Below are 144,179 nucleotides of genomic sequence, written 5' to 3'. Positions count from 1 at the left end.
CCATCCATCCCGGAGGTACCAAGATGTACAAGGATTTGCAGATCCTGTATTAGTGGCCAGGTATGAAGCAGGACATCCTCCGATTTGTGTCTGAATGCCTCACTTGTCAGCAGGTGAAAGCAGAGCAACAGAGGCCAGTAGGGATGTTTAAGCCACTCCCTATCCTCGAGTGGAAATGGGAGAATATCACCATGGTCTTCGTTGTCGGGTTACCGAGGTCAGTCAGAGGATCCAATGATATTTGGGTTATAGTGGATCGACTCACTAAGTTGGCACACTTCTTTCCAGTGAAGACGACTTTCTCCATGGCGCAGTATGCGGAGCCCTTTATCAGGGAGATAGTTCTATTGCATGGGATCCCAGTTTCTATTGTGTCAGGGACCCGAGATTTACATCGTCCTTCTGGAAGAGTTTACACGCAGCCATGGGGACGAAGTTGCTATTCAAGTACAGCTTTCTACCCTCAGACATATGGCTAGTCTGAGCGAGTGATTCAGATTCTGGAAAATTTATTGCGAGCCTGTATAATTGATTTCCATGGGACTTGGGAATCTAAGTTACCTCTAGTGGAGTTTACCTACAACAACAGTTTCCAATCATCTATTGGTATGGCTCCCTACGAGGCATTGTATGGGAGGAAGTGCAGATCGCCGATTCATTGAGATGAAGTCGGTGAGAGATCAGAACTTGGTCCAGAGATTGTTCAGCAGACTGCAGAGGTGGTGGTCAAGATCCGAGATAAGATGAAGACCGCCTAGAGTCGTCAAAAAAGCTATGCTGACAAGAGGAGAAGGGATCTAGAGTTTGCCGTAGGTGATCACGTTTTCGTGAAGATAGCACCCATGAAGGGTGTTATGAGATTTGGGAAGAGAGGCAAGCTTAGTCCGAGGTTTATTGGACTGTTTGAGATTCTTGACAGAGTTGTGACACTAGCTTATCGTGTAGCCTTATCGCTGAATCTGGCCAGGGTACACAATGTGTTCCACGTCTCGATGTTAAGGAAGTACCTAGCTTACCCTTCGCATGTTTTGAGCTATGAGCCGTTACAGCTTGCTCCAGATCTGACGTACGAGGAAAGATCTATTCAAATCCTAGACAGACAAGAACAGAGACTTCGGAACAAGGTGACCAAGTTGGTCAAAGTCCGGTGGCTGAATCAAGTAGTGGAGTAGGTGTAGAACCCGTAAATCAGTAGACGTATAAGCCATGCATAATTCTAGATTTTTAAATTTAATTGACTTCATTGCATAATTATTTTAAATGCATTTATTTGAAGTTAATTATTTATTATTTCAGTTCAGCAGTTTGATTTTTAGCATTTCAGTATTTTCAGTGAGGCCGGACCGGAGCTGGAGTTTTGAGATAGAATTTAAGATTCGAGAAATATTTCCAGAAGTTAATTTAGCTAGTAACTAAGTTCATTTAAGTTAGAAAGGAAGGTTTGAAGATTTAATTTAATTATTTGAGGTGATTAAGAAATGAACTCATTTAAGTTATTAAATTAAGGGGTTAGCTCACTAAATTATTTAAAGGATTAGTAAGGCTTTCAAGGATTATTAGTTGACTAGATAATCAACATTTCCCTTTATTTTATCATGCATTTTTCGGCCACCCTTAGTGCTAGAAGATTCATTTTCCAACTCACCAACTTTGACCAATTCTTTGCATGTAATTAGTAGGATAATTCTAGGATTTTTGGGAGCACAATTTAATTAAATAAATGGACATATCCTAGTCTAGAATCAAGCTAAATTTCGGCCACCACCTCCTAGAAGCATCCACCAACTCATTTGATATCAATTCAAAATTCAAATTCAAAAGGGGAGTGGACTTGGTCTTGATATGATCCTTATATTGTGCACCCTTCTCCTCACCTTCATAACCACTCAATCCCTCTCCCTCTCCACCGAAATACCTCACCATTCAGATCCATTTTCAGTGTAGAAAAATCTTGAGTCTTAGCTAGAGGGAAGGCAAGAAAAATCGAGAACTAGAAAGAGCAAGAGAAGCGCTCCACCTCCTCCGTGCCGCGTCGTCGTTGTTTCGTTCGTTTTCTTTCAAAACGAAACCAGGCATGTCTAGATTTCTTTCAAACCTCAATCAAGTCATATTATCATTTATTTTTCAGTACATGATCATGTTTTAGCAAGCAAAAACCGAGATACATGTCAAAATATTTTGGAACACACATGCAGAATTTCGACTCTTCATGGCAAGCTTCACGATTTCTTTTGGTTTGTGAGTTTCAGGTATTGGATCGACTCCAGGCTCCCAAGGCGGCTTGTATACATGTAGTAGGATGCATTAGGACCATGTTGGTCCATTCAAACCAGCCCCATGCTTGCTGGAAATTCAGAATGACAGCAAGTTCCCCATAAGTGCAGAAATGTGATTCGAAAATTCAGTTTGGATGTCAAGGAGGAAGGATCTGATCTTGGCTGCCCCAAGGGCCTATAGCCATGGTTGGATCACTTCCCTAGCATGTCTAAGACGTGACTAAGTCGCCCTTTTGGTGGCTTGGTCCATGGCTCATCGGTTTTTAAATAATCAACAAGAACAGCCCCTTTCCCCATTCGGCCCTTCCATTTTTCAGCATTTGGTTTCGTTTCTTTTGTGGCTTGGTGTGGATCTTGGTTGGCCTATGGCCCTTAGCCACGGTTCATATCATGCTCCTAGATGTCTAGATCGTGCCATGGTCAATCAAATGGCCACTGGAACGACGCAAGACATCGATCAAAGCATAAACACTACACACGCACGCATGAGGGCCCTCGGTGAGAACTTTCGGGTGGTTGCTGGAATGAGGCGAATTGTGGCTGGCCTAGGGCCCTTAGCCATGGTTCAAATCACTCCTTGGGACGTTGTGGAGAGGCTTTGGTCGGTGGTTCAAGCCCCAATGGCCAAAAGTCTCGCAAACGACGCGATGCAAGCAAGGTCGCAGCTGCTGGAAATTACAGCAAGTTTCTGTGTCGTTTAGAAGGCTTGTTTGAGTTCTTGGTTGGCTTTTAGCCCATGGCCTTGGACTGGACAGTGCCTCATTGAGTTGGGAAGGTCATGTTTTTGACCGTTTGTCATTCGGATCATTTTTGAGGTCGTACGAGAATTTACGGTGCAATGTGCCAAATTGACTCTCGAAAGAGCGTTTCGTGTTTTGGCCTCCATTCCACCTAGATTTCGACCCTATCATTTTAGGAACATTATTTTATGATTTTTCAGCGTATTTTAATCATGACTATACGTCAGTTCAGTGTCGGTTCAGGTTGGCTCTGAGTCATGATTAAATGCGAAGTCATTAGGCGTCATAGTCGCATCTTTTGAACGTAAATTGCATAGTTGGTCATGTTTAAGCTATTGCATATTTTTCATGGCACAGTTAGGTTGCAGCGAGCCTGGGAACGATCCAATCCAATCCAGTTGGTAAAATTACAGGAATTTTCATTACGCCAGTTAATTATTTTACGTGCATTAAATAGAAAATGATTATTTTTGAGATTTATGCGATATGGCTTGTGGTTCATTCACTATGTGGGAGTGTTATTTTATACGGTCGCCAGTGACCGATCAGTTCAGTATGGTACCACCCGGTCGCCAGTGACCGGCCAGCTTAGTTCAGTTTCAGCCTCCCCGGTAGCCAGTTACCGATCAGTTCAGCTTAGTGCAGTGGCCACAGGCGTAAAACATAATCTCAACAGAAAATTTTATCAGATATTTCAGTACAGGCTCCAAGGAGCAAATATTTTTACAGTGACTTCCAGTTCAGTTATGCACGTATTATAATTGCTCAGTACAGATTATTTTCAGTATGCCTCAGGACAGGATATTTTATCTCATGCATATTTTAAATTCAGATTTTTACTCGTTACCTGCGATTTATGCATACTGAGTCTTTAGGCTCACTAGACTTGATTGTTGTAGGTACTGATGAGGCCAGGGCCGAGGGCGGGGACCAGTGAGCCAGCTTGGGTCGGCAGTAGTGGCACCCGAGGACCTCAGAGCAGCAGTTGTTATTTTCTTCGCAAACAATTTTTATCAGTTGTTGGATATTTTTAAATCGTTGTTGTTGGCAAAACTTTGATTTTCTTCCGCTGCAATTATTTTGAAATATTGAACTTGATTCACCAGTGATTTTATGAATGAGGCCATTTAAGTTCTTTTAAAAAGAAAATTTTTAATTTTCCGCAAATTTTCAAGCAAGTAGTTCGAGGGCCTTCACAGTAGGCCACTTGGGAGACAGAGGCAAATATGAGAAGCCGCTACCTTGAGTTGTTTGGTAAGATTTAATTTTGAGGACGAAATTTATATAAGTGGGGGAGGAACTGTAGAGCCCAAAATTAGTACACCTATAACCCATGCATTTATTTAATAATTAAATTATTTATTTAAGTTTAAAATGATTTTTAGCGATGCATGATTTATTAAATTGCATTATTTTAATTATTTATGTTTATGTGATGCACGTTAAATGTTTTCTCGAGTTTTATGTTTCAGGTGATTATTCGATGCGGGATCGAGGAAAAGAGACCGGCGATGATTAGGACGATTTTAAAAGGTGGTATTTTATTTTAGGATAGGATTGAGGTATTTTAAAAGATTTATTTAGTTTTTAGCATTTTTAAAGCCTAATTGATTTAATTAGTGATTTTAGGATTTTAAAACTTTTAAAGTTTAGCAAGTGTGCATTTCATTTTAAATTAAGAGATTGTTATTTAAAGTTAGAGGAATGTTAGTATTTTAATTAATTGTTTATTTTTAATTAAGCACAATATTTTACCTAATTCACAACTAAACTCACGCACACACCCACTAAAACACAAACACATTCACGCTTAAACACACAACACACACATACACATTTCAAATTCAAATTTTATTGGAGAAATTAGGGTTCTTAGAGCAAGAGTGCAGCCGCACCCATCCTCTGAATATCTTGCAGCTAGTTTTGTTACTTTTCTTCAAAGAAAATCGTTCCACGTTCGTCCCGGATCAACCCTCGCTCCGTTCTCGCTTGGGTATCGTCGGTTCGGTAATTTTAATATCAAAAGGCATGTATATTCTTTCGTTTCTGCATCGATCTTGTCATAGTAATAGTTTTGACATTTATTGTATGAAAACCATGTGTATGTTATGTAGAAGTTTGAGCAAATATGGTTGGATCACTTTTGAAAGGGTTTTTGAATCTCAAAATTCGAATTTGCTGTCTTTTAATTTACTGCGACTTTTCGGTCGATGTTCTGGAATAACTTTAAACATATGAAACGTAGAAATTTTTGATACCTTCGATTTGATATAACATTCAAGATATTTGGATAAGAAATGAGTGAGTTATGATCGTTTTCGTGGGACTGCTCAAACTGCGTTTTTCTGAAAATACGTTCTTAATGTGTTCTTGAAGTTTTATTGTTACAGGCTTCGTTGGGGATCGACGGGTGATCGCTGCTGCGTTTAGGTATATCGAGAATGATGTTGGGATGATTGTTGGTGTTTCGTTTCGTGTCATTAGGCACTTGGTCGAATTAGAAATCGTAAGAATGGTTTTAGCGCCAAGTGTCGTTGCTTATGATGCGTCGTTTTGGAGACGTTGGGACGTTTTGTGGAGTCGAGTCAGTGCCATAGTGTCCTAGGATGAGTCTTGAGGCGTTGTTCACTGTCTGTGTAATCGAATTTGGAGATAATAAGTTTCTAAGTCGCGGAGTCCTGTGCGCTCGGCGCCCAAGCGGTAACATTTTACCGCCCGAGCGTCACCTTCACTGTCGAGGAAACATTTTCGTGGGCTCGGCGCCGAGCGGTAATGTTTTACCGCCCTAGCGCAGCCCCAGCTGGGAAAATGTTTGGTTTCCACTTATTTTTTTCAAATTCAAATAGTGAGTTCATGTCTTTTATTGTTGAGAAATGTTCACACATCATTTTAGAGATTGTTCAGGGTTTGATGTCATGGGTTAGTACGATGATTTAACGAGGTCAAGTCCCGAGTGATCTGGAATGTCATAAGCTATTTATGTATTTCGCTGGTGAGCACGATTACCTACCTCTAAGTTCTGAAAGTTAAGTGCTTGCAATGTGTTAGTATGTGCTGCATTGACCCAAGCGAGATCCAACGAATCCCTCAACACCAAGTAAGTATGGTCGATGCGCAAAAGAAAATATTTTAAAGTTTTCGAGGTATGCTAAATGTCTTGTGACCAAATTATGTATGGGATTGGAAAGCGGTAAATCATGATCAGGGACCAATCCACCCCGGTAAAGCATTACCGGGTTTAGATTAGGATTGGGAAGCGGTAAAGCATGACCATGGACAAATCCACCCGTTAAAGCATGAACGTGGATCTCATGTATGTGGCAGTGGATCTTCCCTGTCAGCCCAGTACTGTGGTTTAGTATGATCAGGCGTTTTGTGTATGGGTCACTTGCATTGAAACATATCTCTACGCAAAATGATGAAGTTCATGAATGTTCAAGTATGTATATTGTAAGCATGTTTCAGAAAAGTTTAACGTACGGCACGTCTACGTTATGTATGTAAGTTCAAGCTTTTACACCCAAGTTCAGGTTTCAAATATGTACGCCCTATTTTTAAAGGTGCATTCGGTTTTATTACATATTACCCGTTATTTCCAGTTTATGCATGTTGAGTTTTTAGACTCACTAGACTTGATTGATGCAGGTGAGGATGACTTTGAGGAGACGAGGGTTGCGGACCAGCGAGCTGGCTTGGACTGAGTGGGAGGCTAAACCCGAGGACCGCCCATGTTTTTAAGATTTCACGCACGACAAATTTTATTACTCTGATTTCATGATTTGGGTTACGATGTTTAAACAAGTGTTTTTAGCAAACTTTATTCACGATCTTTTTATTGCAATTATTTTTGGATGAACAGTTTATTTTAAAACGAAATTTGAGAGTTTATTTCTTATGTCGGAAAATTTTTATTTTTCCGAAAATTTCAAGTAGTTTAAAAGTACGGTACGTCATAGTTCATATCACCATATCAATGGATGTCACAGCTTTCCGGTGTCCAGGCCCCCCCAATAATATGAGCTGAGCCCCGAACAAGGGTAGCGTTCATCATGCACCCATTGTCGATGGAAGACATGGAAATTATAAACACCTTTACAATTCCCCTTTTCGGGTTTGATATTAATTTTGAATCTTATTCAAAATGAGGGTTTTTAATTTTGAAAGGTCTCATCATTAATTTTGTTTAAAAGCTCGCCATGTTTGATCGTATGTTTGCCGGATTCATGCAACTTTGTTATTATCATATTAATAATGCACATACTCATTATTTATAACATATCATGCATATATTATAACCAATAAACAAAACAAGTATGATCAATTGCCCCAAAACTAATGGTCCGTGTGAGCTAAGTACGGACCTAACTCCAATCCTAGGGAAATGCATGGGATGCAAATGTAACTTTTACATAAGCCTCCAATATTTACATGTCTTCGATCTTCATAATCATCAAGGCCACCATCTTCCAATCTTGATCTTCCACTATACAAATATTTACAAATAAATATCCATGACAAATAGAGATAATCTCATGGGGTTGGAACGGGCCATAAACGAAGCCCACTTTATAAATTGATAATTATTACAATCATTCAACACAAAATATCCTAACAAACACCTAGCAAATTGGGCTTGGGCTTTTGATCATCCTTCATGCATAATATCACATATCATACACCATCAATTAATTATCACAATAATCAATTGATCCAATATTATATATCTTGATCCAATCACTAACCGCCACGATTATAAACTAAATCAACAAAGTATACAAACTCCTTTGCCTACTTTCTAATTAATTTAAATTTCTTGTAAATCACCATTTACTATAAATAATTAAAGTCCAACTTCAATAATTTATTTTATGAGAAAATATGTACAAATTTTGTAAATTTAAACTTAAGGGCCCAAAAAATCATTTTTCACCAAAACATTTTGGCCCATTTAAATTTCACAAAATATGTCAATCATCCACTGGCCCAACAACTCAAGGCCCATGACACTTTGATATTCCAAAACACTTTTGGAAACCCTAGTCGTCATCGCCGTCGCCGGAGCTCCGTCGCCGGATTCCGGCCAACATGCACATAAAAAAATTTTTTTTGTTAAAAGCAAGGGGTTGTTCGAGCAGCCCCTTGGGGCCCTTGCTGTCCATTTCGGCAGGTTGGGAGGCAACTTGCTGCCCAAAAATCGCCCAAAACCGGCCTTGATTTTAGTTGTTTTGATTGTCTCATGCGGTTAGAAATTGACCTCAATATAATATCATATATATGCTACACAAAATAGTAACCATAGCTCATGATACCAATTGAAAGGGGATCGTTTAAGGTGTTTGCTTGCGCAAAGTAAGTTTCAAAAATATTTTTATACAAGAACCGAGCACCCTAAACACTACAGTGTGTAGCAAATACAATAAAACACAAAATGTCATACATATGGTGTTTTAAAGATATACCTATCAATCTTAAAAGATTGATGATGGCTCCAACTTAGTTGTCAAACAACTAAGCTCTTCAATGGCAAGACTAATCTTCAAGCTTCCAAGAGCACACCTTGCTAAAAAATTAAGCCCACCACCAACAAGGAAGATCCCCTCTAATTTTGCAATAGAAAAATTAGAGGATTTTCCTTTGAGAAGAGAGTGCAATCTTCAACAATTGATGAAGCAAACATGGAGCAGAATGACATTAAACTTTCGGCCAAAGGGGGAAGAGAAAAGGGGTTGGAAGACTTTTCTTGGTGCTTGAAAAAGTTAAAGTGAACATGTGCATGCCATGCCTTGGATATTGAAAAAGTAGCCTCCAACCCTTCACCTACCTTGAATGCTTTCTACTTGGGCTTGTAACAATTACAAGGCCCATGGACTTTTTATTTAAATGTCTCAAACACATTTGAGACCATTTAAACTTTACTTGACTTTACTCAAGCCCACTAGTTTAATAATTATCTTTAATTGGGTTCTACAAGGCCCAATGTTATTTAATTAATTCAACACTTGAATTAATTTAATTATTTGGACTCTACTAGGTCCACTAGTGTTTAATTAATTCGACACTTGAATTAATTTAATTTATTCCATAATAATGTTTATGAAAATCACAATTCTCTAATACATGATTTATTTTACCAACTTTTAATTTAGGAACACTTCCTCAAATTAAAAGTTACATTCTCCTTATAAAAGTCATACTTCTATTTTTATTTACGCTTATAAACTCCTTTATAAGCCGTTCAACACATTGAACTAATTTTACTTCTCAACGGGATCTAGAAAGTTAGCACTTGTGTGGCCCTCAATGATTCATTGATACAACTAGCCGTGGGTTCACATCTCCATGTGATTCAGGACTAAACATGTCCTTATATGAGCATACCTCAATTGCTCCATTTTTACTTATCAACTCCTTGATAATAAGAACATCAGAACTCAAGTCTGATAGTACCCAACCAATCATGTTAAACGCCTAGCAGCATTGCTTACATGATTTCCTAGGTATCAAATGATAGTGCCTGCAAGAACCATTCAATTATGGTTAGCATACAGTACGGTCCCTTTAACTCATATATCTCGACCGATTCGAAAAATATTGGTATATCGAGAGATGTCGAAGAATCAATAGTATGTGTCATGTCGTAGTTGCATCGATGGTGTAATATATGAAACCCTTTTCATAATTACCACCATACTCTGATCAGAGATTTAATACTACATATACATGTGATCACATAGGATATCCATACCCGAAGGTAAGCGGTGAATCCCTGACTACAATGCATCGACTCCTATATGTTTCGACAAAACACCCAACCTTGCCACCTGATGACCCCTTGAGAGTCAGGTAAACAAGTCAAAGTACAATGCTAGAACATAGAGTCTCAATGTTGTCCTAGGTCATAAGGACTAATGGTGTACAACCATAAACTAGGACGTTTCCACTCGATAAGTGAGAACCACTTGGAAAGTCTTATATGGAGGGTTGTTCAGTGCACTCTACCAGGAACACCTATCTGCATGCTCGGACATCACAATGTCCCCTACCAATGAAACATGGTACTCACATCGCAGATACTAGTCTCAAACTCGAGCGGCCTATATCCTTCTTTGTGGCGGCTGAATCGACTAGGAACTGTTTAGAATATACAGTATTGCAAATATGAGTTTCATGATACTCATGCATATGAGCATCTCATATTCTTTATACTATTTGTATATTCAAGTACTTTATCTATGCAACTTGCATAGGTATACAGATAAAGATGTGACAAAACAATAATTTCAAATATTATTAAAATAAAGATTGTTTATACACAGAGGTTTATTGTGAACACTCGGCCAACACTTGGCTCGTCGGGCACTTACTCTAACACTACTGTCATCTCGAGTACTGTGAATTTTCGGTCGACTTCTGGAAAAACTTTCAACAAATAAAACGTATTACTTTTTGATATCTTTGAATTGACAATAAATTCGTAATTTTTGGACAAGAAATGAGTGAGTAATGATCAATTTTGTGTGATTGCTGAAACTGTGATGTTTAGACGATTTTTAGATCTCAAAAATCGAATCTGCTGTCATTTCAAATCCTGCGAATTTTCGGTCGGTTTTCTGGAAGAAATTCAACACATAAAACGTAGTAATTTTTGATATCTTCGATTTGACAGTAAATTCATAATTTTTGGATAAGAGATGAGTGAGTTATGATCATTCTCGTGTGAATGCTCAACTGTGTTGGTTTTGAAAAATTTTCGCGCAGGGCGGCGCTCAGGCGCAAGATCTTACCGCTCGAGCACTAGACCTTTTGGACGGGGCGCGCTCGAGCGATAAGATTTTACCGCCCGAGCGCCAAGCATTCTGGAAAAAAAAATTTAAATTTTAGTCTTGGGCAGGCATGCATAATGTATTAGTATGTTCGATGTGCAGAGAAAATATTTTATGTTTTTGAGAATTGCTAAATGTCTTGTGACCAAATATGAACGGGTTTGGAAGCCGGTGAATGTGGCCGGGGACCTCTCCACCCCGATAAAGCATGACCGGGTTTAGATCATGATTTGAAAGCGGTAAAGCATGACCAGGGACCAATCCACCTGGTAAACCAAGACCGGGGATCTCATCTATGTGGTAGTGGACATCCTTGCCAGCCCACACTGTGGTTTAGTCTGATCAGTCGCATTTATGTATGGGTCACTTACTTTGAAACATATCTCTACACAAAATGATGATGATTATGTATGTTCATGTATGAATGATGCAAGTACGTTATGAAAATGTTTATGAAAAGTTTTAAGATGTGATGTCATTTCTATGTTCATGTAAGTACGTTCAAGTTTAAGTATGTACGCTCTAATTTAAAATGCATGTGGTTTTATTACGCATGATTTGTTATTCTCAATTTATACATGTTGAGTCTTTAGACTCATTAGACTTGATCGATGCAGGTGAGGACGAGTTTGAGGAGGCAAGAGGTGGGACCAGTGAGTCGTCTCGAATTGCGCGGAGGCTAAACCCGAGGACCGTCTATGTTTTTAAGAATTTTCAATCATGTTAATTTAGTTACTTTGATTTTATGAAACTATTTCACGATATTTAAACGAGTACTTTTTTGGCAAACTTTGTTTGTAGTTGTTTTTATTTCAAATATTTTAGACAAGCAGTTTTTTTTATCGCAATTTGAACATTTATTTAAGAAAAAAATTTATTTTCCGCAAATTTTAAGTATTTCAAAAATTACTGTACGTTACACTACCGATGCCTGAGTTTGACATCACTCTGGGTACGGACTAGCTTTTGATGAATGGAGCTTTGATAAATTTTTAGCAGAGGTCAGTTTCTGTGTGACCACACAGCGGGAAGTCCTTTGTTTTTTAGGCGGAAAGGAACCACCAGATGCCGCACATCATTTCTTTTATCTGCACCAGAAAACTTATGAAGAGAGGTTGCGAAGCATTTTTGGCGAGCATTGTGCCAGTATCTAAGCCAGTCGGTCAGAGGCTAGAGGATGTCAAGGTGGTCAAAGATTTTTCTATTGTCTTTCCGGAAGATGTTTCTGGCATTCCACCAGACCGAGAGGTGGACTTTTCTATTGAGCTGATGCCGGGTACAATGCCGATTTTTATGCACCCTATCGTCTAGCACCTACAGAGATGAAAGAATTGAAGGATCGGATTCAGGATTTGTTGCACAAGGGTTATATTCGCTCGAGTTTTTCTCCATGGGACGTTCCAGTAACGTTTGTGAAAAAGAAAAACAGTAGCATGCGACTCTGTATCGATTATCGAGAGCTGAATAGGGTCACAGTAGAAAACAAGTATCCTCTACCTAGGATCGAAGACTTATTTGATCAGCTTCAAGGAGTATCAGTGTTTTCGAAGATAGATCTTTGATAAGGATACCACCATCTAAAGGTGAGAGAGTCTGATATGCACAAGATGGCTTTCAGGACGCGTTACGAGCACTATAAGTTTATGGTGATGCACTTCGGGCTGACTAACGCGCCAGCGATCTCCAGGGATCTCATGAATCGCGTTTTTCTTCCGTATTTGGATCAATTCGTGATATTCTTCATAGATGATATTCTGATATATTCGAAGAGCAGAAAAAAGCAAATTCAGCACTTGAGTACCACACTACAAACTTTGAAGAACAGACATTTATATGCCAAGTTCAGTAAATGTGAGTTATGGCTAGATAGAATGGCGTTCTTGGGCCACATTATTTCGAGGGATGGAGTTGAGGTTGATCTCGGCAAGGTTGAGGCAGTCAGAGATTTGCCAGTGCCTAAAAGTGTGACTGAGATCCGCAGTTTCTTGGGATTAGCTGGGTACTTCAGGAAGTTTATTCAGGAATTTTCTTTTATTGTGGTACCCATGACCGCCTTGACGAAGAAGAATGCCAAATTCATTAGCGGATCAAAGTGCCAGGAATTTTTTGAAAATCTTAAGCAAGCATTGACTTGAGCACCAGTTCTAGCTATGCCATCAGAGCAAGGGGACAATGCGCTATACACGGACGCTTCAAAGCCTGGTTTGGGCGTAGTTCTGATGCAGAATGACAAAGTTATAGCCTATCAATCCAGATAGTTGAAGGTTCATGAGAATTATTATCCGACTCATGACCTCAAGCTAGCAGCAGTAGTATTCGCCCTAAAGATTTGGAGATACTATGTGTATAGCCCAAATTCAATATACGTAAAACCCATGCATTTATTTAATTGTTAAATTATTTAATTAAGTTTAAAATGATTTCTAGTGATGCATGATTTATTTAAATGTATTATTTTAAATTATTTATGTTTATATGATGCAGGTTAAATGTTGTCTTGGGTTTCATGTTCAAGGCGATTATTCGATGTGGGACCGAGGAAAAGAGAACGGTGACGATTTTGGCAATTTTTAAAATGTGATTTTTTATTTTAAGTTGGGTTTGGGACATTTTAAAAGGTTTATTTAATTTTGAGCATTTTAAAAGCCTAATTTAATTATTAGGTGATTTTATGACTTTAAAGTTTTTAAAGATTTGTCACTTGTACATTTTATTTTAAATTCATAGATGTTATTTAAAGTTAGTGGAAGGCTAGTATTTTAATTAGTATATTAATTATTTAATTAAGCACTTTATCCCCCCTAATTAACCCAAACACACGCGCACACACACTCACACACACAATTATTTTGGTGCTTCGTCTTGTGTCGATAGGCACTTGGTTGCATTAGAAGTCTTAGGAAACATTTTGGTGTCGAATTGTCGTGTTCACAGTTTGAGTTGCGTTGTATGACTTGCATCGTTGTTTTCGGGCATTTGTGTGAGTTGGAATCACTACCATAACATCCTAGGATGGGTCTCGAGGTGTTGGTTCAAGTCGATAAGGCGTGGGTTAGAGTTTGCAACGAATATGTGCATTTGGGGTCGAGTTTGCCCAGGGTTAGCGTCGCAGCGCTCAATGGGGAGCGCCGCAGCGCCCGAACTGCCAGTGCCGCGGCGATAGCATCTGGCGTCTGGGCGCTAGGCAGCGCTCAGCGCCTAGGCGCTTGAATATGACTTTTTAAATCATTATTTAGATTCATGTCTCCTATGTTTTGGGAAATGTTTACATATCATATTCGGATTTGTTTCGGGGGTCGATGTCATAGTTTAGTACATTGATTAAACGAGGACAAGTCCTGAGTGATTTTAGATTGTCATAAAAAATCGTCATTCTGGTGGTGAGCAAAACGATTACGTCTAGGCTATGAAATATTTAGTGCATGTAATCATGTTAGTATGTGCAGCAGTGGCCCCAAGCGAGATCCAACGAATCCCTCAACGCCAAGTAAGTATTTTCGATGTGCAAGAGAAATTATTTTTAAGTTTTTGAGGTATGCTAAATGTCTTGTGACCAACTTATGAATGGGATTGGAAGTCGGTGAACGTGGCCGAGGACCTCTCCATCGCGGTAAAGCATGACCGGGTTTAGATCAGGATTGGAAAGCGATAAAGCATGACCAAGGACCAATCCACCCGTTAAGACATGAACGGGGATCTCATGTATGTGGTAGTGGACTTTCCCTGCCAACCCAGTACTGTGGTTTAGTCTGATCAGGCGTATTTATGTATGGGTCACTTGCTTTAAAACATATCTCTACGAAAAATGATGAAGTTTATGTATGTTCATGTATGTACGATGCAAGCATGTTTAAGAAACATTTTACGTTGATTGAAAGTCTATGTTATGTATGTATGTTCAAACTTTTATATGCATGTTCAAGTTTCAAGTATGTACGCCCTTTTTTAAAGATGCATGTGGTTTTACTACGTAGTACTTGTTATGTCCAGTTTATACATGTTGAGTATTTAGACTCACTAGACTTGATCGATGCAGGTGATGATGACTTTGAGGAGACGAGAGGTGGGGACCAATGAGCCGACTTGGACTGAGCAGGAGGCAAAACATGAGGACCGCCCATGTTTTAAGATTTTAAGCACGAAAATTTCCATACTCTGATTTCATGTTTTGGTTTACGATGTTTAAACAAGTATTTTCTTTAGCAAACCTTATTTGTGATCTTTTTATCACATGTATTTTTGGATGGACAATTTATTTATGATCACAATTCGAAAGTTTATTTGTATTTAAGAAAATTTTTAATTTTTCCGCAAATTTTAAAATAGTTAAAAGTATGGTACGTTACAGTTGGCATCAGAGCCAGGTTCTTGTAAAGGGTTACGCCTACTGCTAGTTGCAAGAAGCTCACGAAGTCACACCTCAAGTCTGTAAGTTTTAAAATTTTAAATAATTTCATGTATTGAGCATCCAATCATGATTTCAGCATGTGCATATTTAAATTCAAAATTTCGTGCATCTTATGACATTGGTAGTATATTTGGGAATGTTGGATTTACGTGTTGTGTTAATTTTGGAACATTATGCCTCGTAGACGTATGGTTAACCGTGAAGCAAGGGAGGAGGACAAAGAGGCTCGAGATGAAGAGAGGGTCACTCCCCCTCTCCCACCTCCTGATATGCAGGCACAGAAGCTTGCAGGTATGACTCAGTTTTTCGCACAGTTTGCGGGGAACCAAGCTGCAGTGGACACAGGGGCGAGGCCCTGACCAGAGGCTGTGTATGAGAGGTTCAGGAGGATGGACCCAAAGGAGTTTTCGGGGACCACTGACCCGATTATAGCAGAGGAATGGATTAAATCAATCGAGGTAATTTTTGAATTTATGGAGCTGCAAGATGAAGATAGGGTCAGGTGTGCCACATTCTTTCTGGCAGGGGGCGCCAGACTGTGGTGGGAGAATGTTGGATTTACGTGTTGGGTTAATTTTGGAACATTATGCCTCGTAGACGTATTGTTAACCGTGAAGCAAGGGAGGAGGACAAAGAGGCTCGAGATGAAGAGAAGGTCACTCCCCCTCTCCCACCTCCTGATATGCAGGCACAGATGCTTGCAGGTATGACTCAGTTTTTCGCACAGTTTGCGGGGAACCAAGCTGCAGTGGACACAGGGGCGAGGCCTAGACCAGAGGCTGTGTATGAGAGGTTCAGGAGGATGGACCCAAAGGAGTTTTCGGGGACCACTGACCCGATGATAGCAGAGGAATGGATTAAATCAATCGAGGTAATTTTTCAATTTATGGAGCTGCAAGATGAAGATAGGGTCAGGTGTGCCACATTCTTTCTGGCAGGTGGCGCCAGACTGTGGTGGGAAAATGCATCAGTGTCAGTGAACTTGCAAAAACTGACGTGGGGATGGGTTTAAGGAGGTATTCTACTCCAAGTATTTCATTGAGGAAGTACGATCCATACTGACCAGGGAATTCATGACGCTGCGACAGGGAGACAGTAGTGTTGCAGAGTTTGTCAGGATGTTTGAAAGGGGGTGTCACTTTGTGCCCCTGATAGCTAATGATGCCCGAAGGAAGCTGAGGCATTTTATTGATGGGTTGCGGCCGATCTTTAGCTGCGATATGAGGGTTGCTGGTCCGACTACTTATGCCGTTGTAGTATCTAGAGCCTTGGCGGCAGAGCAGGACCAAAAGGACATTGAGAACGACAGGCAGGACAAGAGGCCCTATCAAGCACCGCAGCAATAGCATCAGCATCAGCAGCGACCTCAGTTTAAGAGGCCATTCAAGCGGCAACAGGGGAAGAGTCCATTTCAGGGACCACCGAAAGGCAAGGGTCTTGTTCCACAGCAGAAGGCTCCTCAAAGGCCAGGTGAGTACCCTGTGTGCCCGAAGTGCAACCGACAGCATCCGGGACGATGTTTATTTGGATCGGGCAAATGCTTCAAGTGCGGGGCCAGTGATCATATATTGAAAGAGTGCCCACAGTGGAGGCACCCAACCCAGGGAAGAGTATTCGCTATGCACGCTCAGGAGACGAACCCAGACACAACTTTATTGACCGGTAAACTTATTTAATTAAGCACCGTATTATTTTGCCACACATGTTTTGAATTTGATTTGGGATTATTAGTGCGTTAGTTAGTATTTTGGTGACTTGTGTAGAGATTCTCTGTTATGCATGAGGTTAAGGTTAGAATTTTGGGATATAAGTTTTGTCTGTTGTGCTAACGTCTCTCAGGAAATATTTTCATAAAGAGAGTAACCACGAAGGCCCTGTTAGACTCAGGGGCCACTCACTCCTTTATCTCGGAGATGTTCGCTATTCATTTGGAGATCAAGTCCATTGGGCTCGACTTGAGTTATTGAGTGACAGTCTCATCAGGGGAAGAGCTATCAGCTACTAGCGTGGTCAGGGACATCGATCTTGAACTGCAGGGCCACCTAGTGTACGCCGATCTAATTGTGTTGCCGATGCCAGAATTCGATATTATCTTGGGAATGGACTGGCTGACGAAGAATAGAGTCCTTATTGATTTTCTAAAAAGGTCAGTATTGGTTAGACCGTGGGACATGGAGCAGTTTCTCTTTGAACCGGATAGATGGAGAAGTTTCCCTCGCATGATCTCTTGCATACACGCACGGAGACTTCTTCACAAGGGATGTTAGGCTTTCTTGGCCAGTATTATTTCCGCACCTTATGTGCCCACTCCATCTATATCTGATGTACCAGTGGTCAGAGATTTCCCTGACGTTTTTCCCGATTACGTCACAGACCTTCCACCAGAGCGAGAGGTGGAGTTCTCTATTGATCTCATGCCAGGCACGGTGCGAATATCTAAGGCACCGTACCGACTAGCTCCAGCTAAGATGTTAGAGCTCAAGCAACAGATTCAGGAGCTTTTAGACCAAGAATTCATTCGCCCTAGTTTCTCACCATAGGGCGCGCACCAGTGCTTTTTGTAAAGAAGAAAGATGGGAGCATGAGGCTGTGTATCGATTACTGAGAACTGAACAAGGTAACGATCAAGAATAAATACCCACTTCCAAGGATCGAGGACTTGTTTGATTAGTTGCAGGGAGCTACAGTGTTCTCTAAGATAGATATTCGATCAGTGTATCATCAACTGAATGTAAAAGATGCAGATATTCATAAGACGGCCTTCAGAACCAGATATGGGCATTACGAGTTCTTAGTGATGCCGTTTGGACTGACGAATGCTCCAACGATATTTATGGACTTGATGAATCGAGTTTTTCAACCCTACCTAGACCAGTTCGTCATAGTATTCATTGACGACATTCTTATTTACTCGAAGAGCCTTGAGGAGCACAATCAGCATTTGAGCACGGTGTTGCAGGTTTTGCAGAGACGCAAGTTGTTTGCAAAATTCAGTAAGTGTAAATTTTGGTTGGAGAAGGTAGCGTTTTTGGGTCATGTAATTTCTAGCAGTGGCATTGAGGTGGATCCAGCTAAGGTAGCAGCAGTTAAGGAATGGGTTTAGCCGAAGAATGCGTCAGAGGTCCGCAGTTTCCTAGGCTTAGCAGGCTACTACAGAAAATTCATTCAGGGATTTTCTTCGATAGCAGTGCCACTCACTTCATTGACTAAAAAGAATGCTAAATTTGTATGGAGTGATGAGTGCCAGAAGAGCTTTAATACTTTGAAGCAAGCTCTTATTACAGCACCAGTTTTAGCCATGCCGTCAGGACAAGCCGAGTTTGTGTTGTACACCGATGCATCTAAACTCGGTTTAGGCGCAGTTTTGATGCAGCATGGTCGGGTTATAGCTTATGCATCAAGACAGTTGAAGGCGCATGAGAAGAACTACCCGACTCATGATCTTGAGTTAGCTGCCGTTGTCCTTGCGTTGAAGATATGGAAACATTATTTGTACGGTGAGAAATGCCAGATATTCACTGATCACAAGAGTCTCAAGTATTTCTTCACGCAGAAAGAGTTGAATATGAGACAAAGACGGTGGTTGGAGTTGGTAAAAGACTACGATTGTGAAATTAGCTACCATCTAGGGAAAGGTAATGTATTGGCAGATGCTTTGAGTAGAAAAGTGGCAGTCGTAGCATAGCTGTCAGTACAGGGATCCCTTCAGTTAGAGATTCAGAGATTTGGGTTAGAGGTTTATCTTAAGGGTAGAGCTCCTAAGCTGTCTAATCTGACAGTCCAGTCTTCTTTGCTAGACCATATCCGTGCAGGTCAGTCTTCATATGAGCAGTTGCAGAAATGGAGACTGAAGGATGAGGCCAAGGGCAGTGTACTCTACACAGTGTCTGATGGTATTGTAAAATACAGAGGAAGGATGCGGGTTCCTAGGGTTGATTCGATCAGAGAGGATATTCTGACAGAGGCACATGCATCTCCGTATTCCATTCATCCAAGAGGTACCACGATGTACAAGGATTTGTAGATTCTGTATTGGTAGCCAGGTATGAAGAGAGACATCCGTCGATTTGTGTCTGAATGTCTCACTTGTCAGCAGGTGAAGGCATAAAATCTAAGGCCAGCAGGGATGCTTAAACCACTCCCTATCCCCAAGTGAAAGTGGGAGAATATCAGCATGGACTTCGTTGTTGGGTTGCCAAGGTCAGTCAGAGGATCAAATTCTATTTGGATTATAGTGGATCGACTCACTAAGTCAGCGCACTTCTTTCCAGTGAAGACGACCATCTCAATGACGCATTATGCGGAGCTCTATATCAGGGAGATAGTCCGATTGCATGGAAGCCCAGTTTCTATTATGTCCGACAGGGACCTGAGGTTTACATCATCATTTTGGAAGAGTTTGCATGCAGCCATGGGGACGAAGTTGCTATTCAGTACAGCTTTCCACCCTCAAACAGATGGCCAGTCTGAGCGAGTGATTTAGATTTTGAAGGATTTGTTGCGAGCCTGTGTGATCGATTTCCATGGGAATTGGAAATCTAAGCTACCTCTAGTGGAGTTTACCTACAACAACAGTTTTCAATCATCTATAGGTATGGCTCCCTACGAGGCATTGTATAGGAGGAAGTGCAGATCGCCGGTTCATTGGGATGAAGTCGGTGAGAGATCAGAACATGGTCCAGAGATTGTTCAGCAGACTGCAGACGTGGTGGTCAAGATCCGAGACAGGATGAAGACCGCCTAGAGTCGTCAAAAGAGTTATGTTGACAAGAGGAGAAGGGATCTTGAGTTTGCCGTAGGTGATCACGTTTTCGTAAAGATAGCACCTATGAAGGGTGTTATGAGATTTGGGAAGAGAGGCAAGCTTAGTCCGAGATTTATTGGACCGTTCGAGATTCTTGACAGAGTTGGGACACTAGCTTATCGTGTAGCCCTACCGCCAAATCTGGCCGGTTTACACAATTTGTTCCACGTCTCGATGTTGAGGAAGTACCTAGCAAATCCATCGCACATTTTGAGTTATGAGCTGTTGCAGCTTGCTCCAGATCTGTCATATGAGGAAAAACCCATCCAAATCCTAGACAGACAAGAGCGGAGGCTTCGGAACAAAGTAACCAAGTGGGTCAAAGTCCAGTGGCTAAATCAATCAGTGGAGGAAGCCACTTGGGAGATCAAGACAGAGATGAGGAACCGCTACACAGAACTGTTTGGTAAGATTTAATTTGAGGAGGAAATTTATCTAAGTGGGTGAGGAACTGTAGAGCCCAAATTCAGTACACGTAAAACTCATGCATTTATTTAATTGTTAAATTATTTAATTAAGTTTAAAATGATTTCTAGTGATGCATGATTTATTTAAATATATTATTTTAAATTATTTAGGTTTATGTGATGCACGCTAAATGTTGTCTTGAGTTTCATGTTCCAGGCGATTATTCGATGCGGGACCGAGGAAAAGAGACCGATGAAGATTTTGGCAATTTTTAAAATGTGGTATTTTATTTTAAGTTGGGTTTGGGGCATTTTAAAAGGTTTATTTAATTTTTATAATTTTAAAAGCCTAATTTAATTATTAGATGATTTTATGACTTTAAAGTTTTTAAAGATTTGTCACTTGTACATTTTATTTTAAATTAAGATTTGTTATTTAAAGTTAGAGGAAGGCTATTTTAATTAGTATGTTAATTATTTAATTAAGCAATTTATCCCCCCTAATTAACCCAAACACATGCACACACACACTCACACACACACAATTACACGGCACACACACACACATTTTTCATTTCAATTCAGAATTTTTTTAAAGAAAAAACCTAGGGTTCCTAGTGCAAGAGCAGCCGCCCCTCCTCTAAATATTTTCCAGCAAGTTTTCGTGATTTTGTTGCAAGAAATCGTGCAACGCTCGTCGTGGATCAACCCTCGCATTTTTCCCGCTTCGGTGTCGTCGTTTCGGTAACGTTAATTATCAAAAGGCGTGTATATTCTTCCGTTTATGCATCGATCTCGTGTCTGAAATCTCCGAACATCCACAAATCTTGTTTCCCATAATTTCAGTTTTTATTCTATCTGTCATTCAGTTTAATTCCGCACTTTCATTTGTTAACTGATTGACATTGACAAACAAGATTCTTGAATTCAGTTTATTACTAAACTGATTGATTATTCGAAGAAGTTGTGAAAACTGTTGAGTGTTTATTCAATCTCCCCTTCTAAACACTTCTTCAATCCCAATCGATCCTATCAAGTGGTATCAGAGCAGTTTAATCTAGTTCCTGAATATTCCTACCTACAAAATTGATTACCATGTCTTCCTTCAACAAAATTCCAATGTTCTCCAGAGAAGAATTTGACGATTGGAAGATTAGAATGCAGGCTCATCTAGCTGCACAAGATGATGATATGTGGTACGTTATCACTGACGGACCCATGAAAATACTGAAAGCAAACACTGTTGTTGCCATAACTGATGGTGCACTACATCGCATTGGAAAACCCAGAGAAGAATGGACTTCAGAAGACAAGAGAAACGCCAATTTGGACAATGTGACTAAAGATATCTTGTACAAAACGCTGGATAAAATTACTTTCAGCAAGATAAAGATGTGCAAGACTGCAAAATAAATCTGGGAGAAGTTAATTCAGCTCTACAAAGGCAATGATCAAACCAAAGAAAATAAACTCTCAGTTGCTATTCAGAAGTTTGATAATATTAAAATGAAGACCAGAGAATCTATGAACGAATATGATAAGAGAGTCAACAACATCATAAATGAACTGAATGCACTTGAAAAAGTGTATCCAAACAAAGAAATCACGCTGAAAGTGGTCCGAGGTCTTCCCAAGGAGTGGGATGTTAAGACCATGGCCACGAGAGAATCAAATGACCTGAATATTATTGAACGAAGCGATTTATTTGATGATCTAAAAGCTTATGAGTTCGAGTTGCAAACAAGAGGAGGAGAAACTTCTACACCAGCAGCTACAACTGCTCTTAGTCCTGTTGTGACGCTCCACAGATTCGACGATCGTCCTCACTGTATCAAGACGGGTCTTTCCAGTGTGCTTATGTCCTCACTCACACGCACCCTAGGAAACTTCACAGGAGGTCACCAAACCCAAAATTGCCCTAAGTCAAGCACGCTTAACTTTAGAGTTCTTTTGTGATTAGCTACCGAAAAGAAGATGCACCTTCGTGATATGAGTAGTACCAATCAAATCATTTAAGCCCTCTTCAACTGTACAGTCCATTACATTGAACAGTCTCGGAATCCCTCTCATTCCGGTGTGGGATCGGTTCATTCATGTTTCCTCCACCTAGAAGCCTGCCAGGAGCCGCTCATTGTCCGTGCAACCTCATGGCACCGGTGATCACCCCCCGCCCTCTTCTGCACTGGGCCTCACATGTCCACCAGCTTCTGCTTGGTTCGTACCTGAACCACACCATACTAAGAGAGGTCGGCTCTAATACCAACTGTAACACGCCCCACAGATTCGAGGACTATCCTCACTATATCAAGACGAGTCTTTCTAGCGTGCTTATGTCCTCACTCACACGCGCCCTAGAAAATTTCCCAGGAGGTCACCCATCCCAAAATTGCCCCAAGTCAAGCACGCTTAACTTTAGAGTTCTTATGTGATGAGCTACCGAAAAGAAGATGCACCTTCGTGATATGAGTAGTACCAATCAAATCTCTTAAGCTCTCTTCAACTATATAGTCTATTACATTGAACAGTCTCGGACTCCCTCTCATTCCGGTGTGGGATCGGTTCATTCATGTTCCCTCCACCTAGAAGCCTGCCGGGAGCCGCTCATTGTCCGTGCAACCTCATGGCACCGGCGATCACCCCCCTCCCGCTTCGGCCCCGGGCCTCACAGCTGTCAAACTGGAACCAACTGGTTCAATTGTGAAAACTGCTGATCAGTTAAGTGATGACACAATGTCATTATTTATCAAAAAATTTGGAATATTCATGTGAAGAAATCAAGGTTCATTCCAAAGACAATATCAGAATAATAACACCAAGGAAGAACCAAATGCTTGCTAAAACTGTGGCAAAACTGGACACTTTATTGCTGACTGCCCTATGCCAAAGAAGGATAGTCGATGCTCAGCTGAAAGGGGAAAGAAATCATTTGAGCATAGGAAAAGAGCCAAGGATGATAAGAAATCATTCAGAAAGAAACACGAAGTTCTTCTAGCCGAGGAAGGTAAATCCAAATAGGCAGAAACTGACAGTGATGAATAAGAATATGAGAGCTTGAGCATCCCTAGCAATGAAGAAGAAGTGAAATGTCTGATGGCTAATGACACAGAACTGGAATCAACCAGTGAACATGTATTTGATTTCAAGTCAATTGACTTTACATGAGACGAACGTATTTCTACATTACATGACATGGTCTTTGAATATCACAAGCTTGCTCACTCATTTGAGAAAGCCAAAGCAAAGCAAATTGATCCCCAAGACAATAAAAATGAAACCGATAAATTAGTTGAACTGTTGAGTCTTAAATGGGAGATTGCTGAGCTAAATGCTGAGAGAAGCAAGAATCAATCTATGATTCAGCAGTCAACGCTTGAGAATTCAAAGCAAACTAAGCTTATTCAGGCATGGAATAAATTATCAGTTGCACTAGTTGAAATGCAGAATATGCAAAAATCAGTTACTGATAAAACTGGTTTAGGTTTTAGCAACCAAGATGAAATTTCTATACAAAGCAAGAACTGAAAGTGTTCAAAGGGAATTTGTCAAATCAGTTGTGGTACAAGAACAACCTGAGACAAGTAGACTAGTTGTGCAGCTGTTGCGTGTTTTCTTGATTGCTCGCAAGTGCACGACGTCAAGTTATAGTAAAATGTATTTTTGAGTACAAGTGTCGATCCCACGAGGAATGTGTATATAAATGTATATTAGTACTTTTGATTAAAATAGTCTCGACTTTATTTAGAATAATCAATTAAAAGATTTGTTTGCAAGAATAAATAAATTGAAAATGGATTTAAATGTAACACCAATTTATAGCAATTAACAATGGAATAAAAGATCTAGAGGTCCGATTTCACGCAACTGTCCACCATGTGTAATTTCTTGTAGCTATGTTATAAAAATCCTTCTTATTCATTAGCCAAGAATCCTATAATTATCTACTCCCTCTACCGAGTGATAAGTAGATATTAGTTATCTAAAAATGGATTGCAACGTCCCCATCAACAATCTACAAATAGAAAACATATCAAGCACTAGATCCTATATGGGCTTCGATAGCATTATAGGCCCTCCCAAACTCTATAAATACCATTGATGTATATTTCCCCTTTCTTGTTTATAATTTCTTCTTCCGAGTGATAAATTGTAAACATATAAATCATTCAAGTTATGGCTAATAAATTGAAAGCATTAAGATTAGAACAATACAAATGAACAATATGAAGAATTTAAATAGCTTAGTTCATAGATTCTAACACATGGTTTCTATTTTTGTTCCATTTTTCCTCTAGAAATAAAAATTAGTTCATATTAACACAAGCAAAACAACAAAACATGGTTCTAAAACAAGACATTTCAAATGAAAAATAAAAGAAAGAAAAACTTAGAACAAGAGTTTGAAGTGCTGATTCCATCCCCGGAGTTGTGCAAAAGATTTCCCAAAAACATGATGAACTTGAGTCTTCAATCTTCTAGCAGTAGCCTCCACTCTTCCCTTGGCTCCCCAATACACTAGATGGTAAGTAAATGATGTATTTTATAGTCCCAGACAAGCCTCAATCCGCATCACACCAAAATCTTGGACTTCCATGCGCAGCACACCAAAATACAGATTTTTCGGATTCTATCGTGCAAGGACCGCGGGTGCGCTTAAGATGTCATCGCGGGTGCGGTGCTTCTACTGGTGTGTAAGCGCAGGTGCGGGGTATTTTTTAGTGCGGGTGCAGTGCTACAGCGCGGGTGCGGTGCAAATATAAGCGCGGGTGCGCTGTAGCCTCTGTATTTTTTATCTTTTGCACTTTCCAATTCAACACTTTAATACTCCAAACTCTCATTCTAAGATTTCAAACTACAACAACAAAAAAAAAACAAATCACATAAAACCTGCTCAAGAATCACAAAATTCCAAGTTAAATACAAGTAATAAAAGTGCAATAAATTGCACTTAGCAAAATCTCCCAAACTTAGGATTTTGCTAGTCCCGAGCAAAATAAAACAACACAAACAAACAAGTCATGAAATATTTTTAAAAGAACTTGGCCTCAAGATAATTTAACTAACTCTTCATGCATTCACAAGTCACATCAATCCAACCAATTTTTCATCCGGATATAATCATGCAATCGGTTAATTTTCTTAACCTCTAATCTCTTCAACTCATGTTTCAAATATTCTCAATCGATTTCAATTTTTACAAACACAATCAAGAGGTCTTTTTAGGTAAAAATTGGGTTCAAAGCAATATTCATTCAAGAAATGAGTACCCAAAAAATATTTTATGCAATGAGGTGTGTGTAAAGTTGATCAAGATTCGTACATAATGGAAGTGTTTATCGATTGTCCATAAGCTTGATCTTCCCAATCCCTCTCCACTATTATATTGGACAACTATGACTTGGTCAATAGGATTTGCAATGCTTATAATGTTAGGCTTTGGCTCATGGCTACAAATGAAGATTAGGAATTCAAATAAGGGAGTAAGTTGAATTTTTATCTCTTTTGCAAACTCCAATTTTTCCTTTTATCTCCATTTTTTATTCATTTCGTCTCTTTTTTTTTTTACCTTTTTCTCTAACTTCTTCAATGAAACATCATTCATTTTCCTTTTTTTTTGTAGGAGAATTTCAATTTTTTTTTAATCCTTTGAATTCTTACTCCTTTGAGAAGGTATGAAATTAATGTTTAAGATATTCAAAGGGGTGGTAAATGTGAGATACTTGAAAGGATATCGAATGGGGGTCTTTTACACATATCCACGTGTGCCATCCGAATTCATATAGGCTACAAAGAGGTGACAAATGATAAATTATTTTTATTTGGTAGCTTGAAAGTCTCAATCGATCAAAAAAAATCACCTAAATCATTCCTAAATCATAGTTTGTCGATATTTCGCCTCGAGTATTGTTTGGATAGTTCTAGACAAAATCTCAATTCACCAACACAGAGTAGAATCTAATCATTGTGAAAAATGGTGTCTCAATGCATCAACCAAATATATATATTCAAAAGAAAATTGCTTGGCTTCCAAGAAATTTCAAGAACACAATTTTTTTGTCAAATAGGCTCAAGAGGGCTTCAAATGAATATTTATTAACAATATAAATAGGCCCAAATAAAATCAAAGATTGCCTTAATCATATATGTGTTTGCAAAAATTTATTTCAATGTCAAATGAAAATCGCAGAGTTGTTAGAAATTATAAGTCTCAAATTTATTTCAAATTGATTGATGAACATGAATGAAATACATGACCTTTCTTCTCAATACACAAATTTTGTTCATCATTGGCCATTTCAAAAATTTTCATGAGTATGACACTACAAACACACAAGCAAATAACTCAAAAGTAAATAAAACACTAAAATAAAACTAAATGACACTACAAACACACAAGCTAAAATAAATAACATCTCCCCCAAACTTAAATATGTGCATCGCCCTCGATGTAAATGATCATGAAAGTTAGGGGAATACACATACCTCGGGCAATGATCGTCAGTGGTCATTGCCATCCTCATCATCTGCTCCTTCTTTTGGTGGGTGGTACTCCGACGGATCGTATGCGGGCGGCCATTGCGGAGGTTGTGGAAATGGATTACCAGATGTAGAAGCTGATGGAAATTGTTGAGCCAACACGGACGTGAAGTCCATCATATAACCCATGAATGTATCGGTCCTAAACCGAAACTCGTCCATGCCTTGGCGATGTTGATGCATCTCTTTATCCAAATGAGTTAATCGATCTCGCACATTTCTTGGTTGCGGTTGTGTTTGCTGTTGTGGGGCCTGAGCATGGGCACGTCTTTCAACAGCTTTTCTGTTGAATTCTCTCTGAGCTTGACGTGTATCACGTTGATCAGATATCAGTGACCTATGTGGTTGAATTACCACAATGGCATTTTTTGGTTTCAATAATTCTTCATTTGCTGCCCAAGTCACTCCCGCATAATGGCATAGGTCTGTGATAAAAGAAGGGTGGAGGAGTCCACTAGGAGAGTTACCTTTTGCATAATCTAACATTGAGTTCTGAAGCAATTGACCTAAATCAATCATCTTTCCCGTTAAGATGCAAAAAGTCAGGATTGCCCTCTCCTTGATGACGGTAGTAGTATGGTCAGTAGGCTTAATCCTAGCCGAAATGAAGGAATACCAATCTTTGGCAACATTTTTCAGATCAGATTTGGCTAGGTTTAAATGCACATCGTCTCTCATTCGCCACTCAAATAGTCTGAAGAATATTATAATAATCAACTTCCTCGGTCCGATATTCTTCATATTCATCATGCATGACTGGAGGGATACCATACATCGTGTTGATGGTATGAGCATCAAAAGCTACCATCTTTCCTCGCACCAAAACTTTCAAGTGATTATGCTTAACCTTAAGGTTAGCATAAAATTCTCGTACCAACGAAATGACCGCATCCTGTGGTGTTTTGCCAAACTCCTACCAATGCCTAGTGGTAAGCATTAATCCGATCTCGGTTCATGGGAAGCTCAGGTCAAATCCCCTCTCTTTCACAACGCTTTTGTTCAGAATTTTAGCATAATTTTCCTCCGCCTTCTCGTCCCAGAACTTGTGTGCATCATAATTCGAAGACGAGGATCCACCATTTGATTTTTTTTTCTTAGAGGAATTTTTTCAAACACTTTCAAAGCACCAACTTCCCCTTCAATCCAATTCACTAAACTTGATGATTCTTTCACTCCCCCAAACTTATTAATCACAATAACTACAGCTCAACAATATACACACCAATCCAATCAACTCCAATCAACAATGTCAAGAATGCACTCCACTAAAATTTAACTTTTCTTTCATAGCCAATAGCACCAATAAATTTTGAATTTCAAAGCAAATGTAGTATGGATTTGCTTACCTTGAGTGTTGAATTTTGTCTTGGAAGAACAAAATCAAAGCTCCAATCAATCCTTGGTGTAAAATTTTCGAGTCCCCTTTTCACACCCTAGGTTTGGTGTTGAATTTGTGGAATGAAGATGGATATTGGATGAAATGATTGAAGGTATGTATGTGTGGAGTGGGAAATGTGTACTTGGAAGAAAAAAATCGAGTGTGGAATGTGTTCTTGAGAGAGTATTTCGAAGTGAAGGAGAAATGTTCTTAGGTTATGTCCAATGTTTGCCTGTTTCAGAATTTAAAACCATCTACCGTGGGTACGATCTTGAACATACCGCGGGTGCGGTGTAGCTACTAGAATTTTTGAATTTTCGACCTTCAGCGACCGCGGGTGCGGTGCATATCTTACCGCGGGTGCGGTGTTGGTTCTGGAAACCTATCGCCGGTGCACTACAAACTAGGCCGCGGGTGCGCTTCGCCTACTGGAAATTTTCATTCTTCATTCACCAAACACCGCAGGTGCGCTCCATAATGGACCGTGGGTGCGGTATGGCTGCTGTAAATCTGTAATTTTTTGTCTTAAACCATCGCAGGGGCGATAATTTTTTCAGCGCGTGTGCAATCTTTGAAGTTTTTTTCTCCTCTAATTGTTAGTCCTGAAAAACACAATAGGTATTCATAAGATTTAGGGTAATACAAGAACACACTAAACGAAAAAAAATACACAATCAAAGAATAAAAATACAAGAATAAAAGTAAAACCGAAAACGAAATGCAATAAAGAAACAAAAATTTGGTTTCCCTCCTAAAAAACGATTGGTTTAACGTCGTCAGCCCGACTGCCACCATTCTACATCAAGTTGATCCGCCCAAATAAATGTTGTCCGTACTTCAGTCCCATAATAATGCTTGATCCGTTGTCCATTTGCTTTAAACGTTCTTCCGTCATTGCACTTTAGCTCAATGGCTCCATATGGTTGGACTGATTCTATTATAAATGGCCCCGACCATCTGAATTCCTCCATCTCATTCAATTGCAATAGCCGCTGCTCACCAGATGCTTCCATGTCAAAGTAGAGCTTTTTCACGGCCCAAAAAGCTCTATTTTTCAATTCCAGTGGTAAGTGACAGGCCTTACCAAAGACCAACCTATAGGGTGACATCCCAATAGGTGTCTTGTATGCCGTTCTGTACGCCCATAAGGCATCATCCAGCTTTATTGCCCAATCCTTCCAGTTTGTCTTCACCGTTTTCTCCAATATCTGCTTAATCTCTCGGTTGGATACTTCGGCTTGTCCATTTGCTTGTGGGTGGTATGCCAGGGTCACCTTATGCTTCACATCATATTTAGCCAAAAGTGAGTTAAAGGTTTTGTTACAAAAATGTGTACCTTCATCACTAATTATGGCTCTTGGTGTCCCAAATCTTGTGAAGATGTTCCTGTGAACAAACTTAGCAACCACTCGAGAATCATTAGTATTGGTGGCAATTGCTTCCACCCATTTTGAGACATAATCCACAGCAAGCAAAAAATATAAGATTGAACAAAAGAAGATGGGAATGGTCCCATGAAGTCAATACCCTAAACATCAAACAGTTTAACTTCCAAAATATTGGTCAATGGGAACTCATGGCGTCTAGAAATATTGCAAACCCTTTGGCATCTGTCACATGACTTGGCTAAGGTATAACTATCTTTGAACAAAGTAGGCCAATAAAAACCAGACTGTAATACCTTTGCTGCTGTTCTTGATGCTCCAAAGTGGCCGCCATATGGTGAAGAGTGGCATTGTTCAAGAATAAATTTCGCTTCTTCCTCCGCTACGCATCTTCTAATCATCTGATCAGCACATCTCTTGAAGACGTATGGATCATCCCATAGGTAAAATTTTGCATCCTGAAAGAATTTCTTCTTTTGGTGATAACTCAAATCTGGAGGGAGAGTACCGCAAGACAAGAAATTAGCTATATCAGTAAACCAAGGGAGTATAGAATTTACCTCAAACAGCTGTTCATCTGGGAATGCTTCTTTTATGGTTCTTTCATCTATTTTATCTTCAAGTTCGAGCCGTGAAAAGTGGTCAGCCACTTGATTTTCACACCCCATCCTATCCTCCACTTCAAAATCAAACTCTTGGAGCAATAAAATCCACCTTATCAAGCGTGGTTTTGCATCCTTCTTGGCAAATAGGTATCGAATAGCTGCATGGTCAGTGAAAACAATTACCTTTTTGCCGACCAAGTAGGGTCTAGACTTGTCAAATGCAAACACTACTGCAAGCATCTCATTTTCAGTAGTTGTGTAATTTTGCTGTGCAGCATCCATGGTTCGACTTGCATAGTAGATTGATCTAAAAACTTTATCACGCCTTTGGCCCAACACCACACCTACTGCATAATCACTAGCATCGCACATCAACTCGAAGGGCTCCTTCCAATCTGGTACTATCATGATTGGTGCTGTCACCAATGCCTTCTTGATCTTCTCAAATGCCTGCAGACAATCATCATCAAAAATAAAAGTGGATTCTTTTTCAAGCAAATTACACAAAGGTTTAGTAATCTTAGAAAAATCTTTGATAAATCTACGATAAAACCCGGCGTGTCCTAAGAAACTCCTTATCCCTTTGATGTTCTTCGGTGGTGGAAGCTTTTCAATTGCAACTACTTTGGCTCTGTCTACCTCTAATCCCTTTGAAGACGCTTTATGTCCAAGAACAATACCCTCTTGGACCATAAAACGACACATCTCCCAATTAAGAACTAAGTTATTTTCTTGACATCTCTGCAAAACGAAGGAAAGGTTATGTAAACAGTGATCAAATGAAGAGCAAAATACCGAGAAATCATCCATGAAGACTTCCATGATGTCTTCCACCATGTCTGCAAATATGGCCATCATACATCTCTGAAAAGTAGCAGGTGCATTGCATAGCCCAAAAGGCATCTTCCTAAAAGCAAACATTCCATAGAGGCACGTAAATGTTGTCTTCTCTTGATCCTCTGGTGTTATAGCAATCTGGTTATAACCTGAATAACCATCTAAAAAATAGTAGTGACAATAACCAGCAAGTATATCAAGCATTTGATCATTTTAAAGGTAATGGAAAATGATCTTTACATGTGGCATTGTTCAACTTCCTATAATCAATACATACCCGCCATCCAATCACAGTACGAGTAGATATTAGTTCATCATTTTCATTCTTTACCACAGTCATTCCACCCTTTTTAGGCACTACTTGCACAGGAGACACCCAACTGCTGTCAGAAATAGCATATATAACTCCAGCATTTAACAATTTCAACACTTCATTTTTCACTACCTCTTTCATGGCTGAATTTAACCTTCTCTGATGATCCACATAAGGAGCGTATGACTCTTCCATTAAAATCCTATGCATGCATATGGTGGGACTAATCCCATTGATATCAGAAATCGACCACCCAAATGCAGTTTTAAATTTCCTCAACACTCTCAAAAATTTTTCTTTTTCATCTAAAGTAAGAGAGGAAGAGATAATTACAGGATATGTCCAAGAAAGCATAGCAAAGATGGCTTGGCAATTCCTTCAAAACAGGGGATGAAGGTATTATCTCTGAACATTTTTTTTCCAACTTCTCATGTGCGGCTTCCTTCACCTTTGCCAAATCTTCAAGAGCTAAAAGTTGCTCTCTCAATTCCCAATCATCATCATCAACTCTACTGACATTACTAGAAAGGCATCTTTCTAATGGATCTTCTACTGTATGACCTATACCAATCTCAGCAACACAAGAGTCAATTATATCAATACTTTTACAAGTACTCACCTCGTCGTTACCTTTAATAGCCTTATATATGTTGAATATCACAGCTTCCCCACCAACTCTCAAGGTGAGTTCTCCTTTGTGTACATCTATCAATGCTTTTCTAGTGGCTAAGAAGGGTTGCCCAAAAATCAATGGAGCATCTTGATCTTCCTCCATATCAAGTATTACAAAATCAGCAGGGAATATAAACTTGTCAACTTTTACCAAACCATCTTCAACAATTCCACGAGGATAGGTGAGTGACCTATCTGCAAGTTGCAAAGTTATAGTGGTTCGTTTTACCTCCCCAAGCTCCAAGTCCCTATAAATATAAAATGGCATAAGATTAATACTCGTTCCAAGATCACATAAAGATTTATTAACATGAGTACTACCAATAATACAAGGAATAGTAAAACTCCTTGGATCTTTTAGTTTTTGTGGTAACTTCTTTTGGAGAATGGCGCTGCACTCTTCGGTCAACTTCATTGTCTCGAACTCTTGTAACTTCCTCTTATTTGACATCACATCTTTGATGAACTTTGCATAGTTTGGCATTTGCTCTAAAGCATCAGCAAATGAAATGTTGATGTGAATCTTCTTGAAAATCTCCAAAAATTTTGCAAATTGATCATCAATAATCTTCTTCCTAAATCTCTGTGGGTATGGAAGAGTCGGTTTCAGTATAGGAATCCTTTAAATTCAGTTTCAATCCGAGACTCCTCAACCTTGTTCTCCTTTCCATTTTCACATTCATCTTCTTCAACTCTCTTCTCATTTTCCTCACTCTCTTTGGATTTTTTAACATCAAGTTCTTTTCCACTTCTCAAAGTTACAGCTTTGCATTGCTCCTTTGGATACACTTCAGTATTACTTGGGAATTGACCTCTATTTTGATCTCTCAATGCATTAGCCAACTGTCCAATCTGTGTCTCCAATATTTTCATTGTGGCACCCATATTTCCCATGTGAGTTTCTGTGAGGCCCGGGGCCGAAGAGGGCGGGGGGTGATCGCCGGTGCCATAAGTTGCACGGACAATGAGCGGCTCCTGGCAGGCTTTTAGGTGGAGGGAACATGAATGAACCGACCCACACGGGAATGAGAGGTATTCCGAGACTATTCAATGTAATGGACTGTACAGTTGAAGAAGGTTTAAAAGATTTGATTTGTACTACTCATATCACGAAGGTGCATCTTCTTTTCGGTAGCTCATCACATAAGAACTCCAAAGTTAAGCGTGCTTGACTTGGGGCAATTTTGGGATGGGTGACCTCCTAGGAAGTTTCCCAGGGTGCGTGTGAGTGAGGACATAAGCACGCTGGAAAGACTCGTCTTGATACAGTGGGGACAGTCGTCGAATCTGGGACGTTACAGTTTCCATGCCATCAAGACGAGATTCAGTCCTAGCCATCCTTTTACTAGATTCAGCAACAAATATCCCAACTAGATCCTCAAGTGAAGGCTTTCCTTCCCCCTTCGATGTATTGAACCCCGGTGGAGGATTCAACACATTCTTATTATTAGCATATGAAAAATTCTCATGATTTCTCAAACCAGGATGATAAATGTTAGGGGGAGAGTTACCTCGATATCCTCCGTATCCACCAAAATTCCTATTGTTGATATAATGAGCCTCATCAGGAATATATGGTTCTTCAATAACAACCGATTCATTTTCAACCTCTGCTGTACTAGCTTTATTCATAGCTGCAATTTGAGTTGTTAAAGCTGAAACTTGTGCGGTCAGTGATGTAATAGGATCTACGGCATAAATTCCAGCTGGTTTCTTTACTCCTGACCTCTCAGACGGCCACTGATAACTGTTAATGGTCATCTGTTCAAGCAAATCATATTCTTGATCAGGTGATTTGGCAAATATCGTGCCACCAGCTGCTGCATCCACAGTGACTCTTGTTTGTCCATTCAAACCATTATAAAACAATTCAATCTGTACCCAATCTTCAAAACCATGGTTTGGACACCTCCTCAACAACTCCTTATACCGTTCCCATGCCTCATATAATTGCTCAAAGTCAGTCTGCCTAAAAGTACTTATCTCAATCTTCAATTGTGCAGACTTCGCAGGTGGAAAATATTTAGCAAGGAACTTGGTTGCTAACTCCTGTCATGTAGTGATACTCCCCAAAGGAAGCGATTGGAGCCATCCTATTACTTGTTCCCTAAGAGAAAAAGGAAACAAGAGCAATCGAATTATATCATCAGGAACACCATTTATCTTTACCGTGTCAGTGATTTCAAGGAATGTTCCGAGATGTAGATAAGGATCTGCGGTAGCGACTCCCCCAAATTGGTTCTGTTGAACCATGTTTATCAAGGCGGGCTTGAGCTCAAAGTTGTTTGCATTAATAGTCCCTCGTGCTATGCCCGAATAATGAGCATTTAGTACCGGCCTAAAATGATCTCTTATGGGTATTGCAGGGGGTGGATTTTCGTTATCTCTGTTGTCAGCCATTGTTTGAATCGCTTCTCTTCTTGCCTTTCTTAATCTTCCTGTGGTTCTTTTGATCTCGGGATCAAAGATAAGCAAGTCAAGATTTTGCGATCTTCGCATGCACTGTCAAACAAAGATAAGAAACAAATCAATTTCTAATGTAATACAATAAAAGCAGCTCTAAATTAAAATCTAGACTAATTAATAACAATACAAATATAAATTTAAAATAAACATTCCCCGGAAACGGCGCCAAAAACTTGTTGCGTGTTTTCCTGATTGCTCGTAAGCGCACGACGTCAAGTTATAGTAAAATGTATTTTTGAGTACAAGTGTCGATCCCACGAGGAATGTGTATATAAATGTTTATTAGTACTTTTGATTAAAATAGTCTCGAATTTATTTAGAATAATCAACTAAAAGATTTGTTTGCAAGAATAACTAAATTGAAAATGGATTTAAATGTAACACAAATTTATAGCAATTAACAATGGAATAAAAGATCTAGAGGTCCGATTTCACGCAACTGTCCACCATGTGTAATTTCTTGTAGCTATGTTATAAAAATCCTTCTTATTCATTAGCCAAGAATCCTATAATTATCTACTCCCTCTCCTGAGTGATAAGTAGATATTAGTTATCTAAAAATGGATTGCAACGTCCCCATCATTAATCTACAAATAGATAACACATTAAGCACTAGATCCTCTATGGGTTTCGATAGCATTATAGGCCCTCCCGAACTCTATAAATACCATTGATATATTTTTCCCCTTTCTTGTTTATAATTTCCTCTTCCGAGTGATAAATTGTAAACATATAAATCATTCAAATTATGGCCAATAAATTGAAAGTATTAAGATTAGAACAATACAAATGAACAATATGAAGAACTTAAATAGCTTAGTTCATAGATTCTAACACATGGTTTCTAGTTTTGTTCCATCTTTCCTCTAGAAATAAAAATTAGTTCATAATAACACAAGCAAAACAACAAAACAGCGTTCTAAAACAAGACATATCAAATGAAAAATTAAAGAAAGTAGAACTTAGAACAAGAGTTTGAAGTGCTGATTCCGTCCCCGGAGTTGTGCAAAATATTTCCCAAAAACTTGATGAACTTGAGTCTTCAATCTTCTAGCAGCAGCCTCCACTCTTCCCTTGGCTCCCCAATACCCTAGATGGTAAGTAAATGATGTATTTTATAGTTCCATACAAGCCTCAATCCACAGCACACCGAAATCTTGGACTTCCATGCGCAGCACACCAAAATATAGATTTTTCGGATTCTGTCGTGCAAGGATCGCGTGTGCGCTTAAGAAGTCATCGCGGGTGCGGTGCTTCTACTTGTGTGTAAGCGCAGGTGCGGTGCATTTTTTAGTGCGGGTGCAGTGCTATAGCGCGGGTGTGGTGCAAATATAAGCGCGGGTGCGCTGTAGCCTCTGTAATTTTTATCTTTTGCATTTTCCAATTCAACACTTTAATACTCGAAACTCTCATTCTAAGCTTCCAAACTACAATAACAAATCACATAAAATCTGCTCAATAATGACAAAATTTCAAGTTAAATACAAGTAATAAAAGTGCAATAAATTGTACTTATCAGCAGCATATTGAAAATGAGAACAAGGTTAAAAGGTATGGAATTTGTTGTAGCCCTAAGAGTTCTGCTGATTCGCGAAGCTGGACTCCTAAAAAGTTCAGTTATAACTATCGGAACTCTCTTATCTGCTATTCCAATTACAATAACTGTAAACCAGTTCAGAAAAGATATAGGCTGAACAACCAGTTGAACAAGGCTAAAGCACATATTGTTTCATCCGCACACAACACCAAGCACACACAAGCCGGGAAAAACTCTTTGGAACACAAGTAGTGGAAAGTCAGTCAGACTTTTCCAAGTCTAGGTTCCTAAAGGACCAATCAGTTTAGGACCCAAATAAAAATGGGTACAAAAAATTATTCATTGTGTGTGATTGCAGGTGACAAGTACATCAGCCAAAGAATCAATTTGGTATATGGACAGTGGTTGCTCGCGACATATGACAGGGAATACAAATTTGCTATCCCAAGTGATCAAATAAACTGGTCCAAACATCAGCTTTGGAGACAACTCGAAAGTTAGAACTGTGGGTAAGGGTAAGCTTATCCATGGTAACTTTATGATTAAAGATGTTTTACTAGTTGAGAAATTTGAAGTATAACTTGATTAGCATTAGTCAGTTATGCGACAACAATTTCTCTGTTCAGTTCATACTTGGGTTATCTTCTTAAAATCAAAAGATCAAACTGATGCACAACTGATTAAAATTTTCAAAAGATTGTTAAATGAAAAATCAGTTGGTATTTATAGAATAAGGTCTGATCGAGGGGCTGAATTCATCAATCAAAATCTTTCATAATTTTTAGAAAATACTGGGATCAGGTATGAGCTCTCAGCAGTAAGAACTCCTCAGCAAAATGGTGTAGCTGAGAGAAGAAATCGAACCCTTAAAGAAGCTGCTAGAACAATGCTTGCTGATTCTGGTATTTTTCAGAAGTTTTGGGCAGAAGCAGTAAACACTGTATGTTACACTCAGAACAGATCAATAATTAAAAAAAATCATTTAAAAACGCCATATGAGATCTAGCATGGACATAAAAGTGTGGTATCTTACTTCAGAATATTCGGCTGTAGATGTTTTATTCACGATAATGGCAAAAATCATTTAAAAAAATTTGATGCAAAGTCCGAAGAAAGAATATTTCTAGGTTATTCATCAGTTAGTAAAGCTTATAGAGTATTTACAAATGCACTTTAAATATAGAATAGTCAATTCATGTTGTATTTGATGAATCTGCACTAACTAACAAGCCAACTGATCCAGTTGAGCTAGTTGATCGCTTTACAGACATCAGTTTGGAGGATGATAGTGAAGAAGAAATTCATATCAATCAAAATCTCCTTCAAACACCTTAACCAGAAATATTGGATCAATAAGTTTAACAAGAAATTGTTCCTGATCATCAGTTGGTTGAGTAAAATGATCAGATTCAAATACCAACTGAAGCAGCAGCAACTGAAACTGAAGAAAACGTTCAGTCACAAACTGAACCAGTTGATCCAACCAATGTTGAATACAGATGGAAAAAATCACACCCACCAAAATTGGTAATAGAAAATCCATCTGATCCGGTAAGAACTCAGAATCAAATGATTAATTTATTTATTCACTCAGCTTTTGTTTCCCAACTGGAACCAAAGAAAACTGATGAAGCTCTTGCTGATCCTAACTGGATAAATGCTATACAAGAAGAGCTAAATCAGTTTACCCATAACAATGTCTGGAACTTAGTTTCAAGACAAATGTCTAAAATCATTATAGGCATAAAGTGGGTATACAGAAATAAACTGAACGAACAAGGTTCAGTTGTGCGTAACAAAGCGAGGCTTGTAGCACAAGGATATAGGCAAGAATAAGGAATAGATTATGACGAGACATATGCACTTGTTGCACGATTGGAAGCAATCAGAATATTCTTTGCTTATGCCTCATTCAAAAACTTTAAAGTCTACCAAATGGATGTCAAGAGTGCCTTCCTAAATGGTCAGTTGGAGGAAGAAGTATATGTTGAACAACCACCAGGTTTTGTTAATCACTATCTTCCTGATCATGTTTATCATTGGAATAAAGGTCTTTACAGTCTTAAACAAGCTCCAAGAGCTTGGTATGAAACGCTTTCAAAATTTCTAACTGATCATGACTTTACTGTTGGATCAGTTGACAAGACTATGTTCAAATTTTCAAAGAATGATCATATTTTACTTGTGCAAATATACGTTGATGATATTATTTTTGAGTCAACTAACCCCAAATTATGGGAGATATTTCCAAGTTAATGCAGGAAAAATTTGGGATGAGTATGATGGGTGAACTGACGTTCTTTCTCGATCTGCAAGTGAAGCAACTGGAAACTAGTATTTTTATCAGTCAGACCAAATTTACGAAGGAACTGCTTAAAAAATTTGGCATGGAGACATGTTCAGCTGCAAGTACTCCTATGAGTTCATCGAATAAATTAGATAAAGATGAAGGAGGAATATCAGTTGAGACGACAATCTACAAAGGTTTAATAGGTTCTTTGTTATACCTAACTGCTACTCGTCTTAATATTGCATTTATTGTTTGTATGTGTGCTAGATTTCAGGAAAATTCTAAGCAATCGCACTTTTCAGCTGCCAAACGCATATTGAAATATCTTAAAGGCACACAAAATGTGGGCTTATGGTATGCTAAGGACTCATCTTTAGATTTAGTTGGATATTCAGATGCAGATTATGCAGGGTGTAAGCTAGATTGTAAAAGCACCAGTGGATCATTTATGTTTCTAGGAGACAGACTGATTTCATGGTTCAGTAAGAAGCCAACATCCATAGCAACTTCCACAACTAAAGCAGAATATCTAGCTGCTGGAAGCTGTTGCACTCAACTCCCACAAAGCCATTACCCGTGACTAAGTTTTCTTACTTTCAAAATATCCTTGGTTTAACTGATTTGATTTAATTTTAGTTGCTTTTTTTTATCAGTTTGATATGATAGTTGATTGCTAATTATTATCAGTCAGTTAACTGTTCTTTAGTCAAACTGATCATCATTTAGTATGAAGAACGTAAACATCAATGAATCGAAATAGCAATTTTATTTATAATACCTTTCTACTATTACACGGGTTAATTCTCTGTCTAATGCTTATAGCCTATCAGATAACCACAAGGACATTTCCTCAGAAATTTTACTAAAATCTTCTGTGAAAACGATTTTCTCTAGATTCCTATACTCCTTGTCAAGCATAAGAAAATAGAGACCCTCATCAGTTACAAGGTCTGAAGTATGAATGAAATCGAGATGCTTCTTATACTTGATCTCAGTTGTGTTCTGTTCATTAGTGGCAACTAATCTATCTCTTTTGATAATCTGCAAGTCATGTATCTTTGTCCAGGTGGACATAACTTTATCGAAGAGGAAGTCTTCTATATCTTGCTTCCAAGTCTCCACGAATGAGAGCCCTTCTACAAGATTAGGCCTGCTGGAACTGCTTGATCTATCCATCTGTGCTTAACTGTTATTATTTACTAAATTTGATCTTATTTATAGACATATTCTAGCTGAAGAAACAAAAGAAAACGAAGAGACACCAGTCAACAGAATGCATTTAATTTATTCAGAGTGAGTTTCTCTTACTCTTATTTACTTATATGCACTTATTTATGGGTAATATCGATTCTAAACAATTAACTGATAAGACAATAGTCAGTTGGTCTTCAACTGAACTGATTCTTTTTCAACTGATCACTCAGTTATTGACTTAACTGATCTTATCATATTAGTTAACTGATTAATCGATAAGCATTCCATATTAAGTGATGTGAGTATTAAAATTACACTTTTAATTTATGTAATTCATTGAATAGTATTATGAAACGTGGCCCCACGTAGTCCATTAGACTTCTATTCACGTTTTCACCGCACGTACACACGTTTTTATCCAAATTTATCTTGGACTGACACGTGTCCAAAATTTGAACAGTCACAAACATAAGTAATTGACCCCGCCTCATTTCAGTTTCTTTACGATCATTTAAGTTTCCAGAATTCATCAAACATACAAAAATATTTCTTTCTCGCAGATATTCAATCAAGAATGGCAAGCCAAGTTCCATCCTACATGCTCAATGCTATGGCAATTGATTTCGACTTCGTCCTCTATGTTAAGGACGAAGCCATTCAAGGTATCTTTCAGAAACTGGAAGAAGCTGGGTTGAGGAAATTTCTTGGGTCATCCACTCAAGAAATTTATTCTAAAGAAGTTAAAGATTTCTACGACAACGGCTTCTTCTCAGCTGAAGGGAAGATTACAACTACTGTCAGCGGCAAGTTGCTGACTATTGACGAAGAAATGTTAGCTCCTTCTTCCAACTGCCGTCTGATGGCCTTTCTCACTATTCTGAAATGAAAATCGGTGATGTGGAGGAGATGCTAACACTTTTGTCTAATGATGGGAGCAAGATAAAGGTCTCTGATCCCAAGAAAGAGCTCAAATATGAGTATTAGTTGTTGGCAGAAATAGTAGCAAAAGGTGTTCTTGCCAAGGCAGGTTCCTTTGCTGCCCTCAAACTCGAGAAAATTCAAATAATGGCTGCTTTGGTGAATGGACGCAAGCTAAACTGGTCAGCCATTATGTTCAATATTTTAAAGAACATGGTTCAATAATCTAAACAGTCCAAAGGCTTTTCGGTGCCAATCAGTTCTATTCTGAAGTAAAACGGTTTGGTGGATGACTCTTCTGAGAAGTCATCCAAGTACAAAGTCTTCTCTACCAAAAATGTTCACCCTTCGAAAACCAAGCTTGACATATCTCCTGAGAAATTTTTCAAAATCAAGAAGGATTTTGGGATGCAGGCAGCTCTGACATCAGTCAAGAAAACCAAGAACTTGGCTAAGAAGAAGACAATCAAGAGGAAATTGATTGTCAGTGAGACTGACTCGGAGAAAACCACTTCTCCAAAAATTTTTAAGAAGCCAAGGACTCAAAGAACCAAACCCGCAACTATTTTGGAAACCATCCCTGCTGACAGATTGAGGGAAATTGGAGCTAAACAGCCAATCAGCACAGTACTGAAGTGTTTGCCAAGCGACTGCAGAAAAAATCAACCTATAAGTCGCAAAAATCTGAATCGAAGTTGAAAACTTACAATGAATGGGTCAGATACAAGACTGAAGTGTTTGCCAAGCGACTGCAGAAAAAATCAATTTTGAATAAATTCATCGCTTTGGAAACCATAGTCATGAGAATAGTCAAAGCTGCAAAAATTGTTCTGGCACTGGAGAGAAGGAATTACTTCTTTGATCTGATGCGTGCTAAGAAGCTGGCTCAAGTCATTGCCGAGTTACGCAAGAACTATGATCCCACCAATCCAACTGCCTTCAATGACAAAGCAGTTTATGATCAGTTGGACACAGATCTTTTATCACTGTAGATGAAGATCAAGGATGGGAAATGGATCAAGAGCTAACTATTCCACTGAATTCCCAAAATTCTTCCTCAGAAGAGCAGGCTGAACAATCAACTCATCAGCCAGAGCCATCCCAAGAAGCAGTTACTGAATCGACTGAACAAGAAACTTGTACTTCTTCAAAGGATCCTCAACCATCAACTTATGCTCTTCAAACTTCTCCTCAAGGTCCTCAACTATATACTGAAGCTGAGTTATCACTGGCCAATATCGACAAGTTATACAATCAGTCGCTGTCGATATACAGTTGAATGTTCTAACTAGAGAAGCAGTTGAAGGACGTAGCCCAATTGAACAACCATCCTCAGAGGCGATTTTGCAAGAAATTGAAGAACCAGTTCAGTCGCCTGCCACGACTGAACAGGTAGTCCTAGCTGAAGCTGAAGTGGATCAAATGCACTCGCATCCAATTGAAGAAGTGCCAACTTAAGAGCCAACTGAAGCATCAGTTGTTAGACCAACTGAAGAGCCTTCCAGCTCAACTGATGTTATGACTTACACTCATTCTCCAAAACTTCAAAGGGAAGTAGTTACAGACATGGTTACCGTTGTGACTGAATCAACTGATCAGGCCTTGGTGATTTTTCATGAAGAAAAAATAGAGCAAGAACCAGAATTCTCTGAAGCTATGTCTCCTGAGATACCAATGGCTACTGATTCAATTATAGAAGACATTCAGTCCAACCTTCTCCAATTGTTTTCTTCTATTTCCAATATCAAGTCAACCCAACTGCTGCACACCTTGAAAATTGATTCTATGAAGGAGAAGACAATGAAGAATCTGCACCAGGTCACAACGGACATCACTTCTTTATTTCTCCAGCTAGATCAATTAAAGAAAAGTCGAGTGACAATTCAAACACATTTCCAGACTCAATACATGTTCAATAATCGCATTGAATTCTTGGAAACTTGTAACGCTCCGATAATTCGAAGGTCCACGCGAACCACATGCATACAAGTTATTAAATTCCTTGTGTATTTCAATTAATTATTTAATTGCATAAATTAATTTTGTTGTGCATGATGAAATATTTAAAATATGCTTTTCTGCATGGTTGCATTAAAATGTATTTTTAAAGTTATTCGAGTTGCGATCGAGGAACGGAGACCGATGACTGAAAAATAGAAAATGTTTTTATTGGTTAATTGTTTTTAATTATTTAAAATATGATTGTTACTTTTTCTTATTTTTGAAAATAAAGAGTTTTGAGTTGATTTTTTTTCCCGCACGTAAATTTTATTGGTGTTAAATTTTCAACAAAATAAGAACGTTTTGACAACCCAGCTAGTAATTTCACAAACTATATTAAAAAAATATATTTTAATTATGAACTAATGGGTTTAATGGGCATAATTAACCTTGTTAATGGGCCTAGTCTTTTAATTAAATATTTAAAGTGCAAAATCTTACCCTACACATTCAAAACTCTCGGCCCCCTTCCCCAACAAATCAACAAGACTCCTTTCTACCTTACAACACACGGCACACACATCATATTCAAGGGAAGCATCAAAATATTCATAGCTTTTCAAGCCAAGGCTCTCCTCATCGTTGTTCTTCAATCGTCAACGTATATTCGTGCGTAAAATACACAAAGGCACGTCGTATTCTTTTCTTTAATCATCTATCACACCATAGTATTTATTTTATTGTTTTTTGCATGAAAAACAAGTTACATCATGTTATATTTTCGTACAATCATCTCATGTGATTTTTAAATACTGTATTTTCATCCAAAATCATGTTTAATATGATCTTAAGGGGCTTCCATGATTAGGGTATGGATCAAGGGTTGTTTTACACAATTTTAAGGAGTCTAAGTCACCACAAACATTGCACAACATGAATAGAACACAAGCTGGAACAACTTTTCTGTCATGGTGATTTGAGGGGCTCGGTTTTTGGTTTGGTGGCTGGGCTTGGGTTCGGCTGGGACCAGGGCTGGCTAGGGTCCGTGAGGGGTCAAGGAAGGAGTCCTAGCCATGCTAGGACTCGAGTACAAGGGCTAGGATGGAGTTTTAGCATGCTAAGACTCCAACCCGAGAAAGGGACATGCTGCGCGCTTGTGTGCAGCAGCTTGTGCAGGGTTTTTTGGCTCGGCCAGGGGCTTTTGTCTGGGCTAGGTTAGGTACTTAGGGTCCTAAGAAGGTGCATAAGAATCTGTTTCAAGGGCTGGCTTGTTGGTTAAGTGGCTAAGAAAGAAAACATGGAGTCCTAGTCTAGGTGGGTTCTCGGCCAAGCAGGTATCTGATGTATGGATTCGGTTTTCCACTTGGGTCAAGTCCTATGGGTTATAAGGGTCCAAGAGGGTGTGCCTAGAGGGACTGGCCAGGGATCGGCTCGAGGTGGCTCGGGCGTGGCTTGGTAAAAATCGAAGTTGGCTCGAGGGTTAAGGGAAGGGTTCAAATTAAGGGTTTAATGGTTTGTAAAGTTGAAACATGGCTCTCGGGGGTCGAGTCATGGTTCACGAGGGTCAAATAATTATAAAAGTCTAAGTTTAAAATATGGGAATTTTATATTAAAGTTTGGTTTAATTCGTTATATTTAAGATTAATTTTAAAGTCCTCGATTTAAGCTAAATAAAAAATATGAGAAAATTCATGTAAGATTAAATAATTATTTAGGACACGTTAGAGTCAAATAAATTAAGAAAATATCAAAAACGTGAAATTTTACGTATAGGGGTAAAACTATAATTTTATACCCGAAAATTAGTAAGCGTCAAGGCAGTATCCTGAATGCTGTTTTATATGCTAATATGATTATTTTAAATGTTTATGGATGTTTTTATAATTTAATATGTCAAAATGTTTATTTTAAAATGTTTATGAATTTTTATATGTTAAAATGTTAATTTTAAATGTTTATGGAATTGTTATGGTTTAATATGTCAAAATGTTATTTTAAATGTACATGATTTAATATGTCAAAATGTTATTTTAATTGTTATGATTTAATATGTTAAAATATTGGTTTTAAATGTTTATGGATTTTATGATTTAATATGTTATGATTTATTATTTTAAATGTTTATGGGTTATATGATTAAACGATAACGTTAAAAGATAGGTTGCATGTTTGGTTTAAAAGAAAAACGTTATATGCATGTTTAATTTTTATGAAGTGATGAAAATACAAAGCGTTGAAGGAAGTAAAGTAATTGTGACTAATACAATGATACGTTGGAGATATCGTGAGGGCGAATTTCTCAATGGGAGCCCGACGATCGTATTTCCCTTGATACGAATACAATGATATGTTAATACGTACGGCCAAGGCTCATTTGACGGGTGAGAGTGTCGCTAATGTCCTCGCCGCCCAGTACTGTTGTTACATGTAGATGGATCCATCGCCCAATACGAATACGAAAGTCACAATTAACGATCTGAATTCAACAAAAACAAATACGAATATGAATATGAATATATTGATACGAATATGGATACGACTACGAATATGAATATGGATATGGATATGAATATGAATATGTTTTTGATGTATATGAATATGTTTTTGTTGATATGAAAATGTTTACGAAAATGTTTATGAACATTTTTATGAAAATGTTTATGTTTAAAGATGATGCATCATTAAGAAAATGTTTTTATTTAAAGTTTATGCATCTTCATGAAAACGATATTTTAAGTACAAGTATTTTATGGTTCATGTGATCCGTATATGTAGTACTTGTCATCAAGATTATGGTGTATTGAGTCTTTAGACTCACTAATTGTGATTGATGCATGTGATTATGATAATAATGCTAATTGATGTCTTGGTGGTTGATCTGACTGGACTTGAGGTGCACATAACCTGAGGACCAACGCTTTTAGTTTTTCGCACTAGTTATGATTTATGATTTAAAGATTATGTTAAAGATATTTTATGACTTTTATTTATGTTTATGAGTGGTTTTTGAGATGTTATATTAGGAGCTATACTTTTCAAATCATGTTTTTAGGTTGGGTAAAATGTTTAACGATTATATGGTTCAAACTATTTTCGTTTGGATTTTAAATGTTAGTTGGTTGTTTTAATTTAAAAAAGTTTTCAAGGTATTTTAAAGTATATATATGTATATTTCGAGTTATGGAGATTAAGGAGAAAAAAATAATTTTTAGCACGTTTTAAAAAAAACGAGTAGTGGACGTTTCAAAACTGTAGTGACAAAGAGGATTGATTTGAAGGAAGAACAAATAATGAATGTCATATCGAATGTCACCTCGAAAGTTTGCGCTTTATCTAGCAGAGTTGATGAGTTTGACAAAAAGGGGGTAGAAAAACAGCAGAAGCTATCCAAGAAAGGACCTACTCAACTGACTGATCAAGGACCAGCTGATAAACGAGCTAAGCATTAAAGAAGTCCATATCAGTTAGAAGACAGTCTTCAGATTCAGTTGAGAAAATTGGCAGATTTTGAGGATTTTTAGTCAGTAGACCGGGACGTAAATTTTATCATTGTTGGTTTTTCAACAAAAATACGAGCTTTTTGGCAACCCAGCTAATAATTTCACAAATTTATTTTAACAAAAACTTTGTCAAAATTTTATTTAAATCCTAATTAGACTAATGGGCTTAATTTAATGGCTTAATAGGCCTAAAGCCTAGTTAGTAAATTAATTAGTATATTTTATGTATATAAAACAATTAAAACCCTCACTTGACAATCAACAATCGGCCACTCTCTTTTAAATTCTGAAAACTCTCTACCTTACACGATACATCACACACGGCACACATACATATCATCCAAGGGGTTTTTCGAAGGTTGAAGGCAAAACAAAGCCAAGGTTGCGTCCTGTTCTTCGTCGTCATTGGTTTTTCGTGAGTATATAACGCAAAGGCACGCCATACATCTCCTTTTCTCATCCATCATGTCATAATATAGTTTTAAAATTGCTTGTAAGAAAACATGAAGTCCCGAATTACTGTTTTTGCCTTTCTCATGTGCATGATCCTTATACCATCTGTTTGATGCCATAATTCACGTTTTTTATATACTAAGGGGCTGCCATGATGTTAGGACTTGATAGAGTGATGATCTTACACGTTGAAAAGGGTTCTAGACACACATCGAAACCACAAAACAAGGAACAGAAAGTTGGGTTCGTTTTGCTGTCATGAGGGTTAAGGGTTGCGGGTTTGGTACCCCACGGCTGGGCGAGGGTTGGATTCTGTCTAGGGGCTAGCCAGGGTCGTGGGGGAGTCTAGAGGAGAGTCCTAGCCATGCTAGGACTCGAGTTAGGGGCTGGGGAAAGAGTCCTAGCCATGCTAGGACTCCACCCGAGAACCTGCACAGATTGGTACAGGGTTTGCGCAAGTGTACAGGGGTTGAGGGGCTCAGTTCGGGGTCAAGGGCTGGATTAGAAGGAGTCTCTAGGGTCCTAAACAAGTGTACATGGGTTTGGTTCAAGGGTCGGGGCGTTGGCTAGAGCCACATGCACCAAAACTTAGAGTCCTAGCAAAGTTAATCTCTCGGCTAGCTTATGGGTGAGGGAGGGGTGCACGTTTTTGGGTTTTGGGTTGGTTTCTTAGTGAACTTAGGGTCCAGTAGGGTACTTTAGGATTTTGGTCAAGTTTTGGATCAATATGGTTCTGGGGTAACTCGTGAAAACCGAAAGTTGGCTCGGGGTCGAAGTTAGGTTGTCAATTTAGGGTTTTTAACTAAGAAAAAATTGAAAAAACGGCTCACGGGGGTCGAGTCGTGGTTCATAAGGGCTAAAATAATATAAAAAGACAAAATTTAGAATTTAGGAATTTTATATTAAAGTTTGGGATTTTTCGGGATTAAAACACCGTCAAAACAATTAATCAAAGATAAATGAATAAGTCTAATATTTAAGCTAAATAAAATTATGAATAAATTAATTTAAGCTTAAATAAATATTTGGGACTTGTTAGAGTCAAGAAATCAAGAAAAATGTCAAAAACTTAAATTGTCAAGTCCAGGGGTAAAACGGTCTTTTTACACCAAAAATTAGTAAATGTCATGGCAGTGCCCTCAATGTTATTTTATGATATTATGACTAGTTTTGAATGTTTATGATATGTTCATGATTAAATTATGATTTATTTAAATGTCCATGAATTTTTATGATTTAAGGTTGACATTTAAAAGACGTGTTGCATGCTTGGTTTCAAAAAAATAATGTTATGCTATGCATGATTTTTTTAAAGTAACGAGAATGTAAAACGTTGAAGGAAGTGAACTGATTGTAACTAATTCGCTAATATTGGAGATATCGTGAGGGCGACGGTCCCAGTGGGAGCCCGACGATCGTGTTTCTATTATTACGAATATGAGATATGAGGATATGAGATTTGAGGTAAGAATGGGAATATCGTGAGGGGAGAAGGCCCTAGAGGGAGCCCTTTTACGGCAGAAGGCCCCAGAGGGAGCCCCGACGATCATATTTCTATTCGATGATGATAGGCTCGGGCCCAGTTGACCGACGAGAGTGTTGTTGGTGTCTCCCGCCGCCCAGTACTGCGGTTTCATGTAGATGGATCTATCGACTTTTGAGGTTTATGTCATGATGAGGAAAGTCACAATTAACGATCTGGATTCAACAAAGGAAAAGGAAAAGAAAAAATGTTTATGATCAGGAAAAATGTTTTATGTCATGTCATGTTGAGGAAAAAGAAAAATGTTAAGGTTTATGTTATGCATGTCATGAAAATGTTTATACTTAAAGTTGATGCATCATTATGAAAATGTTCCTATTTAAAGTTCATGCATCATAAAAGGTTTACGAAAATGTTCATGTTTGAAGTTTATGCATCTTCATGAAAACGATATTTTAAGTACAAGTATTTTTCACTATTATATGTTGACTGTATTACGTATTACTTGTTACCAAGATTATGGTGTGTTGAGTCTTTAGACTCACTAGGTGTGATGGATGCAGGTGAGGTTGAGGGAGGTCTTGACGGGTGATTTCACTGGACTGAATGCGCACACAACCCGAGGACCAACGCTTCTACTTTTTCCGCATTATGATGTATGACTCATGATTTATGTTAAAGATTTTAAGATCATATATTCATGCTTTTTGGAGAGATTTTTGAGAGTTTTAGTATGGGTTATACTTTTCGAACTTATTGCTTTTTTTAGGTTTGGTAAAACAGTTGACGATTTCATTTTATGACTATTGCACTTGATTTTAAAATGCTAGTTGGATGATGTTTTATTTTAAAGGGTAAAATATTTTATAAAAATATTTTAATGACATTTATGTGTACGGCCGAAAATTGAGTGTTTATAGAGAAAAAAAATTTCTAGTACTTTTAAAGCAATAAAAAGGGCAGACGTTTCAGTTTGTATCAGAGCAAAAGTCCCGTAAAGGGTTGTGCCACCTTCAGCGCCGGAAAGATCAGTCGTCAAGCCTCAAACTTGTAAGTTTACATACTTTATATGATTTTATGGTATTACCTGCATAATTACATAAATTATATGTTCACGTTACATGTTTAATAGCATTATGATGTTATATGTTTTATATGCTTTAGAATTTCTATGTGTGATACGATATGAAATAAGAAACTTTTTGATTTCAACGTATGTTGGCTTTGTGGTAGAATTGGACTATGTGATTTTTGGGTTTTAGTATTGACATTCTACTTTTTGGGTCATAAGTCAATCGTGAATATGATGAATTTTTTTTTTTGGGACACATAGATTTTCTAAGGAAATATTTATGATTTATGGTTACTAGTTGATTTAATTTTTGGGAATACATAAGGAATAATTATTCGAGGATTGCAACGACTTTGGGGTTAAGAAAATGTATAAATTGGGATTTTAAGTTTTAATGAAAGGTAATATTGGTTATAGGAATAGATTTTTGGATGATTAAGTTTAAATTATCGAAATTTATGTTATGGGAAACTCGTATAGGAAAATTAAGAATGCCAAGAACTTATGGGTTGATCGTAGAATTTTCGAAATTAAGAACCAATTAGGATGATTTTTGAGGAAATTTAGAATTTATTTTGCAAATATTAAGGAATTTGGGGACTAGTTTATCAATAAGTGAGAATTGAATGGGTTAATTGATAAGAGTTTTTGATGATTTATACTTTTAAGAATATTTGAAACCTTGAAATATCTTGGTTATAGTGCTATAAGGTGTTGATCATGGGTTTTTAAGGATGAATCAATACTAAGCTTGAGAAATCTAAGCGTTAGCGGATGCGTTTGGGATTTTAAGGTTGAAATATGATAAGTTGATGAATATTTTGGGTATAAAATAAGGAAAGTAATATACGATAACTATGGTCATCCATATTTTAATATTGGGAATTGTAAGAAAAATTGAAATTCGAGGTTATAATTGCAGTATCATTAAGTCATTTGGGTCTTTTTAAGTTGCGATTTGAAAAAAAGGATTTAGAAGGTAAAATTAATTGGGATCAAGGAGACGTAAGAACATTCTAGAACTTAAGCTTGATCAGAGTAGCGCAGCGGAAGCGTGGATTTTTGGGATACTAGAACTAAGTCTAAACTTTGGTTTATTAAGGATGAGCGAATTTGGAGGATGAAATTAAATTTAAGGTGGGAAAATTGTAACGCCCCGAAAATTTAAGGACCACGCGAACCACATGCGCAAATTATCCCTTGTGCGTTTCAATTAATTATTTTAATTGCATAAATTAATTATGTTGTGCATATTTGCATGTTTAAAATATATTTTTCTACATGATTGCATTAAAATATATTTTTAAAGGTTATTCGAGTTGTGATCGAGGAACGGAGACCGAGGGCTGAAAAATAGAAAATGTTTTTATTAAATAATTATTTTTAATTATTTAAAATATGGTTGATGTTTTTCAGTATTTTTGAAAATATGGGGTTTGAGGTGATTTTATACACCGGGACGTAAATTTTATCATTGTTGGTTTTTCAACAAAAATACGAGCTTTTTGACAATCCGGCTAATAAATTCACAAATTTATTTTAACAAAAACTTTGTCCATATTTTATTTAAATCCTAATTAGACTAATGGGCTTAATTTAATGGCTTAATAGGCCTAAGGCCTAGTTAGTAAATTAATTAGTATATTTTATGTATATAAAACACCTAAAACCCTCACTTAACAATCAACAATCGGCCACTTTTTTTAAATTCTGAAAACTCTCTACCTTACACGATACATCACACACGGCACACATACATATCATCCAAGGGGTTTTTCGAAGGTTGAAGGGAAAACAAAGCCAAGGTTGCGTCCCGTTCTTCGTCGTCAACGATTTTTCGTGCGTATTTAATGCAAAGGCACGCCATACATCTCCTTTTCTCATCCATCATGTCATAATATAGTTTTAAAAGTTGCTTGTATGAAAACATGAAGTCCCGAATTACTGTTTTTGCTTTTCTCATGTGCATGATCCTTATACTATCTGTTTGATGCCATGATTCTCATTTTTTTATATACTAAGGGGCTGCCATGATGTTAGGACTTGATAGAGTGATGATCTTACACGTTGAAAAGGGTTCTAGACACACATCGAAACCACAAAACAAGGAACAGAAAGTTGGGTTCGTTTTGCTGTCATGAGGATTAAGGGTTGCGGGTTTGGTACCCCATGGCTGGGCGAGGGTTGGCTTCTGTCTAGGGGCTAGCCAGGGTCGTGGAGGAGTCTAGAGGAGAGTCCTAGCCATGTTAGGACTCGAGTTAGGGGCTGGGGAAAGAGTCTTAGCCATGCTAGGACTCCACCCGAGAACCTGCACAGATTGGTGCAGGGTTTGCGCAAGTGTCCAGGGGTTGAGGTGCTCAATTCGGGGTCAAGGGCTGGATTAGAAGGAGTCTCTAGGGTCCGAAACAAGTTTACATGGGTTTGGTTCAAGGGTCGGGGCGTTGGCTAGAGCAACTTGCACCAAAACTTAAAGTCCTAGCAAAGTTAATCTCTCGGCCAGCTTATGGGTGAGGGAGGGGTTCACGTTTTTGGGTTTTGGGTTGGTTTCTTAGTGAACTTAGGGTCCAGTAGGGTACTTAGGATGTTGGTCAAGTTTTGGATCAATATGGTTCGGGGTAACTCGTGAAAACCAAAAGTTGGCTCGGGGTCGAAGTTAGGTTGTCAATTTAGGGTTTTTAACTAAGAAAAAATTGAAAAAACGGCTCACGGGGGTCGAGTCGTGGTTCATAAGGGCTAAAATAATATAAAAAGACTAAATTTAGAATTAGAAATTTTATATTAAAGTTTGGGATTTTTCGGGATTAAAACACCGTCAAAACAATTAATCAAAGATAAATGAATAAGTCTAATATTTAAGCTAAATAAAATTATGAAAAAATTAATTTAAGCTTAAATAAATATTTGGGACATGTTAGAGTCATGAAATCATGAAAAAAGTCAAAAACGTAAATTGTCAAGTCCAGGGGTAAAACGGTCTTTTTACACTAAAAATTAGTAAATGTCACGGCAGTATCCTAAATGTTATTTTATGATATTATGACTACTTTTGAATGTTTATGAGATGTTCATGATTAAATTATGATTTATTTAAATGTCCACGAATTTTTATGATTTAAGGTTGACATTTAAAAGACGTGTTGCATGCTTGGTTTCAAAAAAAAAAATGTTATGCTATGCATGATTTTTTTTAAGTAATGAGAATGTAAAACGTTGAAAGAAGTGAAGTGATTGTGACTAATTCGCTAATATTGGAGATATCGTGGGGGCGACGGTCTCAGTGGGAGCCCGACGATCGTATTTCCATTATTACGAATATGAGGATATGAGGATATGAGGTTTGAGGTAAGAATGAGAATATCGTGAGGGTAGAAGGTCCCAGAGGGAGCCCATTTATGGGAGAAGGCCCAGAGGGAGCCCCAACGATCGATTTCTATTCGATGATGATAGGCCAGGGCCCAGTTGACCGGTGAGAGTGTTGCTGGTGTCCCCCGCCGCCCAGTACTGCGGTTTCATGTAGATGGATCCATCGACTTTTGAGGTTTATGTCATGATGAGGAAAGTCACAATTAACGATCTGAATTCAACAAAGGAAAAGGAAAAGAAAAAATGTTTATGATCATGAAAAATGATTTATGTCATGTCATGTTGAGGAAAAAGGAAAATGTTAAAGTTTATGTTATGCATGTCATGAAAATGTTTATACTTAAAGTTGATGCATCATTATGAAAATGTTCCTATTTAAAGTTCGTGCATCATAAAAGGTTTACGAAAATGTTCATGTTTGAAGTTTATGCATCTTCATGAAAACGATATTTTAAGTACAAGTATTTTTCACTGTTATATGTTGACTGTATTACGTATTACTTGTTACCAAGAATATGGTGTGTTGAGTCTTTAGACTCACTAGGTGTGATGGATGCAGGTGAGGTTGAGGGAGGTCTTGACGAGTGATTTCATTGGACTGAAAGCGCACACAACCCGAGGACCAGCGCTTCTACTTTTTTCAGATTATGATTTATGACTCATGATTTATGTTAAAGATTTTAAGACCATTTATTTATGCTTTTTGGAGAGATTTTTGAGAGGTTTGGTATGGGCTATACTTTTCAAACTTATTGCTTTTTTTAGGTTTGGTAAAACAGTTGACGATTTCATTTTATGACTATTGCACTTGATTTTAAAATGCAAGTTGGATGATGTTTTATTTTAAATGGGAAAATAAAAATATTTTCATGAGGTTTATGTGTATGGCCGAAAATTGAGTGTTTATATAAAAAAAAGTTTCTAGTACTTTAAATCAATAAAAAGGGCAGACGTTTCACATGAAACTCAAGAAAACATTTTAACATGCATCATATAAACATAAATAATTAAAATAATGCAATTTAATGAATCATGCATCGCTAAAATCATTTTAAAATTAAATAAATGATTTAGAAATTTAAACGAATGCATGGGTTTCATCTGTCCTGATTTTGTGCTCTACAATTCCTCCGCCACTTAAATAAATTTCGTCCTCGAAATTAGCTCTTACCAAATAACTCCGCGTAATGATTCCTCATATCTGCTTCGGCCTCCCAAGTGGCCTTCTCCACTGATTGATTTAGCCACCGGACTTTGACCAACTTGATCACTTTGTTCTGAAGCCTCCGCTCCTGTCTGTTTAGGATTTGGACAGGTCTTTCCTCATACGACAGATCTGGAGCCAACTACAACGGCTCAAAACTCAAAACATGTGAAGCGTTTTCTATGTACTTCCTCAGCATTGAGACGTGGAACACATTGTGTACTCCGGCCAGATTCGGCGGTAGGGCTGCACAATAAGCTAGCGTCCTAACTCTGTCAAGAATTTCGAACGGTCCAATAAATCTCGGACTCAGCTTGCCTCTCTTCCCAAATCTCATAACACCCTTCATGGGTGCTATATTCACAAATACGTGATCTCCTACGGCAAACTCAAGATCCCTTCTTCTCTTGTCAGCATAACTCTTTGACGGCTCTGGGCGGTCTTCATCCTGTCCCGGATCTTGACCACCACATTTGCAGTCTGCTGGACAATCTCTGGACCACGTTCTGATCTCTTACCGACTTCATCCCAATGAATCGGCGATCTTCACTTCCTTCCATATATTGCCTCTTAGGGAGCCGTACCTATAGGTTATTGGAAACGGTTGTCGTAGGTAAACTCAACTAGAGGTAGTTTCGATTCCCAATTCCCATGAAAATCTATCACACAGGCTCGCAACAAATCTTCAAATATCTGAATCACTCGCTCAGACTGGCCATCTGTCTGAGGGTGGAATGCAGTACTGAATAGAACCTTTTTCCTCATGGCTGCATGTAAACTCCTCCAAAAGAACGATGTGAACCTCGGGTCCCTGTCGGACATGATAGAAACTGGGATCCCCCGCAATCAAAATATCTCTCTAATATAGAGCTCTGCATACTAAGTCATGGAAAAAGTCGTCTTCACGGGTAAGAAATGTGCCAATTTAGTAAGTCAATCAACTTTAACCCAAATGGCATTGGATCCTCTGACTGACTGTAATGCCCGAGATTTTATCCTTTTAATCCGAGATTATTGATTTATGAATTGATGTGATTATAGAAGGAAAAGCCAAGGAAGACGTGGGGAAAACATATGATTCATGTGTGAGGACAGAAGGCCTAGCGCATATGCGCGGAGATGAGGCGCGCATATGCGCGAGCAACCAATGCCGAGGCAGAAGACCTCGTGCATATGCGCGAGACGGGGCACACATATGCGCGAGCTGGTTAATTGCAATATTGCCGAGACAGTAGGTCTCGCGCATATGCGCGAGAAGAGGCACACATATGCGTGAGCAGATGTATTTGCCAAGATTTGAGGCCGTAGGTCTCGCGCATATGCGTGAGCATTGGACGCGCACATGCGCGAGAAGATAAATTGCTAAGTGCCGAGACAGAGAGTCTCGCGCATATGCGCCAGTGTTGGACGCGCATATGCGCGAGACGTGCTATATGGAAAATGAGCCACGTGTCTTGCCATGCATGTAAGAGGTAAACAATCCTTCATTTTCATTCAGAACTCTCAGCCAAGAACCGAGACTCCAGGAAGAAATTCCTTAAGCTTCTTCAAATTTTAGAATTGTGATTGTACAAGATCCGGCCGTCAGATTTTCAATCCGTGTTTAGTTCCGTACTTCTCTCGTCAAGAGATTCAAAAGGATGTAAGTTTTATTACTTTCTTGTATGGTTCAAAAATTTGGCATCGGAGAAATCCTATTTTGATTGATATTAGGTGTTCTTGAGATTATGGTAAGCCTATAATAAGAACCAGATCAAAGAACGGACAGTTTATGTAATTGTTATAAATTTTCAGCCTATATTGAATGAGATTGTACAGATTTGGTAATTGTGGGCTGTAATTATATTGATTATGAGTTGTGATTTGTATCTGTTGATGTCTGAGTTGCAGGATATATCGAGATGCGATGTTATGCCGCCTCAACAGAATTAGATTAAGATTGATCAAATCATGTCTTTCTTTGAGATGTATGTTGATATTTTACTTCTCGATATGTCATTCTAGATTTGGTATTGAAGACTTCGAAGAACGAACAGAGCTAGATTGAGATTTGATTCAACCAAGAACTCCGAAAAGAAAGGTATAAATCAATGTTAAACCAGGAGAGATAACTCTAGTAAGAGATAGCTTGAGTTTCCCAAAACCACATACTATATTGTTATTTCTTTGATGTGTTTGCAATTCTTGAGATTAATATGCTTAGTCTATTGACTTATAGCAAAGCATGTATTATGAGTCTTTGGCAAAGGTTCCAAGTCACTGGACATTTGGTTTATATCGATGTGCTTAGGAGAAGATAGACTCCTATTGTAGAGATTCGATATAGTGGGCCAAAGTCTGAGAATAAGGACGGTACCACCACCTAGCTGGGAAGAGTAGGTGGGAGACTTTTTACGTTCTTATTCAAACTAGGATCCCTAGATAAGAGTCGAGTCAAAGAGTAAGAGTTAAAGAGTTTGATTTACAGCTTTGTATTGATTTATGTTTTCGTAGATTACGTTACATATTGTGTTACAAATGTTATATGCTTTTGTATATGTTTATATGAACTGCATGTATACATTTTTTATACTGGAAAATATGTTTCTCACCTGAGTTATCCGACTGTTGTTGTGTTTGTATGTGTGCATGACAATAGGTGGGACATGATCAGGGTCGAGAAGAGCATGAAAGATCGAGATTAGAGGGGTGATCCGGGCTTAGGAGTAGAACTGTTGGTCAATACTTGATATGTAGTTGATAACACTAGTTTGTTGTGACTTTATTTTGTACAAGACTTGTACTTTGGATCATGTTGTAGTTATTGCATTTGGTCTTGTAATTAAATAAGAAGGAGCATCACTTGTTGTAGTATTTTACTTGTTTATGAGGTACTTGACTTTTAAAAAAAAAATTCGACCCAGTTTATTTAAATGATCATTTATCCCCAAGAATGATTGAAGAAGATGAAGTTAGCGTCCGGGACCCCACAACAGGTGGTATCAGAGCCGTATGTTTCTTAGACTGGGATAGAAGCGAGTGAGTGAAGTATACTGAATTTTATTTCGTGTTTTGTGGTGCTAGCATGTTTTACTGCTTTGAAAATACATGTTTAACTGATTATCTGATTTGATTGGAAACGTGTATTATTGAAAGAATGAATCAAAACCGATTCTTGATCAGAGGTATGATGATCAGAGGAGGACTGAGACAAATTTATGAGATTTGATTACTAACCATTTTGATAATCAGATATGCCTCCTCGAAGAGTCCCAGAACAGGGTAGTACTTCTACTAATCCGATGGATGTTACAGCGACACCCATAGAAACATTGCTGAAGAGATTTCAGTCATTCAAACCGTCGACTTTGAAGGGCACTGAGAACTCTATCGATTGCAAAAAATGGCTTGATGATATTGAGATGTTTGATTCACTTGACTACACAGATGAGCGTAGATTTATACTGATTGGGCACTAGTTACACGAGGCTGCAAAAAGCTGGTGGCTCACAACCAAGAGAGCTTTGGAGCATCGAGGTACGGTTATTACTTGAAAGATCTTTCAAGCTGAGTTCTATCAACGATTCTTCCCAGTATCATACTTAAAGGAGAAGGGTGCAGAGTTTGCCAACCTAAAACAGGGTCATCTGAACATTGAAGAATATGTGGCCAAATTCTCTACCTTGTTATGTTTTGCTCCTCATATTGCTGAGAATGATGAAGCCGTGGCTGATCAGTTCATCATTGGATTGAATCCAGATATTTTTACACTAGTAAATACAGGGCGACCGAATAATTTTGTTGATGCCTTGAACAGAGCAAAAGGAGCTGAAGCGGGCTTGATCAGACAGCGAGGAACTTCGTATGTTACCTAGACACAGAAACAACAACAACCCTTGGCTCAGTTCCACCAACCACCTCCCAGATTTGATAGTGGTTGTAGTAGCAATGGGAAGAAAGATATTCTGAGAGCTCGAGAGAAACAGTTTAAGAAGTCTGGAAGTAGTTCAGCTAGCTCCAGTGGCTTACGACAGACAGGCCAGAACCAGAGTTATATAGGGGTCTACTGCAGAACATGTGGCGGAAGACATCCAACAGAGCAATGCCAAGGAGTATTTGGTAGTTGCAATATATGTCGACAGCATGGACATTTTGCCAGAGTCTGTCCACAGTGAAGTTCTCAACAATCCCAGGGAGCATAATCATCTGGATCAGTGGTTCAGGCTGATAGACGATCATTTGTTGTTCACTCCTTCCAGCGACCCACTACTTAGTCACAGCCAAGGCCAGGAGGAAGCCAGACTATTAGCCAGCCTCCGAGACAGAAGGCCAGAGTGTTTGCATTGACTGAGGAACAGGCCTAGGAAGCACCTGATGATGTGGTTGCAGGTAATTGTTCTCTTTGTGGTTATCCTGCTTATGTATTGATAGATACCGGTGCATCCCATACTTTTATCTCTGAACGATTTGCATTGATACATGATTTGCCTGTTGAGTCTCTATCTACTGTAGTATTTGTCTCTTCACCGTTGGGGAGAGGTCTTATATCAGTGAAGTCTGGCATAATGAAAATATCCTGTATATTTTACCAACTGGATTGGATCGCTCCCAGGCTCGCTGCAACCTACATATGCCATGAAAAATATGCAATAGCTTATACTTGTCCAACTATGCAATTTAAGTTAAAAAAAAATGCGACTATGACGCCTAATGACTTCGTATTTAATCATGACTCCGAACCAACCTGAATCAACACTGAACCGACGTATAGTCATGATTAAAATACGCTTAAAATAATGAAATGATGCTCCTAAAATGATGAGGGTCGAAATATAGGTGAAATGGAGGCCAAAACATGAAATGCTATTTCGAGAGTCAATTTGTCACATCGCACCGTAAATTCTCGTACGACCTCAAAAATGATCCAAATCACAAACGGTCGAAAACATGACCTTCCCAACTAAAAGGGTCACTGTCCAGTCCAAGGCCATAGGCTAAAAGCTAACGGAGAACTCGAACGAGCCTCCGAACCGACACAGCAACTTGCTGTAAATTTCCAGCAGCTAAAACCTTGCTTGCATCGCGTCGTTTGCGAGACTTTTGGCCATTGGAGCTTGAACCACCGACCAAAGCCTCTCCAAAACGTCCCAAGGAATGATTCGAACCATGGCTAAAGGCCCTAGTCCAGCCACAATCCTCACTTTACCAGCAACCAACCGAAAACTCTTACCGAGGGCCCTCATGCGTGCGTGTGTAGTGTTTTGTTTTGATTGCTGTCTCGTGCCGTTCCAGTGGCCATTTGATTGACCATGGCACAATCTAGACATCGAGGGGCATGGTATGAACCGTGGCTAAGGGCCATAGGCCAACCAAGATCCCCACCAAACCAACCAACTCGAAGTACATGTGCTGTCAAAACCGAAGGGGCCGAGAGGGGAGGGGGCTGTTCTTGATGTTTTATGTAAAAACCGATGAGCCATGGACCAAGCCACCAAAAGGTCGACTTAGTCACGTCTTAGACATGCTAGGGGAGTGATCTAACCATGGTTATAGGCCCCTAGGGCAGCCATGATCAGATCCTTTCCCTTGGACAACCAAACTGAATTTTCGAACGGTACAAATGGACACATGTGGATTTGATGTCCTTTCCTTGTTTTCCAGCTAGTATGGGGTTAAACCAATGGACAAGTAGGGTCCTAATGCATCCTATTACATGCATAGACGTCGCCTTGGGAGTCTGGAGTCGATCCATAACCTGAAACCACAAAACAAGAAGGAGCCGTGAACTGTACAAGAAAAATCGAAATCTGAATGGATGTTTTTCTGAAAATTCTTTGATGTATTTCGGTTTTGCATGATAAAACCTGATCATGTACTGAAAAATAATTGATAATATGACTTGATTTAGGTTTGAAAGAAATCTAGACATGCCTGGTTTCGTTTCGAAAGAAAACGAACGAAACGACGACGACGCGGCACGGAGGAGTGGAACGTTTCTTTTGTTTTCTTCTTGCTCTCGGTTTTTTCTTCCTTTCTCTCTAGCTAAGACTCACGATTTTACCTCTGAATACACTCTGAATTTCGGTGGTATGGAGGGGAAATAAGTGGTTAAAAGAGTGGAGGAGAATGGTGCAAAATATAAGGCCATATCAAGACCAAGTCTCCATCAAATTTGAATTTGAATTGTGGTTTGCTATCAAATCTTTGTTGGATGCTTCTAGAATAGGGTGGCCGAATTCTTGAGTTTATTAAACTAGGAAAATGCTAAATATTTACTTAATTAAGGTGGACCAAGAATTAAAAAGATCATTATGCTAATTCAACCAAGAATGGGTCAAAGGGTGATGAGTTGGCAAGGGATAGTCTAGCAACTTGGGGGGCGGGTGGGGGGCGGGGGGGGGGGGGGGGAGCGAAAATACATAATAAAAATGAATGGGGAGTGTTGTTTATTTACTAAATTAATAACTCTTAAAAGCCTCACTAATCTCTTAAATAATTTAGTGAATAAAACCCTTAATTAAGTAATTTAAATGAGCTTATTTTCTACTCACCTCAAGCAACTTAAATTAAATCCTCAAACCTTCTTACTAACTTAAATGAACTTACTTGCTAGCTAAATTAACTTCTGGAAATATTTCTCGAATCTTAAATTCTATCTCAAAACTCCAACTCCAGTCCGGCCTCACTAAAATAACTGAAAAATCAAACTACTGCAATGAAATAATAAAATAAATAACTTCAAAGAAATGCATTAAAATAATCATGCAATGAAGTCAATTTAATTTTAAAAATCTAGAATTATGTATTGCTTATACGTAGACTGATTTAGGGGTTCTACAAGTTAGGTCAACAACTGAGTGATCAGTTGTAAGCTGAGTCATTTTAGTTGAAGACCAACTGACTATTGTCTTCTCAGTTAATCTTTTAGATTCAATATTCCCTCTCAATAGATACATATTAATAAAAGAAAGGATAAGAGAAGCTTAGTCTGGATCAGTTAAGTCCATTCTGTTAACTGATGTCTCTTCGTCTTCTTCTTGTAACTTTAAAAACTGTCTATAAATAAGACAACTGTCATTAGATGATAACAACGACAATAAAACACATATGGATAGAGGAATCAGTTCCAACAACCCTCCTTCTCTAGCAACACTTTGCCGTGTGGAGAGACAGAAGGAAGCAATGAAGAGTTATGTCTTTGAGAAAGTCATGTCCACTTGGACTAAAGTTCAAGATCTCCAGGCTATTCAGCGAGATGGGTTGGTTCCTACTGATAAACAGAGGGCAACCAAGATAAAGTATAAGAAACATATCAGTGTTATCCAAACTGCAGATCTCACTACTGATGAAGGTCACTTGGAGTTGATGCTGATGCAAGAGCAGAGAGCACTGGAGAAGATTATATTCTCGGAAAGACTACAAAGAATTTCCTGTAGAGCATTGTCTTATTGGATGTTCTCTTGGCAAGATGCCATAGAAAGAGAACTGGATCGTGTAATATGTGAAAGATTTTATCAATAAAATAGTTGTTTCCATTCATTTTTATTTCCTTATCTGCATAGAAACTGATATCAGTTGACAAATAGTTAACTACCTAATAAAGACTAACTAGAAAGTTAATAACTGACATTTAGCTAACTGAATAGTTAATAAATGATATTTGACTAACTGAATAAAAATTAACAACTAACATAAAAATAATATCATTGATGTTGCAACGTCCCGAAAATTTAAAGGTCCACGCGAACCACATGTATTTGAATTATTAAATTCTCATGTATTTTAAGTAAATATTTTAATTGCATTAATTAATTATTTTGTGCATTTTGACATGTTTAAAATATATTTTTCTACATGGTTGCATTAAAATGTATTTTTAAAGAATATTCGAGTTGCGATCGAGGAACGAAGACCGATGGCTGAAAAATAGAAAATGATTTTTATTAAATAATTATTTTTAATTATTTAAAAATATGGGTGATGCTTTTTCTTATTTTTTTGAAATTATAGGGTTTTGAGGTGATTTTATACGCCGGGACGTAATTTTTATCGGTGTTGGATTTTCAACAAAAATACAAACTTTTTGGCAATCCGGCTATTTAATTCACAAACTTATTTTTACCAAAACTATTTTAATATTTTATTTAAATCCTAATTAGACTAATGGGCTTAATTTAATGGCTTAATAGGCCTAAAGCCTTGTTAGTAATTAATTAGTATATAATATATATTAAGTCTCCTAAAACCCTACAATTCTACAAAAACACAAGGCCACACTCTTTGAAATTCAGAAAAATTCTCTCCCACAAAAGACAACACACACGGCACCATTCCACAAATTTAAGAAGAAATTTTCGTGAATTGCCAAGGGAAATTCATAACCAAGGTTCTTGTCCGTTCTTCGTCATCGTCAACGGTTTTTTCGTGCGTAAATTACGCAAAGGCACGCCATATTCTCCTTTTACTCATCATCACACCATATTATGTAAATATGTTTGAAATTGCATGAAAATAAGCTTCACCTTGGAAGATTTTCGTAATTGCATCCTACATGATTTTTAAAACATGTATCTTGATCCAAAAATCATGAAAAACATGTATTAAGGGGCTGCCATGATTAGGGTATGGATTAAAGGTTGTTTTATACAATTTTACGGGCCTAGAAACATGCACAATTAGCTGCACAAAAATTACAGAAGTGGGAATCCATTCACGTATATGCTATCTTGAGGGCTCGATTGATGGGTGCTTGTGGCTTGGCTCGGCTGGGGCTGGACCAGGCTGGGTTAGGGTCATGTGTGGGTCAAGGGAAGAGTCCTAGCCACGCTAGGACTCGAGACCATGGGCTGGGGAGGAGTCCTAGCAAGCTAGGACTCCACCCGAGAGTAAACAAGGGTAGCGCAGGTGTTAGCTGGTTCAGGGAACAAAGAGGCTCGGTCAGGGGGGTTAGGGCTGGGCTAGGCTAGGTCCTTAGGGTCCTAAGAAGGTGCACAAGGGTCTGGGCATGGGTTGGTGCGGCTGGGTTCGTTGTTGGCTCAGCTGGAAGTGGACAGCGCAAGGGAAACACTAGCGCGCAGGCAGTTTTCTGGTTCAGGTGCTTCGGGTGCGCGGTTCAGGGCTTGGGTTGGTCTGGGCTCGGTCTGGGCGTGGTCCAGGGAGGGTTAGTGTCGTGAGGGGTCGAGTGTTTAGGGCTTGGAGGTTTCCTAGTTGACAAGGGAACCAAATACACTAAGAATACCAACTCACGCACACATGCAGAATAAAGGCGGTCTAGTTTCAGCAGGTTTTGAACGAGCATGGGCCTGATTTTTGGGGCTGGTCTTGCACAGTAGGGTCCCTAGATGGGTTGGCTAAGTTTTGGCTTAAGGTGGCTCGGGCGTGGCTCGAGTAAATTAGGAGATGGCTCGATGTGTTCGATAAGGTGTCAAAAACAAAAATTAAAAGGCTAAAATTGAATCCAAGGGTCCACGGGGGTGGCTCATGACTTGGAAGGGTAGAATAAATCATAAAAATGTAATGTTAAAAATTTAGGATCAAAATAACGAGTTTTGGATTTAACCGGGATTTAATTGCCGCACGAAACGATAATTAACGAGTTAATTGAAACGCCTAGTTTTAAGCCTTATAAAACTTTAAAAAATTAGGGTTAAGCTTAAAAAATTATTATAAGTCTAAGTTTTTAATTTGGGAATTTTATAATAAGGTTTGGTTTAATTCGGGATTAAAACGCATTAATACGTCACATTTAAAGATTAATTTAAAAGTCATCGAATTAAGCTAAAAAAAATATGAGAAAATTCATGTAAGCTTAAATAATTATTTGGGACATGTTAGAGTCAATGAAATTAAGAAAATGTCAAAAACGGGAAATTTTACATCCAGGGGTAAAACGGTCTTTTTACACCTAAAAATTAGTAAACGTCATGGCAGTGTCCTAAATGCTATTTTTTATGCTAATATGATTATTTTCCATGATTATGGATGTTTATGAATTTTTATATGATAATATGTCAATTTTAAGATGTTAAAACGTTTATTTTAAATGTTCATGGATTTTTATGGTTTAATCTTTGACATTTAAAAGATATGTTGCATGCTTGGTTTCAAAAATAAAACGATATGCATATACATGATTTTTATTAAGTGATGATAACATGTTGAAGGATGTGAAGGGATTGTGACTACTACATGTTGAAAATATCGTGAGGGTTATGGTCCCAGTGGGAGCCCGACGATCGTGTTTCCTTGGATACGGATACGAATACGAATACGTGATACGAATACGAATATGTTAATACGTAGGCCAAGGCCCAGTTGATCGGTGAGAGTGTTGCTGGTGTCCCCGCCGCTCAGTACTGTAGTTTTCTTTAAATGGATCCATCGCCCAATACGATTAAAAATACGAGTCACAATCACGATCTGAATTCAACAAACATGAACATGAATATGAATATGAATATGAATATGATGACATGAATATGTTGATATGAATATGGATACGTACATGAATATGTTTATATTTATATGAAAATGTTTATGCATAATATTATGAAAATATTTTTATTTAAAGTTTAATGCATCATGAAAATGTTTACGAAAATGGTTATGTTTAAAGTTTATGCATCTTCATGAAAACGATATTTTAAGTACAAGTATTTTTCACTGTTGTATGTGATCTGTATATGTATTACTTGTTATCAAGGATATGACGTGTTGAGTCTTTAGACTCACTAGGTGTGTATGATGCAGGTGATTATGATGATTATGTTTATGGAGGTCTTGATGGTTGATCGGGCTGGACTAAAGGTGCACATAACCCGAGGACCGACGCTAGTTTTCCGCACTAGATATGATTTATGATTTTAAAGATATTTTTATGACAATTTATTCAGGAGTGGTTTTTGAGAGGTTATAGTATGGGCTATACTTTTTAAATAATGTTTTTGGGTTGATAAAATAGTTGGTTGATTTATTTTAAAATAATGTCAAAAATATTTTATGCTTGTGTATGCAATTCGGCTGATGCTATGTGGGGTTTTAAAAAAAAATTTCTAATACTTTTTAAGAAAACGAATAAGCAGACGTTTCAGATGTAATTAAGACAAATCAGTTAAACCAAAAATATTGCGAAAATAAGAAAACTTAGTCTCTGGTAGAGGTTTGGTGAAGATATCAGCTGCTAGTTGTTCAGTTGATATGTATTCCAGCCTTATTGCCTTCTTCAGAGCATGATCTCTGAAGAAGTGATGCCTAACATCGATGTGCTTGGTCCTAGAGTGAAGAACTGGATTGTATGTAATTACAATCGTGCTTGTATTATCACAAAATATTGGTGATTCTTTTGCAATGACTCCATAGTCTTTCATTTGTTGCTGAATCCATATCAGTTGTGCACAGCAGCTTCCAGCAGCAAGGTATTCTGCTTTAGTTGTGGAAGTTGTTATAGATGTTTGCTTCTTGCTGAACAATGAAATCAGTCTGTCTCCTAGAATCTGACATGATCCACTGGTGCTTTTACGACCTAGCTTACATCCTGCATAATCTGCATCTGAATATCCAACTAAATTGAAAGAAGAATCATTAGCATACCATAAGCCCACATTTTGTGTGCCTTTAATATATTTTAAAATTAGTTTGGCAGTTGAAAAATGCAATTGCTTAGGATCTGCCTGAAATCTTGCACACATACAAACAACAAATACAATATCAGGACGACTAACAGTTAGGTACAATAGTAAACCATAAAACTCTGTAAAGTGGCGTCTCGACTGATATTCCTCCTTGATCATTCTCTGGTTTAATCGAAAAACTCATTGGAGTAGTTGCAGCTGAACATGTTTCCATACCAAATTTCTTGAGCAATTCCTTCGTGTATTTTGTCTGACTGATAAAAATATCAGTTTCCAGTTGTTTCACTTGCAGATCGAAAAATAATTTCAGTTCATCCATCATACTCATCTCGAATTTTTCCTGCATTAACTTGAAAAATTTCTCGCATAATTTGGGGTTAGTTGACCCAAAAATAATATCTTCAACATATATTTGTACAAGTAAAATATGATCATTCTTTGAAAATTTGAACAGTGTCTTATCAACTGATCCAACAGTAAAATCATGATCAGTTAGGAATTTTGAAAGTGTTTCATACCAAGCTCTTGGAGCTTGATTAAAACCATAAAGAGCTTTGTTCAAATGATAAACATGATCAGGAAGAGAGTGACTAACAAAACCTGGTGGTTTTTCAACATATACTTCTTCCTGCAACTGAACATTCAGAATTGTTCTCTTCACTTCAATTTGGTAGACTTAAAAATTCATCAATGAGTCATAAGCAAGAACATTCTGATTGCTTCTAGTCTTGCAACTGGTGCATAAGTTTCATTGTAATCTATTCCTTCTTCTTGCTTATATCCTTGTGTTACAAGCCTCGCTTTGTTGCGTACAACTGAACCATATTCGTTCAATTTGTTTCTATATACCCACTTTGTACCTATAATGATTTTCGAAACTGGTCTTTGAACTAAGTTCAAGACATTGCTATGGGTAAACTGATTTAGCTCTTACTATATGAAATTTATCCCGTTAGGATCAGCAAGAGCTTCATCAGTTTTCTTAGGTTCCAGTTGGGAAACAAAATCTGAAAGAATAAATAAATTAAATATTTGATTCTGAGTTCTTACCAGATCATATGGATTACCTATCACAAATTCTGGTGGATGTGATTTCTTCCATCTGTACTCAGCATTTGTTTCATCCATCTCATCAACTGATTCGGTTGGCAACTGAATATTTTCTTCAGTTTCAATTGCTGCTGTATCAGTTGGTAACTGAGTATTATCATTTTGCTCCACAACTGATTATCAGTAGCAATTTCTTGTTCAACTGATTGATCCATCACTTCTGGTTCTGGTGTTTGAAGGATATTTCAATTAAAGTGATTCTCTTCTTCAGTATCATCCTCCAAAATATCTTTGGATTTGTCTCCAAAACTGATATTTGGACCAATGTATTTGATTAGTTGGGATAACAAACTTGCATCCCCTGTCATATAACACCAGCGACCACTGTCCAGATACCAGGTGGATTCTTTGTTTGTATGTGTCACCTGTTGACTAGTTGACTTCAGTTCTATGCCATTAGCCATTAGACACTTTACCTCTTTCATCATCATCACTGGAGCAGCTCAAGCATTCAGATTCTGATTCATCAATGTCAAATTCTGCCCATTTGGACTTGCTTTCCTCTAGAAGCACTTCAAGCTTCTTTCTGTATGATTTCTTGTCATCCTTAGTTCTTCTCTTGTGCTCATAAGATTTCTTTCCCTTTTCAGTTGAGCCTCGACTGTCCTTCTTTGGCTTAGGACAGTCAAAAATAAAATGACCAGTTTTGCCACAGTTGTAGCAAGCATTGGGTTCTTCCTTGGAGTTATTTCTTTGATATTGTCTTTGGAAGTTTCCTTTATTTCTTCTCATAAATCTTCCAAAATTTTTGACAAATAATGACATAGCATCATTACTTAACTGATCAGCAGATTTTTCAACAAAACCATTTGGTTCCAGTTTGACATCAGCTAGGGCAGTTGTAGAAGGTTCCCCTTCTCTGGTTTGCAACTCAAACTCGTAGGCTTTTAAATCAGCAAATAAATCATGAAGTTCGATCTTGTTCAGGTCCTTTGATTCTCGCATTTCCATAGTCTCAAAATCCCATTCCTTGGGAAGACCTCTGACTACTTTCAGTGCTATCTCTTTATTTGAATACACATTTCCGAATTCATTCAGTTCGTTTACTATGCTATTGATTCTTTGAACAGCATTAGATAACTTATTCTCCTTGGTTTGCTCATTGCCTTCGCAAAGCTGAATCAGTTTCTCCCAAATTTCTTTAGCAGTTTTGCACATTTTTATTTTGCTGAAGGTGACTTTATCTGGTGTCCTGTACAAAATATCTTTAGCCACGTTGTCCAAGTTGGCTTTTTGCTTGTCTCCGGCTGCCCTATCATCTCGGGGTTTTTCAATACGGTGTGGTGCCCCATTAGTTATGACAACAGAAGTGTTTGCCTTCAATATTTTCACGGGTCCGTCCGTAATAACGTACCACATGTCATCGTCTTGTGCAACTAGATGTGCCTGCATTTTGATTTTCTAATCATCCAAATCTTACCTAGAGAACATTGGAATTTTGTTGAATGAAGATATGTTAATTAGTTTGTATATTGGAATATTCAGGAATAAGATTCAACTGATCTGATACCACTTGATATGATTGATTAAGGGTGGAAGAGTGTTTAGCTTAGGGAGTTGAATAAACACTCAATTTTCACAACCTTTTCGATTGGTGAGTCAGTTTAGTGATAAACTGATACTCGAAAATCTTTTAACTCAATATCAATCAGTTAACAATAAAAGTGGGAAAATAAACAGACTGAGAGATAGAATAAAAACTGAAATAAGAAGACACAAGTTTTTATGGATGTTCGAAGATTTCAAAAACTCTTACGTCACCCCTTCTATCTCAAGGATATGATATTCACTAAAAGACTTTGATCAATACAAACAGTTGTACAGACTCACTTCAGTTTTTGACTTAACAATGCCAAAATGAAACTCTTAGTTACAAAACAATTTACAGTACTTAACTGGACTGAAATAACTTAGCACAACTGATCTCTTCAAGATCAAGTATTATAACAATAATTGTTTGTGCTTGTAAGATCGAAGTATAGCCTTGAATGCTATGAATGTATAAAATAATAATGGGCAAAGATTTCAGCAGAGTAACGGTATATCAATTTGGTTGATTTTGATTCAAATTCAGAGTTGAGATTCAGAGTGTTATCTTTCTCAGCTTCTCTTCTCTGCTATTTATAGGCTTTGCCTCCGACGGTAATATTAAATCCAATTTGAAACTTAGTATCCGTTGTTTGCCACGTCAACATTTTTTTTGACAATCGTACACTGCAACTTTTCTGACATGCGGCTATCCCACTACTTTGTCGTTGTCTGCTTTTGTGTAGTTGTAGGTTGAACGTCATTTTCCTTAACTGATGACGTGTATAGCTGAAGGATCAGTTGATAGAATACAGCTGATTGTAGTAACTGATCAGTCAGTTTTCTGCGTAGTTCAGTTTGCTAGTAGTAACTGATCAGTTGGTCAGTTGTCTTCGAGAAACTGCTCACTAATCTTCAGTTATGAACAACCGATAGTTTGCATATTTTAGATCAGTTTATTTCAGTTTTCTTGATCAGTTAGTTCAATCTATTAAACGCTTAGTTTGTCAAACTTTCGAAATTCAGTTTCCAATAGGAATTATTTTATCATTCACATAAAATAAGGCACAAAAATCAATACCAATTTATATGGTTTCTAATCAATCCTTAATTTCATCTAAGGTAGAGCATACAACCTAATTTCACTACGTTATCCTTATTCCCAAATCAATTCTAATAACCAATTTAACATTTCATACAATAAAAGCAATATAAAAACATTAAATAATTAGGTTACAATTTATAAGGGTCATGTCTGCCTCCTCTTCAGCCTCCTCGGCATGCAAAACATAAGCTCGATCCACAGTAGGTGCTCTCTTCTTTTGGCAATCAACATGCTTGTGCCAGTCTTCCTTGCATATGAAGCACTTAGTAGTTCCCCACACGCACTGTCCATAATGTATGCGATTGCACTTCTTGCACGGTTGTCCTCTGCAGGCTTCGATGCTCCAGTTTGGGGTGGCTTTGGTGGTCCTGGCTTCTTTACTTGACCTTGGGGCTTTGGTGGCCCTTGAGGTCTAGGAGGTCTCGTGTATGGCTTTTTATTTGGCTGAGAATTATTTTGTTGTGGCTGTCTCTTGGGCTGCATCTCAAAATCGATGTCCTTCAAAGATTGCTCAGATTGAAAAGTATAAATAGTAGCAGCAGCATAATCCAAGGGACGCATCATCATCACGTTTTGTCGTATCGTAGGCCGTAGACCGTCCATGAAGTGTCTAAGCTTCTCCGCAGCATCCCTCGCAATAAAGGGTAAAAAGTGGCAACTCGTATCAAATTTCCTCACAAATTTAGCAACAGTCGAGTCTCCCTGACGGAGGCTCATAAACTCCCTTTTCAATCGATCTCTAACATCAGTTGTGAAGTACTTCTCATAGAATATATCCTTGAATCGAGCCCAAGTAAGTGTAGCAAGATTAATACCCTGCTCAGCTCCTTCCCACCATAAAGAAGTGTCATCCCTAAGCATGTAAGTAGCACACCTCACACGATCAGCATCCCTCATGTTCAAATAGCAAAAATGCACCTCAAGTGCTCGAACTCATGCCTCCGCAGCAAACGGGTCTGTGGTGGCACAAAATTCCTTCGGCCCTAGCCTCCAGAACTGATCATAAATAACATGCTGGGGCTTAGGAACCTGTTGTAAGTGCTGCTCAAAGAAACGAGCCATACCCTCCAATGCACAAGTAGCAGCATCCCCATTAGGCGGCGGGGGTGCATTAACATGAGGATCCTCGATAGTCTCAGTCTGCCTATCAGTACTAGGTACGCATCTTGGAGGCATTATATATGAACATTTTTCAAATTTTAACGTAACCAACATGCATTTAAATCTAAGTTTTCTAATCATGCATCCTATCAGAATTCACTTTAGCAATTTTAGCATATAAAACATGTATTCTCGTAAAGCTATTAAACATGCGACATATACATATAATTCATGTAATCATGAAGGTAGCATCATATAAATCATATAAAACATGTAAACTTACAGATTGAGGCTTGACGACTGAGCTTCCCGGCACTGATAGTGGCACAACCCTTTAAAGGAACATTGATCTGATACCAACTAAAACGTCCACTACTCGTTTTCTTAAAAATTACTAGAAATTTTTTTTAAACCCTAACATGAATCGGCCGAACACTTATAAACATGTATAAAATATTTTTGACACCATTTTAAAAATAACCAACAAACTATATTTGAAAATTAAAGGAAATAATTTAAATCATAAAATCGTCAATTGTATTCAAATCCTAACTTAGAAAAATTGCTAAACCTAACAACTTCTCAAAAACCACTCAAAATCATAAAGAAGTAAAAATATCTTTAACATAATCTTAAAAATCATAAATCATAAACTAGTGCGGAAAACTAGTGCTGGTCCTCGGGTTATGTGCACATTCAGTCCAGCAAAATCAACCATCGAAACATTCATTATAATTATTATCATAATCACCCTCATCAATCACACCAGTGAGTCTAAAGATTCAGCAAACCATAATCTTGATAACAAGTAATACGTATACCGATCACATGCAATAGTGATAATACTTTTGAGTAAAATAACATTTTAAAGATCATGCATAAAATTAAACATAAACATTATTCATAAAAATTTTCATGTTATCATAAACTTATTAATATTCATCATAAACATATTCGTATTCATCATATTCATATATGTATCTATTTTCGTGGAATTTAGATCGTTAATTGTGACTTTCGTATTCGTATTGGGGCGATGGATTCATCTACATGTAACCACAGTACTGTGCGGTGGGGACATCAGCGACACTCTCAACCGTCAATTGAGCATTGGCCTACATATTAAAATATCATCGTATCAGAGTATTAGTCACAATTACTTCACTTCCTTCAACATTTAGTATTTTCATCACTTATAAAAATTAAACATGCATATAATTTTTTTCTTTTAAACCAAGCATACATCATTTCTTTTAACGGTATCATTCATCATAAAATTTCATAAGCATGCAACATAATCTTATTAACATATAAAACAGAATTCAGGACACTCTCATGATATTTACAAATTTTCAGGTGTAAGATTGCCGTTTTACCCCTGGACGTAAAATTTCACGTTTTTGATATTTTCTTAATTTCATTGACTGTAGACCATCCCAAATAATTATTTAAGCTTACATTAATTTTCTCGTATTTTTATTTAGCATAAATCGATGATTTTCAATTTATTCTTTAATTAAAACATATTATTGCGTTTTAATCCGGGATTAAATTAAACTTTATTATAAAATTCCTAAACTTGAAACTTTGACTTTTAATATTTCTTTTGCCCTCGTGAACCATGAATCCCCTTTGAGTCATGTTTCGAATTTTAGTTCAAACAAGACCCTAACTCGAACCACCTAAGGAACTTATGAGCCAACCTACGTTTTCTATGAGCCATGCCCGAACCATCATGAACCAACTTCAAACCAGACCTTCTGTTGACCCTACTGGACCCTTAGAACCCTTAGGACTCGCACCCAAGCTCAAAACCAAAGCCATAAATTAGAACATGCCATGGCCGAGAGACCCTCATGCGATAGGACTCTATGTTCATGCCTAGGACTCTAGCCATTGGGCCAGACCCGAGCCCATACCCTTGTGCACTATATTAAGACCCTAAGGACCTAACCTAGCCCAATCCAAAGCCTCCTAGCCGAGCCAACCTACCCTGCGTGCCTGCACACATGCGCGACTCATCTTGGTGGCCATGGTGGCCATGGCATATGGGGTGGGTTTTGCACTTTAAATACCAATTAAAATACTAATGGTAGCTTAGGCCCTTAACAATGTTAGCTAGGCCCAATAAGCCATTAGTGCTTAATAAAATTATTTTGTTTAATAAGGTTTGTGAAATTATTAGTCGAGTTGTCAAAACATTCGTATTTTTGTGGAAAATTGTATACCGACAAAATTACGTCTCTGCGTATAAAATCACCTCAAAACTCTATATTTTCAAAAATAAAAAAATTATCAACCTTATTTTAAATAATTAAAAAGAATTATTTAATAAAAACATTTTCCATTTTTCAGCCCTCAGTCTCTGTTCCTCGATCGCAACTCGAGTAATCCTTAAAAATACATTTTAATGCATTTAAATAGAAAAAAATATTAAAACATCATATAAACATATCACATAATGAATTTAGCAGCTAAAATCATTTATTTAACTATTTTCCACATTCCCTAGATTTACATGCTGTTATATTACGTCGTCTTAATTTTGGACCTTACAAAATTGTTCCTGATAATCAGTTGGTAGAGAAAAATTATAATATTCAAATACCAACTAAAGCAACAGCAATTGAAAATGAAGAGAACATTTAGTTGCCAACTGAAACAGTTGCTGAGATCGATGCAACAGATGCTAAATATAGATGGAAATATCTCATCCACCAGAATTGGTGATAGGTAACCCATATGATCCAGTAAGAACTCGAAATTAAATGATTAATTTATTTATTCATTCAGCTTTTGTTTGCCAACTGGGACCAAAGAAAATTGATGAAGCTCTTGCTGATCCTAACTGGATAAATTCTATGGAAGAAAAGATAAATCAGTTTACCCATAACAATGTCTAGAACTTAGTTCTAAGACCAGTTTCTAAAACTGTTATAGGTACGAAATGGGTATACAGAAACAAACTGAACGAAGATGGTTCAGTTGTGCGTAATAAAGCGAGGCTTGCAGCACAAGGATACATGCAAGAAGAAATAATAGATTACGACGAGACATATTCACAAGTTGCAAGACTGGAAGCAATCAGAATATTCCTTGATTATGCCTCATTCCAAAACTTTAAAGTCTACCAAATGGACGTAAATAGTGCATTTCTGAATTGTCAGTTGCAGGAAGAAGTATATGTTGAACAACCACCAGGCTTTGTTAATCACTCTCTTCCTGATCATGTTTATTAGTTGAACAAAGCTCTATATGGTCTTAAACAAGCTCCAAGAGCTTGGTATGAAACACTTTAAAAATTCATAACTGATCATTATTTTACTGTTGGATCAGTTGATAAGACTCTGTTCAATTTTTCGAAGAATGATCATATTTTACTTGTACAAATATATGTTGATGATATTATTTTTGGGTCAACTAACCCTAAATTATGCGAGAAATTTTCCAAGTTAACGCAGGAAAAATTCGAGATGAGTATGATGGGTGAACTAACATTCTTTCTCGGTCTTCAATTGAAACGACTGGAAATTGATATTTTTATCAGTCAGACCAAATACACGAAGGAATTGCTCAAGAAATTTGGCATGGAAACATGTTCAACTGCAAGTACTCCCATGAGTTTTTCGATTAAATTAGATAATGATCAAGGGGGAATATCAGTTGAGACGACACTCTACAGAGGTTTAATAGGTTCTTTATTATACCTAACTGCTAGTCGTCCTGATATTGTATTTTTTTGTTTGTATGTGTGCCAGATTTCAGGAAAATCCTAAGCAATCACACTTTTTAGCTGCCAAACGTATATTGAAATATCTTAAAGACATACAACATGTGGGCTTATGGTATGCTAAGGACTCATCGTTCAATTTAGTTGTCAATTCAGATGCAGATTATGCAGGGTGTAAGCTTTATCGTAAAAGCACCAGTGGATCATGTCAGTTTCTAGGAGACAAACTGATTTCATGGTTCAGCAAGAAGCAAACATCCATATCAACTTCCACAACTGAAGAAGAATATCTTGCTGCTTGAAGCTGCTACACTCAACTTATGGGTGTCAATTTGGGTGAGTTGGGTGGGTTGGGTCGGGTTGAGCAATATTATTATTCAAAAATTGTCCAACTCAAACCCGAACCAACCTGAAAACTGCCAACCCGAACCCAAATCTGAATCAACTCGATTTTGAATTTTTTAAAATTTTTTTTTTAAAAAATTAAAATTAAAAAGTGATGTTTTAATTTAAACAAATAATAACAAAATATCCGTCATATGTATGATTTAAATTTGAAAGTTTAATTATAAAAAAATAAAGTATATTTACTAAATCAAATAAACAATTATTTAAAAAATAATAAATATTCAAAATAAATATTAAATTATAAAAATTTATGATATAAATATACAATAAATATTTTTTCAGACATATAATATATAAAATTATAGAAAATATTTATTAATTATATTTTTAAAAAATTAAAATTTTCGGGTCAACTCGGGTTGACCGAACCCAACCCGATCATTTTTTTCAGGTCAGCTAGCGGGTCCAACCTGATCTGACCCGAACCCGAAAACCCCAAACCCAAACCCAAACCCAAACCGGATTTTTTTCAGGTTGAACTGTTTCAGGTTGGTGGGTCGTGTATAATTTTTACACTCCTAACTCAACTGCTCTGGGTTCAGCAACAACTGAAAGACTATTGAATCATTGCAAAAGAATATTCTGTGATATTACAACCACAATTGTGATTACATATAATCCAGTTCTTCACTCAAGGACTAAGCATATCGATGTCAGACACCATTTCATCAGAGATCATGTTCTAAATAAGGAAATCAGACTGGAATACATACCAGCTGATCAACAAGCGTCTGACATCTTCACCAAACCATTACCTGAGACTAAGTTTTATCATTTTCGCAATATTATTGATTTAATTGATCTGTCTTAATTAAATTTGTTTTAATAATGATATGTCTTGCTAATTATCATTCAGTTGATCAATTGTCAGTTATTCGATTATCAGTTAGTCAATTGTCACTCAATATCAGTTAGCATGCAGAAAATGAAATAGAAATGAATTGAAATAACAAATTTATTAATAATATCTTTCACATATTACACCATTCAATTCTCTTTCTACGGCATATAGCCAAGGGGACATCCAACTAGACAATTAAATATAAGAAATTCTTTTATAGCCTTCCGAAATGACAGTCTTTTCCAGCACTCTCTGCTCCTTCAAAAGCATCAACTGCAACAGACCTTCATCAGTAGCAAGATCTGAAGTGTGGATCACATCAATACGCCTTTTATACTTTATCTCACTTGCCCTCCGTTTATCAGTAGCAACCAATCCATCTCGTTGAATAGTTTGGAGCTCTTGTACTTTAGTCCTGGTGGACATGACTTTCAACCAGACAAGCTCTTCTATAGCTTCCTTCAAACTCTCCAAACGACGAAGTGTTGATGCAGGAAGATGTTTGTTGGAACTGCTTGCTCTATCCATCTCTGATTAATTGGTGTTGTTATTATCTAATGACAGTAATCTTATTTATAGACAGACTCTTACTGAAGAAGTAGAAGAAGACGAAGAGACATCACTCAACAGAATGCACTTGACTGATTCAGACTAAGTTTCTTCTATATTTTCTTATTTATATGCATTTATTGAGGGAGAATATCGAATTTAAAATGGTTAACTGATAAGACAATAGTCAATTGGTCTTCAACTGAACTAATTCAGTTTTTAACTGATCACTTAGTTACTGACCTAACTGATCTTATCCAATTATTTAACTGATTAATCGATAAATATTCTATATTAAGTGATGTGACTGTTAAAATTACACTTTTTAATGTCATTCATTGAATAGTAATTTGAAATGTGGCCTCACGTGGTTCATAACTTTTGTTCATGTTTTCACCGCACGTACACACGATTTTATCTTGGACTGACACGTGTCCAAAAATTTGAACAGTCATAAACATAAGATATTGAACCCGCTTCATTTCATTTTCTTTACACGCACTACAACTCTTAGAGCAAATCAAATACACTGAGAATTTTATCGTAGATATTCCAACTATCAGCAATGGCAAATTAAGTCCCAGCTTACATCTTCAACGCAATGGCTATTGATTTTGACTCAGTAATGTCTGTCAAAGACGAATCTATCAAGGCTGTCTTTCTCAAACTGGAAACAGCTAGACTGAAGAAATTTATGCGACTATCGTCTCAAGAAATCTATCCCAAAGAGATTAGAGATCTATATGTCAATGGTTTCATCTCTGCTAACGGCAAAATCACTACAACCGTCAACAGTCAACTGCTGACCATTTATGAAGATTCTTTCAGCAGTCTTTTCCAACTACCTTCTGATTGCCTGGAAAATTTCTATGAGGTTGAAACATCTGATGTGGATGAAATGGAGACGCTGTTATCTGCAGAAGTAAGGAAGATCAAGGTCTCTGATCCGAAGAAAGAGCTGAAGCATGAGATTTAGTTGTTGGCTGACATCATGGCCAAGGGACTACTTGCTAAAGCCGGTTCATTTGCTGGTCTCACCTTGGAAAAAGTTCCAGGTGATGACTGCGATTATGGATGGATGCAGACTAAATTGGTCAGCCATCATATTTTACATCCTGAAGAAACATCCAAACAGTCCGAGGGATATACTGTGCAACTCAGCTATCTGTTAAAGAACAACGGTTTGGTGGATGACTCGTCTGAGAAGTCATCCAAATTCAAGATTTTCAATGCCAAGAGTGTTCAGCTGCCAAAGGTAAAGCTGGACATGTCATCTGAGCAGTTTATCAAAGTGAAGAAGGAGATTGGGACACAGGATGCTCCCAAATCAGTCAAGAAGAAAACTCAGAAGAAGACAATCAAAAGGAAACTGATTGTTAGTGAGACTGATTCTGAAAAACTCTTTCTTCAAAAATCTTGAGAAGCCAAGAACTCTCAAGACATAACCGGCAGCTGTTCTGAACACAATCCCAACTGATCGTTTGACACTGACTGGTGCTCAGCAGCCTATCAGTGCCATACCTCTGAGGGCAGTTCCAATTGAGTCTTCAACTGAGGGTCACTTACCTACACCAACTGATCCATCTAAGAAGAATATCACCAACTATGATCATAAGAAAAAATCAGTAGAAGTCCAAGCTCCAATGATCTCCATCAATGCTCCAACTACTCTCTCTTTTGCTAGACCAAATGGAGTAGTCATCAGGGAGAAAATAGATGCAACTGCATCAGGACTGAGTTTCTCTCATGTCCTAACTGACCCAAAAGGGAAAGGCAAATTGACTGAAGAGCCCCGACCAACAAACTCAATTCAAACTCACATCGACCTGATTCGGAACAAGGTCAACGAGTTTGCTGAATCAAAGCTAAAAAATTAAAATGAGTGGGTCAGATTCAAACTGAAGTTTTTGCGAAGTAGTTATAGAAGAAAGCAGTTTTGAAGAAATTTATTGCTTTGAAAGCTGTGGTCTTGAAGGTGGTCAAAGCTGCATCAATTGTTCAAGCACTGGAAAGGAAGACATACTTCTTTGATCTGTTGCATGTCAAGAATTTTGCCCAACTGATCACTCAGCTCCGCCAAAACTATGATCCAACCAGCCCGACTGCTTTCAATGACAAAGCAATCCATGATCAACTGGATACAGATCTTCGATCACTATAGATGAAGATAAAGAGTTGGGAAATGGATCAGGAGTTGATTGTTACAGAAAATGCTGCGAGTCCTTCATCTGAAGAGAAAGCTAAACAATCAGTTCCAGATCCAGAGCAATCCCAGGAACCAGTTGCTCAATCAACTGAGCCAGCAGCTACTCCTCCCTCTAAGGATGATCAATGTAGAGCCCAAAATCAATACACGTAAAACACATGCATTTATTTAAATTGCTAAATTATTTATTTAAGTTTACAATAATTGTTAGCAATGCATGATTTATTTCTTTGCATGATTTTAAATTATTTATGTTAATGTGATGCACGTTAAAATGTTTCTTGAGTTTCATGTTTCAGGCGACTATTCGATGAGGGATCAAGGAAAAGAGACCGGCGATGATTTTGACGATTTTTTAAATTTGGAATTTTATTTTAGGTTAGCATTGAGGTATTTTAAATGATTTATTTAGTCTTAGCATTTTAAAACCTAATTAAATTATTAGGTTAATTTTCAAGATTTTAAACTTTTAAAGGTAATCAATGGTATATTTTAAAATTTTAATATGGGATTGTTAGTAAAGTTAATAGTGGTTTAGTATTTTAATTAGCATGCTAATTATCATTTAAGCAAAAATTTTCCTTAATTATTTTCAAACTCACACACACACCACTAACACACACACATACATGCCGATGCACACACACACAATTCATTTTCACTTCCACTTCATTTCTTTGAGTAAGAGGCTAGGTTTCTTTGAGAGTTCAGCAACCGCCCCTCTCTGTAATTTTCCAGCAAGTTTTCGTCACTTTTCTTCAAGAAAATCGTGCCACGTTCGTCCCGGATCAACCCTCGCATCCTTCCCGCTTTGGTGTCGTCTTTTCAGTAACTTTAAATATCAAGGCATGCATATTCTTTCGTTTATACATCGATCCCTCATAGTATATGTTTTTATGTTTATTATGTGTAAAAATTCACGTATGTTGTACAAATTTTGAGCAAAACTAGTTGGATGAATTTTGAAATGATGTCATAGTATATGTTTTTATGTTTATTATGTGTAAAAATTCACGTATGTTGTACAAATTTTGAGCAAAATTGGTTGGATCAATTTTGAAAAAATTTTAGATCTGGAAACCCAAATTCTGTAGTCATTTCAATTTCTGCGAAAATTTGGTCCTCTTTTTGGGAAAACTTTCAACATAAAAAACATAATACTTTTTTATACCATCGATTTGACAGTAAATTCGTAATTTTTGGACTAGAAACGAGTGAGTTATGATTGTTTTTGTGGGACTGCTCAAACTGTAATTTTTCTGAAAATGTGTTCTTGACGTGTTCTTGAAGTTTATTTGTTGCAGGCTTCGTTGGGAACCATTGGGTGATCGCTGTTCTGTTTAAGTATTGTGAGTATGATGTTGGGATGATTTTTGGTGCTTCGTTTCGTGTCGATGTCACTTGGTTGCACTAGAAGTCGTAGGAAGCATTTTGGTGTCAAAATAGTGTGTTCACGGTTTGAGTTGCGTTGTGTGATTGGTATCGTGGTTGGAGGCGTACTGGGAGTTTGAAACATTGCCATAGCATCCTAGGATGGATCTCGAGGTGTTGGTTCACGGTCCGCACGCTCGAGTTAGGAGGATTAAGCCACAAGTGTAGTGATTTTCATTGGGTACCATTTTTCAAAGTCTACACGGACCCGTAGACGGACCCTGACATGGGGTCCGTGCCCTTGTTTCTTTTGTGGTGTGAAATTTCAGTGTCTACACGGACCCAGAGCCGGACCCTGACACGGGGTCGTGCCTTTGTTAATTTCGTAGGTTAAGTGTGCAGAGGTTACATGGTCCCTGACACAGATGTGTACACGGGGTCGTGTCCTCCATGTTTGGGAAAATATTGGGATTTTTTTTGGGATCCGATGTCATGGTTTAGTACGATGATTAAACGAAGTCGAATCCCGAGAGATTTAGAACGTCATAAGAAATTTGTCATTTTTGGGTGTGAGCATGATTAATACGTCTAAGTTATGAAATCTAAGTGCTTGAACTCATGTTAGTTTGTACAGCAGTGGCCCTAAGCGAGATCCAACGAATCTCTCAACGCCATGTAAGTATGTTCGACATGCAAAATGATAAAATATATTATTTTTGAGGTATGATAAATGTCTTGTGACCAATTATGAACGAGTTTGGAAGTCGATGAATGTGGCCAAGGGCCTCTCCACCCCAGTAAAGCATGACCAGGTTTAGATCAGGATTGGAAAGCGGTAAAGCATGACTAGGAACCAATCCACCCGGTAAAGCATGACCAGGGATCTTTGTATATGGTAGTGGATTTTCCTTGCCAGCCCAGTACTATTGTTTAGTCTGATCAGGCGCATTTATGTATGGGTCACTTGCTTTGAAATATATCTCTACGCAAAATGATGATGTTATGCATGTTCAAGTATGTTTATGAAAAGTTCGACGATGATTGCATGTCTATGATTATGATATTACGTTCAAGTTTCAAGTATGTACGCACTACTTTAAAGATGCATGTGGTTTTATCACGTATTACTTGTTTTATATCCATTTTATACGTGTTGAGTCTTTAGACTCACTAGACTTGATTGATGCAGGTGATGACGAGTATGAGGAGACGAGGGGTGGGGACCAATGAGCCGGCTCAGTTTGCGCATGAGGCTAAACTAGAGGACCGCCCATGTTTTAGGACTTTATGCATGTTCAAATACTTGATTTCACGAGTTGTGTTGACAATGTTTAAATGTTATCTTTTTCCAAACTTCGATGGTAGTTGTTTTATTCCAAATATTTTAGACGATCAATTATTTGTTAACGCAATTTGATGATTACGATTTATTTAAGAAAATTTTTATTTTTCCGCAAAAAATTTTAAAATAGTTTAAAAGTACGGTACGTTACAGTTTGTATCAAAGTGGTGTTCTTGTAAAGGATTATGCCTACTGCCAGTTGCTAGAATATCATAAAGTCACACCTCAAGTCTGTAATTTTAAGGTTTTAAATTATTTCATGTAGTAAGTATCAAGTTATTATTTCAGCAAGTACATGTTTCAAGTTCAAATTACGTGCATTTTATGATATTGATATGATGTTCATGCATATTAGGTTTACGTGTTGGGGAAATTTCGGAGCAATATGCCTCCCAGAAGTTTGGTTGCACGTTGAGTAGATGATGAGGAGAGAGAAGCTCAGGATGAGGAGAGGGCCACTACTCCTCGTCCACCCCCAGATATTCAGACTCAAATTCTTGCAGGGATGACTCAGTTCTTCGCACAGTTTGCGGGGAACCAAGCTACAGTGGATACAGGGGCGAGGTCCAGATCGAAGGCAGTTTACGAGAGGTTTAGGAGGATAGATCGGAAGGAGTTCTCGGGGACCACTGACTCGATAGTAGCTGAGGGATATATTAATTCCATCGAGGTAATTTTATCCTTCATGCAGCTGCAGGATGCAGACAGAGTTAGATGTGCCACTTTCCTCTTGACAGGAGACGCCAGACTTTGGTGGGAGAGTGCATCAGTGTCAGTGAACCTGAAAACACTGACCTGTGATGGTTTTAAGGAGGTCTTCTACTCCAAGTACTTCACTGAGGAAGTACGCTCCCGCCTGACTATGGAGTTCATGACGCTGCGGCATGGAGACTGCAGTGTGGCAGAGTTTGTCAGGAAATTCGAGAGGGGGTGTCACTTTGTGCCCTTAATTGAAAATGATGCCCAGGAGAAGCTGAGGAATTTTATGAATGGTTTGCGATCGATCTTGCACCGTGATGTGAGAGTTGCTGGTCCTACTACCTATGCCTTTCCCGTATCTAGAGCCTTGGCGGCAGAACAGGACCAGAGATACATAGAGATCGACAGACAGGGCAAGAAGCCCTACCGGCACCTCAGCAGCAGCAACAGTAGCGACCCCAGTTCAAGAGGCCTTACCAAGGTCAGCAGAGGAAAAGGCCATTCCATGGACCGCCAAAAGGCAAGGGTCCTATCCCACAGTAAAAGGCTCCACAGAAGCCTGGTGTGTGGCAGAGTTTGTCAGGAAATTCGAGAGGGGGTGTCACTTTGTGCCCTTAATTGAAAATGATGCCCAGGAGAAGCTGAGGAATTTTATGAATGGTTTGCGATCGATCTTGCACCGTGATGTGAGAGTTGCTGGTCCTACTACCTATGCCTTTCCCGTATCTAGAGCCTTGGCGGCAGAACAGGACCAGAGATACATAGAGATCGACAGACAGGGCAAGAAGCCCTACCGGCACCTCAGCAGCAGCAACAGTAGCGACCCCAGTTCAAGAGGCCTTACCAAGGTCAGCAGAGGAAAAGGCCATTCCAGGGACCGCCAAAAGGCAAGGGTCCTATCCCACAGTAAAAGGCTCCACAGAAGCCTGGTGAGTACCCGATATGCCAAAAATGCCACCGCAAGCATCCGAGACAGTGTTTGTGGGGATCAGGCAAGTGCTTTAAATGCGGAGCCAATGATCATATGCTGAGAGACTGCCCACAGTGGAGGCAGCCGACTCAGGTTAGATTGTTCGCCATGCAGGCAGAGGAGGCGAACCCAGACACGACCCTGGTGACTGGTAACTCATTTAATTAAGCACCGCGTTATTTTTTATATGCATGTTTCAAATTTTATTTTTGATTATTAGTGTGCTAGTTAGTATTTTTGATGACTTGTGTAGAGATTTTTCTACTATGCTTGAGGTTAAGATTAGAATTTTGGGATATAAGTTTGTGTGTCGTGATAACGTATCTCTGGAAATATTTTCATAAAGAGAGTAGCTACGAAGGCCTTGATAGATTCAGGGGCCACTCACTCTTTTATTTCGGACACGTTCGCTAATCATCTGGACGACATGTCTATTGGATTCGACGTGAGCTATTTAGTGACAGTCCCATCAGGGAAGAGTTATCAGCTACTAGCATGGTCAAAGACATCGATCTTGAACAGCAAGGTCACCTAGTGTATGCCGATCTAATCGTGTTACCGATGCCAGAATTTGATATCATCTTGGGAATGGACTGGCTGACAAAGAACAGAGTTCTTATTGATTTTCAGAAAATGTCAGTGTTTGTAAGATATTTGGGCATGGAACAGTTTCTCTTTGAGGCAGATAGATGCAAGAGTTTACCTCGCATGAATGGAGCAGCTTCTCTTTGAGGCAGATAGATACAAGAGTTACCTCGCATGATCTCTTGTATGCAGGCACGGAGACTTATTCATAAGGGATGTCAGGCTTTCTTGGCCAGCATCATTTTCGCACCTAACGTACCCACTCCATCAATATTTTATGTACCAGTAGTCAGAGATTTTGCTTAGGTCTTTCCAGATGATGTAACAGGCCTTCCACCAGAGAGAGAGGTGGAGTTTTCCATTGACCTTGTGCCAGGCACCGTGCCAATCTCAAAAACACCCTACCGTTTAGCTCCAGTTGAGATGTTAGAGCTCAAGCAGCAGATTCAGGAGCTCCTAGACAAGGAATTCATTCGCCCTAGTTTCTTACCATGGGGTGCACCAGTGCTCTTTGTGAAGAAGAAATATGGGAGCATGAGGCTGTGTATCGATTACCGAGAGTTTAACAAGGTTACGATCGAGACAAATACCTACTTCCAAAGATAGAGGACTTGTTTGATCAGTTTTAGGGAGCTACATTGTTCTTCAAGATAGATCTACGATCAAGGTATCATCAGCTGACAGTAAAGGATGCAGATATTCATAAGACAGCCTTCAGAACCAGGTATGGGCACTACGAGTTCTTAGTAATGCCGTTTGGACTTACAAATGCTCCAGCCATATTTATGGACCTCATAAATCGAGTATTTCAACCCTACCTAGACCAGTTTGTCATAGTGTTCATTGACGACATTCTCATCTACTCGAAGAGCCATGAGGAGCACATTCAACACTTGGGTACAGTTTTGCAGGTCTTGTAGAGTTGCAAGTTGTTTGCAAAATTCAGTAAGTGTGAATTATGATTGGAGAAGGTAGCGTTTTTGTGTCATATAATATCTAGCAGTGGTGTCGAGGTTGATCCAGCTAAGGTGGCAGCAGTTAAGGAGTGGGTTTAGCCAAAGATGCGTCAGAGATTGATAAACAAAAAAATTGTACATTAATTAAATGTTTTATAATATAAATATATAGTTTTTGTTTTATTAAATGTTTAAATATTATATGTTTTATAATAAATTGTATAAAATATAAATTGTTGTGTAATTACAAGTTTTTACTATTTTTTTACAGGTTCGATAAAACAAGAATAAACTTGGCGTTGCAAATGGGATTAAGATGATTCTTGGACCTATAGAAAGTTGATGTTAATATCTACAATATTGGTGGCAAGCATGAGATAAAAATCCTCTCACAATTGGGATCAAATTAAGCAACAAATAAAGTTACCAAAGGAGTGGCAGTTTTACCATGCTCTAGTATTTTGACCATATCTCTCAAATTACTTGGTCAAATGGTTTGAAAAAAATACCACAACTAGACAACTCAATTATCCACATGTTTCTTTTTATGTGAAGAAGCAAATTCGGAGAAGAAGATTTTCAAAAGTGATGTGTAATATAATATAATATCTTGGAACACCAATCAAGACTTTTGTGTAAAAAATAATATTTTATTTGTGGTTGTCTCCCAAAATTTGGCTATAAATAGGGGTGCATTGTAATGTATTGAGATATCCCTCATTCTATAAACAAACCTTGGAGTTCATAATATTTCTCTCTATATTTTTCCTTTATTTCTTCATTTAAATATAATTAGCATGTTAATTTCATATTCAAAGTTTTACACTTTGAATAATGAATAGCTAACTTCCTAAAGTTGAGATGAAAAGGTGAAACTCTTGGCATGATAATAAAGTTATTAAAGGTAAGAATCTATGTTTTATATTATTTAATCATTATTTATTGTTTATGTTATATTTATTTCTTTAAGCATTTTTATACCCTATTTATAAGTGGGAGTTTTGATTTATTGTTGCTATATGTTACACTAAATTCTTGGAACCATTTAAATGTTAGTTTGGTGTTACCAACCATTTAAAGTGGATGCCTTGATTTATTATATATGAATATATTATAATATTAAATTCTTGGAACCATTTAAATATTTGTTTGGTTTTACCAACCATTTAAAGTGGGAACCTTGATTACTATATATAAATATATCATAATATTAATTTCTTGGTACCATTTTAATGTTAGTTTTGTTTTACCAACCATTTAAAGTGGGAATCTTGATTTAGTGTTTACAAATATATATATAGCACAATAAATACTTGACAACATTTATAAATTTTGGTATATATTATATACTTATAAGATAATACTATATAACATAATATAAATATGATTATTTAATATATTGGAACCATTTTATTAAGTGGATTACAATATTGTTCGTTAATGTTAACTTTATTAAAATACCAAGAATGGATCCTTTAATCTCAACTACTTAAATTAAAATTTGAACAATTAAAAATTATCAATTAAAGATTCAAACAACTAAAAGAAAAAATAAATAAAAAGACATTGTAGTGGACTTGTAATTAACTTATCTTCCTAGTGGATACGATATTCGAACTCATCGAATTATACTACTTGTGGACAACCTGCTCTTGGGAGTGCAACAATCAAAGTCGCAACAAGTTTTTGGCGCCGTTGCCGGGGAAGTATAATATAATTTCAAGTCTATTTAATTTTGTTTATAGTTTATTTTTCTTTATTTGAATTTTTATTACTTTTGTGTGTTTTTATTCTTTTGCATGAGCATTTAGTCACGTACACTTAGTGGTCGACTCATTCGAAATAACCCTTTATTTTTACAAAACATGGCGGAAGAACCCATCCAAGAAAATGAAGATAAAATTCAATCTCAACATGATCACGATAGACGAAGAACACTTAGAGATCACATGAATCCTACACGTACTAGTGCACCTTCATGTCTAGTTTTTCCCCCTGATGCATCTCATTTCAATTTTAAGCCTGGTATTATCCAACTTTTACCCAATTTTCATGGCTTAGATTCTGAAAATCCATACATGCATTTACGAGAGTTTGAAGAAGTGTGCAACACATATAATGATTTAAATTGTAGCATAAACACCATTCGACTTAGGCTTTTTCCTTTTTTTTAAAAGATAAAGCTAAAACTTGGCTACAAAATCTTAGATCGGGATCCATTCGAACTTGGGATGAATTGCAACAACAATTTTTGAAAAAAATTTTTCCATCTCATAGAACAAATTCTTTCAAAAGGCAAATCATCACTTTCACTCAAAAACAAGGAGAAACTTTTTATCAGTGTTGGGATAGATACAAAGAATTGCTTAATCTTTGTCCACATCATGGTTTTGAAATTTGGAGAGTTGTTTCTCAATTTTATGAAGGCTTAACACCTAAAGATAGGCAAATGGTTGAATTTATGTGTAATGGAACATTTGAAGATGAAGATCCAAATGAGGCAATTGAGTATCTCGATTCATTAGCTGAAAATGCTCAAAATTGGGACACTATAGGTACAATCGAACCATCAAACAAGATTCAATCTCCTACATCTGGTGGAGGTATGTACACTCTCAAAGATGAACATGATCTTCAAGCTAGATTTACCTCTTTGGCAAGAAAAGTTGAGGCACTTGAATTGAAAAAGAATGGTCAATTAAAATCTGTTCAAGAAATTGTGTGTCACATCTGTGATACAAGTGATCATTTTACACAAGATTGTCCCACTTTGCCCTCTTTTAAAAAATGTCTCCATGAACAAGCCAATATTTTGAACAATTTCAAAAGGCCAAATTTTGAACCATTTTCTCAAAATTACAATCCAGGTTGGCGAAATCATCCAAATTTTAGTTGGAGGAATGATAATGCTGCACAATTTTCACAACCACATTTCCAAAATCAACAAAATTTTCAAAATTATGCACCTTATGTTCCTCCACCTAAAAGAAATTTGGAAGATACATTGAGTTCTTTCATTGCAAAGCAATAGTCTATCAATACTCAAACTGCTCAAACCATGACAGATATGAAAGATACTCTTGCTAAATTTGTATCTGCACTTAATGTTCATGAAAAAGGTAAATTTCCTTCACAACCTCTGCCTAATCCCAAGGATCATCATTCACAAACTAGAACTTCTGGAACTCAATCGATGGATCAGGTAAAATCTGTTATTACCCTTCGAAGTGGTAAGGTTGTGGAAAAATCCATTCTTAAACCTTGTGAAGATGATGATAAATCAACTAAAGGGTAAGGAAGTGGAACCCATAACTTGCGAAGAGGAGGTTCAACAGACAGTGTCACCACCATTCCCTCATGCATTGAAAAATACAAAAAAATCAAATTTGAATTCTGATATATATGATATTTTTAAACAAGTAAAAGTTAATATTCCTTTATTAGATGCAATAAAACAGGTACCATCATATGCCAAATTTTTGAAAGACTTGTGCACTGTGAAAAGAAAATTGAATGTGAAAAAGAAAGCATTTTTAGCCGAACAAGTAAGTGCAATCATTCAAAATAATAATACTTTGAAATACAAAGACCCTGGTTGTCCTACTATTTCATGTATTATTGGAGAACAAAAGATTAAAAAAGCCTTGATTGATCTTGGAGCTAGTGTGAATTTACTTCCATATTCAGTTTATCAAGAACTCAATCTAGGCGAGTTAAAATCTACTTCGGTAACACTTTTACTTGCCGATAGATCTGTTAAAGTGCCAAGAGGTATGGTAGAAGACGTATTGTTCCAAGTTGATAACTTTGTATATCCTGTTGATTTCATAGTTTTAGATACACAACCTATCGAAGCTTGTAATGCAATTCCTGTAATTCTGGGTCGTCCATTTTTAGCAACTTCTAATGCCCTTATAAATAGCAGGAATAGAATAATGAAGTTGTCATTTGGTAACATGACCTTGGAGCTCAATGTTTTTAATCTTTGTAAGCAACCACATGACAAAGGAGAAGAAAGTGAAGATGAAAATCTTATTGAAACTCTTGTGGAAGAAAACATTCAAGAAGGTAGTACTCGTGATCAATTAAATATTTGTTCAATTGAAACTGTTAAAGAAAATATTGAAATTGATCTTGATGATTTTATTAGGTATCATGCGTTACTAGGATCAGAGAAAGAATTTGATGCAAAATATGAGAACAAAGACGAACCACCCATATTGGAGTTAAAACCCTTGCAAGAAGAATTGAAGTATGCATTTCTTGGAGAAGATGAAACATATCCGGTGGTAATTTCTTCCAAACTAGAAAGTGATCAAGAACGTAAATTATTTGATATGTGTGGGGACCCGGACGCTAATCAAGTTCATAATCGTCATTCGGATAATTTAATCAATTAAAATAAACAGGGTCTAATTTTTTTTTTTAAAATGCGGAACGTAATGGGATTCAATCTAATATACATATCAGTATTAAAGTACAAGTCTTGTACTATATATACAATCATTCAACTAAGGTTCAACAACTAAATGTCAAGTGTCCAAACCCTATCTCTAATCCAAGTCCGTAGTCTCCACTCTAATCCCCACCTATCTTCATCTCCTCGACCCTGAACCTGTCCCACCTGTTGTCATGCACACATACAAACACGACAACAGCTGGATAATTCCGGTGAGAATATAATCCTAGCATAAATCAACGGACATACAATCATATAATCCATATAAAGCATGAAGCAGATATCAATAACATGTATCCAAATCTGAAACATAATCAATATGAAATCGTAAATCAGACTCGTGACTCCACGGCTCAGACTAGACTCAATCCTAGTCTAGGGATCCCGGTTTCCAGATGTGATATTCCTATATCGACCAACAGTAATAGAAGAAACTCCGATTCTATCCACGTCGATAAAACCAAACATCCAGTGTCTTGACCTATCCGTCAGACTGTGGCACTATCGCCAATACACTATCTTGTGACATCGTGCAATGTGCCTGTGGCGATCCCACCACTATCATGCACTTCTGTCACAAGATCACTCGACTAATACCTGCATTCTATACATCCATAGAACAAGCATATCAAGTCAAAGCAATGAACATAATAACAAGAAGTATGTGATTTAGGGAAACTCAAGTATATCCTACTTGAGTCGATCTCCCAATACCACATTGACTTATACCTTTCTTTCGTAATCTCGGTCTGACGAATTGGAATTTCTGAATTCAAGACTGTCTCTATCAATCTGAAATGACATATCGAGAATAATAATATCAATATTCTATTCTCAATTCAACACTGAATCTGATCAATCTGGATTTAACTCAAAATCAATGGCATAACGGAACAATCTCGATATCCCCGTCAATACCACATCAACATATATCAATTACAATCTATAACCCATATCCAATACAATCCATAATCAGTAAATAATCCAAATCTTTTCAATTTCAAATTAATATAACCAGAAAATCATAACAATTCCATAACCAATCTGTTCTTCGATCTGACTTCGATTCTACGATGTTTAACATATCTAGAACATCATATAATTATCAAATAATAATTCTTCCAATATCATAATTTAAAATGATAACAAAACTCAATAAAACTTACGTCCTTGAGAAGCTCGTGTCAAGAGGAGTCTGAAACTGTGTTCGGATCGAAATTCTGATAATCGGATTTTGAATAATCAAAATTCTAAGGAAATTGAAACTTGAGGAATTAGAAATGGATTCTCTCGGCTTCTGCTGGAAATGGTGAAAGAATGAAGCAATTACATATATCCAAGTACATGGTGAGGACAAGTGTCCTCAAATCCCATAATTGCAATTTGGTCCCTCAACTTTTCACTATTTGCAATTCGGCCCCCGCTCAATCTTTTATATCAATTTCAATCCTAATTAATTACAAAAACCGTAGAATCTAATTCATCATTCCAAAATTCGTAAATTAAATAATCTCGGATTAAAGTGATATAATCTCGGGCCTTACAATTCTCCCCCTCTGAGACATGATTTCGTCCTCGAAATCTCAAGCAATCATATCACAGGCAATCAAATCAGAAATAACAGAAACTGAAATAGTAAACTCACATCAGTGGAATAACTCTGGGAATTCCTGTCTCATATCTGATTCAGTCTCCCAAGTAGCTTCTTCAATACCATGACGAGTCCACTGCACTTTCACCAGTGGGATAGTCTTCGTTCTGAGTTTCTTTTCTTTACGATCAATAATCTGTATCGGCTTTTCAACGTAACTCAGAGATTCATCAAGCTCGGCCTCGTCGGGCTGAATAATATGAGAATCATCGGGGAGATATTTTCGTAACATAGATACATGAAAGACCATCATGTATTCCAGATAGAGAAGGCGGTAATGCGAGTCGATAGACACGATCTCCTATCTTCTCGAGAATCTCATATGGACCAACGTATCGTGGAGATAACTTCCCTTTATTGCCAAATCTGAAAACTCCTTTGAAAGGTGAAATCTTCAGAAATACTCGGTCTCCAACCTCAAATATCAACGGTCTGCGTCGAAGGTTGGCATATTTGGCCTGTCTGTCCTGAGCTGTCTTTATTTTCTTCTGAATCAGCTTTACCTTCTCAGTCATATCTCTGATCATGTCAGGTCCAATTTTAGGAACCTCAGAGATATCATCCCAATACAGAGGGGATCGACATTTCTTTCCGTACAACGCCTCAAAAGGAGCCATCTCAATACTCGTCTGATAGCTATTGTTGTACGAAAACTCGCAAAGTGGCAATGCCTCCTGCCATCCAGTGCTAAAATCAAGCACTACTACTCTCAGCATATCCTCCAATGTCTGGATCGTCCGCTCTGACTGTTTGTCAGTCTGTGGATGATATGCGGTACTCAGATATAACTTCGTACCTAGAGCCTGCTGCAAACTCTGCCAGAAGTGTGAAGTAAACCGAGGATCACGGTCTGATACAATCGACTTCGGCACTCCGTGCAGTCTAACCACTTCTCTGACATAGATATCAGCCATCTGATCATATCTATAGGTCATCTTGTATGGAATAAAACATGCGGATTTGGTCAATCGATCAATCACCACCCAAATCGCATCACAACCTCGGGAGGAACGTGGCAACTGTGTCACAAAATCCATGGAAATGTGATCCCATTTTCATTCAGGAATCGACAAACTCTGCAACAATCCTCCTGGTTTCTTTCTTTCAGCTTTCACATGTTGGCAATTCAGACATCTGGAAACAAATTCTGCAATGTCAGTCTTCATTTGTTTCCACCAAAACTGTGTCTTCAAGTCATTATACATCTTTCTGCCACCAGGATGGATACTGAATCGACTGCTGTGCGCTTCAGTCAATATCTGTTGTTTCAACTCTGAAACATTCGGCACAACAAGACGTTTATTCACATACAGTACATCCTCATGTACTTGAAACTCTGATTGATGACCTGATCTGACCATCTCAATCGATTTCTGAACTTTCTGATCAACTTTCTGAGCCGCTTTAATCTTCAAAATCAGCTCTGGTTCAGCTTGTATAGCATACAATCTCAACGGTCTACAATCTGTCTCGAATACCAATCCAGACAAACAGCAGTCTTCAATCCAATTCGAAACCCCTATTGTCGATAAGGATAAAGCACATACCTTTCGACTCAATGCATCCGCTGCTGCATTGGACTTCCCCGGATAGTATTTGATTTCACAATCAAAGTCTTTCAGTAAATCTAGCCATCTTCGCTGTCTCATATTCAGTTCTGATTGTGAAAACAGATATTTCAAACTTTTTTGATCAGAATAAATTTCAAATTTCTCACCGTAGAGGTAGTGTCGCCATATCTTCAAAGCAAATACAATGGCTGCCAATTCAAGATCATGAATTGGGTAACGAGTCTCATGTGGCTTCAGCTGTCTCGAGGCATAAGCAATCACATGCCCTCGCTGCATCAAAACACAACCCAATCCTCGATGAGATGCATCACAATAAACCACAAAATCACCAGTACCTGAGGGGATAGTCAATATCGGTGCACTGGTCAGTCTTTTCTTTAATTCAAGAAAACTGGTCTCACATTCCTCAGACCAAACGAATGGAGCATTCTTCTGAGTCAACTGTGTGATCGGTTTGGCAATGCTCGAGAAATCTTTAATAAATCGACGGTAATATCCTGCCAAACCCATAAAACTGCGAATCTCTGGTACTGATGTCGGTCTTGGCCAAGAAATCACGGCTTCAACCTTGCTGGGATCCACTGATATACCATTTCCGGATATTATGTGACCCAAAAATACTACCTGTCTCAACCAGAACTCACATTTCGACAGTTTAGCATACAATTTCTCAGTTCTCAGAATTCTCAACACAGTCCTCAAATGCTCAGCATGCTCAATCATATTCTTTGAATAAATCAAAATATCGTCAATGAGTATGATAACAAAATCATCCAAATATTTCTGAAAGACTCGGTTCATCAGACCCATAAAAACAGCTGGGGCATTCGTAAGACAAAAAGGCATGACAATAAACTCGTAATGTCCATACCTGGTTCTGAATGCTGTCTTTGAGATATCAGAATCCCTGACTCTCAGCTGATGATATCCAGATCTCAGATCGATCTTGGAATAGACAGATGATCCCTGCAACTGATCAAATAAATCATCAATACGAGGCAAAGGGTATTTGTTCTTTACCGTAGCCTTGTTCAGTTGGCGGTAGTCAATGCAAAGTCTCATCGAACCGTCTTTCTTTCGCACAAACAACACTGGAGCACCCAAATGAGATACACTCGGTCTGATATACCCCTTGGCCAATAAATCCTCCAACTGTTCTTTCAGCTCTTTCAATTCAATCGGTGCCATTCTGTACGGAGCACTCGAAATCGGAACTGTACCTGGCATCAACTCAATACTGAAGTCTAGCTCTCGAATCGGAGGTGATCCAGGAATCTCATCTGGGAAGACATCAGCAAACTCACACACCACTGGCAAGTCCGCCAATGATGGACTCGATTTCAGTAAATCAACTGAATAGACAAGGAATCCTTCCGCACCTTTCTGCAATAATCGAGTCATAGATAATATGGATATCAAAGGAATTCTGGCTTGAGAACCCTTACCGTAAAATTTCAACTCCTCAGCCATCTCAGGTCTGAATCTCACAATCTTGTGGAAACAATCAACTGTAGCTCTGTACTTGGTCAACATATCAATTCTGATAATACAGTCAAAATCAGACAACCCAAGCACAATACAGTCTAACTCAATCTCATGCCCGTCATATCGCAATATACAAGATCTAACAGAAGTCACTGATACAAGACCTTTCCCCAAAGGAGAAGAGACAGATACTACCGCAGATAGGAACTCAACAGATAATGCATGCATCAATGCAAATCCCTCAGAAATAAATGTATGTGATGCACCAGTATCAATCAATACATAAGCAGGGTAACCAAAAATAGAACAGTTATCTGCAACGACATCATCAGGTGCATCCTGTGCCTGCTCATCAGTCAAAGCAAAAACTTTGGCCTGCTGTCTCAAAGGCTGGCTCACTGTCTGGCTTCCTCCTGGCCTCTGCTGTGACTAGGTAGACGGTGCTGGCTAGAAAGAATGGACAGCAGATGGTCGTCTCCCGGTCTGAGCCACTGATGCAGATGACTCTGCTGCCTGGGATCCCTGTGCACCTCTCTGGGGACATACTCGGGCAAAATGTCCCTGCTGTCGACATATACGACAAGAGCCAAAGACTCCTCGGCACTGCTCTGTGGAATGCTTCCCTCCACAAGTGCTACAATAGGGTCCTGTATAACTTTGGCTCTGACCAATCTGTCTCGAGCCACTGGAACTGGAAGAACTGCTGCTAGACTTCTTAAATTATCTTCCTCTGGCTTTCAAATAGTCCTTCTTTCCACCACTGCTGCTACCACTCTCAAATCTGCGATAGGGTTGCTGTGGTATCGGTGCTGGGGCAACATATGAAGCTCCTCTCTGTCTCATCAGACCAGCTTCTGCCTTTGCTCTCTTCAAGGCTTCAGCAAAGTTGTTTGGTCGCCCAGTGTTCACCAATATAAATATCTCCGGATTCAAGCCATTGATGAACTGATCAGCCACCGCTTCTTCATTCTCGGCTACATGTGGAGCAAATCTCAGTAGTGTAGAGAATTTAGACACATATTCCTCAATGTTCAACTGCCCTTGTCTCAGATTCGCAAACTCAGCACCCTTATCCTTTCTGTATGACACAGAGAAGAATCTCTGATAGAATTCGGTTTTGAAGACATTCTAGGTAATAGATGTACCTCGATGCTCTAAGGCCCTCCTGGTCATAATCCACCAGTTCTTTGCAACGTCATGCAACTGGTGCCCTACCAATTTCACTCTCCGCTCATTTGTATAGTCCAGTGAGTCAAACATCATCTCTATGTCGTCTAACCAGCTCTCACAATCCACTGAAGTCTCAGTGCCCCTCAAAGTCGGCGGATGAAACGACTGAAACCTCTTCAATAATGTTTCTATCGGAGTGGCTGTGACATCCATCGGCGGATTTGAAGTACTGCCCTGTTCAGGAATTCTTCGGGGAGGCATATCTGATTATCAAAATGATTAGTAACCCAAAACAACAAACATGTTTCAGTCCTCCTCCGATCATCTTACTGCGGATCTAGAATCGGTGCTGATTCATTCTCAATAAAACATATTACCATATCAAATCAGATAAATCAAGTAACATGTATTAAAGCAGTAAGACATGCTAGCAATCAAAAGCAGGAAAGAAAACTCAATCTACCCCACTCACTAGCTTCTATCTCGATCTAAAAGATCTATCGCTCTGATACCACCTGTTGTGGGGACCCGGACGCTAATCAAGTTCATAATCGTCATTCGGATAATTTAATTAATTAAAATAAACAGGGTCTAAATTTTTTTTTTAAAATACGGAACGTAATCGGATTCAATCTAATATATATATCAGTATTAAAGTACAAGTCTTGTACTATATATACAATCATTCAACTAAGGTTCAACAACTAAATGTCAAGTGTCCAAACACTATCTCTAATCCAAGTCCGTAGTCTCCACTCTAATCACGACCTATTTTCATCTCCTCGACCCTGAACCTGTCCCACCTGTTGTCATGCACACATACAAACACGACAACAACCGGATAATTCCGGTGAGAATATAATCCCAGTATAAATCAACGGACATACAATCATATAATCCATATAAAGCATGAATCAGATATCAGTAACATGTATTCAAATCTGAAACATAATCAATATGAAATCGTAAATCAGACTCGTGACTCCACGGCTCAGACTAGACTCAATCCTAGTCTAGGGATCCCGGTTTCCAGATGTGGTATTTCTATATCAACCAACAGTAATAGAAGAAACTCCTATTCTATCCACTTCGATATAACCAAACATCCAGTGTCTTGACCTATCCGTCACAGACTGTGGTGCTATCACCAATACACTATCTTGTGACCTCGTGCAATGTGCCCGTGGCGATCCCACCACTATCAGGCACTTCTGTCACAAGATCACTCGACTAATACCTGCATTCTATACATCCATAGAACAAGCATATCAAGTCAAAGCAATGAACATAATAACAAGAAGTATGTGATTTAGGGAAACTCAAGTATATCCTACTTGAGTCGATCTCCCAATACCACATTGACTTATACCTTTCTTTCGTAATCTCGGTCTGACGAATTGGAATTTCTGAATTCAAGACTATCTCTATCAATCTGAAATGACATATCGAGAATAATAATATCAATAATCTATTCTCAATTCAACACTGAATCTGATCAATCTGGATTTAACTCAAAATCAATGGCATAACGGAACAATCTCGATATCCCCGTCAATACCACATCAACATATATCAATTACAATCTATAACCCATATCCAATACAATCCATAATCAGTAAATAATCCAAATCTTTTCAATTTCAAATTAATATAACCAGAAAATCATAACAATTCCACAACCAATCTGTTCTTCGATCTGACTTCGATTCTACGATGTTTAACATATCCAGAACATCATATAATTATCAAATAATAATTCTTCCAATATCATAATTTCAAATGATAACAAAACTCAATAAAACTTACGTCCTTGAGAAGCTCGTGTCAAGAGGAGTCTGAAACTGTGTTCGGATCGAAATTCTGATAATCGGATTTTGAATAATCAAAATTCTAAGGAAATTGAAACTTGAGGAATTAGAAATGGATTCTCTCGGCTTTTGCTGGAAATGGTGAAAGAATGAAGCAATTACATATATCCAAGTACATGGTGAGGACAAGTGTCCTCAAATCCCATAATTGCAATTTGGTCCCTCAACTTTTCACTATTTGCAATTCGGCCCCCGCTCAATCTTTTATATCAATTTCAATCCTAATTAATTACAAAAACCGTAGAATCTAATTCATCATTCCAAAATTCGTAAATTAAATAATCTCGAATTAAAGTGATATAATCTCGGGCCTTACAATATGCTTAAAAGACATAAAAATGCAATTGGTTGGACACTAAAAGATCTCAAGGGCATTAATCCACTAATTTGCACACACAAAATTCATTTAGAAGAAAATGCTGAAACATCTCAACAACCACAAAGGAGATTAAATCCACACATGAAAGATGTTGTGAAAACTGAAGTTCTCAAACTACTTGATGTTGGGATTATCTACCCTATTTCTGATAGTAAGTGGGTAAGCCCAACACAAGTAGTTCCAAAAAAATCTGGCATCACAGTGATAAAAAATGAAAAAGGTGAATTGTTAACAAGTCGAGTCCCATCTAGTTGGCGGATGTGTATTGATTATAGAAAATTAAATGACGCCACTAGAAAAGATCATTTTCCATTACCATTTTTGGATCAAATTTTAGAAAGAGCAGCAGGTTATCCATACTACTGTTTTCTTGATGGATATTCAGGTTATTATCAAATTCCCATTGCACTCGAAGATCAAGAAAAAACTACATTCACATGTCCTTTTGGAACATTTGCATTCAGAAGGATGCCATTTGGTTTATGCAATGCCCCAGCAACATTTCAAAGATGTATGCTAAGCATTTTTTGCGACATGGTTGAAAATTGTTTGGAAATTTTCATGGATGATTTAACTATCTTTGGGAATACATTTGATAATTGTCTTGAAAATTTGGAAAAAATTTTAAAAAGATGTGAGGAAAAAGGTCTTATTTTAAATTGGGAAAAATGTCATTACATGATTACTTCTGAAATTGTTTTGGGACATGTCGTGTCATCTCATGGAATTGAAGTTGATAAAGCAAAAGTTGATGTCATTGAAAATTTACCCCCCCCAAAAACCATTAAAGAAATTCGCTCATTTTTGGAAATGCTTGATTTTATAGGAGGTTTATAAAGGACTTTAGTTTAATCTCTAAACCCATTTGTAACCTCTTAACAAAAGACACTGCATTTGAGTGGACTCAAGAATGTCAAAATGCTTTTGATAAAATTATTCGACATTTAACATCAGCTCCTATCATGCAACCTCCTGATTGGTCTTTACCATTTGAAATCATGTGCGATGCGAGTGATTATGCAGTCGGTGCAGTATTGGGTCAAAGAAGAAACGGTAAGCCTTATGTGATATATTATTCAAGTAAAACTTTAAACAATGCTCAAATGAATTACTCCACAACTGAAAAAGAACTACTTGCTGTAATATTTGCATTAGATAAATTTCGTTCTTATTTGATTGGATCAAAGACTATTGTGTTTACTGATCATTCTGCTATTAGATATTTGTTGACCAAACAGGATGCAAAGCCACGACTGATACGATGGATTTTGTTACTCCAAGAATTTGACATTGTGATCAAAGATAAAAAAGGAACCGAGAATGTCGTAGCCGATCATTTATCGAGACTAGTAACAGGATCATCTTGTGAAATGACACCAATTAATGATAATTTTCCTGATGAACATCTATTTTCAGTTACTACTACACCTTGGTTTGCTAACATAGTAAATTTTCTTGTGACAGGAAAAATGCCACCGCAATGGAGTTCCCAAGATAAAAGAAAATTTTGAATGAGGTAAAAAACTTTTATTGGGATGATCCGTATCTGTTCAAGTATTGTCCAGATCAAATTTTTCGACGTTGCATACCCGACAATGAGGTAAGTAGTGTCATTAAATTTTGTCATTCAGAAGCATGCGGAGGACATTTTTCTTCAAAGAAAACGGATGCAAAAATCTTGCAGTGTGGATTTTATTGGTCCACTTTGTTTAAAGACACCCACGAAATCTGCAAGATCTGTTAAAATTGTCAAAAATTGGGTGCGATTTCAAAAAGAAACATGATGCCTTTGAATCCTATCATTGAAATTGAAATCTTTGACTGTTGGGGAATTGATTTTATGGGACCTTTTCCATCGTCGTTTGGATACTTGTATATTTTAGTTGCAGTTGATTATGTTTCCAAATGGATAGAGGTAATTCCATGTCGAAAAAATGATCATAAAATCGTCATCAAATTTTTAAAAGAAAATATTTTTAGTAGATTTGGAATTCCTCGAGCCATGATAAGTGATGGGGGAACTCACTTTGTTAATAAACCATTTGCTTCATTACTGAAAAAATATGGTATTACTCATAAAGTAACTACTCCTTATCATCTTCAAACAAATGGACAAGTTGAATTAGCTAATAGGGAGATAAAGCAAATTTTGGAAAAAACTGTTAACTCAAATAGAAAAGATTGGTCTCTGCGACTTAATGATGCACTTTGGGCATATCGAACAGCTTTTAAAACATCATTGAATATGTCTCCCTATAGGTTGGTTTATGGAAAACATTGTCATTTGCCTGTGGAATTGGAACATAAAGCTTATTGGGCGATCAAAACTTTAAATTCAAGCATTGATGATGCCAAAAAATTGCGTAAATTGCAACTTAATGAACTTGATGAACTCAGAAATGACGCGTATGAGAATTCAAGGATTTATAAAGCAAAAATCAAATCATTTCATGATAAAACAATTCTTAGAAAATCTTTTGAGATTGGTAAAAAAGTTTTGCTTTATAATTCTCGACTTCACATATTCCCAGGAAAATTACGATCAAGATGGACAGGCCCATATGTTGTAAAGCATGTGTATACTTATGGAGCTGTGGATATTGAAAATCCTAAAAATGGTGATATTTTTAAAGTAAATGGACAAAGGCTTAAACCATTTTTAGAAAATGAAATCTTTCAAGAAGAGTTTATTTCCCTTTCTGATCCTTGATTTTTTTTTGTGTTGCATTTAAGTTTGTATGTTTTTATTTCAGGTTTTCTTAATATTTTTATTTTCCCGGTTAAATGGCGGATAACGGTACTCCATAACTCTCATAGTCGGTTAAATCAGTTTCCCACAAATGCTGATACAAAAATAAAAAAAAAAAATCAAATCATTTCTTTTCTTTTCAAAATGGATGAAATTCTCTCAAAAATTTGTAAATATTTTCCCTCTGTTTCTGAAAATGTTCTAAGAAAAATTTATGCAGAAAGGTGTGAAAGATTGAGATTGCTAATGCAAAAAGGAATTCCATAAAATATTCGTCTTGTAATAGATGCTAAGGTCCGATTTGGAGGAGAAGTTCCACAATCATTGCTCATTCGGTATTTGCCTGGATTAGGAAAAAGCACTTATGCGAAAAAACGAAGGGCCAAAAGTTTAGGGATTTGTCATAAATGTGCAAGATGGACTTGTGACAAACGATGCAGATCTTTGGGATGTGTTTCCAATAACATAGAAGATAAAATTGGTTTCATTAAGATTGGGCTGAGTAAGGAGTCTTTGGATAACATCTTATTGACTCTTGAGATGCATTCTAGTGGACATGTGCATATTGAACTTCTCCGTTTATGGAAACAATTCCAAGATGAGCGTCATAGTCTTGGGAATCCGACTAAAAAAGACCCTGTTTGCCAATTTATAAGAAAATTGGATGGGAAGCATATCCTCGACTCATAGAAGGCGTTGAAGTCATTTCTCGACGTAAAATCAGAGGAAAATTGTGAGCCACAATCACACTACTGTTTATATGCATGTGTGTCATTATTGTTTTTACCATTTATTCTGTTTACAGCTGTGACCCATAGTTTTGTCATGATAACATATTACCCCTATAAAATCTCTCATCTTTTTCTCTATTTTCGCAGAAAAAAAGAAAAAAGAAAGTAAAAACATGGCTGGATCCTCTGCACAAACATTGAAAAATATTTGTGTATTTTGTGGGTCGAGTCCTGGAAAAATGAAGTGTTTGTAGAAGCAGCGAATAATCTTGGAAAGATATTGGCTGAGAGAAAAATTCACTTGGTATATGGGGGAGGTAATATTGGGTTAATGGGATCTGTTTCAACATCTGCTCATCTTGGAGGTAGTCAGGTTTTGGGTATTATTCCTACAGCTTTAGCTGAAGGAAATATTACAGGTGTTACGATTGGGGAGGAATTAAAAGTTTCTTCTATGTATGAAAGAATAACTTAAATGATTGAAAATTCTGATGCTTTTATCGCACTACCAGGTGGTTTTGGTACATTAGAAGAAATTTTTCACACTGTTTCTTGGGCACAACTTAATATTCATAATAAACATGTGGGCTTGTTGAATATCAATAATTATTTTGACAGTTTGTTGACATTTCTTGATAAAGCTGTGGAACAGAATTTCATTTCAGAAAATACACGACGGATGCTCATCTGTGCTTCGACTGACGACCAATTAATTGTGATTTGGAAGCTTTTGTTCATAAGCCTGATCCGATGATAACAAAGATCAATTGGTCGCAATCAAGCAATAAGAAAAGGAAGTTGGATCATTGATTCAAAAGTCGTGGATTGATTTGCGTTTGTTTCAGTTTGTTATCTTCAATAAAATTCCAGGTGATATCTCTTTCATTATGTACTCTTTATTAATAGTTATTTTGACATTAGGGACAATGTCATATTCTGATTGAGGGAGAACAAACATATATAAAAAAAATTTTAAAAAAAATTATAAAAAATAATATATATTATTTTAAAATAAAATCATGTTTATTGTTTGTATCTTAGTAATTTTTGCAAAAATGTCATATATTACATGTTTGAAAGATTTAAATTAGAACATGCATTAATCTATTTAAGAATGTTTAAATTTTTATTTGAAAAAAAAGTCAATTTTAATATTCTGATCAATATAAAAATATGATTTATGAAATCTTTTTGAGTGATTAACCATTGTGATAAAATCAGGTATTAAAGTATATGGCCCAAGATATACCTTATAAGAGTGCCTATAATTTTAAACTCACACATATTTTGTGAGTGAGTGGAGAGGACTGAGAAAACAACTTTCGAGCCTTTATTGATCATGAGAGAGACTATTTATTGTTTAGATCTTGAGTTCTTATTTTGAAGAAAAAAAATGATATTTCCTGAAAAAAAAGGAGAAAAATATAAAAAAAAAAGATATTGAAGATCTATGTAATTTTTAAGTTATATGCTACGACCCATATATCTCTCATAAAAAAAACAAAAAACAAAAAACAAAAAAGAGAGAGAAATTTATTGTACAAATTAAATAAATATGTGGTCAAGAAGCATAAACTTAGTCTGATTTCATGATGTTATTAAAAAAAAATATCAAGGAAAAGTATATAATAAGAACAACTAGATTTTGAATCAATGGATTTTCTATCTTTTGATTAGTTTGGCTCGTTTGTCTGTCTGCATTCTGTAAACCATTTTTCTGAGCATTTATCTGTATACCAACTCCATGAGAGAAATCGTTGCCATAAATTGAAACATTTATTAACCTGTGAGGATATGGAGTTGAGACTCTTACTAGGAATTTCTGATGGCCGTGTACATTTAACAATCTGAAATAAGCTTTGAATTGATCATCTCAAATTATTTCATAAATTATAATTATGATGATCTTGATATAACTTTGACAGTTTTGAAATTTAATTTAAACACTTAGATAGTTTTGATTACATTTCTATTTAAATTAATCAATATGTTTTGTATTGCTATTAACGCTTAAATTGCTAGGGACTAGCAATAAGCTGGTTGGGAGGTGTGATAAACATAAAAATTGTACATTAATTAAATGTTTTATAATATAAATATATAGTTTTTGTTTTATTAAATGTTTAAATATTATATGTTTTATAATAAATTGTATAAAATATAAATTGTTGTGTAATTACAAGTTTTTACTATTTTTTTACTGGTTCGATAAAACAAGAATAAACTTGGCGTTGCAAATGGGATTAAGATGATTCTTGGACCTATAGAAAGTTGATGTTAAAATCTACAATATTGGTGGCAAGCATGAGATAAATATCCTCTCACAATTGGGATCAAATTAAGCAACAAATAAAGTTACCAAAGGAGTGGCAGTTTTATCATGCTCTAGTATTTTGACCATATCTCTCAAATTACTTGGTCAAATGGTTTGAAAAAAATACCACAACTAGACAACTCAATTATCCACATGTTTCTTTTTATGTGAAGAAGCAAATTCGGAGAAGAAAATTTTCAAAAGTGATGTGTAATATAATATAATATCTTGGAACACCAATCAAGACTTTTGTGTAAAAAATAATATTTTATTTGTGGTTGTCTCCCCAAATTTTTCTATAATAGGCGTGCATTGTAATATATTGAGATATCCCTCATTCTATAAACAAACCTTTGAGTTCATAATATTTCTCTCTATATTTTTCCTTTATTTCTTCATTTAAATATAATTAGCATGTTAATTTCATATTCAAAGTTTTACACTTTGAATAATGAATATCTAACTTCCTAAAGTTGAGATGAAAAGGTGAAACTCTTGGCATGATAATAAAGTTACTAAAAGGTAAGAATCTATGTTTTATATTATTTAATAATTATTTATTGTTTATGTTATATTTATTTCTTTAAGCATTTTTATACCCTACTTACAAGTGGGAGTTTTGATTTATTGTTGCTATATGTTACACTAAATTCTTGGAACCATTTAAATGTTAGTTTGGTGTTACCAACCATTTAAAGTGGATGCCTTGATTTATTATATATGAATATATTATAATATTAAATTATTGGAACCATTTAAATGTTTGTTTGGTTTTACCAACCATTTAAAGTGGGAACCTTGATTTACTATATATAAATATATCATAATATTAATTTTTTGGTACCATTTAAATGTAAGTTTGGTTTTACCAACCATTTAAAGTGCGAACCTTGATTTAGTATTTACAAATATATATATAGCACAATAAATACTTGACAACATTTATAAGTTTTGATATATATTATATACTTATAAGATAATACTATATAACATAATAAAAATATGATTATTTAATATATTGAAACCATTTTATTAAGTGGATTTCAATATTGTTCGTTAATGTTAATTTATTAAAATACCAAGAGTGGATCCTTTAATCTCAACTACTTAAATTAAAATTTGAACAATTAAAAATTACCAATTAAAGATTCAAACAACTAAAAGAAAAAATAAATAAAAAGACATTGTAGTGGACTTGTAATTACCTTTGCTTCCTCGTGGATATGATATTCGAACTCATCGAATTATACTACTTGTGGACAACCTGCTCTTGGGAGTGCAACAATCAAAGTCGCAACATAGATCCGCAATTTTCTAGGCTTAGCAGGCTACTACAGGAAATTAATTCAGGGATTTTCTTCTATAGCAGTGCCACTCATCTCATTTACTAAAAATAATGCTAAATTCGTATGGAGTGATTAATTTCAGAAGAGCTTCGATACTTTGAAACAAGCTCTTATCACGTCGCCAGTGTTAGCCATGCCAGTAGGGCAAGGCAATTTTGTGCTACTCACCGATGCTTCAAAGCTCGGTTTGGGCGCAGTTCTGATGCAGCATGGTCGAGTTATAACTTATGCCTCCAGACGGTTGAAGGTGCACGAGAAGAACTACCCGACTCATGATCTTGAGTTAGCTACCGCTGTCTTTGCGTTGGAGATATGGAGACATTATTTGTACGGCGAGAAATGTCAGATATTTACTGATCACAAGAGTCTCAAGTATTTCTTCATGTAGAAAGTGTTAAATATGAGACAAAGACGAAAGTTGGAATTAGTGAAAGACTACGATTGCGAAATTAGCTACCATCTGGGAAAAGCTAATGTTGTGGCAGATGCCTTGAGCAGGAAAGTAGCAGTCGTAGCAGAGCTGTCAGTGCAGAGATCTCTTCAGTCAGAGATTCAGAGTTTTGGTTTAGAGGTTTATCCCAAGGGCAGGGCTCCTAAGCTATCTAATTTGACAGTCCAGTCTTCTTTGGTTGACCGAATGATCAGAGGTCAGCCTTCAGACGAGCAGTTAGAGAAATGGAGACTGAAAGATTAAGCCAAGGGCAGTGTACTCTACACTGTTTCTGATGGTATTGTGAAGTACAGGGGAAGGATGTGAGTGCCTAGTGTTGATTCGATCAGAGAGGATATTTTGTCAGAGGCATATACATCTCCGTACTCTATCCATCCAGGAGGTACTAAGATGTACAAGGATATACAAATTTTGTATTGGTGGCCAGGTATGAAGTGAGACATCCACCGATTTGTGTCTGAATGCCTCACTTGCCAGCAAATGAAAGCAGAACACCAGAGGCCAGCATGAATGCTTAAACCACTCCCTATCCCCGAGTGAAAATGGGAGAATGTCACCATGGACTTCGTTGTTGGGTTTCCGAGGTCAGTCAGGGGATCCAATGCCATTTGGGTCATAGTGGATCGACTTACTATGTCAGCACACTTCTTTCTAGTGAAGAAGACTTGCTCCATGACTTAGTATGCAGAGCTCTATATCAGGGAGATAGTTCGATTGCACGGGATCCAAGTTTCTATTGTGTCCGACAGGGACCCGAGATTCACATCGTCCTTTTGGAAGAGTTTACATGCAGCCATGGGGACGAAGTTGCTGTTCAGTACTGCATTTCACCCTCAGACAGATGGCCAGTCTGAGCAAGCGATCCAGATTTTGGAGGTTTTATTGAGAGCTTGCGTGATCGATTTCCATGGGAATTGGGAATCCAAACTACCTCTAGTGGAGTTTACCTATAACAACAGCTTCCAATCGTCTATAGGTATGGCTCCCTATGAGGCGCTGTATGAGAGGAAGTGCAGATCGATAATTCATTGGGATGAAGTCGGCGAGAGATCAGAACTTGGTCCAGAGATCGTTCAGCAGACAGGAGACGTGGTGATCAAGATCCGAGACAAGATGAAGACCGTCCAAAGCCGCTAGAAGAGTTATGCTGATAAGAGGAGAAGGGATCTCGAGTTTGCCGTAGGTGATCACATTTTCGTGAAGAGATCACCTATGAAGAGTGTTATGAGGTTTGGGAAGAGAGGCAAGCTTAGTCCGAGGTTTATTGAAGCGTTCGAGATTCTCGACAGAGTTGAGATACTAGCTTATCGTGTATCCTTACCAACGAATTTGGTCGGTGTACATAATGTGTTCCACGTCTCGATGTTGAGGAAGTACCAAGCAAATCCTTCCCATTTCTTGAGCTATGAGCCGTTGCAGCTTGCTTCGGATATGTCGTATGAGGAGAGACCTGTCCAAATCCTAGATATGCAAGAGCGGAAGCTTCAGAACAAAGTGACCAAGTTGGTCAAAGTCCGGTGGCTGAATCAATCAGTGGAGGAGGCCACTTGGGAGGCCGAAGCAGAAATGAGGAATTGCTACCCAGAGTTGTTTGGTAAGATTTAATTTCGAGGACGAAATTTATTTAAGTGGGGGAGGAACTGTAGAGCCCAAAATCATTACTCATAAAACACATGCATTATTTAAATTGATAAATTTTTTATTTAATTTTACAATGATTTTTAGCAATGCATGATTTATTTCTATGCATTATTTTAAATTATTTATGTTTATGTGATACACGTTAAAATTTTTGTTGAGTTTCATGTTTTAGGCGATTATCCGATGCGGGATCGAGGAAAAGAGACCGGCGACGGTTTTGGCGATTTTTAAAATGTGGTATTTTATTTTAAGTTAGGATTAAGGCATTTTAAATTATTTATTTAGTCTTAGCATTTTAAAACCTAATTTAATTATTAGGTGAATTTTCAAGATTTTAAACTTTTAAAGGTTATCAATGGTGTATTATAAAATTTTAATATGGGATTGTTAGTAAAGTTAATAATGGGTTAGTCTTTTAATTAGCATGCTAATTATCATTTAAGAAAAAAATTTCCTTAATTACTTTCAAACTCAAGCACACACACCACTAACACAAACACATACACGCCTATGCACACACACACAATTCATTTAACTTCCACTTCATTTATTTGAGTAAGAGGCTAGGGTTTTTGGAGAGTTCAGCAGCTGCCCCTCCTCTGTAATTTTCCAGCAAGTTTTCGTCACTTTACTTCAAGAAATCGCGCCACGTTCGTTTAGGATCAACCATCGCATCGTTCCTGCTTCGGTGTCATCGTTTCGGTAATTTTAAATACCAAGGCATGCATATTCTTTCGTTTATACATCGATCTCGTCATAGTATATGTTTTTACGTTTATTATGTGTAAAAATTCCGGTATGTTGTACAAAGTTTGAGCAAAATTGGTTGGATCAATTTTGAAACGATTTTAGATCTGGAAACCCGAATTCTGCTGTCATTTTGATTTCTACGAAAATTCGGTCAAATTTTTGGGAAAACATTCAACATATAAAACATAGTACTTTTTTATATCTTCGATTTGGACAGTAAATTCGTAATTTTTGGACAAGAAACGAGTGAGTTATGATCGTTTTCGTGGGACTGCTCAAACTGTAATTTTTTTGAAAATGTGTTATTGACGTGTTCTTGAAGTTTATTTGTTGCACGCTTCGTTGGGAACCATTGGGTGATCGTTCCTATGTTTATATTATGTTGGGATGATTTTTTGTGCTTCGTTTCGTGTCAATAGTCACTTGGTTACACTAGAAATCGTAGGAAGCATTTTGGTGTCAAAATAGCGTGTTCACGGTTTGAGTTGCGTTGTATGATAGGTATTGTGGTTGGAGGCATCCTGGGAGTTTGAAACATTTCCATAGCATCTTAGGATGGGTCTCGAGGTGTTGGTTCACGGTCCGCATGTTCGAGTTAGGAGGATTAAGCCACAAGTGTAGTGATTTTTGTTCGGTATCATTTTTCAGAGTCTACACGGACCCGTAAACGGATCCTGACACGGGGTCCGTGCCCTTGTTTCTTTTGTGGTGTGAAATTCCAGTGTCTACACGAATCTAGAGCCTCACCCTTACACAGGGTCCGTGCCTTTATTAATTTCATAGGTTAAGCTTGCAGAGGCTGCACGGACCTAGACTCGGATGTGTACACGGGGTACATGTCCTCCATGTTTGGGAAAATATTGGGATTTGTTTTGGGGTTCGATGTCATGGTTTATTATGATGATTAAATGAGGTCGAGTCCCAAGAGATTTACGACGTCATAAGAAATTTGTCATTTTTGGGTGTGAGCATGATTAATACGTCTAAGTTATGAAAGATAAGTGCTTGAATACATATTAGTATGTGCAGCAGTGGCCTTACGCGAGATCCAACGAATCCCTCAACGCCATGTAAGTATGTTCGACGTGCAAAATGAGAAAATATTTTTACTTTTGAGGTATGTTTAATGTCTTGTGACCAATTATGAACGGGTTTCGAAGTCGGTGAACGTGGCCGAGGACCTCTCCACCCCGGTAAAGCATGACCGGGTTTAGATCAGGATTGGAAAGCGGTAAAGCATGACTAGGAACCAATCCACCCGGTAAAGCATGACTGGGATCTCATTTATGTGGTAGTGGATTTTCCCTACCAGTCCAGTACTGTGGTTTAGTCTGATCAGGCGCATTTATGTATGGATCACTTGCTTTGAAATATATCTCTACGCAAAATGATGATGTTATGCATGTTCTAGTATGTATGATTCAAGTATGTTTATGAAAAGTTTTACGATGATGGTACGTCTATAATTATGATATTACGTTCAAGTTTCAAGTATGTACGCTCTACTTTAAAGATGCATATGGTTTTATTACGTATTACATGTTATATCCAGTTTATACGTGTTGAGTCTTTAAACTCACTAGACTTGATCGATGCAGGTGATGACGAGTATGAGGAGACGAGGGGTGGGGACTAATGACCAGGCTCTGTCTGCGCAAGAGGCTAAACCCGAGGACCGCCCATGTTTTAAGACTTTATGCATGTTCAAATGCTTGATTTCACGAGTTTTGTTGACAATGTTTAAGCGTTCCCTTTTTGCAAACTTCGATGGTAGTTGTTTTATTCCAAATATTTTAGACGATCAAATATTTGTTAACGTAATTTGATGATTACGATTTATTTAAGAAAATTTATATTTTCCGCAAAATTTTAAAATATCTTAAAAGTGCGGTACGTTACAATCAACCATCACCTTCAGTTCCTCCATCCTCTACTACAGATCTTCAGCTCAACACTGATTCTGAGTTGTAATTGGCAAACATCGACGAAGTCATACAATCAGTCACCACTGATATTCAGCTGAATATTTTATCTACAGTAGTAGATGAAGAACCGATCGTAACTGAACAACCAGCCGCAGAGGCTGTTTTGCAACAAACTGAAGAACCAGTTCAGCCTGCTGTCATGGCTGAACAAGAAGTTCTAGCTGGCACTGACTTGGCTCAGATTCACATGGAACAAACTGAAAAAGTGCAAACTAAACATCCACCTATAGTTTCAGTTGTTCAACCAACTGAAGAACCAGCTACAGTCTCAGCTGATAAGAAATCTGACGAGCCTTCCAGCTCAACTGATCCTCCGACTTTCTTCCTTCCTCCAGAACTACAACAAGAAGCTATACCATAAGAAGTTTCAGAAATGGTCACTGTTGCGACTAAGTCACATGATAGACCCTTGGTAATCTTTAATCAAGAAGACAAGGAGAACGAACCTGAATATTCTGAAGCTTTATCTTCTAATGTACCAACGGCCACTGAATCTATGATCGAAAAAATTCAGTCCAACCTTCGCGATGTGATCTCATCCATTTCTGACATCAAATCAACTCAGCTGCTGCACGCCTTAAAGATTGATTCTATAAAGGACAATACTTTCAAAAGTTTACAACAAGTCACGAAGGAAATTACTTCATTATTTCTCCAAATAGACCAGTTGAATAAGGACCGAGTGACGATTCAAGCTCATTTCTAAACTCAAGACGTGTTCACAAACCGTATGGATTTCCTCCAGAATATAGTCACGAAGAGAATGAATTTTTTGTAAGAACACATAGTACATGCCGTATCGATGTCACTTCGAAAGTTCACGCCTTATCCAACAGAGTTGATAAGTTTGAAAAAAAGGGGGAAGAGGAAAAAGAAGAAGATCAACAGAAGCAATCAAAGAATAGACCTAGTCAACTAACTGATAAAGGACCATCTGATAATAGAGAGAAGAAATAAAGAGATCCAGATCAGTTAGAAGACAGTCTTTATATTTCTTATTCAGTTGAAGAGTTTGGCAGATTTTGTAGAATTTTTCAGTCAGTAGATGATTCTTTCATTCTTTATATGCATCTGTACATTGGAAGAGTTGTTAATAAAATATTATTTTATCTACAAGAGATTCTGCTTGACCATTTATCATTTTCTAAGTTTTGTCAAACACCAAAAATGGGTAAATTGTTGGAAACTTAATTTCGGAAGTTTGACAAACAGAGAGAATAAAGATTGAACTAACTAATCAAGAAGACTGATTATAACTGATCTAGAATATAAGCAAACTGTTAGTTGCCTAACTGAAGATTAGTGCGCATACAAGACAACTGAACTAAGAAAATTGAATTGTGTAGTTGACTGGATGATCAGTTGGAACTGATCAGTCTTACTGCAATCTGTTGTGAGCCATCAGCCAGTTCTATCGGCTGTGTCAAAATGATAGAATAGTTTGACACGTCATCAGTCAAGGAATGTAGCTATCAACCGACAACTGTACAAAAGCAGACTGTAACATGTACTGGGAACGCCGCATATCAGCAAAGCTACAGTGTACGACTGTCAGAAAGATATTGATGTGGCAAACAACGGATCGAAAGATTCAAACGCACTTATTATTACCGTTGGAAGCAAAACCTACAAATAGACGAGAAGAGCAGCTGAGAAAATAAGTGATACATAAAACCAAGTTGTTATTCTGTTGAAATCCTCACAAACCTTTGTGTTGATATTCAAAAATTTTGAAGCTCACACTTAGCGTTTATATTCATAGCATTCAAAGGCTATACATTGAGCCTACAAGCACAAATATATATCGTTGTATTATTCGATCTTAAACAGATCAGTTGTGCTAAGTAGTTTCAGATCAGTTGAGAACTTAAAAATTGTATTGAAACTAAAAGTTTCAGTTTGGCATTGTTAAGTTCAAAACTAAAGAGGGTCTGTACAAGTCTTGTGTTGATCCAAATCTTTTAAAGAATATCATATCTTATAGATAGAATGAATGACGTAGGAATTAATGAAATCTCTGAACATCCATAAATCTTATGTCTCTTAATTTCAGTTATATTCTATCTGTCAGTCAGTTTATTTCCACACTTTCCTTAGTTAATTTATTGATATCGACATAACAAGATTCCCGAGTTCAGTTTATCACTAAACTAACTCATTATTCGAAAAGGTAATATAATTACCTAGTGTTTATTCAACTCACCCTTCTAAACACACTTTCACCTACCAACCGATCCTATCACCGTCGTCGGGTATCGTGGTTATACGTAGATGGATCCATCGAATAGAGCTGATATGAAAGTCACAAATAATGAACTGAATTCAATTAAAGCAAATGTATATGTATATGATGATATGATGAGACATGTTTTCACACGTTATGCTTTGACACGATATGTTTAAGTTCATGCTTTTAAGATCATAAAAGGTATTTTAATTACTGTCATTTTCAATGCTTCATGATACGTATTTGTACTTGTTATAACGGTTCAGATGTGTTGACTTTTTAGACTCACTAGATGTGATTGATGCAGCTGACCATACGGTTGAGGAGACTGGATGCGTTTAAGACTGAGTCGGCTAAGCTGGGGGTGCACGTGAAAACTCGAGGACCTTGCATTTCTTCCGCATAATATGTTTATGAGACATGGGTTTAAGCAATATGGTTACATGTTTTTGAATTTGTTATACGCTGTTGATTTATCAAACTTTTGTTATCTGTTCGAGTCTCTCTTTTAAATCAGTGGACTAGGAGATTGATTTCATTTTATGATTTAATTAACTGCAATTATTTTTCTTCGGAGGTTGGATAACCTTTTAAAATGTTTGTTTAACTTATTTAAATGTTGATGTGTGTGTATTTTTGGTCGTATCTTAAAAAAAATATTAAAGTAGAATTTTATAATGAGTGGACGTTTCAGTTGGTATCAGAGCAAAAATTCTTGTAAAGGGTTGTGCCACCGTCAGCTTCAGAAGCTCAGTCGTCAAATCTCAAGTCTGTAAATTTAATGGTTTTAAATGTTTTTAATGCTATAACCTTTGAGTGTACATGACATATGTTTAACACCGGTTCAGTCCCTAAGGGGGTCGAGACGTGGTCTAGGAAGGCACATTCACGGCTGGTCATGATCTAGGAGTCGGTCGAGGCGCAAGGGTCATGTAGGGTCAGGTGTTGCTTGTTTTTGGGTAACCCATGTGTGGCCTATTTGATGGGCTGTAGGCTTTGGTTTGGTTTGTCCAGGAGTGACTCCTCGGCTTGATCATGGTCTTAGGATAGTTGGTTAAGGGCTGTACATGCTAGTTTTTGGTCTAGGATCAATTACGGGGTCGTGAGTGCAACTAGTGCTTCGGTGTATGCACGCAGAAAAATTCCAACAACTTTCAGGTGTTGTTCGAAGGTCATAAGTGATCTGGTCTAGGTGGCTTAAGGGCTGGTATGGTATAGTTAAGGTATGGTTTAATTTTGGAAAAGTGTAACGTCTACTAATTAGAAAATGCTGCTAAATTTTTTTTAAAAAAAAGCTCACAATTTTCGAAAATAAACATTTAAATATTATGCATGCATACAATCCTATTGAAAAATATGCCTTTTAAACCGAATCGTAAACAATCGACAATTAAAATACCGTAGACTAAAAATGTGCCATCTCGGCACTTAAACATGCGTGAACGAAATTAAGACGAGTAAAATACTGAAAATCCATATCATAGCATAATAATGTATAAACTGATCATGTCTACTCAACGCTCATAAAAACGTGATGTGCGGAAAAGTGTGGTCCTCGGGTCGTGTACGCACATCCAGCCCTGCCTACTCAGAGTTCGGCACCTCCAGTCTCCTCATCCAAATGCTCACCTGCATCACACACGCCTAGTGAGTCTAAAGAATCAACACACCTGTATTGTTAATAGCAAATACATATACATAGCACACCAGTGAAAAATACTGTAATCAACATACATTTCATGAACTTAAAAGTATAAACGTAAATGTGTCGTATAGAATCATAACATGTCAGTACATGTCTCAACACATCATATACATTTCTTTTAATTTAATTTATTTCATTAGTTGTGACTTTCGTATCAACTCTATCGTATCAGCTTTATTTGATGGATCCATCTAATATAACTGCGGTACCCGATGGCGGGGACATCAGCGACAACATTACCCGTCCACTGAGCCTTGGTGTGGGGCCCTTAACTCCTAATCATTATTACAATGAAATTTGATTAGGGTTAATTAATTACAGCGGAAAACGAGTTAAAATTTTCTTTACAATGAGCCCAGAATATCTTATTTGAATACTAAAAGTAGTATTTCATCTCAATTCATAAAACATGCACGCACATAATTTAAAACCAATCACATACAAACAACTCATTTCCTCGGGACATGCCCCGGTATATAGATACATATATACACGGGGAAAAAACATAAAACCTCAGTTCAAACTATGACTCCCTCCAGAAGCACCCTCTCCGGTCTCCTGATATCCTGGAGTACCTGTCACTGTCCACACACAAAGACAACAGCCCTATATGGGGTGAGCTAAGCTCAGTCTGAAATAAACACAATATATACCACAAGTATCTAAATAATTATATATGATATGCAATGCATGTATGTCGTGGAGGTATCAGGTCAAATGCACATCCACTGAGCACATGTCAGAAACAAACGAACCGCTATCAAATCAATGCTCGAGCTGGCACACGGGCCTCATTCAGGGATACTCGTATGATAACATCGACAAAGCGCTATCAAATCTCAAATCTCATTCAATCATCGGGGCCACTAATGACTATGCTTTAAGGGCCACATAATGCCAAACATAGCATCGTATTCAAAAACTTCAGAATCAAATCCATTTATAATCGGTATCCAATGATTATAGCTCAACGTGTATGTCATGTATGCCACATCAACTCAACAAATAAGGAATATAGACATATATTTTCAATCAATTCAATCAAACATATATCATATGATACAGATACATGTCATATTTTACTCATTCGCAACATACCTCAATTCTTCGTTCCAGTCAATGTAGCTTGAAGATATCAGTATAATAATCTATCTACATCAATAACATATTCATTTCAATCAAAAACATCATTCAAAATCAATAATATAAGTTTCAAATATCTTTTGAAACTTTCAAATTTCATATCAAATCGAAATCATTATATAATTCAATTGTGACGTAAAAACTTAGTTTCTTGTCGGTTATTCTATCTCATATATGAATCTTAACTTCAAATACATGGTATTCCAGTAGTTAAATAATTAAAGATGCTGAAACTTGAAGAAACTTACCTCAAAAATAAGTTCTCGACGAGAGTATTCCGAATATATAACTTGTTTCAAATTTAGATAACGTTTCGATGTAGATTCGGATGATAGAAATGGAATTCTCTCGCTTATCTCTCGAAGCTTCAAAAAGAAAATGAAGAAATTAAAGAAGAAAACTCGTTCTTATAACTCCACCGAACTCGCCCTCAGGCGGTAACATCTCGCGCCCAAGCGCGAAACGTTCTGTCCCCCCGAGTGTCATTTGCACCGCACTCGGGCGGTAACATTTCGCGCTCGAGCGCGAGATGTTCTGCCCTCCGGGTGCTCATTGTACCGCGCTCGAGCGGTAACATTTCACGCTCGGGTGTGGGATGTTCTGTCCAACATCCTAAGGTCCAAATTCATAAAAACGGTCAACATGAAAATTGTAGTACTATATATTAGCTTTTCAATGAAATTGGTTTAGTTTAATTTGAACCAATACTAAAATATTTTGCTGAAAACCGTAACATGTGTCACTTTTCAATTGCGATTTAGCATATTATTCAAATACCATTTAATTACTAATACAATCATTCATTAGTAAAACATATTTCTCTAACAAAATAACGATCTTATAAATTATCGATAATCAAAGTATGATTTACGATAATACGATACACGGTCCTTACATTTCTCTTCCACTTACAAGATTTCGTCCTCCAAATCTCAAGTGTCCATATATATAACATTGGCAACATATAGTACGTCACCAGTTATAGTACATATCAAAACTGAAATCAGTAAATAGATCATTGTACATTGAATACAATGGAACAGGTGGAAAAGAATCAAATAAATGTGGATATGATCCTCGCATCTTGCTTTCCAATTCCCACGTTGACTCTTCCACGCCATGTCGTGTCCATTGCACTCGAACTAGTGGATTTGATTTGTTACGCAATATCTTTTCCTTCCGATCCATAATGCGAACAAGTTGTTAAACATAGGAAAGTGAAGGATCATGCTCAACCTCATCAAGGTGAAGTACATGTGATAGATCTGGTTCATACTTTCTCAAAATAGAAACATGAAACACATCATGAATGGCAGATAAAGCTGGTGGTAATGCCAATCGATAAGCAAGATCCCCAACTCGATCAAGGATCTCGTATGGACAAACATATCGAGGAGATAATTTCCCTCGCATTCCAAATCGAACAGTGCTTCTAAAGGGAGATATTTTCAAAAACACTTTATCACCTTTCTGGAATTCCAAGGGTCGTCTTCGTTTGTTAGCATAACTCGTTTGACGATCCTGAGCAGCTCTCATCCGCTGTCAAATCAACTGAACCTTATCATTCATTTCCTGTATCATTTTAGGTCCAGTCAATTGTCTTTCACCAATTTCATCCCAGAATAACGATGATCTACATTGTCTCCCGTATAAGGCTTCAAACGATGACATACCAATGCTCGCTTGGAAGCTATTATTATAGGAGAATTCTACAAATGGTAAGTCATCTTGCCATCCCATTCTAAAATACCTCACAACAGCACGTAACATATCTTCTTACATTTGAATTGTACGCTCGATCTGGCCATCAGTTTGATGATGATAATAAGTACTCATGTAACACCCCAGATTTGACGACTGTCCTCACTGTACCAAGACGAGTCTTTCCAGCGTACTTATGTCCTCACTCACACGAACCCTAGAAAACTTCTCAGGAGGTCACCCATCCTTGAATTGTCCCAAGTCAAGCACGCTTAACTTTGGAGTTCTTATGGGATAAGCTACCGAAAAGAAGATGCACCTTCTTGATATGAGTAGTACATATCAAATATTTTAAGCCATCTTCAACTATACAGTCCATTACATTGAACAGTCTCGGAATCCCTCTCATTCCGGTGTGGGATCGGTTCATTCATGTTCCCTTCACCTAGAAGCCTGCCAGGGGCCGCTCATTGTCCGTGCAACCTCATGGCACCGGCGATCACCCCCGCTCTCTTCGGCCCCGGGCCTCACATGCGCACCAGCTTCCGCTTGGTTGGTCCCCGAACCACACCATACTAAGAGAGGTCGGCTCTGATACCAACTATAACACCCCAGATTTGACGACTGTTCTCACTGTACAAAAACGAGTCTTTCCAGCGTGCTTATGTCCTCACTCACACGCACCCTAAAAAATTTCCCAGGAGGTCACCCATCCCAGAATTGCCTAAAGTCAAGCACACTTAACTTTGGAGTTTTTATGAGATAAGCTACCGAAAAGAAGATGCACCTTCTTGATATGAGTAGTACATATCAAATCTTTTAAGCCCTCTTCATTTGTATAGTTCATTACATTGAAAAGTCTTGGAATCCCTCTCATTCCGGTGTGGGATCAGTTCATTCATGTTCCCTACACCTAGAAGCCTGCCAGGAGCCGCTCATTGTCTGTGCAACCTCAGGCCACCGGCGATCACCCCCCGCCCTCTTCGGCCCCGGGCCTCACAACCCATAGCAAAACGCGTACCCATAACTTCTTGGAAACTACCCCAGAATTTAGATGCAAATCTGGGATCACGATCAGATACAATCGAGACTGGAACATCGTGCAGTCTCTGAAAGGGGATCGGTTATGGTGTCCGGTTGTGCAACGGAAGTTTTGAAAAATTGTTTTTCAGCAAGAAAACAAAACCAAGCACCACAAGATGTGTAGCAAATAACAAAGTAAACATGTCATACATAGAGTGTTTAAAATGTACCTATCAATCACAAGGATTGATTATTGGCTCCAACCAAGTGGTAAACAACTCGGTTCTTGAATGGTTGACCCTCTACAAGCTTTCCTTGCTCTTGGACTCCTTCCTTCAAATTAGGTCCACCACCAACAAGCTAAATCAACCTTACACTTGCATTAGAAAATGTAAGGTATTTTTCTTTGAGATGGGTGTGCTATACTCAACTATTGTAGAACACAATTATGAATGGAATTCAAGAAAATTTCGTCCCTTGCATGTTGGAGGAGAGAAGGGAAAACTTTTCTCGGTTGTGAAAAAGTTTAAGTGTAAAGTTGCATGTGTATGCCATGCAATTAACTCAAATGTTGCCTCCAACCCTTCACCTTCCAAGCATGCAATTTGTTTGGGCTTGTAACAATTACAAGGCCCATGGAATTTTATTTAAATATTTCAAACAAATTTGAGACCATTTAAACTTTACTTGATTTAACTCAAGTCCACTAGTTTAATAATTATTTCTAATTGGGCTCTACAAGCCCAATGTTATTTAATTAATTCAACACTTGAATAAATTTAATTATTTGGACTCTACTAGGTCCACTAGTGTTTAATTAATTCAACATTTGAATTAATTTAATTTACTCCATAATAATGTTTATAAAAATCACAATTTTCAAATACATTATTTATTTGGCCAATTTTTAATTTAGGAACACATCCTCAAATTAAAAGTCACATTCTCCTTGTAGAAGTCATACTTCTAATTTTTCCTTGTGCTTATAAACTCCTCTATAAGCCGTTCAACACGTTGAACTAATTTTACTTCTCAACGAGATCTAGAAAGTTAGCACTTGTGTGACCCACAATGGTTCATTGATACAACTATCAGTGGGTTCACATCTCTATGTGATTCGGTACTAAACATGTCTTATATGAGCATACCTCAGTTTCTCCATTCTTACTTATCAACTCCTTGATAATAAGAACGTCAGAACTCAAGTCTGTTAGTACCCAACCAATCATGTTAAAATCTTAGCAGCATCGCTTACATGATACCCAAGGTATCAAATGATAGTGCCTGCAAGAACCATTCAATTATGGTTAGCGTATAGTACGATCTCTTCATCTCATATATCCCGACTGATTCGACAACTATTGGTATATCAAGAGCTGTCAAAGAATCGATACTATGTGTCATGTCAGAGTTGCATCGATGGTGTAATCTAAGAAACCCCTTTCTTAATTACGACCATACTCTGATCAGAGATTTCATACTACATACACATAGGATATCCATACCCAAAGATAAGCAGTGAATCCCCGACAACAATGCATGACTCATATAAATTTCGACAAAACACCCAACCTTGCCACCTGATGACCCCATGAGAGTCGGTAAACAAGTCAAAGTACAATGCTAGCATATAGAGTCTCAATGTTGTCCCTGGTCATAAGGACTAATGGTGTACAACCATAAACTAGGACGTTTCCACTCGATAAGTGATAACCACTTGGAAAGTCCTTTATGGAGGGTTGTTCAATTCACTCTACAAGGAGCACCTATCTGCATGTTCGGACATCACAATGTCCCCTACCAATGAAACATAGTACTCACATCGTAGATACTAGTCTCGAACTCGAGCGGCCTATATCCTTTTTAGCAGCGGCTGAATCGACTAGGAACGGTTTAGAATATACATTATTGCAAATATGAGTTTCATGATACTCATTATATGAGCATCTCATATTCTTTCTATTATTTATATATTCAAGGACTTTATCTATGCAACTAGCATGAGTATACAGAAAAAGATGTGCCAAAACAATAATTTCAAATATTATTAAAACAAATATTGTTTATACATAGAGTTTCAACATGAACCATCGGCCAACACTTGGCTCCGTGAGACCTTGGCTCCTTTGCTTGAGCTATAGCTCCCGTGTTGTCACAAAACACCGGGACAGGAGCAACTCCATTAAGAATGACGCCCAACTCTTGGACTGTGGGGACCCGAACCTGAATCGTCTTCTGGGATTATGTGGATCAATTAATTAATATGGGTCTAATTTTTTTTTAAATACATAAGTTCGCAACAAATGATAATCAATCTTATATAAACATCACAAGTAAAGTACAAGTCTTGTACAAAATATATTTATCTCAAACTAGGGTTCAACAACTATACATAAAGTGTTGAAGGCCAAATCTACTTCCAAGTCCGGATCTCCACGCTAATCTTGATATCTCATCCTCTTCTTGAACCTGATATTGTCCCACCTGTTGTCATGCACACATACAAACACAACAACAGCCGGATAAATCCGGTGAGAAATATATTCCCAGTATAAACAATGAATACATGCAATCATATAAGCAGATATAAAAGCATGAAACATTAATCAATAGCATGTATCATAATCTGAAAAACATGAATCGATATAAACTGTAAATCAAACTCTTTAACTCTTAATCTCATACTCGACTCACATCTAGTCTAGGGATCCTGGTTTCTGGACGTTGGCAAATTATATCTAATTTCTCCAACAGAAGTCGATCTACTCCTAAGCACATCCATATAAACCAAACAACCAGTGTCTTGGCGGCTCTGCCAAAGACTTGGCACCTCTGCCAATGACTAGGCATATCTGCCCATGACTCTTTCTCGATATCTATCTTCTAATCCCTGCTTTTCTATAAATCAATAGAATAAGCATATACATTCAAAGAATATAAAGGTATTAAAGCAATAACAAATAAGTATGTGGTTTTCGGAAAACTCGAGTCGAATCTAACTCGAGTCGTATCTTCCCGGTTAAACATTGATTTATACCTTTCTCTTGTCGATCTGACGAAGTCGAAGTCTTGAATTCGAAGCTGTCAACACTCAATCTGGCAATGACATTATTGAGGAGTACAATATCAATATACAACCCAACTAATACTGGATATAATCAAAACTCGATCTAATTCTGTTTCGACGGCATAACAGCGCAATCTCGATATACCCAGCAATACAATATCAACATATATCAATCTCAACTTATAATCAATCAATAACATAATCTGATACCAAATCTGTATAATTTCAATCAAATCAAGTCTGAAAATCACAACAATTTCATACGGTATCCGTTCTTCGATCCGGTTTCGATTATACAATTACATCAATCTCAGGAACACATAATATAGATCCAAGCATGATTCTTTCAATACCATATTTTCAAATCATAACGAAACATAAGAAACTTACGTCCTTCTGAAGCTCTTGTCGATACAAAGACAGTATTAAACTCAGATTGAAAATCAGACGGACGGATCTTTCGCAAATCGAACTCTAATATCACGAGACTTGAAACTTTCCCTAGAGCTCTCGTTCTTTCCTCTTGCCACCGTTGAAGAAATGAAGGATAAGTTTCCTTTTTATTGCATGGCAAGGATAGGTGGCTCATTCTTTGTGTTGCACGTCTCGCGCATATGCGCGACCTTCCTCGGCGCATATGCGCGAGACCTACTGGCCTCTGCGCATCAAAGTCTTCTGCTCGCGCATACACACGAAGAAGAGGCGCATATGCGCGAGACCTACTGTCTCGGCACTTGTCAAGTTCACCAGCTCGCGCATATGCGCGCCATCTCTCGCGCATATGCGCAAGGTTCTCTGCCTGTCTCGCGCATATGTGCGCCTCTTCTTCGTGTTAGAGTAGGTGCCCGTCGAGCCAAGTGTTGGCCAAGTGTTCACAATGAAACTCTATGTATAAGCAATCTTTATTTTAATAATATTTGAAAAAGTTATTTTGGCAAATCTTTATCTGTATACCCATTCTAGTTGCATAGATAAAGCCCTTGAATATACATATAGTAGAAAGAATATGAGATGCTCATATGATGAGTATCATGAAACTCATATTTGGAATACTGTATATTCTAAACAGTTCCTAGTCGATTCAGCCGCCGCAAAGAAGGATATAGGCCGCTAGAGTTCGAGACTAGTATCTGCGATGTGAGTACCATGTTTCATTGATAGGGGACATTGTGATGTCCGAGCATGCAGATAGGTGCTCCTTGTAGAGTGCACTGAACAACCCTCCATAAAAGGACTTTCCAAGTGGTTCTCACTTATCGAGTGGAAAAGTCCTAGTTTATGGTTGTACACCATTAGTCCTTATGACCCGGGACAACATTGAGACTCTATGTGCTAGAATTACACTTTGACTTGTTTACCGACTCTCATGGGGTCATCAGGTGGCAAGGTTGGGTGTTCTGTCGAAACATATAGGAGTCGATGCATTGTAGTTGGGAATCCGGCGACGGCGATGACGACAAGGGTTTCCAAAAGTGTTTTGGATTATCAAAGTGTCATGGGCCTTGAGTTGTTGGGCCATCGGATGGCTAACATATTTGTGAATTTTGAATGGGCCAAAATGTTTTTAGTGAAAAATAAGTTTTTGGGCCCTTAAGTTTAAAATTACAAAAGTTGCAAATTTTTCTCATAAAATAAATAATTCAAGTTGGACTTTAATTATTTATAGTAAATTGTGATTTACGAGAAATTCGGTTATAAATAAATTAATCTGAAAGTAGACAAAGGTGTTTGTATACTTTGTTCATTTAGTTTATAATCGTGGCGTTTAGTGATTGGATCAAGATATATAATATTGGATCAATTAATTATTGTGATAATTAATTGATGGTGTATGATATGTGATATTATGCATGAAGGATGATCAAAAGCCCAAGCCCAATTTGCTAGGTGTATGCTAGGATATTTTGTGTTGAATGATTGTAATAATTATCAATTTATAAAGTGGGCTTGGTTTATGGCCCGTTCCCACCCCATGAGATGTATCCCTATTTGCCATGGATATTTATTTGTAAATATTAGTATAGTGGATGATCAAGATTCGAAGATGGTGGCCATGATGATTATGAAGATCGAAGACATGTAAATATTGGAAGCTTATGTAATAGTTGCCTTTGCATCCCGTGCATTTCCCTAGGATTGGACCTAGGCCCGTGTTTAGCTCACACGGTCCGTTAGTATTGGGGCGATTGATCATCCTTGTTTTGTTTACTGTTTATAATATATGCATGATATGTTATAAATAATGAGTATGTGCGTTATTATTATGATAATAACAAAGTTGCATGAATCCGGCAAACATACGATCAAACATGGCGAGCTTTTAAAATAAAATTAATGATGAGACATTTCAAAATTAAAAACCCTCATTTTGAATAAGATTCAAAATTAATATCAAGCCCGAAAAGGGGAATTATAAATTTGTTTATAATTTCCATGTCTTCCATCGACAATGGGTGCATGATGAACGCTACCCGTACTCGGGGCTCGGCTCATATTATTGGGGGAACTCTGGGTGCCGGAAAGCTGTGACATCCATTGACATGGTGATGTGAACTACGTGGAACTCCCATGATTTCGGCTCATATTATTTGGGGAACTCATGGCGACCGTCCATTAAGGTTCAACATCGATGGGTAAGGCTTGACACGTGAAGATGAACGACGTCATATTATTGGGTCCTAATCAAACGTGAGACAAAAGTTTACGTAGAGGGTTGCATTGTGATGCAATTGGAAACTACCTTTTAGGAATTGTGATTGGCTGATATTATTCGGGATCATAATTCGCTAATTGGACCTTACGTACCTACTGAGGAAAGGAGTTTCCCGTTTTCACTAGAGGGTAGTGAAAGATGTCAAAACAGTGGGAGCAAATATTTATGAAGTAAAAGTCCAAACTTCATATCTTACTTAATATTTTAAATAGTCATCAACATTTATCTGTTTTTACTTTTCAGTACAAATTGACAATGTCTTCGATTCGCAATCCGATATCCGTAATACTCGACAAACACATATTAACTGGACCTAATTACCTCACTTGGCTAAGAAACCTGAAAATCGTCTTGAATTCGGAAAGGGTAGCATATACACTGACTGAGTTGCCCCCTGTTGAGGCTCCGACTGACTGCACTCCTGAGGAATTGCAGACTTACAAGGAATGGTGTGACCATGACTTGATAGCCAGGTGTTATATGCTGACTTCTATGAATGATGAGCTGCAGAGGCGTTTTGAGGATACAAAGAGTGCTGCTGACATTCATTTGCATCTCAAGGAGCTCTTTGGTGAGCAAACACGGCCTCTTAGGCATGCTACCGTCAAGGAGCTGATCACTTTGCGCATGCGAGATGGGGCCTCGGTCAATGAGCATGGCCTGAAGTTGATTGGGCTCGTGGACAAGCTCATTGCCATGGATCTGATCTTGCCTTCGGAGTTGACCACCGACGTGTTGCTGTTATCATTGCCTAGCTCATTTGATCCTTTTGTGGTGAACTTCAACATGAACAAGATGGAGCCGACCCTTGAGGAGTTGGTGAATATGCTTGTTACGTTTGAATCAACCATCAAGAAAGAGAAGTTGGTTCTTTATGTGGGTTCTTCATCTAGTACGAAGATTGATCCACATGGGAATGGAAATAAGCGTTCTATCCAACGTCCCAAGAAGAACGTGCCCTTGATGAGGCAATCTCCGAATCCCGTTGAGGCAGCCAGACCAGTTAAGGCTGACAAGACTGATGATGTATGTCATCACTGCAAGAAGCCTGGACATTGGAGGCGTAACTGCAGGGAATATCTTGCCCAGAAGAGTTCTGGAAACTGTATGTTCTAAATTGAAGTAAACATTTCAATTAACTCTACTTCTTGGGTATTAGATACCGATTATTGTTCACATCTCTGTAATGATTTACAGGTGATGGGAAGAAGTAGGAAGCTTAAGGAAGGTGTGACCTTCTAGAGGATGGGCAATGGAGCAAGAGTTGCTGCCAAAGCTATTGGAGATGTTTACTTGCTTATGAACAATGATTTAAGTTAATTTTAAGAGATGTTTTGTTTGTACCGGATTTGGTGAAAAACATTGTTTCCATTTCTATGTTGATAAAGATGGATATTCTTGTTTATTTAGCAAAGGTGTTTGCAACATTTACAAGAACGAATGTTTGATTGGTACTAGAGAACTTCAAAACGATCTCTATAACTTAAAATTGAAAGATATTCCACAAAATGTCCATTTAAAGGCAGACACCATATGAGATATGGATGGGTAAGCCTCCCAAATATTCTTGTCTTAGAATATGGGGGTGCCGTGCTTATGTGAAGCAGGTAGTGGGAGATAAATTGGATAGTCGATCCATTTTATGTTACTTTGTAGGATATCCAAAGAATTCGGTTGGATACTACTTCTATCATCCCAAAGAAACAAAGGTGTTTGTTTCTAGTTATACATCATTTTTAAAAAAAGAAATTTCTATTGGATAGAAAAGGGGAGATGATAGAACTCGAAGAGGTTCGAGAGACACCCACAGTTATAGAACCGACACACGAAGAGCCAAGAGAGGAGATACAAGCTCCTAGAAGATCCGAGAGAGTCTCGAGACCACCTATGAGGTATGGTCTGCTTCTTGAAGAGGGCCATGATGCGCCTAACCATGGATGTGATCCAAGTACCTTCAAGGAAGCGTTATCTGATGCCGATTCATCCAAGTGGCTTGAAGCGATGGAATCTGAGATGAATTCCATGCATTCGAACCAAGTGTGGAATCTCGTGGATCCACCTGAGGAAATTGTTCCCATAGGGTGTAAATGGATTTACAAGAGGAAACTTGGGGCGGATGGGAAGGTATAGACCTTCAAGGCGCGATTGGTGGAAAAAGGATATACTCAAAGACAAGGAGTTGACTTTGAGGAAACCTTTTCTCCAGTTGCAATGTTCAAGTCCATAAGGATTTTGCTAGCCATAGCTGCATGGTATGATTATGAGATATGGCAGATGGATGTTAAGACAGCCTTTCTTAATGGGGATATTAAGGAAGAGATTTACATGTCTCAACCCGAAGGGTTTACATCTATCGGAAGTGAGCATATGGTATGCAAACTTCAAAGATCTATTTATGGTCTAAAGCAGGCATCTAGGAGTTGGAACCTCAGATTTGATAGTACAATCAAAGAGTTTGGTTTTAATAAGAATCCTGAGGAACCCTGTGTGTATGAGAAGGTCAGTGGGAGTGTTGTGACATTCCTAGTGTTGTATGTTGATGACATTCTAATCATTGGGAATGATGTACGAATGTTACAATCAACTAAGATATGGATAGCAAGTAAGTTCCCGATACAGGACTTGGGTGAAGCATCTTTTGTATTGGGAATACAGATCTATAGAGATAGATCAAGAAGATTGCTTGGTCTCACCCAATTCACATACATTGATACCATCGTGAAGCGGTTCTCGATGGATGAGTCCAAGAGAGGACATCTACCAATGTGTCATGGCGTGTCCCTATCCAAGTATATGTCTCCCAAGACTGATGCAGAGATAGCGGCGATGACAAGCATTCCTTATGCATCTGCGATTGGTAGCATCATGTATGGGATGATATCTACACGTTCTGACGTGGCTTTCGCACTAAGTGTAGTGAGTAGATATCAATCGAACCCTGGTCTTCCACACTGGAATGCTGTGAAAGACATCCTCAAGTAGTTTGAGAAGGACCAATAAATTGTTCTTGGTCTATGGGGTGGAGAACTGAAATTGGAAGGCTATACCGACTCTAGCTTCCAAAGCGATATCGATCACTCGAAGTCAACCTCTGGGTTTGTATTCATGCTCAATGGTGCTGCTGTCTCTTGGAAAAGTTCCAAGCAAGACAATACTGCGGATTCCAGCACAGAGACCGAATACATTGCTGCATCAGATGCAGCAAGGGAGGCTGTATGGATAAGGAATTTCGTCTAAGAGTTGGACGTCATTCCTAATGGAGTTGCTCCTTTCCCGGTGTTGTGTGACAACACGGGAGCTTTAGCTCAAGCAAAGGAGCCAAGGTCTCATCAGAAGTCCAAACATGTATTGAGAAAGTACCACGTCCTCCGAGAGATTGTGGAAAGAGGAGAAGTGTCGATTGACATAGTCGGCTCCGCAGATAATGTTGCTGATCCACTAGCTAAGCCTTTACCTGGACCATTATTCGAGATGCATCGCGAATCAATGGGTTTGAAGCATATGGGTAGTTGGCTCTAGTGCAAGTGGGAGATTGTTAGAGTAGGTGCCCGTCGAGCCAAGTGTTCACAATGAAACTCTATGTATAAGCAATCTTTATTTTAATAATATTTGAAAAAGTTGTTTTGGCAAATCTTTATCTGTATACCCATTCTAGTTGCATAGATAAAGCCCTTGAATATACATATAGTAGAAAGAATATGAGATGCTCATATGATGAGTATCATGAAACTCATATTTGGAATACTGTATATTTTAAACAGTTCCTAGTCGATTCAGCCGCCGCTAAGAAGGATATAGGCCGCTAGAGTTCGAGACTAGTATCTGCGATGTGAGTACCATGTTTCATTGGTAGGGGACATTGTGATGTCCGAGCATGCAGATAGGTGCTCCTTGTAGAGTGCACTGAACAACCCTCCATAAAAGAACTTTCCAAGTGGTTCTCACTTATCGAGTGGAAAAGTCCTAGTTTATGGTTGTACACCATTAGTCCTTATGACCCGGGACAACATTGAGACTCTATGTGCTAGAATTACACTTTGACTTGTTTACCGACTCTCATGGGGTCATCAGGTGGCAAGGTTGGGTGTTCTGTCGAAACATATAGGAGTCGATGCATTGTAGTCAGGGATTCACCGCTTACCTTCGGGTATGGATATCCTATGTGTTATCATGTGTATGTAGGTTGAAATCTCTGATCAGAGTATGGTGGTAATTATGAAAGGGGTTTTCATAGATTACACCATCGATGCAACTACGACATGACACATAGTATTGATTCATTGACAACTCTCGATAAACCAATGGTTGTCGAATCGGTCGGGATATATGAGTTGAAGGGACCGTACTGTACGCTAACCATAATTGAATGGTTCTTGCAGGCACTATCATTTGATACCTAGGGAATCATGTAAGCGATGCTGCTAGGCGTTTAACATGATTGGTTGGGTACTATCAGACTTGGGTTCTGACGTTCTTATTATCAAGGAGTTGATAAATAAGAATGGAGCAATTAGGGTATCCTCATATAAGGACATGTTTAGTCCGAATCACATGGAGATGTGAACCCACGGCTAGTTGTATCAATGAACCATTGAGGGCCACACAAGTACTAGCTTTCTAGATCCCGTTGAGAAGAGAAATAGTTCAATGTGTTGAACGGCTTATAAATGAGTTTATAAGCGTAAAGAAAAATAGAAGTATGACTACTATGAGAGAAATGTGACTTTTAATTTATGAATGTGTTCCTAAATTAAAAGTCGGCCAAATGAATAATGTATTTGAAAATTGTGATTTTCAGAAACATTATTATGGACTAAATTAAATTAATTCAAGTGTTGAACTAATTAAACACTAGTGGGCCTAGTAGAGTCCAAATAATTAAATTAATTCAAGTGTTGAATTAATTAAATAACATTGGGCCTTGTAGAGCCCAATTGGAAATAATTATTTAACTAGTGGGCTTGAGTAAAATCAAGTAAAGTCTAATTGGACTCAAATATGTTTGAGACAATTTAAATAGTCCATGGGCCTTGTAATAGTTACAAGCCCAAGTCACATTGCATGCTTGGGAGGTGAAGAGTTGGGGAATACTTTTGATTAAAATAAGGGTTGGCATGCAACTTTTACTTTCAACTTTTTGCACTACCAAGGCAACTCTTCCCTCCCTCATTTTGATCACCTTGGCCGAAATTTTGAAGGATAATTCTCTCCAAAATTTTTCTCCATTTTTCTTCTTCAAGTGTTGAGGAAAGAAAATAATTCTCATTGAAAAATCCTCTTAGTTTTCTAGTGCAAATTAAGAGGGGATCTACCTAGTTGGTGGTGGGCTTAATAGTTGAGCAAGGAGTGCTCAAAGGAAGCTTGAAGATAGTTTCTACCATTGAAGAGCTAAGGTGTTTACACCTTAGTTGGAGCCATACATCAATCCTTGTGATTGATAGGTTAAATTCTAAACACACTATGAATGTCATTTTTGTGTTTTATTGTATTTGCTACACATTATAAGGGGTGGCCGAAAATCTTGATGAAAAATTTGATTTTTTAAACTTCCGTTGCGCTTCCGGTCACCGTAACCGATCCCCTTTCACTTCGCGCATATGCGCGAGGTGTTCTGTCCTCGCACATATCTCATGTCTTACCCAGTCTGTTCCTTTCCATCTATAAATACATCAAATCACAATCAATAATTTCAGATTAGCAGAATAAAAATCTCGGGCATTACATGGACAAAATTCCTTAGCCAAACATCCTCCTTTGCTGCAGCTGATGCAGGAATGTATTTGGCCTCAGTGGTGGAATACACAGTACTGTCTTGCTTGGAACTCTTCCAAGAGACAGCAGCAACATTGTGCATTAATATGAACCCAGAGTTTGACTTTGAGTCATCGATATTGCTTTGAAAGCTAGAGTCGGTATAGCCTTCCAATTTCAGTTCTCCACCCCCATAGACCAAGAACAACTTATTGGTCCTTCCCAAATACTTGAGGATGTCTTTCACAGCTTTCAAGTATTAAGACCAGGGTTCAATTGATATCTACTCACTACACTTAGTGCAAAAGCCACGTCAGGACATGTAGATATCATCCCATACATAATACTACCAAATACGGATGCATACGGAATGCGTGTCATCGTCGCTATCTCTGCATCAGTCTTGGGAGACATAGATTTGGATAGGGACACGCCATGACAAATTGGTAGATGTCCTCTCTTGGACTAATCTATCGAGAACTGCTTCACGATGGTATCAATGTATGTGGACTGGGTGAGACCAAACAACCTTCTTGATCTATCTCTATAGATCTGTATTTCCAATACAAAAGATTCTTCACCCAAGTTATGCATCGAGAACTTACTCGCTAACCATATTTTTAGTTGATTGCAACATCCCTACATCATTCCCAATGAGTAGAATGTCATCAAAATAAAGTACCAGGAATGTCACAGCACTCCCACTAACCTTTTTATACGCACATGGTTCATCAGGATTCTTAGTAAAACCGAACTCTTTGATTGTACTATCTAATATGAGGTTCCAACTTCTAGATGCCTTCTTTAGACCATAAATAGATTTTTGAAGTTTGCATACCATATGCTCACTTCCGACAGATGTAAACCCTTCAGGTTGAGACATGTAAATCTCTTCCTTAATATCCCCATTAAGAAAGGTTGTCTTGACATCCATCTGTCATATCTCATAGTCATACCATGCAGCTATAGCCAGCAATTTCCTTATAGACTTGAACATTGCAACTGGAGAAAAGGTTTCCTCATAGTCAACTCCTTGTCTTTGAGTATATCTTTTTGATATCAATCGTGCCTTGAAGGTCAATACCTTCCCATCCACCCCAATTTTCCTCCTGTAAATCCATTTACACCCTATGGGAACAGGTCCCTCAAGTGGATCCACGAGATTCCACACTTGGTTCGAATACATGAAATTTATCTCAGATTCCATTGCTTCAAGCCACTTGGATGAATCGGCATCTGATAACGCTTCCTTGAAGGTTAATGGATCACATCCATGATTAGGCTCATCATGGCCCTCTTCAAGAAGCAGGCAATACCTCATAGGTGTTCTCGAGACTCACTCGGATCTTCTAGGAGCTTGTATCTCCTCTCTTGGCTCTTCGGGTGTCAGTTCTTCAATTGTGGGTGTCTGTTGAATATCTTCGAGTTCTATCATCTCCCATTTTTTATCCAATAGAAATTTTTTTTCCAAAAAGGTTGCATTCCTAGAAACAAACACGTTTGTTTCTTGGAGATGATAGAAATAATATCCAACTGAATTCCTTGGATATCCCACAAAGTAACATAAAATGGATCGACTATCCAATTTTTCTCCCACTGTCTGCTTCACATAAGCAGGGCATCCCCATATTCTAAGATAAGTATATTTGGGAGGCTTACCCATCCATATCTCATATGGTGTCTTATCAACTGTCCTTTGAATGAACATTGTTCAACAACAGTGCCGTTGTCTCATGCGCATATCCGCAAAAGGATGTTGACAACTCCGTGAACCCAATCATAGAACGAACCATGTCCATCAAAGTCCGGTTACGATGCTCTGAAACACCATTCAAATGTGGTGTAGCAGGCGGAGTCTACTGTGAGAGAATCTCATTCTCCCTAAGATACTCTTGGAACTCGGCACTCAAGTACTCACCACCTCGATCCGATCAAAGTGACTTGATGCTTCGTCCCAACTGTTTCTCTACTTCACTTCTGAATTCTTTGAACCTTTCAAAGGCTTCAGATTTGTATTTCATCAAATTCACATACCCATTCCTTGAAAAATCATCGCTAAAGGTGATGAAGTAGGCATGTTGATAAGTGCATTTTGTGCACTTAAATTATCCTTATAATTATTAGAGATTGTTAGTTTTTTGGGTGGAATTTTGCGTCATTTGTTGTTTTCGATGTGCTTGCAGGAATCTAGGTGAGAATACTACATGAGCGTAAAAAGGAGCGGAAATGGCGGTTGGAGAAAAATTCTGAGCCATGAAAACAGAAAGACTCGCGCATATGCGTTACTCATGGGTGTGCATATGCACGAGCAAAGGAACTCCAACGAAGCAAAACAGAAGACTCCATGCATGTGCGCGGAAAAATGACGCGCATATGCGCGCGAACAGAAGCCCAGCACAGAAAGAGGTGCGCATATGCGCCGGTCTAGGTCGCGCATATGCGCGCGACGCGAATTCCAGATTCCTTAAGTCATGGGCTTTAAAAAGAAAGGAAAAGAAAATTAACAGGGACGGTTGACATACAAGAAAAAGGAGAGCAAAAGTCAGAGCGAACGGAAGACGGAACGCGAAGAACGGAGATAGAAGACGTTTAATCTGGACATGGAGACGCCCTTTCATCTCTCTTCAACATGTTTCTAATTCGGTTATTTACTTTTACGTTTTTAATGATTAGAAACAGGTGTTGTATTGATTTATATTAGAGTATGAACTAATCTTATTTTCTAGAGATTGATGTAGCCATGGTTGAACCTATGTTATTTACGTTTGGAATTTTCATTGATTAATTCATCGTGTTTATTTGTGATTTCTTGTTCTTAATGCTTTTGGATTACTGACCATAATTCGATTTATCAAATAATTAAGATCTAACACTCGAGAGAGGGGATTGAAATTAGGACAGGGGAAATCACGTCGTCAGATGTTTATAACGTGCAAAAGACGTATAACTCTGACGAATCCATAACGAGAATCTTGTTTGCATTTATTACGTGTTACGTGATTTTCAATAGACATATTAAAATTGGTAATAGGTAATACAATTCTATTTATCATTTGAAAAAGGGAATAGGAAAATTGCGAGTTCTTGGTTAGTAAACATGATGCAATTTAATAACATGTTAGTCAATTTTAATTTAGCATCGGAGAGACCAGACGAAATCATGTCTCTAGATTGATCTACTCATTGAATTTCAACGCGTGCTAAGAATTAATAGGATTCGTTATTTGTTTTGAATTGATTACCAACTATCTATTTGAATTTTCTAAATAAAGTTGAACTATGTCAATTATGATACTTAATATACAGTTTTAAATAATTACTCCTCGTGGGATCGATATTTGTACTCATACCAATACTAAAACTTGACACCGTACACTTGCGGAAGCGAAAACACGCAAAAAGTTTTTGGCGTCGTTGCAGGGGAGTAAATTTTTTAATTGCAAATTAATATCGTTACTAAGTATTCTTGACTTTGATTTACACTTTATTTTTTTAATTTATTTTGTTAAGTTATATTCTTTTCTGTTTTGTAGTGCATGTAAAAATATCAAAATCCCGACTTGCTGATTTTTGATCCAGAAATCGAAAGAACGGCTAGGAGATTAAGAAAAACAAGAAAAGATGAAATTAAAGCAATGGCTGAAAATAGAGAGGACGCAAGATATAACCCGCCAGACGCTATATCTATCAGAGATCACTTCAGACCAGTTATCAACACACATTATTATGGCATTGCTTGGGGGACCATAAATGCCAACAATTTCGAGTTGAAGCCTGCACTAATAAATATGGTTCAACAGAACCAATTTGCGGGAAATGCCACTGCTGATCCTCACGTTCATCTAAGGACTTTCCTGGAGATCACAGATACGATAAAAATTAATAATGTTCCTGATGATATTATTAGACTGCTTTTGTTTCCGTTTTCTTTCATGGACCAAGCAAGAGGATGGCTCCAATCATTGTCGTTGGGGAGCAGCACAACGTGGCAAGAATTGGCAACAAAGTTTATGTCTAAATATTTTTACTCTGCAAAGTCTGCACAGTTGAAGATTGAGATTAGTACTTTCAGGCAGACTGACTTTGAGCAGCTTTATGAGGCATGGGAAAGGTATAAGGAGTTGTTGCGGAGGTGCCTGAATCATGGTTTTGAAAACTGGGTACAGATTGAGCTTTTCTATAACGGGTTAAACCGTCAGATACGGACAACAGTGGATGCAGCAGCAAGTGGCACAATCTTTGCCAAATCTCCTGCTCAAGCCTATGACTTGCTTGAGCAGATGACTATTAATAGCTACCAATGGCCGTCTGAGAGGTCAGGAGTACAGAAGACAACTGGAGTTTATGTTGTGGATCCTACCACATCACTCACTGCGCAAGTATCAGCATTGACTACACAGATTGCAACCATGAATAAAGTGATTACATTAAACACTGAGGGACCATCGGTTGTCGTTGAAGAATCGCAAATTCCTAAAGAAGTGCAATACATAAATAACAAGATCTTTGGAGGCTATGCAGGATATCGAGGTAAGCCTCCCCCTAACACTTATCATCCTGGTTTGAGAAACCATGAAAATTTTTCATACACAAATAATAAGAATGTGTTGAATCCTCCACCGAGGTTCAATACATCAAATGGGGAAAGGAAGCCGTCATTTGATGATTTAGTTGGGACATTTGTTTTTGAATCTGGAAATAGGATGATTAGGACTGAGTCTAGCTAGAGACACATATGGCGAATATTGGTGCTTCTTTGAAAATCCTCGAGTCACAAGTGGGGCAGATAACGAAGCAACTCGCGTCTCAACCATCAGGTGCAGTACCAAAGATTGCAAATCCAAATCTGAGGGAAGTGAATGTTGTTTTTATTCAATATGAGGAGATTAATAGGGTAGACATAGAAGAGAAAAAGGCTGATCACACACCCATCCGGGAAGATAAGTCAACGCCGAGCAAAAGAGTCTGAGGTAAGAAAAGTGAGAGGTATGACTCATATCAATGCATTAATATTTTTTTACTTCCCTACCCCCAGAGATTTTTACAATTAAATGCCGAATTTCAAAAGAAAAAAGGTCTTGAATATCTCAAGAATCTACACACTAACATTGAGTTTGCAGATCAGGTGGAAGGTGAATTTACCAAAGGAACACAAACAAATCTTCCTCATAAGGCGCAAGATATCCCCGTGAATTTATTGTACCATGTGAAATAGGGGGTCATTTAGTGGAAAAAGCTATCTGTGACTCAGGAGCGAGCATGAATATAATATCAAGTTCTCTCTACGAGAAACTTGGATTGAGCAGGATGAAGCCCACAGGAATAAGCTTACAGATGGCAGATAAATCGATTAGGACACCGTTGGGTATTGTGGAATATGTGGAACTTCGGATCGATAAACTGAAGGTTCTAGCAGAGTTCGTGGTACTTGACATGGAGAATAGTCAGAACGTTCACGTCATTCTAGGATGACCATTATTGGCTACTGTTGGAGCCATCATTGACGTGAAACGAGGAAAGTTGACCACGGAAGTTGAAGGTTAAATTGTGTCAATAAAGGCAGCCAAGAAATCATACGACCCACCATGAAAAGGATTAGAGAAAGTCAGGCTGATGACTATAAATCAAGCGCTGTGTGGGAGGCAACCCACAATTATTTAGAATTCGTTTTGTTTTTATTTTATTTTATTTTAATATTTTTTCTTTGTTGATTTTAATTTTCTCTATTCAAGTATTGATTTAAATATTTTATTTTTGCAGGTATTTAAAAAAAATTCGAAAAATTGATAGACATTGTGCTTCGCGCACATGCTTGACGCCCAACTCGGAAGGCAGAGGATGCCGCGCATATGCGCCACTCAGGGCGCGCATATGCGCGAGAAGACAAAACGCATGCACTCAAAAGGTAGAGACCTCGGCGCATATGCGCCACTCATGGGCGCGCATATGCATGATAAGACCAAAAGCTGGACAGTAACTTCGGCGCATATGCGCCGCTTTAGGTCGCGCACATGCGCGCGACCTGATTTAAGAAAAAAAGGGAGAAACGCGAACCCTTCTCCGAAAAAAAACACAGCAGCCGCCTCCCCCTTTCTTAATCCACACCGCGCCCCTCTTCAGCAAAGCCACGCCTTGGAACGCCGACTGTCGCCTCCAATCAAAGCTCCGACCATAACCCAACCTTCGACCGTACTCCGATTTATATTCACTCTTTGGTGCAAGTAAGGATTTTTATTCAGATTTTGTTCGAATCTTCTGAGATTGGTTAGAATTGGTGTTCAATCTATATGGGGAATTTGTGAGATTGTGCAGTGGGTGTTTTAAACTAAAGTATTTTGTGACTGGTTATATGTTGCATTGCTTACTGGATTAATTGGTGTGGTGAAATTATAGTTATTCTAACGCAAGTTTGAAATCCGATTATCTGTGATTTTGACTTTTTGGTTGGTTGATTTTAGTGTGTGGGTGTGGACATTAAATCGAGAAAGGATGCATCTTCCTCCTCCAGTTTTGATTCTCAGAGGTTCTGGAATGAGGAGGCCCAACAAGTATATGATAGCTCTATGACACAGCCCATCATCCCGGAACGGGGATTCAATTTGTCAATTCCACGTGGTGTTATAATAGAGGAAGTGGAATGCCGAGGATGGGTTGAATTTGCACAATACCCTTTGGATGTCGTAATCTCGGTTGTGCAAGAACTTTTTGCAAACTTCCGAATTTGGCATGACAAGTCTAAAGACTTGGTGCGAGGTCAATTGGTGTCGTTCGACTCTCGTACGATCAATATGATATATCAGATGCCCACCCTCGACCATGACGAGTACAATGAATTTCTCGAAGCGGGTGTTGATTATACAGAGGTCATCCGGACCATATGTCAAGCCAGCGCTGCCTGGAAAATGAGCTCGAGCAGGCCTATTTCTTTAAATAAATCCGACATGGGCCCTAACGCAAGTGCTTGGACATCCTATGTATTAACCTAGATCCTCCTGTCCTTGCACCATTACGATGTGACAAAAGACAAAGCTGCATTGGTCTATGCTATTCTTATGGGAAAATTGGTTGATTTGGGAAAAATCATCTATGGATCAGTTATGTGAGCAGGCGCAGGGTTAGCCATGTTGCTCTTCCTTGTCCTCATATCGTTACCCCCATTGTTGCTTTCTTTGGAGCCGCCTCCTATGTTCCCCATGAGTTTCCAGACGAAGAGGAGATCCCACAGCCACAGCTTCCACCACCACCACCTGCATCAGCCAGACAGCGCAGGGGAGACAGATTTTGGCGGTTAGAAAATGAGATACAGGACCAGAGGAGGTTACTGGTTGAGCAGCGCCAGGTGCTAGATTGACTTTAATTCCGCACCGACCATTTTATTGGATATATGATGGACTTCACTTCCGTGGTTGCTCAGCGGTTTCCACCTATAGGTCCAGAGGATTCGATGTTTCCCCAGCCACCGGTATGGCCACCCTAGTACCCCGGACCTGCCCCACAGGCCCCACCCTAGCACATGGATGAGGATGACGACGATTGTGACGGTGAGCATTGACGCTCGTCGTGGGAGGTATGATTGTTCCGTTCTTTCCTGTTTATACATTGAGGACAATGCATACGGTAAGTTTGGGGGGGTTAATTTTCGTGATTGTTTGAGTTTTTTAATTGATTGTTAGTTAAATTCGTTGATAGTTATTTTCTGCACAGTAGCTTTAGTTTTTTTTTGTTATTTGCTAGAATTGTTAGGAAAAGTCATGGATACGTCGTTGTGTGGCCAATGATGAAAATGAAATCTTGGTTTTAATGAATATGTGTATTCATGATAACTTGGGAGTCACAAATATCTTTGCACGGTCATGTTTGTTGATACTATCAATGCTTATAGACAATTTACGTACTTGTAATGCTAAATAGACAATAGAGATCTGAATTTTAGTATTTCTCTCATGACATTAACTGACACCTTTGCAAACACATAAATGACCTAGGCAATCTTTCTCAATGTCTTTGGACCGGTTTTCATTGTTATTATCGTTTGTTAGCCCATTGAGCCTTGAGTAGATTTAGATGATTTTTCTTTGTGCACCTATCTCATATATCCGTTTTATTGAAAAAATGCATGTGATTGGTTTGTACGAGTTGACTAATGGATTGACAGAAATCTAGAACTTGCTTGAACACTTTTCGAAGCGAAATACGGATAATATGTGACATAGGAATGATTTAGGCAATCTTTGGAACCGTTTGAGCCTTTGAGCCTACCAAATCAACATGAAATATCCCTAGTGTCCCATTTTGAGCCTGCTAAAAAATCAAGTGGTGTGTGTCTACGACATACAATTTGCCCCCACTTGTATCTATTCTACATCCCACAACAACTACCTAATGAAGCTTATACACTTGGTGTCCAACCTAAATTTTGAGAGAAATAAGTTAATTAGTGTTGTAATGATTCGAATACTCCTTGAAAAGAAAAAGAAAAACTGAATGTGCAAAAAAGAGTTCAAAAAAAGAGAAGAAAAAAATGTGAATCAAAAGAGGGGAAAAAGAAAATACATGGGAAATGAAGGATATGAATGAGAAGAAAACAATAAGTGGGTGATGAATGAAAAGAGAATGAAAATGAGTGAAATTGATGAAGTTCAAATATTTCTCTCAAATTTTGATCTTCATATCTTTATTGTAGCCATGAGCTGTAGCCTAACGTTACAAGCCTACAAGACCTATTAACCTTGTCACATTTATCCAATATACTGGTGGAGAAAAGTTGTTCAAGTCAAGCTTTTGGAGACTTGATAAACATGGTTAACGAGTATAGATTTTAATCATTTGCATGCAAGCATTTCATTGTGTGACTTCATCTTTGGTATACTTGTGTTGAATATTTTATGAACCAAATAATCACCAATAAAGTCTTTTGTGATCTGTGTAAGTAAATCTGTATGTTAATGAAGTGTGGGTTAAACGGATTTGAAAATCTCTTGAGTTTATATGGCTAGTAAGTGTTGTGAATCTATTTGAGCAGTTGATTGGGTAAATGAGCATTGACATAGCACACACGCACGTGACTTTTGAGTAATCATGAATTACATGAAAATAGATGAGTCGGAGGCCAGTATCACTTTTGCATATCCATGACTTTAGTTGTTAGCGTTATTTCTTCCATGAAGCGTAATTTTTGTTATTTTTTGCTCGGGACTAGCAAAAGTTCAAGTCTGGGGGTTTTGATAAGTGCATTTTGTGCACTTAAATTATCCTTATAATTCGTATAGATTGTTAGTTTCTTGGGCGGAATTATGCGTCTTTTGTTGTCTTTGATGTGCTTGTAGGAATCTAGGTGAGGATACTGCATGGGCATAAAAAGGAGCGGAAATGACGGTTGGAGAAAAATGATGAGCCATGAAAACATAAAGAATCGCTAGTACATGCGCGTGAGAAATGGCGCGCACATGCGCGCGAGAAAATGCCCAGCACAGAAAGAGGCGCGCATTTGCGCCGGTCTAGGTCGCGTATATGCGCGTGATGTGAATTCCAGATTCCTTAGGTTAATTCATGGGCTTTAAAGAGAAATGAAAAGAAAATTAACAGGGACAGCCGACGTACGAGAAAAAGGAGAGTAAAAGGCAGAGCGCACGGAAGACGAAACGCGAAGAATGGACATAGAAAACGTTTAATCCAGACACGGAGACACCCTTTCATCTCTCTTCAACACGTTTCGAATTTGGTTATTTACTTTTACGTTTTTAATGATTACAAACAGGTGTTGTTTTGATTTAGATTCGAGTATGAACTAATCTTATTTTCTAGAGATTGACGTAGTCATGGTTGAACCTATGTTATTGACGTTTTGAATTTTCATTGAATTAATTCATCATGTTTATTTGTGATTTCTTGTTCTTAATGCTTTTGGATTACTGGTCAAAATTCGATTTATCAAATAATTAAGATCTAACACTCGAGAGAGGGAATTGAAATTAGGACAGGGGAAATCACATCGTCAGATGTTTATAACGTGCAAAAGACGTATAACTCTGACGAATCCGTAACGAGAACCTTGTTTGCATTTATTACGTGTTACGTGATTTTCAATAGACATATTAAAATCGGTAATAGGTAATATAGTTCTATTTATCACTTGAAAAAGAGAATAGGAAAATTGCGAGTTCTTGGTTAGTAAACATGATGCAATTTAATAACATGTTAGTAAATTTTAATTTAGCATCGGAGAGACCAGACGAAATCATATCTCTAGATTGATCTACTCATTGAATTTCAACTGCGTGCTAAGAATTAATAGGATTTGTTATTTGTTTTGAATTGATTACCAACTATCTATTTGAATTTTCTAAATAAAGTTGAACTATGTCAATTATGGTACTTAATATACAGCTTTAAATAATTACTCCTCGTGGGATCGATATCTGTTCTCATATCAGTACTAAAACTTGAAACCGTACACTTGCGGTAGTGAAAATACGCAACAAGTTTTTGACGCCGTTGCAAGGGAGTAAATTTTTTAATTGCATATTAATATCGTTACTATGTATTCTTGACTTTAATTTACACTTTATTTTTTTTATTTATTTTGTTACTAAGTATTCTTGACTTTAATTGTGCCCACTAGCTTGTTCATCCTTCTTAGGAAAATGTGTCATAATCGAGCGTGCCATAATTGTGTCAATTTAGAGTATCTTGTTTTCGCTTTTTTTCGTTGCTATTGCTTGGACATTGTTTAGTGGAATATATTTTAATTTTAAGTTATACAGATCGTTTTCAAGTTCTCCAGTACCAATTAAACATTCATTCTTGTACATTTTGGAAACACCTTTGCTAAATAAACAAGAATATCCATCTTTATCAAGTATAGAAATGGAAACAATGTATAATGGCCCGAAAATTCGTGTTTTAAAATTTGCGGAAAAATTAAAAATTTTCTTTTTAAAATAATTAAAATGCCTCATTCACGAAATAAACTGATAAATCAAGTTTAATGTTCAAAATAGCAGCGGAAGAAATTATTGCTCACAAAATAACAAGTTAAAGTAATCCAACAACTGATAAAAATGTTTGAGCATAAAAATGGCAAATGCTGTATATGAGGTCCTCGGGTTCCACTACTGCTGACCCAAGCTAGCTCACTGGTCCCCGCCCTCGGCCCCGACATCATCAGCACCTACAACAATTAAGTCTAGTGAGTCTAAAGACTCAGCATGCATATATCGTAAATAACGAGTAAATAATATAGTAAAATTGCATGGGATAAAAATATCATGTCATGAGGCATAACGTGAAAATAACTTATCATGAGCAATTATAATACGTGCATAACTGACTGAAAATCATAAGTGAAATGCTTGCTCAATCGAGCCCTGTCATAAAATAACATGTCATAAATTTTCTGTTGAGATTATGTTCTACGCAAGTGGCCCCTGCACTGAACTGAACTGAACTGACCGGTAACTGAAGACCGGGTGAAATAATGAACGTCTGATCAGACTAATGCCACAGTATACTGGGTGGAACTGAACTAAACTGACCGGTAACTGACGACCGGATGTTACAATGCTCCCATGATAGTGAAATGGCCACAAGCAATATCACATAAATCTCAAAAATGAATATTTTATATTTTTATGCACATAATATAATTAAATGGCATAATGAAATATCCTGTATTATTTTAACACATGGATTGGATCGTTCCCAGGCTCGCTGCGACCTAAATTTATCATGAAAAATATGCAAATGATTTTCTTGACCAAAATTTGTAATTAATTCCAAAAACGAGACAATTACGCCCAACGACTTCGTATTTAATCATGACACCATGCCAACCCGAACCAACACCGAACCATCATTTAGTCATGATTAAAATACACTTAAAATGATGGAATAAGGCTCCTAAAATGATGCAAGTCGAAATTTTGGTGAATGGAGCCTAAAACATGAATCGCTCTTTCGATAGTCAATTTGGCACAACGCACCGTAAATTCTCGTACGACCTATAAAATGATCCGAATCACAAACGGCCAAAAACAAGACCTTCCAAACTTGATGAGGCACTGTCCACTCCAAGGCCATAGGCTAAAAGCCAACCAAGAACTCTAACGAGCCACTGAACCGAAGCAGCAAGTTGTTGTCCAGAAATTCCAGCAACCGCACTTGTGCTTACATTGCTTCGTTTGCGGGACTATTGGCCATTGGGGCTTGAACCACCGACCAGTGCCTCTTCCCAACATTCTAAGGGGTGTTTTGAACCATGGCTAAGGGCCCTAGGCCAAACACAATCCAATCCAGCACCTAGGACAACACCAAGCTCCAACCGAGAACACAAAAATCTGTACGGTGATGTTCCTGAAATTTTTTTTGTTGCTGTCATGCATCATACCAGTGGCCATAACATTGACCATGGCCTGATCTAGACATCATGGGGTATGGTGTGAACCAGGGCTAAGGGCCAGAGGCCAACCAAGGTCCTCTCCAAACCACCAAAACCGAAAAGGCATGTGCAGAATTTTAAAGGGGTCGAAGGGGGCTGTTCTTGTTTTTATTCAAAAATCGATGCAACCATGGACCAAGCCTTGAAAGGCCGACTTGGTCACGTCTCAGACATTCCAAGGAGGTGTCCCAACCATGGCTATAGCCCCTAGGGAAGCCAAGACTAGATACATCCTCCTTTGACAGCAAGAATCAAAAATCGAAACTCAAAGTGACACTAAGGATGAGTTGCTGAAAATTCTGAATTTCATCATGCATAGGGCTTGAACCAATGGAAAAATGTGTTCCTAACATGTCCTAGTACATGCCTAGGAGCAGCCTTGGAAGCCTGGAATCGAACCAATACCCGAAACAATGAAAACAAGCCAACCCGTGAAACATGAAATGGAGGAGCCGAAATCTGCATTTCATTTTTTCGAAAATAGTATGGAAAGATTTCGGTTTCTTGGATTAAAATCATGTACAAATGATGTTTAAAAATATCTATATGGCTTGATTGAAGAGTAAATAAAAATATATACATGCCTTGGTTCGTTTTGAAAGAAAAACGAACGAAACGGCGACGCGGCGCGGAAGAGGCGGAGTGATCTTCTTCATCTTCCTTCTACTCAATTATTTTCTCTCTTACTCAACTATGAGGCTCACGAAAATGCTCTGAAATGCTCTCAAATTTTCGTGCAAGGGGAGAGGAAATGATGGTTAGGAGAGTGAGGGGATTTCCAATAATAAAGGGATTCAAATGGCATGACCAAGTCTTGCTCCCTTTTGAATTTGAAATGGTTTGATATCAAAATGATTGTTGGAGAGGGATGACCGATTCTACATGCTAAACTAGGCTAGGATAATGATCTAATATTAATTAATGGGGTTTAATAGATGAAAGGATTATCATGCCAAGAAATAATAAAGAAAGGGTCAAAGGTGGTGAGTTGTCAAAGAATTATTGTCTCCCTATGGGGTGGCCGAAATTTGAAATAAAAATGAAGGAAATATTGTTTAGTTAGTGCATTTTAAATCTTTAGAGCCTTACATATCCTTTAAATAATTTAGTGAATTAACACATTAATTATGGAACCTTAATGAACTTATTTCCTACTTACCTCAAGTAACTAAAAAAATTCCTTAAACCTCCTTTTAACTTAAATTAACTTATTTGCTAGCTAAAATAAATTCTGGGAATGATTTCTAAATCTTAAATTTTATCTCAAAACTCCAACTCCAGTCCGGCCTCACATAATTAACTGAAAAGATAAAAATTAAACTACTGCATAAAATAATTAGATTTAAAGGAAAGAATAAATACTCATGCAATAATAATAAAAATCATTTTACTTTAAATGCCAGAAATTATGCATGACTTATACGTAGTCTGGTTTACGGGTTCTACAACTCCCCCCCCCCCCCCCCCCCCTAAAAGAAATTCCGTCCTTGAAATTAAAACTTACCGAATAACTCGGGGTACCGACTCCTCATCTCTGGCTCAGACTCCCACGTAGCTTCATCATCTGAATGGTTGAGCCATTTGACTTTGACTCGCTTAACTAGCTTGTTCCGAAGCTTCTTCTCCTGTCTGTCTAAGATCTGCACTGGTCTCTCCTCATAAGATAGGTTCGGGTAAGCTGCAATGGCTCAAAGTTCAAGACATACGAAGGATTCGCCATATGCTTCCTCAGCATAGAGACGTGGAACACATTGTGTACTCCGGCCAGATTCGGCCGAAGAGCCACACGACAAGCTAACGTCCCAACTCTGTCGAGGATCTCAAATGGTCCAATGAATCTCGGACTGAGCTTTCCTTTCTTCCCAAATCGCATGACACCCTTCATAGGTGCTACCTTCACAAAGACATGGTCGCCAACGACAAACTCTAGGTCTTTCCTCCTCTGATCTGCATAACTCTTCTGTCGAATCTGAGCAGTCCTCATCCTATCACGGATCTTGACTACTACATCGGCAGCCTGCTGAATAATCTCCAGACCCAACTCTGATCTCTCTCCTACTTCATCCCAATGAACAGGAGATCTATACTTACGGCCATATAGTGCTTCATACGGAGCCATACCAATAGACGACTGGAAGCTGTTGTTATAGGTGAACTCTACTAATGGCAAGTTCGACTCCCAACTCCAATAGAAATCAATAACACAAGCACGGAGAAGATCCTCCAAAATCTGAATAACTCGCTCTGACTGTCCATCTATCTGCGGATGGAAAGCTGTGCTAAACAACAATTTCGTACCCATGGTCGAATTCAAACTCTTCCAAAACGAGGAAGTGAATCTGGGGTCTCTGTCAGATACGATAGAAACAGGAATACCATGAAGTCGGACTATCTCCCGGATATACAACTCTGCATACTGAATCATGGTGAAAGTCGTCTTAATAGGCAAGAAGTGCACTGATTTGGTAAGACGATCTACAATCACCCAGATAGCATTTGATCCTCTGACTGACTTCGGCAATCCGGTCACGAAGTCCATGGTAACATTCTCCCATTTACACTCAGGAATGGGAAGAGGCTTGAGAAAACCTGCCGGTCTCTGATGCTCCGCCTTCACTAACTGGCAAGTCAGATAGTCGGATACAAACCGTCTGATGTCTTTCTTCATCCCAGGCCACCAATACAATAACTGCAGATCTCGGTACATCTTCGTACTCCCTGGATGAATAGAGTACGGCGACATGTAGGCATCTGATAAAATATCTGCTCGGATAGAACCACTGCTATGAACCCACATCTTGTCTCGGTATCTCACTATACCGTCGCTTACTGAATACAAGATACTGTCCTTGGCTTCATCTCTCTTCTTCCACTGTGCCAATTGCTCATCTGCTGACTGACCACTGCGAATACGGTCCATAAGGGAAGACTGAATAGTCAAGGTAGATAGACGGGGAACTCTACCTTGAGGATATGACTTTAGATCAAACATCTGAATCTCAAGCTGAAAGGTCTCTGAATCGTCAAATGAGCCATCACTGCGACTTTTCTGCTCAACGCATCCGCAACTACATTAGCTTTACCCGGGTGGTAGCTAATGTCACAGTCATAATCCTTCACAAGCTCCAACCAACGCCTCTGACGCATGTTCATCTCCTTCTGCGTAAAAAAGTACTTGAGGCTCTTGTGGTCGGTAAAGATCTGGCACTTCTCGCCATTCAAATAATGCCTCCAAATCTTCAGAGCAAATACTACGGCTGCCAACTCTAGATCATGGGTAGGGTAGTTCTTCTCATGGATTTTCAACTGACGAGAAACATACGCTATCACCTTCCCATGCTGCATCAATACTGCGCCCAAACCGAGCTTCGAAGCATCGGTGTACAGAACAAAATCTCCGGGCCGTGACGGCATGGCCAAAACTGGTGCTGAGATAAGAGCTTGCTTCAAAGTATTGAAGTTCTTCTGACACTCCTCACTCCACACAAATTTAGCATTCTTCTTGGTCAAGGATGTGAGTGCAACGGCAATAGAGGAGAATCCTTTAATGAACTTCCGATAATATCCTGCTAGCCCAAGAAAACTGCGGATCTCTGATGCATTCTGCGGCACAACCCAATCTCTGACTACGGCAACTTTCGCTGGGTCTACCTCAATACCACTGCTAGAAACAATGTGGCCTAAGAACGCCACCTTCTCTAACCAAAATTCGCACTTACTGAACTTTGCGAATAATTTGTGCTTCTGCAAGGTCTGCATCATTGTGGTCAGATGTCTCCTGTGATCCTTCTGATTCTTCGAGTAGACGAGAATGTCGTCTATGAATACTATCACAAACTGGTCAAGATACGGCTGAAATACGCGATTCATGAGATCCCTGAAGATCACTGGCGCATTCGTCAGACCGAACGGTATCACAAGGAACTCATAGTGGCCATAACGAGTCCTGGAGGCAGTCTTGGATACATAAGCATCTCTCACCCTCAACTGGTGATAACCGGAACGCGGATCTATCTTGGAGAATATCGAAGCTTCCTGCAACTGGTCAAAAAAATCCTCGATCCTCGGAAGTGGGTACTTGTTCTTCACTGTAACCCTGTTCAACTCCCGGTAGTCAATACAAAGCCTCATAGAGCCATCCTTCTTCTTCA

Source organism: Primulina tabacum, chromosome 16 (genome assembly GCF_025594145.1).
Source record: "Primulina tabacum isolate GXHZ01 chromosome 16, ASM2559414v2, whole genome shotgun sequence".
NCBI classification, from domain to species: Eukaryota; Viridiplantae; Streptophyta; class Magnoliopsida; order Lamiales; family Gesneriaceae; genus Primulina; species Primulina tabacum.
Note: the sequence above shows the minus strand (reverse complement) of the source record.